The sequence below is a fragment of the Eumetopias jubatus genome, unplaced genomic scaffold (genome assembly GCF_037043125.1).
Source record: "Eumetopias jubatus isolate StellerSeaLion01/CBP00866 unplaced genomic scaffold, mEumJub1_p1.0 scaffold_15, whole genome shotgun sequence".
In the NCBI taxonomy this organism is placed as follows: Eukaryota; Metazoa; Chordata; class Mammalia; order Carnivora; family Otariidae; genus Eumetopias; species Eumetopias jubatus.
Genome location: NW_028274821.1, coordinates 14,537,069 through 14,681,247, shown reverse-complemented (window position 1 = coordinate 14,681,247; position 144,179 = coordinate 14,537,069). Strand labels below are relative to the sequence as shown.

General features: G+C 41.9%; 1 protein-coding gene across 1 annotated transcript; it reads right to left on the bottom strand.

Moving 5' to 3' along the window:
- Window positions 1-71,618: 71,618 nt before the first annotated feature.
- Window positions 71,619-143,163, bottom strand: GDA (guanine deaminase). Its single transcript, XM_028089090.2, has 14 exons — window positions 142,927-143,163; window positions 111,124-111,212; window positions 102,781-102,952; window positions 98,049-98,136; window positions 96,236-96,341; window positions 94,836-94,863; window positions 93,545-93,652; window positions 91,008-91,115; window positions 87,723-87,820; window positions 85,343-85,410; window positions 80,279-80,425; window positions 77,049-77,179; window positions 76,644-76,671; window positions 71,619-75,524 (listed from the first exon to the last, which is right to left on the bottom strand). Exons 1-14 carry the CDS (start codon window positions 143,047-143,049, stop codon window positions 75,454-75,456), a joined length of 1,365 nt encoding a protein of 454 aa, XP_027944891.1. The 5' UTR covers window positions 143,050-143,163; the 3' UTR covers window positions 71,619-75,453.
- Window positions 143,164-144,179: the final 1,016 nt, after the last annotated feature.

Genomic DNA, 144,179 nt, shown 5'->3' with positions numbered 1-144,179 from the left:
CACAGTCATGGAGTATCACCGTGGTTCTTCTGGAATGAGCTAACAATGATCTGGTCTCACATTTAGCAGATGTAACCAAAAGGACAATTCCAAAAACAGTCAGACAATTATCAATATCCTTTATCTGACTGTATTTTCCAGCATATACCCTGTTGCTGACAGTTGCTGTTCCTTGTGAAATGGTTTCTAGTTAGTGGCATTCCAAGCTGGACATCCCAGCTCCAGCACAAAATAACCCTTTTATTTTGCATCAAAATCCAATTTGCATTGTGAAGAACTGGTTTTGATTTGCCCTTGTTTTCCCAATTTTATAGTGATTTCCAAGAATTAGGGGCTCTTGTACCCTTTAGAGCCTGTAGCAACATTATAAAACAAATAGATCTTAACAAATACTAATACATCAGTGATCTTTTCCTTGAGACTTTGGGGAAAACAAACGGGATGTTTCCTGCACCATAATGTTGTATAATATCAGTAATAGCTTAATGTCTTGAAAGATCACTGTTGAGCCCAAGTATTTGTTCAAATGAACTGACTATTGGAGGAAGAATAAGAAGTGATAATACAAAACATAATTTTTGATGTTATATTTGTTCTTTTTGAGTTGGGGAGTCAAAAGGACAAGAATGCCCCCCTCAGTTGAATTCAAATATATCTATTTACATGTCTTTCACCTCCACTCATTTGCAAGCATCTTGTGCCCACCTTTGTATCATTCACGTCTAGCGGTACCTTGCACTCCTAGCAGGAGCCTAAAGATGGTATCATCTCTTAAAGTCCAGATTCTTTGTAAGTCAAGGTACCAGTCTCCTAGGGCTACTGTAACAAATCACCACAAGCTCAGTGCCTTAAAACAATAGAAGTGTATTCTCTCACTGTTCTTGAGGAATCTGAAATCAAGGTGTCAGCAGGATTCCTTCTTTCTGGAGGGTCTGAAGGAGAATCCATTCCATGCTTCTCTTCTAGCTTCTGATAGTTGCCAAAAATCCTTGATATTCCTTGGCTTTGCAGCTGCATCATTCCAGTCTCTGCCTCAAACTTCACACGGCTTTTCCCCCTCTATGTGTCTATGTGTCTCTGTATCCTCACTGCCCTCTCCTTTCTCTTCTAAAGATGACAGTCACTGGATTTGGAGCACATCCTAATCCAGTATGAACTCATTTTAATTGATTACATCTGCAAAGACCCTGTTTCTAAATAAGGTCACATTCACAGGCACGAGGGATTAGGACTTGAATGCATCTTTTTGGAAGACATAATTCAACTCACTACATAAAGGATATAATGAAGACTGGATTACGTGCCCAAGGAGTTTTGCTTTAACTGTTATAATATGATGTAGAAAAACCAATTATGTTGATTATGATCCAGATATGTTTTTACATGAATAGTTACCAAGACTTTACTAATAGTCTTTCCACAGATAAAAATTATGTCAATGCATGCTATTTCCTTGATATAAGAGATTCAGTAAAGAAACAAATAGGGCTCTCTGAGAAGTACCATGATGACTGTAAAAACATGTATTTTCTTATGACTGTGAGAAATATTGGCATTTATTTCCAATGCTGGTATATGTTTTGAAAAATTCAGAGGAAAATTATCTCTGGCTTTGTGGCAAAAACAATGGTGAGGACTCACCCACCACCACAACCACCCCGCCCAGATCCTCCTGCCCGGGACACAGGAAGACAAGTATTCCCAAGGTTCCTTGCAGTCAGCCTGGTACCAGAGTCTGACCAATGAACTGTGGGAGGTACTGATGTAAACTACTTCTAAGTTTGGCCTTTGGAAACATTCTGCTTAAGTCTCCTTCCACCCCTTTCCCTGCTAGCATGACTTTGGGACCACGTTTCCCGGTGGCAGAATTACCAGATGGAGAAGGGCTACCCGGCCATCCTGCAAGGTGACATGATTGAGGGATGAAGATGCTCTGTGTTACTGCCTTGCGGGCCAGTGCGCTCATGCAATCTATGGATCGTGCAAGTGTATAACATCATCCAACTGTAAGGAAACAGGGTTGTGTGTATTTAAAGCCCCTAAAATACAAAGACTGGCTGTCACGTATTGATCTTTGCCCCTGCACCATGTTTCCCAGTGCCTGGTAACGTCGTGATGTTTTTCTTTACATCAGGAACTGAGCTCCTCCAAAAATCAGTAACCACATTTTTTTTTCAGCCTTCATACTATTCATAATGAAAACTCATTATTTCGCATCTTATTTTTTAATTTAAAAGAGAAAAATAAGCAACAACAACAAAAACAGCGCCTCCCATGTGTCAAGCTCTCCGCTGTTAAGCAGGTAGAGCATATTGGCTTTAGAGCAAAAGAGAATGATCCTACCCTCCAGATTTGCAGAAATAGCTAACAAAGGTAGCAAACCATCCTGTGATATCCACTGATTGGTTATTACCTATTTTGTTCATAAAAAGTTTATCAACATATAGAAAAAAAATCATCTACGAGAAACCTCAGCGATTCATATAATATTCTTAAAAGGGAAAGGCTTCAGTTGCTCTACCCCAACCTGACTGAGAGTAGCAGCTGTTCCGGGACCAGCCAGACCCAGAATGAAGCAAGAGAGTTTACAACTGGATGTCTTAGCAAATACCGAATCCAGTTGGGACAACTGGGGGAGGAGGTTTTGGTGGGCTGTGCAGACCGGGGAATTTTAACCAAAATGATTAGAGAAGGAGGAAGAACAATTATAACTGACAGATCTGAACAGCCTGCTCCTATAAGCTAAAAATGAGTCAGACCTTCAGTTTGATGACAACTTTGACAAGAATTTTGGAAGTGACAAGGAAAGGAAAGCTTTAGGCATCCAGATCAACACAACTCTTGATGGAGCCCCCAAGGGGTTGATGCATTTAGCAAATGATTGTTTTATGTACCTTTTACCTTTCAAATCCTTCAATAAATTGAGGATAAAAATAAAACTTCATGTTCATATTCTTGAAGTGAAGATGCTTCCATAGAGCTTGGTAAATCCTTCCAAGTGTCAGTCCAGAGTTGGTGGAGGTGAGAATGGTTTGTTTGCTAGGTGTGTGGCAAAGGTTTTAAAGAGTGCTTCATCTGCAAAGAAATTCTGCAAATTCCTTTGGAAAAATACAAAGAAACTCCTATGCTGATTACAGCTCATTCTTTTTTTTTTAATTTCAATTTACAATTTAATTAACATATAGTGTATTATTAGTTTCAGAGGTAGAATTCAGTGATTCATCAGTTGTTGCATAGGGCACCCAGTGCCCATTACTTCAAGTGTCTTCCTTAAAGCCCATCACCCAATTACCCATGCCTCCACCCACCTCCCTTCAAGCAACCCTCAATTTGTTCCCTAGAGTTAAGAGTCTCTTATGGTTTGCCTCCCTCTCTGTTTTCAGCTTATTTTATTTTTCCTTCCCTTCCCCTATGTTCATCTATTTTGTTCCTTAAATTCCACATATGAGTGAAATCATATGGTATTTGTCTTTCTCTGACTTATTTCGCTTAGCATAATACCCTCTAGCTCCATCCATGTCGTTGCAAATGGCAAGATTTCATTCTTTCTGATGGCTGAGTAATATTCCATTGTATATATAGACCACATCTTCTTTATCCATTCATCTGTCAATGGACATCTGGGCTCTTTCTGTAGTTTGGCTATTGTGGACATTGTTGCTATAAACACTGGGGTGCATGTGCCTCTTTGAATCACTATGTTTATATCTTTTGGATAAATACCTAGTAGTGCAACTGCTGGATCGTAGGGTAGCTCTATTTTTAGCTTTTTGAGGAACTACCACAGTTTTCCAGAGTAGCTGCATCAGTTTGCATTCCCACTAACAGATTACAGCTCATTCTTATTTAGCCCCCCAACATCTTATTTTTTTTACCCTAGTAAATTGAGTATCTTTTTTACTCTAGTAAACTGCTATTAAGTCAACTTCTTTCAAAATATTCTGTAATTTAGACTTGCCTTTTTTGCTATTTAAACAAATTAATGAGGTTTTAATAATTTTGGTTTTAATAATATTTCACTAAATGTGTAAATTTTAAAAAATTAATGTGCATGTCCCTGGCACTGAAAAATAATATTATCAGAATTGGGAAATTTCAAGGGTAACGGGGTGGATCATTGGAGTGGTGGCAACATCTAAAGGTTTATGTACCATGTTGGTCCATCCTCTAGAAATAAGAGAGGATTTTCTTAAAAAGAAGGAAATCTGTCAGTCGTTAATCAAGATATATATATTTTTTTTAGAAATCTAAAATCTTCATTTTTAGTTAAGGATTTCATTCCTCTTTCTCCACTGCTTATAATTATATGAACAAAGAATAGAGAATCCTTATTTTGCCCCCCTTCATGATGATTAGAAAATAAATGTCCCCCCAGACCAGTGTTAAGGAAGAAAGTATTCATAACACCTGTTAAAGAATGGAAAGGCAGACTTTATTCAGAACCATCGTAAATGTAAGGACCACCGCAATGGACTCGAATCAAATGCAAGGAAAAGTGGGAATTTATAGCCCAGAAGCAGGGAAGGGGTCAGTGGGTAGAGAATTACTAAGAGGATGGGTGCCAGGGTGGCTCAGTCACTCAAGTGTCCAACTTTTGATCCCAACTCAGGTCTTGATCTCAGGGTTGTGAGTTGAAGTTCTGTGCTCGGTTCCACGAACATGGAGCCTACTTAAAAAAAAAAAAAAATTACTAAGAGAAAACCTCCCTAAGAGGGGTCAGGAAGGATTTTGGCAAAACCAACCTAACAGGAGTCTTGCCGAAGGCAGGCAGGCCAGGGTGACCACATGGCACCTGCGGGGGAACTGACCAGATATCAAGGGTGATCAGACATCGAGAGTGGACAGATTCTGTCTAAACCAACTTAGTGGGATTTCTTGCTAAAACTGGACATGCAGAGACAAACACGGAAGCCCAAAAGTCAAGGCCTATTTGAGAAGAGAGTTTGGAGGAGCCTGAGCAAAGTTTGGTCAAGGAGAGAATCTTTGTCACTGGACAGAAGTGACCTGGGTGTCGGGAGAATCTCAGGCTGCTTCTGCGTCTGCCCTAAAGCAGCTCTGTGACTGCAGACAAGTCACTGTAACTCTGGGATCTTCCATGTTCCTCACCCGTAAAATGAAAGGTCTGCTTTAGACAGCATTCAGGTTCTTATCTGCTTTAATATTTTGAGATTCCAGAAGAGGAGGATTCTTATTCAGAGCGTCATTCATCTTAAATCGGAAGACAGAATTAGAACTCAAAGTTAGAGGCTCAGCCAGTGGCTCTCTCCAGTGAAGCTCTCCTCATTTTGTCTGAACATTTGCTGGTCTTCCAAAGTGTCCCCACGAGGCATTCTTCCTGGCCACAGACATCTCTGTTCGGACTTCTCCAGCACTATCCACCAACAAGAGTCTTTCATTTTCCTCCAAGCTTAACTGTGGGCCAGTTCAAATTCAAGTATAAAATCTGACAACGTCTATGCTTTTGTTTCTGGAATGAATCAGTAGACTGTGAGGGAGGAGGTTGAGGAGATGAGGGAGTGATAAATGCATGTGAGTGGAATTAATAGCTTCATCGGCCTCGTGCGTAGTCTATGAATTGAAAAGCCAAAAATCTCCACAATCCTCACTTCTCGATCGAAATTCAGTGGAAAGGCCTGAATTCATTGAGGCTAGAAAAATAGGCCCATGAAACACACTTCTGGCAAACGATGATGACAGAACCAGAGGAATCACGTTTTGAACACTCAGTCTCTTCACAAAGGCCATGACTTCCTCACACGGTTTGTTTCACTGACAAATGTTCTCTCTCCTCCAACAGAACTGAGCTAAAATGTGAGAAGCCTCCCGCAATTGGCTTTCTCAAGAGCACCACTTGACTACTCCACATTTCTGAAGAGGGCCGCCTCCACTTCCCTGGATGGATGCGTGACGCAGCCTCCACGAGGAGACAGAATCCATTGCTTTCCTTCCCCACAGCAGCTTCTGGGGCTTTTAACTTAAATTTTATCTATTTGAGGGCTTGGAGTTCCCTCTTCATTTCCCCATCAATCCCCATGGCAGAGCATATTCCCTTTCCAAATAGCTCCAACCTTTGATCACTAATCTTCCCATCAGTTGTCAGTGAGCGGTCCATTCAACATTCCAATCTTGAAATCCTTCTGATGAAGACAAATGAGAAATAAGCTCGTCATGAAACAGCTTCTGGTGCACTGAAGTCTCTCGATTCCTTTTGCTTCCACTCTGCTCTGAGGTCTGGATATAGCATGGAGACTGGGTTTCAGTGACAGATGGCAGAGGATAATCTTTCATTTTGTCATAAAGTTAACCCTCAGAGGGGCTGGAAAAAGCTTTCTCTTGGAAAGTCAGTGGTTTCCTATTTCCTTGCTTTTAACAAGAAAAAGCCTCTCCTTTCTGATTTTCAAGATAGAGAACATGCCTTTCCTTTTAAGCAAACCCACCTTGCAAAATGCTAAGATCCTCTCCATTTCATTTTATTTATGCTTCTGGGTGTGCCTTGCATGTTTTAATCAATGTTGATTTGATGGCGTTTGAGGCTTAGTGATAAATAAGAAAAGAGCGCTATTAAAGATATTTCAATAAGCAAACTCCAGAAAAGCTGTCTTCCGCTATTATTTGTTGATACTTTTACAGAGGACAGAAGACTAAAGGGAATATATTACTGAAATTAATTTTTTAAAGTTGATAAACAGGGACTATACATGTGACTAAAAACATGTCTTTTAGATCTTACACTGGCTAAAAAAGCACAGGTATATATCCAGATGAAGCATTTGTTTTATCCTGTGAACAAGTTCAGCCGGTGGGGGGTTATGATTCTGTGAGTGAAAAGTGTTTGTACTAAGTGTTAAAGCAAAGCAGACAGAATATCATTGAGACCAATAGCTTCCAATCTTAATCAATAGATGACAAAGAAGTCAAAAGACAAACTATCAATAAGGCAAAAAACCCTGGGTGTTTTATGATCATTTAAGAAAAATGAGAGTGAAGATGGTTCCAGGTATGGCAGGAGGGAGATGTCTAGCTCAGAAGGAAGAAAACACCTTGCCTGGGCAGGTGTCTGAGCTAAGTCACAACACACTCAGGTATAAGCACTCACACTTGGATTTGGGGAAAAGTCGTAAAAGGGCACAAGACCACATGAAGGAGAATAATTCCTCATGTGGCTTCGAATAATAGTGATGCCCATTCTCCTTCATGTGGCTCTGCATAAGGGTAATGATGGAGAACATATATATACATGGCAGGGTCGGAAAACCTGGGTTCCATTAGAATCCTGAACAGGGCCAAGCCATGCCTGCATATGTTAACAATCTCTCTCTCTCTGTCTCTCGAATTGCTCTCCTACACTGAACATCTGACCCTGGAGACCCTGAGGAGGAAGAATAATCCTTTTGTAAGGAATGACGGTGTGGAGAAGCTGGAAGGATAGGAGCCCAATGTTGAAACCTGGTTCTCTCGCATCACACACCATTGCTCTGACAAAGTAATTGCTTCTTCTTCTCCAAAGGAAGAGACTCTTTTCCTGGGCCTGAGGGATATTGCAATCATTGTTAAAGAGGAAAGGCAACTGAGGTCGCAAAGAATAACAGGAAAGGATTAGCCGGGAAATAGAGGTGCTCTAAGACGTATAGCATGGGATTTTTCTCCAACACACTGAGAATCACATCCCAGAAGGTTTTCTTGAGTGCTTTCTTTTTTCTGGGTAGTGACCCAAGACTGGAGACACTCCAACCTCCCACCTAAGTTTTCATTATATCATTCCCCATTAAAAAAGGAGTTTGTCCCTGAAGCTCAGAAGATTGTGTTTACCTCTAGGCAGAAATGTGATGAAGGACAACATCTTAACATGAAAAATAAACTCCATCTACTCGTCCACACATCTCTCAAGTTTTTGTAAATGAAATCTCACAGAGAAACTTCTAAGTGGTGTTTGGGGTTTATAATATCATGGATATATTTTTATGTAAAGTTATCTTTTGAGTGCTATCACAAGGACCTGACCACCATTTCCTACAATTTCTGCCCCCAAAGTAAAAACAAAACAAAACAAAGCAAAAAACAAAAACAAAACCCTCCAAATAACTAATTCACAAATTTTGGAGCCCACCAAAGTGGAAACTATCTGTACTCAGATTTAACAACCTTTGGGTCCTGGTAACAAAGGGGACAGTGCAGACTAACTCACACTGCGGACTAACTCAGAAGCGGCACATGATATGTTCCCATTTACCCAAAACTAAATTAACCAAATCAGTGACCTTGAATGTACAATGGTCAGTAGAGTGGCTGAGGTTGGAATCAGGTTCCAGCTGGCTAAGAATGGAGAAGGCAGGAAGGGAGGTTTCCAGGACGGGGAAAGCAACAAGGCAGATCCAGGTAAAGTTCTTTAGGATGGAGCAGAATTCAGCAGACTCAGGAAACACAGTAACTGTGGTATCGAACATTGATTAGAAGGGCGAAGGCATATGGCTCTACCATTATCTCAAAAAACGCACAGACTTGGGACTTCTGAGGAATACAAACCTAGCCTTTGGACTTACAGTTCTGCAGTGAATTCACTTTGCCAGGCTAGCAGTTAAGGACCTGACCCTGGTCTCACTCCATCAGTAAATAATACCACATATAAAGAGGGTATAATATTATATTCCATAACAATCACAAGAAATACATATGTATAGTAATTCACACATGCATGACCTATATCAAGTAGACAGCAAGTGCTTTGAAAGTAAGTGATATGAAGACAGCAGTCAGGAAATGCTGAGTGTTAGCAAAATGAGTGTTGCGTCTACTGTTACTACGCATCACTGCCTACTAATGACATTATCTATTCTGGTCTTCAAATTTCAAATGTTGGGGCTATGGGACCTGGTGAATGCAGGCATAGGGAGAAAACAGTACTCTTACCAGCATGTCATCTTAGAAGCAAAGGAGTGATTTCAGCAATGAAGAGGTCACAGGAGAAGCAGCGGAATAATAATGTCTCAATAATCAGTGAAATTATCTTGAGATAATGAATGCTTCTATGAGGCAGCAGGCATGGGGGAGGAGAGGAGTGAAGTGATGAAAATGGCCCTAATTATGTTTTCCCGTGATGGAGTTACGAAATAATCTGGATTGGTCAGGTTAGACCACTGGGTAAAGATCTCAATTTTGGTCATGTGAGATCTCCGAAAGCATCTTTTATTTTGTAATTACTTGTAAAAGGACAGTTTGTGTGAGCTTGGGGAATTCTCATTTTTATTTCTTTCCAACTTATTTTTGGCCTTCAGATAGCTACTCAAAAGTTAATGGGGTGGCAAGTTTATTCCCAGTAACAAAGAAATCCCTGAGAGAGTGGTAGAAGGTGGAAGGAACGGCAGGGAGTTAAGATAGCCTTCAGTCCTTCAAGCCTTGAATAGAAACAATTTAAAAGCTAACACTTTGATCACACAGAGTGCTAACATGTGTCAGCATTTTACATAAATATCACCTATGGAGTAGGTACTATCATCAAGGTTAACAGGCCCAGGTTCACACAGCTAGGATGAAGCAAAACCAGCACATTGAAACCTAGACCCAAGCGTATCCACACTCCTACCACTGTGTTGTCTGGCTTCCGTGGGGGCCCCAACTGTGGGTGGCTTTGTATGACCAGCGTTTGGTCCACGGAGCCTTTTCCTATGGAAGGGTCCCAACGGCAGCTGCACACTTTGTTCTCCAGGACTCACCCACCAACAGGCCATGTTTCCATTGCTGACATCTTCCCACTGCTGACTCGAGTTGCATTTCTTTTTATTTATTTTCCTTAATGGAAACTAGAAGCTAAGGTTGTTATATGTATTCAAATTCGGGCTGCTCAGGGGCGCCTGGGTGGCTCAGTCGGTTAAGCGATTAAGCGTCTGACTTCAGCTCAGGTCATGATCTTGGAGCCCTGTGTCGGGCTCTCTGCTCAGTGGGGAGTCAGCTTCTCCCTCTCCCTCCGTGCTCATGCTCTCTCTTGCTCAAATAAATAAATAAATAAAATATTTTAAAAATATTAGGGCTGCTCAGGGAAATGGACTTTCATGAAGGCTTAAAAAGCAATCAGAAAACTTCTTTTTTCTGATAATCAGAGAAAGAAGGGGGAGGGAGAGAGAAAGACAGAGAGAGAGAGAGATTGATTCTATTGTCTTGACCTGAGCAGCAAACTATTCTATCCTTGCTCATCAAGAATAGGTTGCTGGAAAAGGAAATAGTCAACAAAACTAAAAGTCAACTGACAGAATGGGAGAAGATATTTGCAAATGACCTATCAGATAAAGGGCTAGTATCCAAAATCTATAAAGAACTTATCAAACTCAACACTCAAAGAACAAATAACCCAATCAAGAAATGGGTAGAAGACATGAACAGACATTTTTCCAAAGAAGACATCCAAATGGCCAACAGACACATGAAAAAAATGTTCAACATCACTTGGCATCAGGGAAATACAAATCAAAACCTCAATGAGATACCACCTCACACCAGTCAGAATGGCTAAAATTAACAAGTCAGGAAACGACAGATGTTGGCGGGGATGCGGAGAAAGGGGAACCCTCCTACACTGTTGGTGGGAATGCAAGCTGGTGCAACCCCTCTGGAAAACAGTATGGAGGTTCCTCAGAAAGTTGAAAATAGAGCTACCCAAAGGTAGTGATCCGAAGAGGCAACTGTACCCCAATGTTTTTAGCAGCAATGTCCACAATAGCCAAACTATGGAAAGAGCCCAGATGTCCATCAATAGATGAATGGATAAAGAAAATGTGGTATACACACACACACACACACACACACAAACACACACACACACACACACACACACACACACACACACACACACTGGAATATTATGCAGCCATCAAAAATTGAAATCTTGCCATTTGCAACAATGTGGATGGAACTAGAGAGTATTATGCTAAGCAAAATAAGTCAATCAGAGAAAGACAATTGTCACATGATCTCACTGATATGAGGAATTCGAGAAACAAGACAGAGGATCATAGGGGAATGGAGGGAAAAATGAATCAAGACAAAACCAGAGAGAGAGAGACAAACCATAAGAGACTCTTAATCTCAGGAAACAAACTGAGGGTTGCTGGAGTGGAGGCGGATGGGAAGGATGGGGTGTCTGGGTGATGGACACTGGGGAGGGTATGTGCTATGGTGAGCGCTGTGAATTGTGTAAGACTGATGAATGAATCACAGACCTGTACCCCTGAAACAAATAATATATTATATGTTAATTTAAAAAAGAATAGGTTGCTGGACATATTGCAATTTTTTTCTTGAAATTTGGTGGATAAATATGCCTTTAATTTTTAATAATCTAGCAAGAGAAAATTATGTAAAAGTTAGAATATATATTTTTTATTCTCGTGGAAATGTCTGGTGTTTCTTATCACAAGTGAGATAATAAAAAATTATTTAATGCAGGCAAAAACGGAAGAAAAGAAAGAAGGGCTGCTGGAATAGTAGAAATCCAATTCAGCCCCCAGAGATGGAAGTCATTGCCCAACATCTGCCCCATTTTTTTTAGGGCATGTGAAATGCCAGAATACTTTAGAAGACTCGAGCAGATAACATTGATTAAAAGGAGGGGACTCTTCAGTCAGATTACCTAGCTTCAATTTTGCTTCCATCACTTACTAGCTAGGTGGATCTTTGTGCAGGTTACTCAGCTTCTCTGAGGGTCAGTTTCCCCATCTGAGGGAGGGATAAGAACGGCTCCAAAATCATTAGATTGTTGTGAAAATTTAATATAATAATCTATGTGAAGCTGCACAAGATAAATGCTAAATAAATATTAGCTATTACTATATTAATATTTCACTTGCAGGGAGGGTTTGTTAGCTTTGACACAGCAGTTAGCACACACTGAGTGTTCCAAAACAATAGAAAGGTATTTTCTCAGAGTTCTGGAGTCAGAAATCCCAAACCAAGGTGTTGGCAGGGCTGCGTTTCTTCTGAGGGCTCTAAATTGCTTCTTGCTTGCCTCTTCCAGCTTCTGGAGGCTAAATGCCATCGTTGTGGCTGCCTCACTCCAACCTGGATGATGGACACTGGGGAGGGTATGTGCTATGGTGAGCGCTGTGAATTGTGTAAGACTGATGAATCACAGACCTGTACCCCTGAAACAAATAATATATTATATGTTAATTTAAAATTTAAAAAAGAATAGGTCGTCCTCAATGGCCCACTCCTCCACTTGTCTTCTTCTCTGTCTCTTATAAAGACACTTGTCATTGGACTTAAGGCCCACTTGGGTAATCCAGGATGATCTCATCTCTAGATCTTTAACTTAATTACATCTGCAAAGACCCTTTTCCCAAGTAAGTTCCCATTCACAGGGTCAGGGTATGAGAAGGTGAACATATCTTTTAAGGGGCCTCCATTCAACCGGCTACAGGTGTTGGGCATGTCATTCCACTTCTCTTTCAGCTTTATTCTTATTCTGATCTTACACTGTTTCCTAAATGCTGAAGGGCCTGCCTTGACCCAAGAAACACTTCTGCCATGGCGGATATAAAAATAAAAGAGCTTAAGCCACAAGGTAATGCAAATCAGAAATGATGGAGGCTATGAGAGAGGTACAGATGGAGATACTGGAGGAGGAGAGGCCATTTTGGAAGGGAGATGGTAATTTAACCAGGCGGTGAGCACCATATGCAGGTCTCTACCTGCATGAAAATAAACATTCCACGTAGAAGAAACAGCAGGAACAAACGCAGAGAAGCGGAAGAGCGTGGGATATGTATTTAAAATAGCAAATGGTTTTTGCTTTAGAACAAAGGTTTGCAAACTATGACCTCTCCATCCCGCTGTTTTTGTCTGCCCCTGAACAAACAACGGTTTTCATATATTTTTTTTTAATGGTTGGAAAAAACCTAAAGGATGATGAAAAATTTGGAACATGTAAAAGTTTCATGAAACTCAAATTTCAGGGTCCATACTTAAAGGTTTATTACAATCCAGCTACCCTCAGTGACATACATACTGTCTTTGGCTGCTTTTGTATGACAGTGGCCGAGCTGAGTGGTGGCTAAAGAGCCTAAACATTTACTATATGACTCTTCACAGAAAAAGTGTGCTGACTCTTGCTTTAGAAGAAGTCTAAGGGGCATAAAGGCAAATAGTGGAAAAGACAACGTGCTGGTTTGCTCTGCCCACTCAGCCTTTTGTAATAGTCTCTGGTCTCGAGTTTGCCTCATCTTTTTCTGCTCATCTAAATATACTGTTCTAAATCTCAACTGTCTCACGGTTTTCTTTGGTTATTTGCTAAATTACCTCATAGCTGATTTTGCAATCCTCTTTAAGCTGTGGATGAATCATAGCAGTTTAATGTATAACTTAGTACACCGTCTAGGTAATGTATTTGGAATTTAGGAGACTCCAAACCACAGAACTGCACGCCCCTCCCCAGCAGATTGGTGGGACAGAGGGATTTATTTGCAGAGATGAGCCTTTCTTCACCCTTCTTGATGCATCATATAGGCAGCCAATTCTTCTACCCAACCAAAAACAAATTTAGTTGACTGTTAGTTTTGTTATTTTCTTTTCGATTGGTTAAGGTAATAGTGAGCCATTTGCTGCTTAACTGCCCTTTGGGGGAAGCAAATATGGCAGGAATTACCATGCAGTAATTGCCAACCATTGAGAGTTGAGTCTCTGTGCCCCCTTTAGTTAATAAGGCGGCCCTGGTAGTGATCATTAAGATGGTGATTTTTCCATGAAGGAGAAAACAGCTCCCTGATGAATTGGAGCTGAGATTAGAAATGGTAGAAGCAACGTTCTCAAACTTTAGCTTGGGGAAGAATTACCAGGGGAGCCTGTTAAAATGCAGTTTCTCTGGTGTCTCCCCCAGGGAATCTGTGGGGCTTCAGCGAAATTCAGGACTCTGCAGTAATGAGTTAAAAAGAGAAGGAGAAAATGGAGGATCCAAACTGCATTCCACAAACGAATCTTGGATATTTTGTTCTTTACCCGCTCCAAGAATCCCTCAGTTGTTATAGTTACATATATATTCTTGTGTACAACAAGAATAAAGTAGACAGGGACATCATTTTGAAAACTTTTACTATTTTCATGTTCTGTTTAACTACCTTTATTTCCAGGGAGTAAATATGAATTGGTCCCTAATCTAAGTAAGAAATAATTTGATTTGGGAAAAAGGCTGGTCTTTGAAGGCAGTTATACACACAATCGAGTATTATTCAGCCTTAAAAAGGAGGGAAATTCTGCCATATGTGACAGCAGAGATGAACCTTAGAAACGTTATGCTAAGTGGGGGCTCCTGGGTAGTGCAGTCAGTTGAGTGACCGACTCTTGGTTTCGGCTCAGGTGGTGATCTCAGGGTCGTGAGATCGAACCCCACATCAGGGTCTGCACTCAGATGGGGGTTTGCTTGAGTTTCTCTTCCCCTCTGCCCCTCCCCACCCCACCCACAAACTCTCTCTCGCTCTCTAAAATAAATAAATAAATCTTTAAAAATAAACAAAACATTACACTAAGTGAAAAAGTCAGTCTCAGAAGGACAAATTCTGCGTGATTCCACTTCTATGACATCTAACGTAGTCAAATGCACAGAAATCCAAAAGTAGAATGGTGGTTGAGGGGAGTGAGAGGGAGAGATGGGGACTTGCTGTTTGGTGTGTAAAGTTTCAGTCATGGAAGATGAAAAAGCTCTAGAGACGTGCTTATAGTTAACCATAATGTACCATTCACGTAAACATCTGTTAAGAGGGTGGATGTCGTGTGTGTGTGCGCGTGCGTGCACATGTGTGTGTCTGTGTTTACCACAATTATACACACACACACACACACACACACACACAGGCGGTATAAATGGAGGTTCAAAAGGGAACTCTAGACAGAGGCTGCTTGATTGAAAACTCACCTCTGACAGCAACACTGTACACTTGGATGAGATCCTGAATCTCTCTGTAGCCTAGTTTATTCATCTGTAAAATGGGAATAATAACATTACCTATGTCTTGGAGTAGTTGTGAGCATTAAATAAACAGAATAGACACTGGCCCAAAGCACATTTCAATAAACATAAGTACTTGTTGGAGAAATTTCGTGTGCCCTCATGTACCTCTTAAGAATGGTCTGAGCATCATGAAATGTCATTTTTAAATGAGTTATCATTTTTTAAAGATTTTCTTTGAGATAGAGAGAGAGCAAGAGAGAGAGAGAGCACGGAGTGGAGTGAGGAGCAGAGGGAGAAGGAGACTCCCCACTGAGCAGAGAGCCCAATGCAGTGCTCAATCCCAGGACTCCAGGATCATGACCTGAGCCAAAGGCAGACGCTTAACTGACTGAGCCACCCAGGTGCCCCTAACTGAGTTATAATTATACCAGTACACTCCAAATTAGCCAGGGACTTGTTCCTTAGAGACCACTCTCATTTTCTCTGTGTGTTCATGAAAATGATCCTCATATTTATAAATCTCAGGTTGAACCCTACTTTCTTTTTTAATAACTAATGTATATTGGGCACCATATGCCCAAAACTTTGATAACTGCTTTATGTGATTCAGTTCATATATTACTAATCCTATGGGTTAAGTACTATTACCAGCCCCATTTACAGATGAGGAGACAATGCCACACAGCTGGTAGGTAGGAAGGACCTGGGATTCAAATCAAGGTCATCTGACCCTATTCTTTTGGAGAAGTAGTTCTCAACCTAGGGCGATTTTGCTCCTCTGGTAGGCTGAATAATGGACCTCCAAATACATTTATGTCCTAAGTCCTAGAACTTACAAACATTACCTTATGTGGTAAAAGAGATTTTGCAGATGAGATTAAGTTAAGGATCTTGAGATAGGGAGATTAAATTGCGTAATCCAGATTCCCCAATGGATCCTTATAAGATCCTTACAAGATGGAGACAGGAGAGCCAGCGTGGAGGAGAACATCATGCAAAGGCAGAAGCCAAGATTGGAGTGGTGTGCTTTGAAGTTGGAGGAAGGGGCTGTTAGTCAAGGGATATAGCTGGCCACTAGAAGCCAAAAAAAAAAAAAAGACAAGGAAACAGATTCTCCCCTGAGAGGCCTCAGAAGGAACTAGCCCTGCCAACAACTTGGTTTTAGCCCTGCAAGACTCACTTTGGACTTCTAACCTCCAGAAATGTAAGAGAATAAATTTGAAGTGGTTTAAGCCACTAATTTCCTTGCAATTTGTTTACAGCAGCAATAGGGAACTATTACAGTCCTCCAGGAGACATGTGGCAATGTCTGGATAAATGACATTTTTATCTGTCATAACTCAACTGGATAGTATCTGGTGGGTAAAAGCCAAAGATGCTGCTAGAAATGTACAATGCACAGGACAGCCCCCACACCAAAGAACTCTCTAGCCCAAATGTCACTACTGCTGAAGCTGAGAATTCCTGCTCTAGCACTGTAACTGGCAGATCTGCATGCAGTGCCAAAGATTTTTTTTTTTAAGATTTATTTATTTATTTATTTGACAGAGAGAGACACAGTGAGAGAGGGAACACAAGCAGGGAGAGTGGGAGAGGGAGAAGCAGGCTTCCTGCCGAGCAGGTAGCCTGATGCAGGGCTCGATCCCAGGACCCTGGGACCATGACCCGAGCCGAAGGCAGATGCTTAACGACTGAGCCACCTAGGTGCCCCCCAAACATTTTTGATCTTCAGTTTTCCATTCATCTAGCATAACTCAGGCTGATATTGAGCACTTCGTGGATGTGGAAGTTGTGTTTGCCTGGTTGATCATTCTCTCGCTCAAATCAGTCATGGTATCATTGGACATTTTTTATCTAGAATCTAATCCAGGCTCCTCCCTCTGGTTTTGAAGGCTAACCACAGCTGAGCCCAAACCACTTTTTCATTATTTTTTTTTAAGATTTTATTTATTCGACAGAGAGAGAGAGAGAGGGCACACATGCGTGAACACAAGCAGGGGGAGCAGCAGAGGGAGAGGGAGAACCAGGCTCCTGGTTGAACAGAAAGCCCAATGCAGGGCTCGATCCCAAGACCCTGGGATCGTGACCTGATTTGAAGGCAGACGCTTAACCGACTGAGCCACCCAGGTGCCCCTCAATATTGTTTCTTATTAGTCTCTTTCACAAACCAAACAACCTTGAAAAAGGGGCAACTCCATGTAGCTCAGTGGCAGGAACAAATGAACTATTTTGTTTTTGGGGTTTTTCTTAAAAGATTTTTTTATTTATTTGACAGAGAGAGACACAGCGAGAGCAGGAACACAAGCAGGGGGAGTGGGAGAGGGAGAAGCAGGCCTCCCGCCGAGCAGGGGGCCCGATGTGGGGCTCGATCCCAGGACCCCGGGATCATGACCTGAGCCGAAGGCAGATGCTTAATGACTGAGCCACCCAGGCGTCCACAAATGAACTATCTTCTTGGCGAAATAGTTCTAGGCTCTTCCAGCTATGGTATTCCATTTTAGATTCAAATTCCACAGGGATAGTCTGCTTGTTCTAACTTGGTCACGTGCTCTCCCCCAGACTAATCACTCATGGCCAGGGATGATCTTCTCTCACTTTATTTGGAGAGAAATATTGGTGACTTTGAAGACTTCTCCAAAGCACTCACTCTAGTGACTTGCACACAGCACATATGCAAATATTGGTTAAATGAATGACAGAATGAAACACCAAGTCATTGGGACTTACTCTACCTTTATCTCTGCCCCGTTATTTTGTGATTGTGTCAGGTTTAACCTAAACATTATGTGGCAAAAATTTTTTTAAAAAAACTAAAGTTCAGGGCACCTGGGTGGCTCAGTCAGTTAAGGGTCTGCCTTTGGCTCAAGTCATGATCCCAGAGTCCTGGGATCAAGCTCGGTGGGGAATCTGCTTCTCCCCTTGCACCCCTCCCCCCACTTGTGCACTCTCTCTCTCTTTCAAATAAATAAAATCTTTAAAAAAATTAAAGTTCAGGTTCAGAAATATGCTATTATTAAACTAATTTTCAAAGCTTTCCTCTTTATAATAAAAAATGAACAAAGTGTATTGAGCAAAAACCAGACTATCCTTTACACTCAGAAATATGTAACTTATTAAATAAATGAAGAAAGAAATTTGTACAATTCATAGTTGATCAGTCTGGGCTCACTATACACTTTTGTTCAGCCTAGTAAGTATTTTCAATTTTCTTGAATAATGGCAAACTACAACCCATAGATTAAAACTGGCCCATTGTTTGTTTTATAAATAAAGTTTTATTGGAACATGACAATGCTTTTTTTTTAATGTTTTTATATGGCTGCTTTGGTACTACATGACAGAGTTGAGTACTCGTAACAGCAAATCCTGTGGCCTGCAATGCTAAAATATTTCCTATCTGGCTTTTTACTGAAAAGGTTTCTGACTTTTGATTTAGATTCTATAAACCTCTTTACTGGGGATGTACTCTAACCTTGTGAAAAAGCTCAGGATCCCACCCTCACGCTCTTTTCCCACTCCAAGAGGAGAAATTTATGATCTGAATCAAGGACAGACAAAAGGGTACATAGAAGCCGAATGACATTTTGGGGGGGCGGGGAGGGAGCCAAACTCTCTTTATTCATGATTTATTCTCCCCCGTCTCATGCCGTCTTTGGAGATAGACTGCAGAGGCAAAGTGGAAACACAGTGGTACACAGAAAGAGTCATGCAGTTGTTAGAGCAGACTCAGTTTCCGAAGAGAAAAGTCAGAGAAGAGCCTATTCAGTCTGCATTCAGCCCAGCCCAGCTGACCAGGACAGGCACTGGGACAGGGCTGGGAAGAAAAAGCGAGCCTAAAACCAGCATAACCATGGTGTTCATTCTTTAGCTCTGTTCCATTATGGAAAATGTTAAGATATTACAAAGTTTCCTTCTCACACTGAACAGAAATTCTCTTCACTGGTATTGCATTCTCCTGGAACTTTCTTTTCCATGTGTTATGGGCTGAATTATGTCCCCTCAAAATTCATATACTGAAGTCTTAATTTCCTGTATCTCAGAATGTAGTATCATTCTTGAAGACAGGATCTTTAAAGAGGTAATTAAGTTAAAATGTGGTCATTGGGGTGGACCCTAATCCAAGCTGTCTGATGTCCTTAGAAGAAGAGGAAATTAGGACACAGACATACACAGAAAACAACACCATATGAAGACACAGGAAGAGAGCATCAACAATTCAAGGAGAGAGCCCTCAGTAAGAACCAACCCTGCTGACACCTTGATCTTGGGCATCTAGCCTCTAGAATTATGAGAAAATAAATTTCTGTTGTTTCAGCCACCTAGTCTGTGGTACTTTGCTAAGGCAGCCCTAGGGAACTAGTATACAATGTATCAGCCTGCATATATGAGGGGAAAACTATCTTATCTTCTGCTCACCAGGTTAAATATCCACTCTCCCCTCCTACATTTCATTTCAGCTTACTGACTGAGTGCCATTTCTGTTATTTTTTAATATATACATTTTCTAAATGTTTCTATCCATTGATTCAGCAATTCTATGTACAGAAATTTTCCATGCTAATGAAATCATCCTATAGAAGCACAAAGCTTTATGCACAAAGATTTACATTGCAGTGAGGCACATTATTTTCTCCAACTTAGAAAAATGGTATATTATATATACTTTATTTTACAAAAAAAAATGTAACCCAAAATACATGTCTGGTGACATTTTCAAATAATATGAAGATATGTAAGTAAAAGGTGAAAATCTCCCCTTACATTTACTCACAAGTGCACTCCCCAGAGAGAACCAAGGGACTGTATCATCTGCTTATATGATTATAAATATATGCTCCTATATATTTTTAAACAGAAATGGAAAAATTATTATACATAGTATTAGAATTTTTTTCACTTATGATATCATGGTTATCGTCCTACATTAATTCAATTTCTCAGCCTTCCCTGTCTTCACAATTCGTGCTCAGTTTTAAAGAGTCAGGTTCTCATCCTCCTGTCCTTCCCTAACACTCTGCTGAGTGTCTTTCTCTAGGCCTTTACAGCACGCTGGGCATATTAACTACCTTGTCCTGCACATATGACCGTAGTTAAGAATAATGGCTCTGGAGTCAAGCTGCTCGGGTTTGAATCCTAGTGTATGGGTTTCCTACAGCGGCTGTAACAAATTATCACTGACTTGGCGGCTTAAAACAACATAAATTTTTTATCATACAGCTGTGGAGGTCAAAAGTCCTAAAATCAAGGTGTCAGCAGGGCTGTGTTCCTTCCGGAGGTTCCAGGGGAGAATCTACTTTCTTGCCTTTCCAGCTTCTGAAAGCCTCCTGCCTTCCTTGGTTCATGGCCCCTTCCTCCATGTACAGGGTCAGTGGTGTAGCATCTTCCAGTCTCTGTCTCCCTCCCTCCCTCCCTCTCTCTCTCTCACACACACACACACCCTCTCTCTCTTTCCTCTCACTCACACACACATACATTCACACCTCTGGTTTCATTGTCACATCTCCTCTGACTCTGATATTGCTCTGATATTATCTCCCTCTTATAAAGACCCTTGTGATGACATCGGGCCCACCCAGATAATCCAGGACAATCTTCCCCTCTCAAAATCTTTAACTTAATCACATTGGCAAAGTCCCTTTTCCAATGAAGGTAACATTACATTTTACTATTTTACCCAACAGGTAATTTCCATATAGAGTAATAGTCATAAATTCGGGGGATTAGGAGGTGGACATCTTCGAGCACCTTCTACCTACCGCATCTGGAAGGGCCATCTTGTTAGCAAAATACGCCTCAGTCTCGACATCTATCAGAAGAGCGGAGATCATCCCTATGCATAAGGTCGCTGTGAAAATCCAGTGAGTTCATTCATGTGAATGGTGCCTGCAACACGGTATATGTTCAGTGGTGTGAGGATTTATTACAACTATCGGTTGTAATAGATAACCTAAGATATAGGTTATCTATGTACTTTATTTGACCTACAGTAGACTGCTAGTTCCTCGAAGAAAACAGTATTCCCAGGGACTAGCATAGGGTCTGGGACATATTACGAGCTCAATAAGTGTTGTTAAGCTGAATTGCTCCACCTAGGAGACCATTATTTAGCCAGGAAAAATGATAGAGAATTTGCAATGTTATCAAAAACATCATCGTGTTGTCATATTAAGTGACAAAAGCAAAATAAAATATGCATAGATAATCACAGCTGTTATAAATGTGCAGAGCTAAAAAGGATGCATAAAAATAGACTGGAAGGAAATATGCCCAAACATGAACAGTTGGTGGTCTTCGAATGGTGGAATGATGGGCGATTTTGTCTTCCTATTTTTACCTTCAGATTTTCTCTATTTATTTTTAACGTGTAAAAATAACATACATCTGATTTACACACACACAGACACACACACATCTTGCTCAAACAAGAGCAGCAACATTAGACACTGAGTAAGAATCTGGGCTCTGAGCTCCTATCCGGACAACCGTCTGTCCGGTCCATCACTTACGAGCTGAGTACACGGAGGCAAACTGTCCTTGTGGGTGTTGTTCTAGCTGTTGTGTTTCCGCTTCACTGTTTTCACCTGAACTGAGGAGAGTGACCATCACGGGTCCAATAAGCACCCAGCGCCCAGCACCTCACCTGGCACACGAGAGACCCTGAAAAACCGTTAGCTATCCCTCGCACGGTTATTCCCGAGGGGACGATGCTGATTCAAACACACATAGAAAGAGTTATAAGGAGGCACTTGTTGAGAGAAGGGAAGCAGAGAATATTGAGAATAAACCCAGCTTGCTAAATCTCACAATCTAGAAGACTTACTCCATGTAAGCCCCTCTCAGGTAAGGAGGGGCCAAAGCTGGTATTTCACGAGTGTTTTGCAAACATTCTGTTTTTAGCAACAGAACTCCCTCCCCCTAAATCTCATTCAGATCCCCCAGATATAAAACAGATCAAAACAGCTGCTCTGGTAAAATGGGGGTCAGGCCGTGCCTTCTGAGTTCTACCACACTCTTACTGATTGGAGGCTTCTCTGAGAACACTTTGGAAAGCACTCTTCCCACAAAAACCTAATGGGTTCACAAACTGTCATTCTGCCAACCTCTTCTGGGAAAGGGAGCACCGTGTCATGGGCACCCTATTGTGGTTTTAGGGGGCAAAAGGGGGCAAAGGGCATATTAGGAACAGCTGTACCCAGGCTTCTGAACTACTTGGCACAGCATATGGGCATGTCTCAAGCCTGTTCCTTAGGAGCCGTGCCCTTATTTGAGCCAGAACCACACAAAGGCATTGTCCTCAAACACTGGTCCTCCTGGTTCTTGAATGGCCCTTTGTTTACCCATTCATCAGCAGGTGGTGGCTGACATGTTCCTCTTTGATTTTGTTGCTCAGGAGCAGCACGCTAAGACCTGAGCTGAATAAACATCATATCATTTGGCATTGGCAGGATTCCTGGTAGCCTGGGTCAGGCGAGGTTTAAGGAGGATTAGATTTAGATTAGAAAGGGGGTTGAGTTATTCCGCCCCCCCCTTACCGTGGTCTCTTTTAAGTGCCTTAGGGTTTTGTAAGAGGAAAGTGGGCTAAGAGCCTGGGCTCAGTTGCTCCAGAAATATAAGTGGTGAGCTTGGTGTTCTTTTCTGGAAGATCAGAGTATGTGCTTCTCCCAACTGTGGTTTCTCCCCTGAGGGTCACAGGCTCTTAGGAATTTGCTGAAAGCTCTAAACCTTTTCTTCTAGAAAACTCTGTACACACACACACACATGCACGCAATTTTACTTGGCTGGCATTCCAGGCCGGAGGGATTTTAAGAGCCTATATAGCTCGCTACTGGAGGCTGCACTCTTCCCCTGCTGAGCTTGGGGGTGCCCCATCTGCCTGTCCTTTCCAGAGTCGTTCCTCAGTGACCACTGGTCATGCTAAATGGACCTTGTTGTCACAGTGCCAGGTTTCCCTGGCAGTCTGGCCTTGGAGAGGCTAGCTGGGGGCTCTGGCAGATGCTCTTGTTTATTACACAAAGTCTTGGTCCACTCCCTGGAGACAGCTTGCAAACCAAAACTGTTTCATTTCCCAGCGACGAACAGGTTAGAATGGAGAAGGGAGGAACACAAAAAAACACAAACAGCCAAGGTTCACACCTTTTGAAAGCATAACTTCTCCTCAGATTCCCTGCAAGATTGTCTTTTCACCCCAGTGTCTGATTTTGCTTCTGGGGCAATTGTGGTTGGGTCTGCCCTCCGACAAAAGAGATTAATGGCTGAAATTTTCGTCCTTTGCTCCTCTCTTCTTCCCCACCACCACCATTTCTAAAAAGGGTGAGGCCAACATGTTTTTTTCCCTCAGATAAATGGATGTTCCCATTTATGGTCAGACACTGGAGTGCCCAGTCTGTTTATTTACTGTGTGACAGTGAGACAGTCATTAACTTCTCTAAGCCTCAGTTTTTTTTTTAGAGATTAAAACAGCACCTGCTGCATAAGGTAGTTGTGAGAACTCCATGAGGGACAACTGGTTAGTAATGCTGTCACTCCAAGTGACCATTTGGGAATGGCTTATCATACATCTTATAAGCAGATTCGTATCTGCCAGTGGCAAATAACTTTCCCTCTAGGACCCCTTCTGGCACCTTAAACACCAACATAAACTCTCTCTAATTTTGTACAAGGAAGTTCTACACGCCACATCTGGGATGAGTCACTACTTAGGTGACATCATTTCAGGGCCTCTTTGAAGATTCTGATCAGAAATAAGACTCTTACCATGGACGTAAGGGAACTTGGTGTGCCCAACCTAGGCTACTGCGTAAAAAATATATTTTAAAACATTCAGACTGTGTTATTCACTGAAATACCACTGTCCTATCAGGGGAGTAAACCATGAAGGTTTCCATAAAAGTTAACATTTATTGGAGCACTTTTCATGCACTAGTAGATGTCCTATAAACAATTTTCCTGGTTTAATCCATCCTTCCAATAACCCTCCGAATAGGTACTATTATCCCTGCCAGTTTATAAATGAAAACAGAGGCTCAGAGAGGTGAAGTAAATAGCCCGGGGTCACAGAGCTTGTAAATATCAGAGTTGGTGGTAAATCTAGAACCTCCTGCACGATGCTGCTTTGATCTCTCCAAATTTTGATGAGACTGTGTTGCCTCTCTTTACACTCCTGAGAACAATAATTTTCAGTTGAGAAGTTCATCCTTGCGCCCTTTGATGGACCTGACAGTCTCCCCCTAGTAAAAATCTCAGATGGCTTAACGCTGTCCAGAGCAAATTCAGCTTCAGATTTATTTAAAGCAGTCTTCACATTGTTTGTAATGCTACTGGATAATTTATTTTTTAACCTCCATGCAGAAGAAAATCATGCAAGTATACACATCCTTCATTGCTCATCAGTCGGCGGGGGGTGGGGTGGGCGGTGGGAGTAAGAGTGTCCACTTACATCATCCAAATGTTTGCTACCAAACATAAGGAACAGTTCTTAAAACTGAGCACAGACTCCCACGGTGGTGCTTGGAAGCACTCACACCATGGGCTCCAGCCTATTTTCTCATTTCTATTGGCCCTGAGCATGTTTTAGATCTGAACTAAACTTCTTTATGGGATTTTTTTTTCCTGATTATAAAAGTGATATATGTCCATTGTAGGAAATTCAGAAAATAGAGTAGAGTATAAAGAAGCCAATAAAATAGGGCCAAATTTCTTAGTGTGTAATCTGGGCCCAGGTTCAAAGCTTGTTTTGCTTTGAATATTACCTGTGCAGTTATTTTTGTGAAGAGCTATTAAGAAAACCCCTTTGATTCTAGGGCAATTTCGAGGTATTTTACCTTAAGTCATTTTAAAGCAGGCAAATGAGAAAAAAGAAGAATTTCCCTGTTTCTAATTGTTATGGATAAATCTCTGCAGAATTGTTGAATGGGGGAAGAGTAAGCTTCTGACATTCCCAAATGCTTCGTATCGCATGGCAAACTGGATTCTTGCCTTAATATTTAAAACTTCCAACGTGATCTGGAGTCTTGTGTTTCCAAAGCTGTGGTTTAAAAAGACTGAGTAACTAGAAATGTGATTTCCCACTCTCCATTTCTGTTCATTTTTCTTCCTAGTCATGAAAGATTAAAATATTATACCTAAAAAAAGAAAACTGCAAAAATCAAGTTTTCCATGATCACATGTGGCTATCTGCAATATTTTACTATTTATATCTCACTGGAGCGAGATTCAAAGACTGAGTTATTCTTTCTTACTGTTCTGACCATCAGATATTTTGAATCTATTGAAAAGTTGTTTTCATGCACTGATTGTATACGACCATGAAAAAGAAAAAGGTCATACCATTTACTTGCCTGTGTCCCTAAATCAACTATATTCAACTAATACTGTGTGTATAGAATGTCTCCAGCAGTATGTAAAAAAATTAAATAGATGGAGCCTTGTTTTCTTCTGTTCCACTTGATCTGAAAATCAGATCAGAGAAGAGTTGATTTCATTCTAAACAGTGGCCCTTTCCGTGTTGTCTGCGGGCCACAGTCCTTAAGACAATTAGTGTTTTCAAATTTACAATCCACAATTTGAGAGGCATTAATTGCTTATATAATTACTTATTTATGTAATATTTATCTACTTGCTTTTCACTTCATCTGAGAACCTCCACGTGATTCATAAATATTAACACATTGTAATTACGTTTCATCGCAAGAAAAATATGATGGATGGTCATTAGTAGTTTTAAACCATTGTTAGCTTTGCAACTGACCGAGAAAGCTGACAATAAGATTTGTGGCTATGGTTTATCTCTAACTTAGAATATATCATTCTTCTTTTTGTGTCAGGGATCTGCTATTACATACTGAAAAAAAGTTTGGATGATATTTGAGCATTGCCAAGTGATACTGGAAGGATGTGATGTAAATTCACTCTTCTTACTTGAAGAAGTAAGTGATTCTGCCTCTAAAATGTTAGGGATGTCTTTAATTAATTAAGCATATGAGATTTTAATTTTAGGGTCCTCTAAAAACTGATATTGTACTTCTAGAGTGACCTCCAAGAACCAAGCAAAAAGTCTAATAATTATAAGTTTTCCAACCACAAAGTCTAATAATTATGTTTGGCATTTCCCAGGATGAAAAACAATGAACAAGCCAGCAAACATTATTTTGATACCTAGTTAGTCTGTCTAGGCTTGTGCCCTTTGCCCTTCCCTCTGGACCCTTGGAACACTTGTACTCTTCTCCTTCCAAACTTCAGATTGCTGACCTGTATTATTTGTTGTCACTGTCTTAGCTGTTGTCACTACTTTTTAGTTCATTCTCTCAGGGTGGTGGAGCTCCATGCTGTGAATTATGATTTATAATCTCTTGTCTTGTGTTTATGACATACGTCTTCTTTCCAACATGATTTACTGCTGACCTTGTTTTTAACATTTGGGCATGATGCTTTTATATTTCAAAGCTGACCTCTAATCTTTGTGTCTTATATTTTGTTAATCTTGAGCAATGGATCTGGGGAATTACAGCTGAGAGGGGTTGAAAACGCTCCCAGAAATGTAGTGGCAACTGCTATGATTCACCAGCAGGGCCGAAAGCTGATGTATAGCACCGCTCAGAACAGGAACTTGTTTGGACTATAAATCTGAGTCATTCCCTGACCTAGTAATGCTCCATCAGAGCCCCTGACTCTAGGAAAAGGATCATCTCTGACTTCATAGTAAATAATAATGTCTGTTTTTCCAAAAGAATGAACAAAGTTGTAACGTCCTCTTGTTTACTTTCCTAGCAATATTCTAATTTATTAAACAAGTACCTGTGTGTATCTCAATGTCTCTGTAATATTCCTCATGTTCATGTTAGTGTGTTTAAATGTTGATAACTCTATCATTCTAGCCATTTGGATCTGCAAACTTATGAAACAGATGTGTCCCCATGGGGACATAGTTAGATGGTCTTCTCAAAGCTTTCAATTTGGATACATTTAAATTAATACTACAGGAAGTAATTACACTATAAAATTATAGTTTCCCCAAAGGCTTCTGAGTTGAGACCTCTATTGTCCTAGAAGTTGGCGACCATTGGTCTTAGGTACACCTTAGACATCATAATTTTAAGATTAATTCTCTTAATTGCTTGGTGGTCCATTCCTACATTAAATAACCCATTTTCTGAGATACCGTCTATAAAAGTAATAGAACTTTCTACCAAAGCAATGTAAGACCAGTATTTTTTTGAGCAGTCTCCAGTAGAAGCAGAGAAAAAGGACTATTTTTTTCCTTCCTTCCTCCCTTCCTCCCCTCCCTCCCTCCTTCTTTCCTGATTTACACTCTTATAAAAGGGAGATATATCCTGGACTTAAGCCATGTGGCTAGCAAGTCAGTATTCTATTACCAAAGCTTATTTCTTACCTTTACCTGGTTGTAGATTCACCAGACTCTACAAGATGTGGACCACTGAAGAACACCTTTTGGAAAAAGCACAGGTTTTATATTTAGATGCAGCTGCATCCAAATATGTCTCTTCCATGTAACCTACTGTGTGACTTTGTACAAGCTAACCTCAGTCTCAACATTTGTAAAAGGGAGAAAACAATAGCTAACCTGTAGAACAGTGATAAGGATTAAATTAGAAATATAAGAACCTAAAACAATGCCTTCTACGCAGTAGATACTCTAGATATGGATCTAAGATAATTAGAAAATCTCTCAAATATTCTAACAATGTTCATTAAGTCCAGTAGTTTACGAAAAAAATCTCTCTCTCCAGTAGTTTATGAAAAACAGTAAGGGGTGCCTAGGTGGCTCATTTTGTTGAACATCCAACTTTGTTTTCAGTTCCCTCGTGGTCATGGGATCAGGGCCTGAATTGGGCTCTGCACTCAGCATGGAGTCTGCTTCAGATTCTGTCCCCTTCTCGCTCCCCCTCTGCCCCTCCTCCTATTCTCTCTCTCTCTCTCTCTCAAATAAATAAAATCTTAAAAGAAAAACAGCAAACTTTCTTTACGTACGAATAATACCACCTTTCAAAAAGAAAACTTCACTTTCTCTGTACCAACAATAATTATTTCTTATTCATCTTACTTATCTAGCCAAGGAGTATACAATAATTGAAACAGATGAAGAGAAATCAAGAAACTCTGTCCTTGCTCCAGTTTGGCCACAGTTGATAATGAGATTTCAAAGAGGAATAATATTGTAAACACAGTGAATTAGAAGACTGAACTGCAAAAGATCCAGAAAGACAAGAAGAAGCTATATATGGTTACAGAATCTGAAAGCTCTAAGATGAAACTCAAAGCAAGGCGTTCTGATATATTGGCAAAATGGAAGGGGCTGCTGGACCAACTCCTGGTAGTGACTTAAACTTGGAAGTAATTACGAGGAAAAAGATCCATTCAGGAGGGTGTCTAAGGAGATAAGTTCAAAAGAGGCACTCAGAAAAAAAAAAAAAGTGATTAATAGGAAATAGGAGGGGGGACCAGAATAATAATTTGACTTCACCATATCCCAAAGGCTGTTTGTGCATGTCATCTGTTTCTCAGAGCAGCCCTGAAAGAGAGGAATCTCACTTACTATCATTATTTTATAGATGTGGAACTGAAGCTCAGGTATGGTTAAGTGACATCCCCACAGTCACATAGTAAAGGAGCAGGGCAGAGCCTGCTTCTCCCTCTCCCTCTGCCTGCACTCTGCCTATTTGTGTTCTCTCTCTGTCAACTAAATAAATAAAATCTTAAAAAAAAAAAAGATTTTATTTATTTACTGGAGAGAGAGAGAGAACAGAGGGAGAAGGAGAAGCAGGCTCCCCGCTGAGCAGAGAGCCAGATGCAGGGCTCCATCCCAGGACCCTGGAATCATGACTTGAGCCAAAGGCAGACACCTAACCAACAGAGCCACCCAGGCGCTCCTAAATACACCCATGTTGATACCAATTAGGACTTGACCCCAAACTCATATTGGGTTTCCTACCCTCAGGACCTCGACCAGGCTATATCTTCAACTCTGGGTGAATAAGACTTAGTAGAAAAGCAGATCAAAGATAATAGGCTTGATGATCGCACACAGAATCACATGAACATATGTTGATCATCTTGCAGATTATGCCTGGGTGGCTCAGTTGGTTAAGCGACTGTCTTCAGCTCAGGTCATGATCCTGGAGTCCTGGGATCGAGTCCCACATCCGGCTCCCTGCTCAGCAGGGAGTCTGCTTCTCCCTCTGATCCTCTTCCCTCTTGTGCTATCTCTCATTCTCTCTCTCTCTCAAATAAATAAATAAAATCTTAAAAAAAAACTAAAACTAACTGAAACATGGTAACACACAGTAAAATACACACGTCTTAAAGTGTACAGCTTGATGAATTTTTACATATGTATACACCCATATAACCACTACTATCAAGATAATGGAACATTCTTGGCACCCGCAGGCCATTTCAGAGTCTCTGTAAAAATCAACTTCCCCAGGGACGCCTGGGTGGCTCAGTGGGTTCAGCATCTGCTTTCAGCTCAGGTCATGATCTCAGGGTCCTGGGATCGAGCCCCACATCGAGCTCCCTGCTCGGCGGGGAACCTGCTTCTTCCTCTGCCTCTTCCTGCCGCTTCCCCTGCTTGTGCTCGCTCTATCTCTGACAAATGAATAAATAAAATCTTAAAAAAAAACGAAAAACAAAAACCCCTCCCCACTCTATAAACTGTCAATGTGCAGGAAGATGGCTTTTGTCTCCAGACTTAACTGGCCAGGCACATGCAAGCAATTGTTTTAAGACTTCAGGGAGTTCTTAAATATTCAGAGGGAGGCCCCAAGGTAAATATGAGGGTGGGTTAAGCTTATAGCTGATACTGTAGGTTTGGGCTATTGCTCTGCGACACGTCACCGCTCTGTGCCCCTCCCAGCTGGTTTCCCTCTTCACGTGGTTTGAGTCAGACGGATCCCACCCCCAGCAGCTCCAGGGTTGGACGACGGGAACTAGGCCTGAGCCAATGAGCACGCTGCATTCCCCTGCCCACGGCGATAGGCTGAGGGATAGGCACGTGACCCACTCGCAGCCAATGCAATGCCGTCAGGCTGCGGAGACTGAGGCCGGGGCCGGCCCCCTCTTTCAGTTGGTGGGACGCTCTGGAAGATGTGTGAGAAGTGAGCGTGGTCGTTTTACAGCAGTGAGTGAAGGCCGTCTGAGAGGGAGCCGCTATCAGCGAGAACAGAGCCAACCGACCGAGAGAAGGGAAGCTGATCTGCTGACACGGCGGGGTCCCTTATCCACCATTCCTTGAAGTAAGATCTAGCCCTCGATGTTGAAGTTATCAGACTCGTAGAAACTCCTGCGTAAACCAGTTTAAATTGGGTTTTCTGTCACGGTCAGAAATGCCCGGACTTAGTGTCTGAAAGGGCTGAATTATTCTCTATAAGAGAATGAGGGGAATTTTTTTTTCTTCTCTTAAAAAGAAGTGGGCACATAGGAATAGAGAGAGGCTGTCGAATTGTTGCAGATAAGGACGAAAGACTTGTTTTTCAAGGCAGAGATGATTAATATTGTAATCATATTTTTTGCATTCTGCGTTACATAACTTTCACCTTCCCAAAACTTTAGTAAAATCTGGCTACATATAAGAATATCTCCTGCGAATGGTATATGTGTGTTTGTGTGTGTGCAGGTATAAAGAAAGGGCAGGGAGGAAAGACTGGGTTCTACGTTGTACTGACATAGTACGGAATAAAGAAAGCAACAGGTTAGGAAGAGACCATCCCTAAACTCAAATGTAGCAGAATAGGAGCTTGGGGTCAGAGCTCTCCACAAGAACTAAGACCTCCAGAAATTCACAGAATCACTGAGGAATGCCTTAAGACTTCCCACAAATCATGGGATGGGGGATTGAGGCTCTCTCCTGTAGGTTTTAAGGGGGTAGAGTGACCTCAACTAACTACGGCTCACGTGATTTCTAAGTCTACTCGTTCGACAATGACATTACTTGCTAGTAAGCATTCTCTCAATCAATCCTAAATTTGGATCTGTTAAAGGAAATAAAAAGGCAATAAAAATCTATTTGCAGAGCTGAAAAGAAAAACAGCAATGACAAGACATTCTCCAAAAGTGTCTTGAAATAAGAAACTTGACAGTTAACAAGCAATTCCACTTTACTGCTTTGCAAGAGGTCAGTTTCCCCATCCTCAAATATATCCAAAGGAAAACAAAATGCATGCACTTTCCAGTGTTTAATGCAGCTGCCTGTGCATAATGGTAGGCCCAATGAACTTAACTTACTTGCAGTCCTCTGAAGTTACTAGTGAGCCCCAAATAAAATATTTAGCACTTCTGAGTAATAATACTCACCACCCCGCCCCAACATGGGGCTTCTTCTGTTCAGTTAACATTTATTATATCCTAACAGCACTAGATGTTCTGTGGGTGTAGACTATGAAGTAGGCACAGTCTACGCCCTCAGAAATTTCATGCAGAAAAAGCTTATATATATATATATGCATATATATATATATATATATATATATATATATATATATATAGTGCCAAGACATTCTCCACAGGCTAGTTCCATTTACAAGAAAGCAATAGTATTTAAAAGCCAAGGAAAAGGGGAAGCGGGAGATTGTATGTTGGGTTCCCCAGGAAACAGACCCTGGGATGAAAATCAGCATGCAAATAGTTTATTAGGAAGTGCCCGTGGGTTGAAGACCTGTGGATGGGAAGGGAAGGAGAGGGAAGAAAGCAGGGTGGGGAGGGGAGGAGAAAAAAGTAGTGGTGTAAACCCAGGCCTGAGGTGGCCCCATGAGGAGTGCTAAAGCTGGGATGGCCTTTCTGGGTTGCTTTCAGTTGGGAGGGGAAAGCCTGGACCAATTATTGGAAGCTGGCTTCCCCAGGAAGGGCTGTGCCATTGGATAGAACAGTTCGGAGAATAGTAGGCAGACATCCTTCCCAGAAACCGCTGGAGGAATAAATTCGCCAGTCCTGATAGAGGGACCTGAGTGGCACACAGCATCTGCACCCCCAGAAATTATTTAAGATTTTGGAGTTCAATTTAATCTAGTGATGCTCTAGACATATTAACCCCCCGGGGTCTTTTGGGAATGCGAAGGACTTTTCTGGACAGATTGTCCTTGAGCAGATACCCGCTCCATTCCAAGCCACCTTATTATCCCAGTTGGTAAGAAAATTCTCCCAGACTGGGAAAGATGTTAGTCAGAAGATAGCCACCATCACCTTACTTGGGGTAATAATGAAATTATTGACAATAGAGCAAAATGGTTCCAAATGGGTTCTGGAGTGAAACAGAATGCCAGTCCTTTCACTGGAGTGGTCTGAATGCTTTGTAAATAAATTCACTTAGACCTTTGTATGTGTGGGGGGCACCAGATGGTTGACAATGTCTGTCATGGGAAGGCAGCTGAGACGCTGCTCAGTTCCCACCATTTGCAATTTAAACCTCTGCTGTCCATAAAGAGAGCGAGGTAATCAGGTTGTGGAGATGCCTCGAGTTCAGAGCTATTAGCTACCAGCTCCGACTTCACATTATCTTCAAGCACATTATTAGTGCTCGGGAAATGACACAGGACAATCAAATGAGGTCTTTCTTAGCTCTCAACCAAAAAGAAATAATAAAATTATCTTCCAAGAAATTGAGGATCCTGTCCTATCCAGAATGTTTCATAAGAATCCCAAAGGTAAATTTCTGCTCTGCTAAGTGTTGTCCGGTAACATGGAAGAAAAAGAAATGCAAATTCTTTCTTTCATTATTCTGACAGGACTCTGTGCAGACACTCGAGAAACATGGGAGTAACGCTGCATCTACTTATTTCACAGATGTGGCTGGAACATGCCCTATTTCAGGATAATGGGAATGAGCTCAATGCATTATTGTGCAATTAATTCATTCATGTAATGGTCCCAACCACATTATAAAGACCAGCCACCTTGCAAATGATTGGCTTGGTGTAGCAGAAGCAAATGAAAATAATACAAGAGACAGTTTGGCCAGGCCCTGTGCTAATTTGATTCATCATCACCTAAAAAATAAGACCTATCAGATGCTCTTAATTGGAAATTTTCTCTTCATTAGAGAAATATGCCTTGACATGTTTTTCTCTAGGAACCACCATGGAGTTTGTACAGAGTTTGGGGACAGTTCTGTGCAAAGTTAATCATAGCCTGCTCAGTTGATTATAGTACGCGTTCTGGTTGCTTGTCACATGAGTAGAGGGAGCTTCAACTGCGTGACATAAAAAGACTGGACGTGCCAGAGAATTATGTATTGTGTTATTTGTTAAACTTTAGAAGTGAGACCAATGCTTAGTGCTGAAGACCTCTAATCAGCACTGGATTGTTCAGACTCAAAGCTGTGTTTATAATAATAGCAGATAGTAGGATGGAGGTATCTTCCATTTGCAAGTTAAATGGAAACATTGTAATTGAAAGCCCATTAAAATTTCTACAGATAGAGTTAGAAATTAATAACTTGATGAGTGTATTGGAAAAAAATGGGAAAATATTTGTGAAAAGTCTTCAGCTGTTAGAACTTTCCCTGTCCCCAAGGAAATACTGCGATACCGAAACAGAGTAACTCACCCTAATTTATTATAGTCTTCATACTAATTGAAAAGTAGCACCTAAGAAAATTAAGATATTATAGTTACTACACTCATAATTATAATAAGCCAAGGTAAAGTGAGAAAACACTCCCTTCCCCCCCCCACAATGCTTCATCAAAATCTGAATAGAGTACTGAGGAATTTTTGCATTTTATTACAGTAAGGCGTACTACAGTAAAGCATTGGTTTTAGAATAGTACTTGAAAACCTTAAGGACATCTCGCTCCATTTTGCCTTGTTCATAACCTGGTTAGCCATTTTTCTTAATGGGGAAGAGACTTTATTACATTATTTTTTCAATAGATAATTTTTTTCATAGACTTTATTTTTTAAAAGCATTTTTAGGTTCATAGCAAAATTGAGCAGAAAGTACAGAGCTTTCCCAGTACAGAGCTTTCTCTGTCCCCACACACCCACAGCCTCCCCGCCCCCCCCCCACCACCATCTCCCACCAGACTGGCGCCTTTGTAACAGTTGATGGACCTCTACTGACACATCATTATCACCTAAAGTTCATGGTCTCCATTAAGGTTCACTCTTGGTGTACATGCTGCGGGTTTGGACAAATGTACAATGACACGTACCCACCGTTCTAGCATCATACAGAACAGTGTCACTGCCCTAGAAATCCTTTGTGCTCTGCCTTTACATAATTATTTTGAGCATAATTAAAATAACAGATGAGCTCTGAAGACAGTTCTTAAAAATCAGCAACTTGGGGAAAAAAAAAGGTCTATCTGGCTCACAAAATTTGGATTTCTGCCTATATTTACCACTGTTGTATATCGTCTTGTGAGCTGTCAGTATCTCTGACTGTGGCTCATCATGTAGAGACCAGGAATATCCTAGCCACCTGAAACAAATACATTCCTATCTCACCTGAGGCAGTGGACGGAGCTGATTTCCACGAGGACCGTAAAGGGGAATGGGGAGACAGGTTTTCATGAATCCTGTTCAGATATTCAGGCAAGAACCCCTTTTGGCTCTGCTCTGGTCTGTGGCTTAATTCTTCAGTTCAATCTTTACTTCCCCTTCAGTTCCACCTCATTTGTTTAAATGAAACAGAAAGCAAATTAGGAAAAGCCCAAAATACTTTGACGAATTAGGTCATTGAAAAAGCCCAAGGATTCTTTTTCTTCTCATTAGAGGATTGAATCCGTTGTTGGTTCAGTTGGCCAATCAACAAGCATACATGGCAAGCCCATGGATCCCAGCCCTGGGAGCCACCCCCCCAGGGGGAAGAGGGGACAACACGTAGCAATGATAAAGACATAGCCTTTGACTTTGGGAAGTGGAGAGAAATCCCTGTCTCCTCTCCTCCCTTGACCCCTCTCTCTTCCCCTACTTGTCCAATACACCTTTACTCAGGAACAGGCCTGCCTCGGGCCCCGCTCTACATCATCTTACTAAGATCATTTTATGGCCTGGAGTAGTAATGGTTTAGAAATATTTTTTAAATGTTTTCAAAAAATCGATTTTCTGGGTGCCTGGGTGGCTCATTTGGTTAAGTGGCTGCCTTCTGCTCGTGTCATGATCTCAGGGTCCTGGGATGGAGCCCCACGTCGGATTCCCTGCTCAGTGGGGAGCCTGCTTCTGCCTCTACCTCTGCCCCTCCCCCCACTTGTGCTTGCTCTCTCTCTCAAATAAGTGAATAAAATCTTTAAAAAAAAAAGAAATCAAATTTTACTTTGTCAGCACGTATTTCTGGATTTGATGTTACCTCACAGTCAATTGTACTCAATTCATAAATGAAGAACCATCTTTCTTGGATCATCAGGGCAGTAGGAAACGTGCTGGTCCTGTTAATCACTGAGTGATTAGTACGTGGGTAAAATACATCACTGGTGATGGTGTGGAAGATGGTGGGCGGTGTCACATGGAGCGTGAACTGGGGAGTCACAAAGACCTGCATTTGAATCCTCCATTATTTAGTTGCTGTGTGATCCTGGGCAAGCTATTTACCTTCCCTGACCTTGGTTTCCTATTCTGTAAGATGAATGATACTCCCGGCTTTAAACACGGAGAGCAAGAGTTAAATGTGAGTCGCCCCCAAGTTGCCCCAGGCCTCACCAGCCTAGAGGCAGGACGTGGATCTTCTTTAGGAATAGTATACTAGTTTGCTAGGGCTGCCATAAAAAATACCACGGATGAGGTGGCTTAAACAGCAACAATTTATTTTCTTACAGTTACGGGGGCTGGAAGTCCAAGATCAAGGTGCTGGCAAGAGGCCTCTGGCCTTGCCTTGCAGATGGCTGTCTTCTTGCCTCTGGATGTACTGCCCCGTCCCCTGTGCGCCTGGCATCTCTTCCTCTCCTAGTAAGGCCACCAGTCATGTTGGATTGGCACCCACCCTAACACTTAGTCTCTTTCACTTAGTCACCTCTTTAAAGGCTTCATCTCCGAATTCTGTCATACTGGGAGTCGGACCTCAACATATGAACTTGGAGGGATACAAGTCAGTCCATAAGAAGTAAGCACCTGTCTTTCACTGTCTTGTACTCATTTGCATGATGCGCAACTGCAGCTCAGTATGAATCCCACAAGGTGTCTTACAGATGCTTGGGGGTTTCAAGGGCTTCTACTCTTGTTGTGTCCAGGAAGCCACTTTGGGGTCCCCCTGCACCACTGCTCCTGCCAGAGTCCTCGGTGAGAGCACAAACGTCTGCACCCAGGGCGCCCTGCCTACCGCAGAGGGTGCCCAGGCCCTGCGGCACATCTGCACTGCGACACAGCCGGGCCCACGCACTGGGGAGAACGCCGCTCGCCCCACTCCATGTCACAGCCCCGTCGCTGGGCCTCCAGCCAGGCTGCTTATCCCTCTGTCTCAGCATCCCTCATGAAAACAGCTGCTTCATCATCTGTCCGCCGCCTATTGCCCTAGAGGGCTCCGAGAGGGCTACAGAACCAAATGCCATGTTCCGTTCCCTACCCTCTTTCTCCACATCCAGCACCGGGGCATGCCCACCCCCCTCCAGGTTCATTGACTTCCGGCAAACTTGCTCCTAGGTCATGCACATGCTCGGACAAATCGGAACCCCCATTCCAGTTTAGAGCAGGACTTCTTTACATATTTGACCTTGCCCTTTCCCCACATGTTTCTTTAACAGGGGCTTAAACGGGCACAATGTCAGTAGATTCTGATACAGCTCACTTTGCCACTTGGCATCTTGTAATGGTTAAAAAGGGGGGGCGGAGGTTGCTCTGCAGGGCGCCTGGGTGGCTTGGTTAAGCAACTGCCTTTGGCTCAGGTCATGATTCTGGAGTCCCAGGATCGAGTCCTGTATCAGGCTCCCTGCTTGGCGGGGAGTCGGCTTCTCCCTCTGACCCTCTTCTCTCTCATGCTTGCTCTCTCTCTCTCTCTCTCATTCTGTCTCTCTCAAATAAATAAATAAAATCTTTAAAAAGTGGGGGGGGGGGGGCTGCAGCTGGCTTGCCCTGGCTCCAATCCTGTTCTGTGACCTTGGGCCAAATCCTTCCCTTCCTTAAGCTTCAGTTTATAATCTATAAAATATATAAAATAAGCCTAAGGAGAGTTCCTACTTTGTAGAATTATAATAAGAGTTAATGGTAATACACAGAAAGAACGCATCCCCTTGCCTGGGAACATCATGATTATTATCATTCCCATCTAACACTCTCTGAATGGTAACTCTTCCAGGTAGTTCTTTCAGCGATTAGCTCATTGAATTCTCAAAGAATTCCAGGAGGGAGGTGCCATCCTGATCTTGATTTTATAGATGAAGAAATGGTGCAGTGGCCCAGATGGCAGGTTAACCAGCCACACTGTCAGGATTCAGTCCAGTTCGATGTGACTCTGGACAGACTGCGCTCTGAGCACTGTACTCAGTAAATGGGATTTATTATGACTATAGTCATAATCAGTTAGTCAACAGGTTTTATATAGATGTTAAGTGCACTTCAGTAGGTGGAGTGAGAAACACAAGGCTTTATAAGAAGCAGCGTTTTCTTTCAAGGGTTTATAACCTCATTGGGATCTATAATCTCATTGACCTATGTATGCAAAACCAGAACTAAAATAACAAGGTGGTGTGTGGAGACAAAACGTGGGAATGAAAGGGGCGCCTAGGAGGCTCAGTCGGTTACGCCACCGACACTTGATTTTGACTCATGTTGTGATCTCAGGTGAGATCTAGCCCTGTGTCATGCTCCATGCTGAGTGTGGAGTCTGCTTGAAATTCTCTCTCTCTCAAGACATGTATCACATGACCTCACTGATATGAGGAATTCTTAATCTCAGGAAAGAAACTGAGTGTTACTGGAGTGGTTGGGGGTGGGAGGGATGGGGTGGCTGGGTGATAGATATTGGGGAGGGTATGTGCTACGGTGAGCGCTGTGAATTGTGCAAGACTGTTGAATCACAGATCTGTACTTCTGAAACAAATAACGCAACATATTTTAAAAAAGAAAAAGAAGAAGATAGCAGGAGAGGAAGAAAAGGGGAGTATGTCAGAGGGAGAGACGAACCATGAGAGACGATGGACTCTGAAAAACAAACTGAGGGTTCTAGAGGGGAGGGGGGTAGGGGGATGGGTTAGCCTGGTGATGGGTATTGAGGAGGGCACGTTCTGCATGGAGCACTGGGTGTTATGAACAAACAATGAATCATGGAACACTGCACCAAAAACTAATGATGTAATATATGGTGATTAACATAACAATAAAAAATTTAAAAAAAAAAAGAAATTCTCTCTCTCTCTCCGTCTCTGCCCACCCCCCGCATACACGCTCTCTAAAATAAATAAATAAATCTTTAATAAAATTAAACAAATCAATCTTTAAAAAAAATTGTAGGGATCCCGTCATGCTCCAGGGTGCAGGTTTGGCGGCGATTGAGGCAGAAATTCTGCAGTGGGTGCTGCGCTCGGAGCACTCGGGGAGCAAGATGGTGGAGGAGTAGGAGACCTGGATTTCGTCTGGTCTCAGGAATTCAGCTGAATAGGGATCAAACCATTCTGAACACCTACGAACTCAACAGGAGATCAAAGAGGAGAGTAGCAACAACTCTCTGAACAGAGAAGCGACCACTTACTGGAAGGGACCCAACAGGCGGCAGAGCCGGGGAGACTCCCCTTCCTTCCCGGGGAGGAGTGGCGCAGGAGCGCACCGCAGAGATCTGCTGGGTTTGGAGACTCCGCACGGGGTCAGGTGCCAGAGATAGAAACGCTCAGTCACAGGCCGGGTGAGCACGGAGTGCGGCCAGAGACCGGGGACAAGGGAGTGACTGCTTTTCTCTGTGGGCGCACTGAGGAGCGGGGCCCCGAGTTCTCAGCTCCTCCGGGTGGAGATTGGGAGGCCACCATTTTTGCCCTGGTCCTCCAAAGCTGTACCGAGAGCTTGCGGGGAACAAAATCTCCTGAGATCAAACCCGAGCAGCTTGCTTAGCCCGGACCGACAAGGGCGGGGCAATTCAGCCTCCGGCAAAGACATTTGGAAACCACAGCAACAGGCCCCTCCCCCAGAAGATCAGCGCGAACAGCCAGCAAGCCAAGACCAAGTTTACCGATCAAGGAGAACAGGAGAACTCCAGCGCTAGGGGAATACTGCACATAGAATTCATGGCTTTTTTTTTACCATGATTCATTAGTTCATCAAAGTTAATTTTTGTTAACTGCTTTGTTTTTTTTTTTATTTTTCTTTTTCCCTTTTTCAACCAACATCTTATCAATCTCTTTTTTAAAAAAAAAAATTTTATTTTTCATTTTTAGAGTCATATTTTATCCCTTCATAGTAGTTACCCTTATTTTTGGCATATATATATAAGTTGTTCTCTCTTTAAAATTTTGAGATACAGTTTCTTCTAACAGATCAAAATATACCCTAAATCACTAGTGTATGGCTCTGTTCTAGTCTCCTGCCTGATCACATTCTCTCCCTTTTTTCTTTTTTTTTTTCTTAAATCTTCTTTCTTTTTTCAAACAACTTCTTATCAAGTCCTTTTATAAAATCTTTTATAATTTTCATCTTTACAGTCATCTTCTATCCCTTCATTGTATCAGCCCTTATTTTGTACATGTATGTCTTTCTTCCTTTAAAATTTTAGGAGGCACTTTTATCTAACAGACCAAAATACGCCCAAAATCTAGTGTGTGGCACTGATCTATGCACGAGCCTGATCATATTTGATCATAGTCTGCTTTTTTTGTATTGTTCTGTTTTTGTTTTTATCTTTTTTTCTTTTTTTTTCTTCTCTTTCTTTTTTCTTTCTTTCCCTTTCTTTTCCCCTGGTTTCAGGTCTTTTCTGATTTGTATACAATATATTTGCTGGGGACGTTGTAAACCTGTTAGCATTTTGTTCTCTCATTCATCTATTCTCCTCTGGACAAAATGACAAGACGAAAAAAATCACCTCAGCAAAAAGAACAAGAGGTAGTACCGTCAGCCAGGGACCTACTCAATACGGACATTAGTACGATGTCGGACCTAGAGTTCAGAATCATGACTTTAAAGATACTAGCTGGGCTTGAAAAAAGCGTGGAAGTTATTAGAGAAACCCTTTCTGGAGAAATAAAAGAACTAAAATCTAACCAAGTCGAAATCAAAAAGGCTATTGATGAGGTGCAATCAAAAATGGGGGCACTAACTGCTAGGATAAATGAGGCAGAAGAGAGAATCAGTGATACAGAAGACCAAATGATGGAAAATAAAGAGGCTGAGAAAAAGAGAGAGAAACAACTACAGGATCACGAGGGCAGAATTCGAGAGATAAGCGATACGATAAGACGAAACAACATTAGAATAATTGGGATCCCAGAAGAAGAAGAAAGAGAGAGAGGGGCAGAAGGTATATTGGAGCAAATAATAGCAGAGAACTTCCCTAATGTGAGGAAGGAAACAGGCATCAAAATCCAGGAGGCACAGAGAACCCCTCTCAAAATCAATAATAATAGGTCAACACCCCGACATCTAATAGTAAAACTTACGAGTCTCAGAGACAAAGAGAAAATCCTGAAAGCAGCTCAGGAGAAGAGATATGTAACCTACAATGGTAAAAATATTAGATTGGCAACAGACCTATCCACAGAGACCTGGCAGGCCAGAAAGGACTGGCAAGATATCTTCAGAGCACTAAACGAGAAAAATATGCAGCCAAGAATACTATATCCAGCTAGGCTGTCATTGAAAATAGAAGGAGAGATAAAAAGCTTCCAGAACAAACAAAAACTAAAGGAATTTGCAAACACGAAACCAGCCCTCCAAGAAATATTGAAAGGGGTCCTCTAAGCAAAGAGAGAGCCTAAAAGCAGCAAAGATCAGAAAGGAACACAGACAACATACAGTAACAGTCACCTTACAGGCAATACAATGGCACTAAATTCATACCTTTCAATAGTTACCCTGAATGTAAATGGGCTCAATGTCCCAATCAAAAGACACAGGCTATCAGATTGGATTAAAAAACAAGACCCATCCATATGCTGTCTGCAAGAGACTCCTTTTAGACCCAAAGACACCCCCAGATTGAAAGTGAGGGGGTGGAAAACCATTTACCATGCTAATGGACACCAAAAGAAAGCTGGGGTGGCAATCCTTATATCAGACAAACTAGATTTTAAAGCAAAGACTGTAATAAGAGATGAGGAAGGACACTATATCCTACTTAAAGGGTCTATCCAACAAGAAGATCTAACAATTGTAAATATCTATGCCCCGAACATGGGAGCAGCCAATTATATAAGGCAATTAATAACAAAAGCAAAGAAACACATTGACAACAATACAATAATAGTGGGGGACTTTAACACCCCCCTGACTGAAATGGACAGATCATCTAAGCAAAAGATCAACAAGGAAATAAAGACTTTAAATGACACACTGGACCAAATGGACTTCACAGACATATTCAGAACATTCCATCCCAAAGCAACGGAATACGCATTCTTCTCTAGTGCCCATGGAACATTCTCCAGAATTGATCACATCCTAGGTCACAAATCAGGTCTCAACCGGTACCAAAAGATTGGGATCATTCCCTGCATATTTTCAGACCACAATGCTTTGAAACCAGAACTCAATCACAAGAGGAAAATCGGAAAAAACTCAAATACATGGAGGCTAAAGAGCATCCTACTAAAGAATGAATGGGTCAACCAGGAAATTAAGGAAGAATTAAAAAAATTCATGGAAACCAATGAAAATGAAAACACAACTGTCCAAAATCTTTGGGATACAGCAAAGGCAGTCCTGAGAGGAAAGTATATAGCAATACAAGCCTTTCTCAAGAAACAAGAAAGGTCTCAAATACACAACCTAACCCTACACCTAAAGGAGCTGGAGAAAGAACAGCAAATAAAGCCTAAACCCAGCAGGAGAAGAGAAATAAAAAAGATCAGAGCAGAAATCAATGAACTAGAAACCAAAAGAACAGTAGAACAGATCAACGAAACTAGGAGCTGGTTCTTTGAAAGAATGAACAAGATTGATAAACCCCTGGCCAGACTGATCAAAAAGGAAAGAGAAATGACCCAAATCCACAAAATCATGAATGAAAGAGGAAAGATCACAACCAACACCAAAGAAATACAAACAATTATAAGAACATATTATGAGCAACTCTATGCCAGCAAATTAGATAACCTGGAAGAAATGGGTGCATTCCTAGAGATGTATCAACTACCAAAATTGAACCAGGAAGAAATAGAAAACCTGAACAGACCTATAACCACTAAGGAAATTGAAGCAGTCATCAAAATCTCCCAACAAACAAAAGCCCAGGGCCAGATGGCTTCCCAGGGGAATTCTATCAGACATTTAAAGAAGGATTAATACCTATTCTCCTGAAACTGTTCCAAAAAATAGACATGGAAGGAAAACTTCCAAATTCATTTTATGAGGCCACCATTACCTTGATCCCAAAACCAGACAAACACCCCATCAAAAAGGAGAATTACAGACCAATATCCTTGATGAACATGGATGCAAAAATTCTCACCAAAATACTAGCCAGTAGGATCCAACAGTACATTAAAAGGATTATTCACCACGACCAAGTGGGATTTATCCCTGGGCTGCAAGGCTCGTTCAACATCCGCAAATCAATCAACGTGATACAATACATTAACAAAAGAAAGAACAAGAATCATATGATCCTCTCAATAGATGCAGAAAAAGCATTTGACAAAGTACAGCATCCTTTCTTGATCAAAACTCTTTAGAGTATAGGGATAGAGGGTACATACCTCAATATCATAAAAGCCATCTACGAAAAACCTACAGCGAATATCGTTCTCAATGGGGAAAAGCTGAGAGCTTTTCCCCTAAGGTCAGAAACGCGGCAGGGATGTCCACTCTCACCACTGCTATTCAACATAGTATTAGAAGTCCTAGCCACAGCAATCAGACAACAAAAAGAAATGAAAGGCCTCCAAATCGGCAAAGAGGAAGTCAAACTCTCACTCTTTGCAGATGATATGATACTGTATGTGGAAACCCCAAAAGAGTCCACCCCAAAACTGCTAGAACTCATAAAGGAATTCAGTCAAGTAGCAGGCTATAAAATCAGTGCACAGAAATCAGTGGCATTCCTATACACCAACAACAAGACAGAAGAGAGACAAATCAAGGAGTCGATCCCATTTACAATTGCACCCAAAACCATTAGATACCTAGGAATAAATTTAACCAAAGAGGCAAAGGATCTGTACTCAGAAAACTATAAAATACTCAGGAAAGAAATTGAAGAAGACACAAAGAAATGGAAAAACGTTCCATGCTCATGGATTGGGAGAACCAACATTGTGAAGATGTCAATGCTACCTAGAGCAATCTACACATTCAATGCAATCCCCATCAAAATACCATCCACTTTTTTCAAAGAAATGGAACAAATAATCCTAAAATTTGTATGGAACCAGAAGAGACCCCGAATAGCCAGAGGCATATTGAAAAAGAAAAGCAAAGCTGGCGGCATCACAATTCCGGACTTCCAGCTCTAATACAAAGTTGTCATCATCAAGACAGTATGGTACTGGCACAAAAACAGACACATAGATCAATGGAACAGAATAGAGAGCCCAGAAATGGACCCTCAACTCTATGGTCAACTTATCTTTGACAAAGCAGGAAAGAATGTCCAATGGAAAAAATTCAGTCTCTTCAACAAATGGTGTTGGGAAAATTGGACAGCCACATGCAGAAGAATGAAACTGGACCATTTCCTTACACCACACACAAAAATAGACTCCAAATGGTTGAAAGACCTCAACGTGAGACAGGAGTCCATCAAAATCCTAAAGGAGAACACAGGTAGCAACCTCTTCGACCTCAGCCGCAGAAACTTCTTCCTAGAAACATCGCCAAAGGCACGGGAAGCCAGGGCAAAAATGAACTATTGGGATTTCATCAAGATAAAAAGCTTTTGCACAGCAAAAGAAACAGTCCACAAAACCAAAAGACAACCGACAGAATGGGAGAAAATATTTGCAAATGACATATCAGATAAAGGGCTAGTATCCAAAATCTGTAAAGAACTTATCAAACTCAACACCCAAAGAACAAATAATCCAATCAAGAAATGGGCAGAAGACATGAACAGACATTTTTCCAAAGAAGACATCCAAATGGCCAACAGGCACATGAAAAAGTGCTCAACATCGCTCGGCATCAGGGAAATCCAAATCAAAACCTCCATGAGATACCACCTCACACCCGTCAGAATGGCTAAAATTAACCAGTCAGGGAACGACAGATGTTGGCGGGGATGTGGAGAAAGGGGAACCCTCCTACACTGTTGGTGGGAATGCAAGCTGGTGCAACCACTCTGGAAAACAGTATGGAGGTTCCTCAAACAGTTGAAATTAGAGCTACCATTCGATCCAGCAATTGCACTACTGGGTATTTACCCCAAAGATACAAATGTAGGGACCCGAAGGGGTACGTGCACCCCAGTGTTTATAGCAGCAATGTCCACAATAGCCAAACTGTAGAAAGAGCCAAGATGTCCATCGACAGATGAATGGATAAAGAAGATGTGGTATATATACACAATGGAATATTATGCAGCCATCAAAAGGAATGAGATCTTGCCATTTGCAATGACGTGGATGGAACTGGAGGGTGTTATGCTTAGCGAAATAAGTCAATCAGAGAAAGACATGTATCATATGACCTCACTGATTTGAGGAATTCTTAATCTCAGGAACAAATTGAGTGTTACTGGAGTGGTTGGGGGTGGGAGGGATGAGGTGGCTGGGTGATAGACATTGGGGAGGGTATGTGCTACGGTGAGCGCTGTGAATTTTGCAAGACTGTTGAATCACAGATCTGTACTTCTGAAACAAACAACGCAACATATTTTAAGAAAAAAGAAAAAGAAGAAGATAGCAGGAGAGGAAGAATGAAGGGGGGTAAGTCAGAGGGGGAGAGGAACCATGAGAGATGATGGACTCTGAAAAACAAACTGAGGGTTCTAGAGGGGAGAAGGTAGGGGGATGGGTTAGCCTGGTGATGGGTATTAAAGAGGGCACATTCTGCATGGAGTACTGGGTGTTATGAACAAACAATGAATCATGGAACACTACATCAAAAACAAATGATGTAATATATGGTGATTAACATAACAATAAAAAAAAATAAATATCTTTTATGTATGCCAAAAAAAAAAATCGTAGGGATGGAACACACTATGAGCCCATGGCCAACCACCATGGTCAAGGGAGGCTTCATGGAGAAGGTGGGCAGGATGCCTGGAACAAAGGAGCTTTGTACCTGTTTGATGGTTGAATAAATTAGGTAGGCATTGAAGGATTAAGTTGAACCTGGAGAAATTAGGAGGAGGAAGGAAAGGCATTTCGGAAGATTGAGGTGAGCAAATAAACTGCCAACTTGGAGGAAATACCAATATTGTTTAGATTCATAACTTAGAGTGACCCGAAATGCATGGATCGCCAGGTACATTCGAAGGAAGACTACTTTAGCTGCAGGGCACATTGGGGCAAATGAATGAAGCTTCTAGAAAATAGCAGCCAGTAGCCACAGAGCTGAGCCAACCCAGGCCTCACCAGCTGCCCGAGGACTGAAAGAAATAAGTATCTTGGTTCCAAGCTCTGTTTTTTTTTTTTAAGATTTTATTTATTTGCGAGAGAGAGAATGAGAGACAGAGCATGAGAGGGAGGAGGGTCAGAGGGAGAAGCAGGCTCCCCGCCGAGCAGGGAGCCCGATGCGGGACTCGATCCCGGGACTCCAGGATCATGACCTGAGCCGAAGGCAGTCGCCCAACCATGTTCTAAACAGCTTTAAAAAAAATACCTGGGGAGAATAGAAATGTATCGAGGCTTCTCGGTGTGTCTTTATGTAATTATAACCTGAAAAGTGTCTAAAAGCGATAAGCTACATGTTACCAAAGTAAACAGATAAATTGTGCAATTAATTTGACATAAGCCAGTGATGAAACCAGTCAAAGGGTTTAAAGATGAGACAGAAGAAAGCCGGCCACGATGAATGAAAACATATGAAGACATCATGGTGCTTGAGTTTCAACATTTGACCAGCAAAAGTCAAACAGTAATAATGACAATAAAAAGCAGTTTCGTTCAGTGATGTCTAGCCACACAAAATGCTGGGAACTGGGTTTTATGTATGAAATGCTTTATTAGCACAGTCCACCTGAGACAGCAGGATAGTGCATGCACGGGCGGCAGCACATCAGCTCGTGCCTCCAAAGCTCTTTGAAAGAGGACATTCCATGCATTGTGCATGATTAGAAAATTGTAGCGGACATCAGGACACAGTGTTCTTACTTTTAGATCCAGGCAGAAGAGGTCGTGTCCAGGGACACATGGGTTTGAGGGTTCTGCTCTGGCCTTCCGCGAACAACATCCCTCCTTATGGGGCAAGGGATGTGGGATGTTGGAATCCAGCAGTCCCTTCCCCCACCTTGACCAAATGTCTTCCTTTTTGAGGGCTTCTGCAGACTTGTCCACAAGATCAAGGACAGCAGACTCCACCAATGGGGTGATAACCTCCAGCCATAAAGTGACCAAGGATCTGCTGCTCAAAGGGGCAGTCTGGGGTGTCCATACCCCTTGCATAAAAGCCCCTCATGACTGAGGACAGAGCTAGGATAGGAGGGGTGAGCAAGAGTCAGGGCCCAGGTCTCCCTACCCACCATGTTCCAACATGGTACTTTGGACAGTCTGACAATTCTAAATTCAGACCTGGCCCTCTTGGTCACTAAAATGGTACATATGTCTCCCATCCAAGTACTAACCAGGCCCGACACTGCTTAGCTTCCATTATATGTCAAGACGTACCACTTCTCAGATTGTCCATTTGGTTTATAACTTTAAAATATTAAATATAAGGTATGGGGATCCCCTCGGTAATCTTGCCCTGGGCCCCCCAAATGTTGGTGGAGGGCCCAGGACATACAGAAGAGTCTGATAGAAAGCAGAAGAGGACAAGGACACGGAAAGTCTGAGTCCTTGAACCGTGGGCTGGGAAGTCCGTGGCACAAATGCGGGTCTGTGAGAGCTGTGTCTGTCACCAACCCCGTTCTCTTTCTCTTTCTTCTATCTGTTCTGAATAAATAGTATTGACAATGGACAAAACCGAATTCTTCATGAAAGGTCCCTCGAGAGTGAGATGGAATTTAAAAGGTCAATATTTTTTGGGCGCCTGGGTGGCTCAGTTGGTTAAGCGACTGCCTTGGGCTCAGGTCATGATCCCGGTGTCCCCGGATCGAGTCCCGCATCAGGCTCCCTGCTCAGCGGGGAGCCTGCTTCTCCCTCTGACCCTCCCCCCTCTCATGCTCTCTCTATCTCATTCTCTCTCTCCAAATAAATAGATAAGATATTTTTGGGGAGAAAAAGTCAATATTTTTACTTAAGTTCCTGGAGATTTGCTCATCATTTTTCCGTAAACACGTCAGCAGAGAAAAGGCACACTTGCTGGCAGTATTTCTATATCCCATTAAATGAACAAACAAAAAACCCTAGTAATTATTGCCGCACACAAAAATGGAAGGTCCAATGGGAGACAGATTTTTGTGTATTTTATTCACTGAAATATCCCCTGTGTATAAACCCAGTGCCTGGTGCAGAGCAAATGTTCAACATCTATTTGTTGAACAAAATGAATTCATATGTGTATCTAGATTACTGCTGTAATTTGGGGGCCCAGTTTCCACAGGTAACTTACATTTAGGAGAGTCACAAACGAGACTCAGGCTTTCTATTCCAAGGAAAAGTCTTCTGTTAGTATAGGACTCTGTGCCTTAATGACAAAGGTTTCTTACATTTAAGGTTTGAGTGAATCTGGCTTCCCTCCAAGGAAGGTAAGGTTCTGCAGTTCACAAAAGACTTTGCCCTTTGAGTATGTGGTCTCCGGCCAGCGGGAGAAGAGCTGCAGGACCACCTGTCTCCCATTTTAAAAATAACTTAATGTGTCTGCAGCTTAATTATTTTAAAAAGCTCTTATATGTGATATCTCACTTGATTAGCTCAACAACACAGGGAGATAGGCCAGTGATACTCCCTCCATTTTGTCAGAAATTGGGTCCTTGAATCCTGGTCTACTGACCTACTCACCACCCCTTGATGTATGCATGTAGTCAAAATTAATAGATTGCTCACTTATTGTTTATCAATGGAAAGATGTGTAAATGCAAAAAAAAAAAAAAGCCAATTTAAACAATTGTTTGTACTAAGTCAAATCACTTTCGTTAAACATAAATATCCCGAAGATGTTCTCAAAATGTGTTACTTTTGTCTCGGCTTTCTGGGTGGTTCCTCATCTTCACTTTACCTTGCAAGGTTGAACACAGCCTTTGTTGTTCTCCCTTAAAGCAAAGCGCTCACTACCACTATTTTCCTTCTGTTGAGAAAAATGTTTTTTGACTTCTTGTTTGCGATCTGAAATGAACCTTGTTTTAAGTATTTCGTATTTCCTGCACCCTAAGCAAATTACAGAAGAGACAAATGCACCAAAATGAAAGTCCACGAGCCAAAAATAAAAAGGATGTAGGATTATGGGAGGGAACATAACTTTAAAAGCATGCCCCCTGCTGGAGGCACGGTGACATGACATCTGGAAAGGAATAAAATTAGAACCAAAGAATAGTGCCGTCATATTGAAGGTCCAATCTGACACCCAATAAGGCTCCATTATCATTGAAGGACCCCTAAAATTATAGGTCTTGCTGCCTGTTCAGATTAGTACAGAAAATTCAGTTCAAGAGTAAGATAACTCACTATTGAGTCCTCTGTAGATAGAAAAGTCCATCTTAGGCCAAGGGATTTTCTTTCACATATTATTTATGAGAACACTTTAGAAGCAAATAAAAAATTTACCTCTTGGAAAATTTTTAAATAAACATTAGAAACAGAAAGCATACTAGTTGAAATATTGACAAATACCATCTTCCTACTCTGCATTCTGTAGCTGGCAAACTCCTATGCATCTCTCAAGGCCCAGCTCACATGTCATCTTCTTTGAAAGCTTAATCGTACCCCCTTAAAGAGGATTAGCCATTTTCTTTTCTGTGCTCCTATAAGTGAATTTTGCATTTATCATACTTTAGTGAAATCGTTTATGTATCTTGCTCCCCAAAGCAACTCCAGAGACATTAAATAAGAACTACAAAAATATATAAAGTGTTCTCCTTACAACTGAATTTCACACAGTATTTTAGAAAATTATGGATTATTAGAACAAGAAAGTATCTGAGAGTTTATTAATTCAAATATACACCTTCTCCAAGCTTTCCCTCCCACCTTCATTATATAGATGAAGAAACAGAGTCTATCAAAATAAGAGGGCTACACGTGTCCTCTCACCCCGGAATTAGCATAGTAAGGCTATCATCCGTGTCTTTTGATTCCAATCAGTGTTCTTTCTGCTTCAACATAACCACCTCCTCTCTACATGATACCGCAATCCTACATCCTGCCAAACTCTTCAGGGGTACTTAATTTCATGTCCTTGAATTTCCCAGAATTATATGCAGAATCTGTATGCACGTATACTAAGGTCTGCCTGTAAAAGAGAGGCCTTCCCTCTGTAAAGATTTATGCATGCATAATTCATGCATTCATTCAACAAATATTTGCCCAAAACACTATGGGCAATCCTCAACGAAATACAAGCAAACTGAAACCAGCAACACGTAAAAAGGATTATATATCATGACTAAGTGTGATTTTTTTTTCCCCTAGGAATGCAAGATTGATGTAACATCTGAAAATCAGCCTTGTAATATACCATATTGCTATAATGAAAGTCAGAAAATGACATGATCCTCTTTTTGTAGACATGGACAAACTGATCCCAAAATTCATATGGACATTCAAGGGACCCACAATAGTCAAAACAATCCTGCAATAGAAGGACAAAGTTGGAGAACTCAGACTTGTCATTTCAAAACCTAATACAAAACTACAGTATGGACCTAGCATAAGGGTTGACAAAATGATCAATGGAATAGGATTGAAAATCCAGAAATAAACCATCACACTTATGGTCAATTGACTTTTGACCAGGGTGCCAAGACCATTCACTGGAGAAAGGATAATCTCTTCAACAAATGGTACTGGAACAGTTGGATAACTGCACACAAAATAATGGATTTGGAGCCTCTACTTTACAGCATGTAAGAGAATTAACTCAAAATGGATTCAGGACTGAAATGAAAATGCTAAAACTATAAAACTTTAGGAAGAAAATACAGAAGTAAGTCTTTGTGACCTTGGATTAGGCAATGGTTTCTTAGGTACAACACCTAAATCACAAGTAATAAAAGAAAAAGAAACAGATCAGACTCTGTATAAATTAAAATTTCTTGTGTTTCAAAGGACACCATCAAAAAAGTGAAAAGACAGTCCATAGAATGGGAGAAAATATTTGCGAGTCATAAGGGGCTTATATCTAGATTATATCATAAAGGATTTGTATTTAGAATATATAAATACTTACAATTAAACAATAAGAACATAAACCAGTTTTAAAATGGACAAGGGATTTGAATAAGAATTTCTCCAAAAAGGGTATGCAAATGGCCGATAAGAACATAAAACAGTACTCAACATCCTTCGTTATTAAGGAAATACATATCGAAACCACAATGAGGGGTACCTGGGTGACTCAGTCTGAAGAGCATGCGACTCTTGATCTCGGGGTTTGAGTTTGAGCCACACATCGGGTGTAGAGATTACTTAAAAAAAGACACAGAGTGAGATACCACCTCACACCTGTATGGTGGGAACAAGGAGGACGAGGAGGAAGAAGAGAATAGCAAGCATTGGTGAGGATGTTGAGAAATAGATACTCTCGTACGTTACTGGTGGGAATGTAAAATGGTGCAGCTACTTTGAAAAATAATCTGGAGGTCAGGCATAGTTGAAAGAATTTTGTTCATGGCTCCTCCAGTAAGTAGTTTAAACTCACACCTGGCTGCACTAATAGATTGTGAGCTCTTTGAAGTGGGGTCTATGCTTTGGTAGCCCCCCCGTGTCAGACCCAGCGCCTGGCACTTAGTGAGAACTCATTCAGTATTTGGGGGGGTTAAATGCTGAGACACACACTAGAATGTGACTTGGCTAGAGCAAAGCTGAGTCTCAGAAAGGGCAGCACTACCCCATTCCCCCAACCCCCCAACCCCAGCTCTCCCAAGATGTTATGTGTACCTTGGATTGATCAAACTTCTTTAACTCTGAGGAAGTTTGGGGGCACTCCTTAAAATACAGCCCTAGTTCAAGTAAGACCTTTCCTGTTCATTACTTTTCTACTTCTCCTTGCCCTCCCCTCCAACCCTCAAGGAGGCTACCTAAATATCCCTTTTTGGTTGAGGTCCAACAGTCCCATGGGAAGAACATGAACTTTCCCACAACTGAAATTCGTGCACGCCTGTGTAGCAGGAGGTTAAAATTCAAATTGCAATAGACATCAAGGTATAATAGCTGTGAATGTCCAGTGTGAGGCACCAAAACACCATGCACAGAATTTCAAAGGCAATGAATGAGAACGTGCTACATGATCGTCACAATCTCACTCCACTTTAAGACTACAAAGGGTATATAAAAGGCCCCAGGGTAGTGGGAAGTGATTAAGTGAAGAGGCTCTCTTTGGAGAAAGCTGGACTAGGAGCCCCATCTCCTTACGAATCTAGAGTGGGAATGGATTCTTCAGTGGAAAATCTCAGGTCTGAGATGCTTCTCTGGGGAGTTGAGGGTCTGACTCTTGCCTGGGTCATTCAGTGGGTGAGAGAAAAGTTGTTAAACTGCTTCGATGGCCACGCTGGGAGAAGTCTGAAGCACTGGTTGGGAATGGCAAACATTTTCAATTTCTTGGACCAGGGGATAAATGAGTGCCTCCTGAGGGCCAGATGTGGGCCACACAGCACTCGGAGTTGGAAAAAGGTCATCTTCGGCCTCTCTGATTGGACTGCCAGTAGAGGGAGAGGGTCCGTAGCATCAGAAAGCTGGGGTAAATGCTGGGGGCTGAAGGAGTCACGAGTCCTATATGGAATAAAGCTGTATCTGCTCAGGCTCAGGGAACTCGGGAGGGGGGCCAGCAGAAAAGACCTGCAAAAAGCCTACAAAGCACCCCACAAAGAACAAGTCATCTGCAGCATTGTCAGGTCTAGACAGCACCGAGCCAGGGTCTGTGGTCCTAGTTCAAGTAAGACCTTTCCTTTTCCTTTCCTTTTTCAATCTTTTCTTCCACCCAACCCACCCAACTGAAACTGGCTAACAAGTTGGTATGGCAAATCAGGGGAAAGGGAGAGGAAATTATTCTGCCATTGACTCTCCAGAGTATCACTTCTGGCATTTTCCCACACTGAGATCCGCAGATCCCATTGCTAGGAGGCCCTGAGTTGGGACCCTGAGGGGACTGGAAGGAAGAAGGGATCCATTTTTCTGCTCTGGCGGCACCTTCTGGTAGCGGGTAACTGCAGGCTCCAGCATTCACTGTGAACTCCAGGATGGTGATGGTGGCTTCAGCAATTCCCAGGAGCACAGCGGCCTGCATTTCCACCTAGTGGATCCAGTGAAGTGCCAACAGAAGCAGCCCTCACACACCTCTAGTGGCCGAGCTGTGTGTTTGGCTCTCAGCTCCAGCTCCCTCACCACTTTCCCTCTTGCACTCCTCAAGATCTTCCCCTTTGGGAACCAATTAAATCCCTCTCTGGATGACCTGTCTGCAGTAGTGTTTATTTTTGCTGACCAGACACTGACTGATATACTCTCGTTTCTAAGTTTTGGCCTAAAGCAGGAACAGACCACATGTGGGGAGGAGACTCAAAGTTAAATCAAGTTCAATGCTTGAATTTATACTCTGGATATTCCAGTTTCTGAATCAAGAATAGGTTTGGCTTCTAAAGTAACAGTAGGTCTTAGTGTTGCTTAAGAGTAAGCTGTGAAGTCATGGGCCTGCCAGGGTTGGGTAAGATCTCCCCCATGGAATAATTTTATAGGGATGGAGGAGACTAAAACAAAGTCGTGTTCTGATTGTGTCATGAGCCAGGCTTGTTGGGCATGTGTGTATATGTAGGCACATATTGAAGAAGTCTGTCTTGATGACCAAAGTGAAACAGCAGAGTCTAAGGGTATATGCCTACCAACCCCCAAGATGGCCCCAACGGTCCCCCTCTTTGTATTCATGCCCTTGTGTAGTCCCCTCCCACATCAAATAGGGCTGACTTGTGTAACTGATAAGATACCGTAGAAATGACAGAATATGATTTCTGAAACCAGGTCATAAAAAAATATTATGGCTTTTGCCTTGCTCCCTCTTCTCTCCCCAGCTCTGAGGAAAACCAGCCGCCTTACCATGAAGATACTCAAGCAGCCTTATGGAGATGTCTGTGTGGTGAGGAACTCAAGTCTCCTGCCAACAGCCGTGAGGGTGAGTATCTTGAAAGCAGATCCTCCAGCCCCAGTCAAGACAATGACAGCCCTGGCAGACATTCTGAAGCTACCCTGAACTAAAATCACTCAGCTAAGCTGCTCTTGGATTCCTGATCCACAGAAAGTATATGAGATAACAAATGTTTATTATTGTTTTAGGCCACTAAGTTTTGAGCTAATTTGTCGTGCAGTAGTAGCTAGCAAATACAGGGTCAAAAAAAAGGGCAGTAGCTCTGGGTACGGGAGAGATACCAGCCAGGAGAGGAAGCATGTTCTCTCCCTGGCACATGGTGGCTATTGACCCAGTCCACAGCCAGACAAACTGATGAAGTGCCCTTGCCTGGGGCAGCCGCTGGGACAGCCAGCCATAAGTGGTAATGTTGAGTGGAGACCCTGATGAGCTCAAGACAAAACAGAGAAGTAGATCAAGTTTTTTCCCAAAACTATCTTTAGAATCTTCCTACTGCTTTATAATTCCTCCAGGACCCCCATCCTGACATCTCCCCACAGCGCTGCTCCCACCCCTCTTTCTTTATCTTGTTTTATAAACCACCTTAAGTCAGCATGTACTGAGAGTCGGCTCTGCACAAAGCCCTCAGAAAGGAATAAAACACTATCCCTCTTCTTATGGTGACTTCTGTGTATAGACTACTTTGTGTTAGAAACATGTTTTTATTATTGTTGTTATTTTTTTTTTTTTGCCTCTAATGTCAACAGTGGATGATAAATTGCAGAGTCTGATGCAGCAGGTCTGAGATGGGGCCCAAGATTCTGCATTTCCAGGAAGCTCCCAGGTAAGGTCACTGCTGCTGGTCCTGGGACCATGTTCCAAGCACAAGGCTCTAAAACACTGCATGCCTAGAAATGGAAGATAACACAAAGTACCCAGCCAATACATGAACTCTCAGGGAAGCCCTCCCTCACTGCCTGCAAATCAAACCACATGTACAGCTCTCATTCCTTATGAAACATGCAGGTTGGTCTGGTCTTATGTGTTTCTTGTGTAGGAGGTCTTCACTAAAATATAAGCAGGGCACCACAAGAACAAAAGCATTCTATTTGTTCGGCTCATAAGTCAAGACTTCTGGGTTGGAAAGGACTTTCAAAGTCCTCTCCAATCACCCAACCTGTGGCTGAACCCGCTCCATGTCATCCCTACCAAATTATTGTCGGAGCTATGTTTGGATACTTCCAGTGATGGCAAGCTCACCACTCCCAAGTCTTCACCTCTGGGCAGTCTACTTCAGTCTACTTCACGTCTGGGCAGCTCTAATTTTAGAAAATTCTGCAGAATGAACCAAAATATTTTGTCTCCAAGTTTCCAACCGGGGTCTGAATTTTATTTAAAGTTATTTAAAACAAGTCTTTATACATGTAGAGACAGCTCCCTGATCTGTACCAAATTTCCCCTTCTCTGCGTTAAAACATTTTCAGTTTTTTCAAGTGGTGCTTTTGGGCCATGCTGCTTGGTTTTAGTTGATTCTTGGATGACTCCACTGAACGTTCTCCAGCATGTTTCCTTTTGGAAACAATGACAGAGTCCATGTAAAATAACAAAAGAAGAGATTCTGGAAGAGGGATGAAAAGCAAGAGTTGAAGGCAATTTTTTAAAAAGATTTTATTTATTAATCTGAGAGAGAGAGCACAAGCAGGGGGAGAGGCAGAGAGAGAAGCAGATTCCCCGTGAGCTGGGAGCCCGATGTGGGGCTCAATCCCAGGACCTGGAAATCATGACCTGAGCCGAAGGCAGCCGCTTAACCGCGTGAGCCACCCAGATGCCCCCTTGAAGGCAATTTTCTAGCCATGATGAGTGAGTGATACGCTGTTGAACCCAGAGGGCTATGGTGACTTTGAGTGAGAGCCGTTAGCAGAAGCATGACCATAGCACAAAATAAAGCAAGCCCAGCAATCAGCTGGGGTCTGCACCCTAAACTCTCATGAAGGAGGTTTAGCCTGAGATCTTTTCGCCTGGAACACGCAGGCCCAGATTGCTTCTTCTCCTAGGTCACTGCTTCTCAAAGCAATGTCCTCAGAACATTTGGATTAGAATGACACAGGTGCCTGTTTCAGTATGCTAATTCATGAGCCTCATCTGCATCCTATGAAATCAACGTTTTGGGGGTAGGGACCCAGGAAGCTGCATTTTAAACCAATTTGTCCAGATGATTCTGATGAACACGAAGTTTGAGAACCATTGCACCAGGCCCTGCCCTGATGGTTCTTTGTTGCACCAAATGACTGAAAATAACAAAGCGCAGGTCTCCAGAGAAAAAGGTCAAACACTGCAAGCCTTCTAAGAGAGAGAGAGAGATTGGGAGAGACTGTGACCAAAGTCGAAACTTGAACTCCTTTTCTTCTTACAGCTCAAGGTCTCCCTGCCCTAATCTTACTGCTTAAACTTGACCGAGTGTCGGCACACCTGTCTGAGTTGGCGTCAAGGGCCGCGGGCTCCCTCTAGAGGCCAACTGGAATAAGGTCAGGGAGAACAGAGGTAATTGAAAGGAAGGCCGGAACAGAGGACCCAATGCTGGAGAGCTTCATAACCAACCATAACCAACCCATCCAGCGCTCACATAGTCTACAGCCTTCTAGCACAGCCGTTCTCAAAGTGTGGTCCAGAGACCCCGAGGAGGTCTATGAAGTCAAAACTATTTTCATAATAATACAAAAATTTGCCTTTTTTACTCTCATTCTTGCCATGGCTGTGTAGAGATTTTCAGAGGCCACCGGACATGCTGGAATCACAAATCATTGCCTGTAGATGCAGTTTTAAGAATCTGTCTTTCATTAAGTAAGACATTAAAGAGATTGGCAAATGTGTGTAAAACAATGCCACCTTTTTACATTTTTTATTTGGAAAATATAGCTGTTTTTCATAAAATTATTTATACTAATATACAATGAGTTTATTACCACTATTTTTAAGTAAGTTAATAAATATTTGTTTCTGTTTTGATAGCTCATATACTAAATATCTATAGAGATAATCCACATACACGGAAACTCTTCAGGGTCCGCAATAATTTTGAAGAATGATAAGGTTCTCAGGTTAAAACACTTGAGAATCACTTCTCTCAACCTTTGCTGCACAATGGAATCAGCCTAGGAAGCTTGAAACAAATACTGATGCCTGGGTTCTATGCGCAATTAGTCTGGTGTGTGGCCAAGGTATTGGGAATTTTAAAAGCTCTTAGGCAATTCTAATGAACAGCCAAGGTTGAGAACCGCTGTTCTAGGCTTCAGGCTTTTATTGGATGTCAAAACAAGCTTGGCCATGGCCAAGTAACAGAAAAGCAAATACAATCTGCAAAGGCAATTTTAGGGAGAAAAGCAGGAAATAGTAGAGCTATCAGGTTTTTCCCCCAAAAGTACAATAGGAAAAGGGTGATATTGTGTGCTTCTACCAATCAGAGTTTTTCTCTGGCCAAAGATGGTGGGTTTATTCATAGATCACTGGGTCACTGGATGGGACAAAGAATACATTAAAATGAGACCCAGGTGAGGATTAGAGCAGCTTCTGGGGGCATAAAGTAATAAAAGCTATCCACAGGGCTGTCCCCAAAGAATAGGAATTAAGCCAAATCAAAACAAAACACATTAAATCATCAGGATGCTATTCTGATTGCAAAAAAAGCCAGGTAATAGTTGGGGGGTGTGGGGAGGGAGATTTAGTTCCCATAAGGAAATACGTTCCCCAGCACGATGGATACAGGTGAGTTTTCACAAGCTCCAGCAGCTTTCAGGTGATCACTACTTAGCATGACCAGGTCAAGAGAGGAGGAAGGTGTAGCTAAGTCCTCCAGGGCAGGGGTGGTGTGAACTGGATGGCGGGCTATGAATACAGTGATAATCATACTTTATGGCTCTCAAGCTGGGAGGACTCTCAAGGTCTCAGGTAACTTGCTACTCTTACTTACCTTTGGCATTGGGTTATTCAGTTCAGGTAGAGAGCAGTCTCAAGCTCTTTCGGTAATATGGCCAGTAATAATTATAAATTATGATTATAAGTATACAGCTGCTATGGGGGGGCGCCTGGGTGGCTCAGTGGATTAAGCGTCTGCCTTCGGCTCAGGTCATGATCCCAGGGTCCTGGGATTGAGCCCCGCATCAGACTCCCTGCTCCACGGGAAGCCTGCTTCTCCCTCTCCCACTCCCCCTGCTTGTGTTCCCTCTCCCGCTATGTCTCTGTCAAATAAATAAATAAAATCTTTAAAAAAAAATACTAAGAAAGGAGTTTAAATTCAAAGAACAAGTTCATGTCACCCCCAAAATGTTGTTTGTTTGTTTTTCAGGTTACCAAGAAAACAGATTCAGGAATTCCTGAAAGTAGGGAGATTCACCCAAATTTATGTGCAGGACTCAAAGGGCTTTGAGTTTGCTTTTGTTAGTGTCCGTAATTTTCAACCATGAGCTTTACCCACCTGCAGAGCTGACCTTGAAATTTTGTTGGTGACAACATTTCCCACGAGATTTCAAGGCCAGCTACCCTGTCAACCGGGCTCCTGGTCAGCATGGTCTCGCCGGCCTGCTTGGAGTGAATTTTGATCAGGAACCAGAAATTATCAAATGTTTAATGAAAAATCTCTAAAGAAAGACTCTAGCCATGTCTTGGCTCTTTTCTTGGGCCACTATAAAATATTCCTTTGACTCGGCCAAGACACAAATATTCTCTTAATATCTTTGGTATCCTAGGTTTAGTCTATATAAAATATTCCTGAACATTAAGACTTTCGGTGGAAGCTGTTGGAAAATCATATTAACATCCCTATGTCTGCCGACTTACAAGCTGGATCACATTGGATAGGTGAGTTACATACTTTCCAACAGGTTCACCCCAAAGATTGTATTCACTAAGTTGACTTGAAATCAGTTGTTTGGAGTGAAGAATGTATTTTCCCACAAAACCAGTTATTCCTAAGGTAATCAACTCACCGTGGTTACTGAGGACTTTTCTAGTTTTAGCTCTGATGATTCAACATCCCAGAAACACCCTCAGTCTGGAAAACCAACAGTCCTGCCAAACCAAGACAGCAGGTCACCCTGTTTTTTTTGGATGGTTATGTTTCAGGTTCGTTCACAGAAGCCTGTTTAACCCTTGGTCTGGCTGAAATTTAGTCCTGATGGTGAATACGTTCTGAATAATGGAGAAGACGAGACAAGGTGCTGTGGCGTGTCGGAGACATTTCAGGGCTGAAATACGAAAAGACAGGACCAGGAGATGGCAGTATGGCACAGCCTGCTTCTCAGGGTAGTGCTAGGACAGGGTTGCTTGAGATAGGACGTCCATCTCTACAGGAGATCTTCCAGATATGGTGGGGAGGGGCCACCGCCCACAAGGGGACGAGGGCCAGGGAACTCTCAGAGGGGAGGGGAATTGGAGAGGGGGCTGTGTGTCTAGGCAATGTCACTCAGCAGCGAGGTGGGGAGGCCCGGATTCAGAGCCCTGAAAGGCAGCAGCAGTTTGGGGTCTTGTGTAGCCATGGGGTTTATCTTATGCATGGCTAGCTGTTGCTGGGTGCAGTTCATGAGGAATGCATAGCTGGCAGGCTCTAGATCCTAAAACTATGCTTATTGGGGCTATTTTTAAAGCAGTTGGATGTGTAAGAATTCGAGGTTGTTGTCAGCAGGCTTTGGGCTAACAGCCCAAGATACCGAGCTCATCTTTGCATCCAAACTTCTAACCATGGGTATCGGAACACGTCTCACTCCTGCTGCAGCCTTGATAGTGAGAACAAAAAGTCTCCTCTGCAGCTGGCCTTCTGCCTCCCGCCCTCCTCCCTTCCTTGTGCTTCCTTCTTCAACTGCCGGTGCGGTGCGTGGCTCTCAGGACCTGGAGAGAAAGATCCAACAGGAAGGGGGAGGGGATGGCAGAGGTGGGGCAGGGGCAGGAGAGTTACTGGTGGATCAGGAGCGCTGAGACGTAATACTGGGACAGGAGCGGACAGGATGTGAGGAACATAAGTGTTGATGTGGGGCGTGAGAGGAACTGTCATGGGACCTACAAGTCCGAATCTGCCTGCACCCTAGGGATGAACATTGTAAACAGCTCTTATCTGTATCTAGACTGTCCCCTGCTCTACCACTTTTTTTAATTTGCAGGAATACCCCACTCTATGAGGTGTCCCTGGGACATGGTACCCCCCTCCCTCACTGAGGAAAGTTGGGATGGGGTCTTCCTGTCTCGTGGCCCTTACAAATCCAGGGGCACAGGATGCCTGCTGGCCCGTCAGATGGCCAGGAACCCAGGAGGGAGTGCAGTTAGAATCGTTGCCCGTGGCAGTGTTCTCCAGTGGCGCTGGTGTTCACTCTGGCGGTGTCCCCTGAGAGTGGTGTCAGCAGAGCCCTGAGCGCACTGTTCCTGGAGCCTGATCGTCACTGTGGCTCCGGCCAGTCAGCCTCACATTGGATCATGCCTGATTTCTAAGGCTGATCCTCCAGCCTCCGTGGTGAGTTTGTCAACAGCTATCCTTAAATTAGTTGGGGTCATTTCTGTTGTTTACAATCAAGAAACCTGATCAATACAAAAGCCATGGCCTCATTTCCATCCAGAAGTTGTAGATTTCTGTCTCCAGGCTAGTCCAGATCTGTCCTCAAAGTCTTAAAACATAGATCAAGTACATTTTTTCCCCCTGAAAGACAAATTCTTTCCCAGATTATCAGTCCTCAAAACGTAATGCACAATTTCCATTACAGTAAGCAAATAGGATATGTATCAAGCTCGTCTTCTGATGGATAGGAAAAAGATCGCGAATTAGCAAATGTGAAAACATTTTTATTGACTTGAAGATACAGTAATTTGAGAAAAGCAAAATAGATGACATTGTTTTCAATTATTGTCACAGCAAGATGCCTATAAAATTCATATAACTGGAGGGAGTGGCACTGTTAATGACTCTTTGGATATGTAGAAATCCAGTCACACACTTCAGAATTGGCAGAGGCAAATCAATTTAATATGCCTTATTCACTTTCTGGGTTGGGCATTGGGTTATATCTCATTTGAATAAAACATCAGATGGGCTCTAATTTGTGTTTTTGCCCACGACATCCTTTCCAATTCTGCCTCCTTCACATCATTATTTAGCATTGTGATTGTGTCAGTCATTTCTTAGACAGGACATTAATCACATTCATTATCAGCTGAACGATTTGATTCAAAGCGCAATAATAAATCACTCTCAACCTAGACAATTGAATATCAGACTCTTTTAACTGTGGTCTGCCTAGGTTGGCTAAAAGAACGTTGGTCCCAGCTACACTAACTGCCCCTCCTGTCCAGGGAACAGCATCTCAGAAGCACTGTAAAAAGGGCCTCTACACTCTCTCTGCCGTTGGACTAGAATCTATGGAGGATTATGCATGTATCTAATTCAGTGAGAGGATGTGGATGATTTGTTCTCCTGGTGAACAGCTTATATATGATCCTTGAAACAAAAATCTACAGAAATGTGTGTCAGGGTCAAAGGCAAAGAGAGGCCTTGAAACTGTGGGTCAGTTTGAAGCCCAAATCATAGGGAATTCACTGTTAAACCAGGAGTTCAAACAATAGAGAAGTGCAATTCAGTGACCAACGTGTCTTCCCTCCAATCCTCCTTCCTTGAAGTAAGAAAATGTTAAATATATATTTAATTTATATATATTTAATATATATTTTATAATTTCTATCTGTGTATTTAATATATATGGTGCCCAAATGTGAAGAAAGCTGTGTCCCACAGGCCTCTAGCAATCATCCAAGCACTGGAAAGGAGTTGCTCTCCCCAACCTAGAGCAGAGCCCCCTGGGGGACCCTTCCTCTCGGACTGTCTTTCCAGCTCCCTCTACTGACGAAGCTTAACATTGTGCCAGAAGAAGGAAGAACATTTAAAGGGAACTGGTCACTTTTTCATAGATAAGGCAACAAAGTGTGAATTTGAAGTTAATAGGCAATAAATTGATAACTGTTGGGGCGCCTGGGCGGCTCAGTCGGTTAGGCATCTGACTCTTGTTTTCAGCTCAGGTCATGGTCTCAGGGTCATGGGATCGGGATGGAGCCCCGTGTCGGGCTCTGCATTCAGTATGGAGTCTGCTTGTCCCTCTCCCTCTGCTCCTCCACTAGCTCATGCTCACTCTCACTCTCTCTCTCTCCAATAAATAAATAAAAATCTTTGTAAAAAATTAATAACTGCCATATCACTGTATATACCGCTCTGACCATTTAAGTCTAAAAAAACAACAACAACAAAAACACAAAAAACCTAAGTCGAATGGCTTCAAATAACGACTGTATGATTTTCTCTCATGGGTCTGTGGGTTAATGGGGCCAGCTGGGCCGTTCTCATCTTCCACATGATGACATCTGGGACTGTGGTCATCTGGAGGCTCAACGGGGCTAGAATAGCCGAGGTAGTTTGCTTATACATATTACATCACGCAGAGATGACTGGAAGGCTGGGCTCAGTTGAGATGCTGGAAAAGCTGGGTCTCTGTCTCCATACAATCTTAGACCTTCTTCATCTCCATGTGCCTTCTTTATGTGGTCACTCCACATGGCCTCTTTAATAGGTCTTTTTAGCAAGACTTCTTAAATTATGGTCTGAGAATGGAAAGAGCTTTGGGACATAGTCTTGAGCTTCCCATCACTCCCAGGGCTTAAACAAGGTTGAATATTTATTGCTGGAGATATTAAAGAAGAGATTCAAGCATCAGCCAGCTGGCCAGACTGAATGACCTTTCAAGTCCTCTTCCAAAGCTGAGATTCAAGATTTTTAAGACTTGACTCCTAACATCCTTCATGGGACTATGACAGCTCCATCTTCCCAATTCCCCTGCTAATGATTCATTGGACTGTCTAATCCTGGCAGAGGGAATGGTGCCTGCTAATTGGTAATTGGTTTGCATAGGCTAGAATAAGCCATATTTCAATCATGCATGTATCTGCAGAAATTGAAAATAATTGACCAAACCATAAGCGATGTTGTTGAACTTCATATTTGGTGAATATGTAAAACAATTTGCATTGCATTCTCACTTCTAAAGCCACATTTAATATACCCATGAAAATTCATCATTTTGCAGGGTTTCCACATGCATGATTCCTTTCCAATGGACACATCTTTGCCTTTAATCTTCTAGGAACTGAGGTGACTGACTTGAGCAAGCCATTTGAGATTTCATAATTTTGTTTTATGTTTATCCTTGTGAAACTGTCTTCACTAAGGACAGTAAGTAAATGACATCTGTTTGCATTGAGAATATAGTTTAGGTCTGGTCTACTATCGAGTCTGGGTCTAACCTAAGAGATTATTAATTTCTTTGCATAGGAAAAGAATATGTCCAGCTTGCTGCTAGAAAAATACTCTTCCAAATTTTACTGCATTGTTCCAGTCTTTTATGAATATTGTGCATTTGTGTTCTGCTGGGTGTCAATGTAAAGTTAATTTGGCCTTCTTCTCCCTCTGCAACTTGACCTTTTTGGTGGAAGACCTTGGTTTGTTGCGCAGAGCGGTCTGTTCAAGCTTTGGCCGCTAGGTGGTGCACTCAGTAAACATTATCTCCACTTTCCCGGACTGCTTGCAAGCTCACCTTGTACTCTTGAAATGCCCATTTTATATCTTGTGCCAAGGGCCAGTTTCATTCACTATGAATAATTATATTTATCTTACCATTTAAGTCACATCGGACTATATTTTCTTTCATTCGGATATATAATCTTCTAATTCATCCATGTGGTCATAGAATGAAATTGAGCTGCTTAAAATGAGTTCCTTGTCAGTGGAGGTATGCAAGCAAAGGCAGGAGAGGCATTTGGTGAAGACAAGTTGGAAACACGATGACACTTTATCTCTAAGTACTTTTAGGTGTATTTTCTGGAAACAAGGGCGTTCTTTTGTCTAAAAAGAGTGCAATGACCAATACTGTTGTCTGACCCAGCAGACCATGGCCTGAGGGCCGGATCATTTCCACCATATTGTAGGGCCTGTTGTAGCTACGGATGTTTTTAAATAACTGAGAACTATTTAACAATTGAAAGTTACATGAAATTCAAATTTTAGTGCTACAAAACGGAGTTGAGTAGTTGTGACAGAGACTTCTGAGGGGCTCTCATTGCTGGCCCACGGAGCCCCAGGTATCTACTCCCTAGCCCTTCCCAAAGACAGTTAGCAGACCCCTGATCTAATCTGCAAACATTATTCAAATCTTGCCAGTTATCTCACCAGCGTGCTTTACCAGGCCTTGAATCCAACCTTATTTAATTTCTGGAGGCCTCAGTCTCCCTTGTGAAATTAAGATGATGATGGTGCCTTCCCGTTAGGTTCTTATGAAGATTGAGTAGATTCAGTAATGAATCAGTTGGAACAATGTTAGGCATAAAATAAGTACCCACTAAGTATTGACTACTCTCATTATATCAATCTTAGTTTACTTTTCATCTTTTAAAGAAAAGTAAGAGAAGGCATCAGGAAATTCTACCCCTTTTCACAGAATGGGGGGTGCACCTGGTTGGGGTGTCCTCTCTCTGGGATGTGTGTGCCACCCTACCAAGGACTGCAAAGTCCTGCATAACTCCCACGGCCCCTCCTCTTAGAAGCTAAGAGACATTTGGCTCCTCTCTTGTGTCTGGTGTGTAACTGAGAAGCCCAAAGGAGGTGTCGGCTATTTAAATGCAAAGGATTAATTTCATAGGTTGTAAGTGCAAGCCTAAAGAATTTCATCAGGTAGCCAAATCAACTGATGGTCTGTATTTCACCTCACCGAAGAATTCTAACTCTAACTTGTGTGATTGTCAAAATGGCAGAAATTACCTCCACCCCTCCCTCCCCACCTCTGCCTCAAGCAATGGAAGCGGGAGAGCGAGGTTCTTGTCTCAGGGAGTGGGAGAATTGATCTCGTGGACAAAGGAGAGTGAGCAAGGCGATAAGAGTTTTATTAAGCAAGGATACAGAGAAAGCTCTCAGGAGTGAGAAGGGGTCCCGACCGGTTGCCAATGAGGGCTTTTCATGGGCGCTCTTTTATTTAGAACTGGCCCAGAAACTTGTGGCCTTACAATTCCCATGACGTTTTTTTTTTTTTTTTTTTTTTGAGTAAGGATTCATGAATTGTTAACTTCTCCTTTGAGGCCTGCTCGTTTTTTATTTTCCTAATTATTAGGAAAACACTTGAACCTTAGCCGTTGGGACAGGGTAGTCTGGTTTTTCTTCCTCTTCTTTGTTTTTGTTCTCTCTTCACGTCCGCGTACCTGAAATACCCTCCGATCCTAGTCAGGGGCCACCTACCTCTCCCTGTCTAGACCTTAACCCCTTTCCAACTCAAATTCAGCCGTGTTTGCCAGGGCAATAGCTGCCCAAGAAGGGATGACAATGTTCCATTTTAATGGCAGGTAGGTCTTTATGTAAGAGTTGTAGGAATCCAAAAAAAAAAAAAAAAAAAAAATGCTATAGAGGATTTAATACAATAAATCCCAAGCCGACTCTGTGCTGAGAGTGCAGAGCCTGAGACGGGGCTTGATCTCAGGACCCTGAGATCATGACCCGAGCCGAAATCAAGAATTGGACACCCAGCCAACTGAGCCACCCAGGCGTCTCTAAAACCATCTATATTTGGGAAAAACACTGCCTTTGGCAATAAGAACAAATGTAACATTAATTAAATAACAGCAGTTAAACTAAAAAGAGAGGAATCGAAATTATTCCTAAAGAGGGAAATCACAGTCAGGTGATTGTAGATGTTCAGGGTCACCTGTTGTACACCTGATGAAACCCACAGGTGCCCCAGATCCTGGCCCTCACTGCTTAGCTCTCTCCCTTCCTTGGGGGCCTGATGATCTAGGAATTCTCTGACACCAGGGCCTCTGCCTTTGGCTGCATGTGGAACAGCAGGGAGCTGGAATCAAAACTCGGCTTCAGCCAGTTTTTGTCTTTTTGAACCATTTTCTTTGCTTAGTTCATTGAGCTTTCTCAGTCGACAGAGCTGTCCTCCAACCAGGAGGCAGAACGTGGTTCTTTCCAAACCTTTCTCCGAGTCTTCTGCCATCTGCCAGTAGGGGGCACACTTCTGATGGCAGCGGCTGATGTTTTCACACGTGTTGGAAAGTTTCTCCTCTCTCAGTGGTTACTCCTTCCCCAATTGGTTTTCTGCCAAGTCGAGTTAGATTCTTGAGGTAGTTCAAGCAGTATTTCAAGTTTTAGCGGAAGCTCTTGAATCTCACTTCCAAGCTGTGAATGTTTACCCTGTAAACATGCTTGCCCAGACTGCTGGCTTTTTCTTTGATCTCTAGGCTCTTTATTCCGTTGGCTTTCTTCAAGTAAATCTTCAATATGTCCTTGTTTTTCTCTATCAAGCCTTTTAAGTAAACAGCATCAAATGAGTTTCTTCACATTAACTTCTGATTCATAGACCAGGTGACCTCCACTTCCTGATTTATTCTTTCGGTCTACTGTCAAGTTGCCATCACATAATGTTTTCTGGAAAGAACAGGCAAACTTACCGTCTTTAGTGCAGTTTTGGGTATTTGACGGGTGCTCATCATTTACCCCCTTGCTTCCTCCTCAAACATTTGCTTCTGTCTCTTCAGTTCCTGCACTGCCCTTTCTCAGAGCTTCCCTACTTGGGAAAAGAGGTTCAGGCTTTCCTGAAAATGAGTGTTTTCAGCCAGAGCATCCACAATTTCCCTCAGAAGTTGTTCTACGTTCTTCTGAGATGCTTATAAGACCTTGTTGGCATCGGTCACTAGGGAGTGGCAGGATTGTGATGCATTTTCAAGTGGTTTTTCTGTCCTTGAAGTCAAGCAGTCAGCACTGCATGCAATGAAAGCTTAGGGGGTTTGCTTTTGTCTTCTTTTGGAACAAGGTCTACCCTATCCTTAAGTGAAGATGCTAACCTGCTGGGATATTTACTAACTGCTGCCAAACTCAGTGTGCGTGATTCAGAGGACTGGCCCCCTCCTTGGATGACTCAGGGGCTCCAGCAGCCTCTCGTGGACTTTTCAGTATCCTTCAGACCGAGCAGAGAATCTCTTACTAGCTCTTTTCTCTCCTTAAAGTGGGTTGGTTCTTTTCTGGAACAACAATCAGGGCAGCTTATACCAGAGTCTCCCAGAGAGACCCGAGGACACTTAGGCCTGGCCCAAGCATTCCTACGCCAGCACCAGGGCACTGAGCAGTGCCCCAGGACTGGCTGGGGAGATGTCACGTGGCCTTCGTCAGGCCCCACATGACTCCAAAGGGGCTGCTGCTGTGTCTCTGGTTGCCAGTATCCTGTGGGCCACAACTGACCCAAATAGGTGACTGGTAGACAGGAGAGGCCATCAGGGGGCTGGAGGTCAGGTTCTATTAAATGGTGCTCTCTGATTTGGGTCTGCTTCCTGCACAAACAAAGTGATATTCTTTGTCCATGGCCATTTGCACACGTGGAAAACACTGATTGCAGCCAGAGGAAACCAGCCGTGAGCTCTGAGCACTCCAGACCTGACCTAACACCGCAGGACACTGGAGAGGTCAAAGTGGTGCCATGTCATTACCCATTCTCGGCTCATGAGAAGGCCAGGGCATAATAACAGGGCTTGCGGCAGTAGAGACTCCTGGTCCCACACCCCCAGGGAGGCTTAGTCTCCTGGGTTCAAGTTTCCTTTGGCAGCAGGAACACCTGACCCTGCCTACAAAGGTCACAGGGGTCTCCCTCCCCTGGAAGCTTCCCACCTGGTTTTTGTTCGGTCAATCCAGGTGGGTAGGGGCAGAGCCCTGAAAGGCCTCAACAAGGGTGGTAACTAACAGCCCTGGATTTCAGTATCAGAATGGCTGTGCGTCAACAGTGGGTGAATTTTCAGTGGAGCCAGTGTGCCCCTTTCCATCCATGTATTTCTGGATCAGGGAGGCTCTCCTCCACTGGAGACTTAAGCCAGGCTACTTCTATCAAGTGACTGTACCATCTTTAGCTCATGGTTCCTAAGGTTGTCCCCCAGTTTTTCTCCATTCCATGAAGTCCCCCTGGAGAGGGAACAGGTTCTTGTTTTGATTACACTTGCCGCCATTTACTTCTTCTCCTGGTATCCCACCTGGGACTCTGCCATGAGTGACTTGTCCCTAGTACCTTTACTGGAGGGAAGCTAGAGGACCGTGAGTGGAGGCTGGTCTGGGGCCCCAGAGGGCACCAGGTTCGGGCCCCAGGTGCCCCTATGGATGTGGAGGAGCAGGCTTGGGCTGGGGACGTGGCCAAATTCCTGGTGAAGTGATAGTTTCTTTGTTTATCCTTCAGTCCTTTATTTAAGAAGACAGTTTATAACCTGTTCCTAAAGAATTCAGCCATAGTGAGGGGAAAAGAGATGAGAGGGATGTTAGTCTCGGCTCTTTGATTTGCAAGCAACAGAAACAAAGCTGGCAGGAGCTTGAGCCGCTGGGGAGTACTGAGGTAGCCCACAAAAGGGCAGAGCGGTAGATACCATGGCAGCCCTGGGGTCTCCGGTTGGCTCAGGCAGCACGGGAGCTCCTCCATCTCCAGTCCCAGAGTCAGGAAAAGGCCTCTCTGGGTGTTTATGGGCAGGATTCACTCTCTCAGGTTTCTCCTTGTGGCAGGAACATGGCTGCCGGCATCTCTTTCCCCACCAGCTGGGGTGTAGCTCTGCACTGTGTGCTCATCACATATTTGCCCAATGAACAGGTAAAGGACCCTTGTTGCACACGAAGCTCCTAGTTCTGGACTCAGTGGGTGACACGTCTTCTCTCTTCACTTTTCATGCCTCTGATCCCACCTGGTCCTTTTCTTCACCAGGATGGCCCTCTTCACTACACCGATTCCTGCCCTCACCAAGGTACTTGTTCATAATACAGTTGGGAGGCCTTGTGCAGACCCACTGATCAGAGTCTCTAGGAAGAAGGGCCTGGAAACCTTCACTTTGAATCAACACCGCTGGTGACTCTTATGGTCAATGGATTAGTCCACCTCAACATTATCATGCTTTTTTTAGAGGTCAAGTTCTTTATGATGACTGTGGTTGCTAATGCTGAGTGCTCCTTTTGGAATACCCTTTTGAGAATCTTCACATGGAAAAGAAGTTCCTGTTCTTCATAGCTCAGATATCACTTCCTCTGTGACACCTTCACCACTAGACTTTGCCCTCTGTTTTCCCTGCCCACCATATACCCAACACACCCTAGCTTGCCCCCTGAGCACTCCATACATCTGTCATGGCCTTAATATATTGACTTCTCTACATATTTCTCTCACCTACCATCCCAGGTTGAGTTCCTCTAAGAGATGAATGTTGTTTTTAACCCTCAAAACTGGGCCATGTGCCTGGTATCTGGTGTGCATTTACTAAAATATCACTTGAATGAACATGGTCTAAAATGTAACAACTTCATGATCAGCAAATTAAACATTACTTAATAGGCTGTTATTTATGCTTCCTACAGATACGGATTTCTGTCTTTTTTAAAAGAAACAATTCATTAACCTTCAGTATTCAATTTTACCAACACATGAAAGGCATAAGAGAACAGCTCTGTACATTTCAGGGCAATTTCACTGATTAACTGCAATTTCTGTTAGAAGCCATCATGCCACGTGAAATGGTCTACAGTACCACAAACTATCTTTAGTGAAGACTTTTTATGCATTTATGTTGACTTCTTTCTCATTTTTATCTGGGCAGTAATTTTACAAGGAACATGAGGATTTTGTACAAGTTATACATAATGGGTTTTCTCCCCCTATAGGTTATAATAAACCAACTGGCAAGAGAGGGCAGAGTTGTCCTAGACATAAAAAAAAAAAAAAAAATCTGTCCCTGAGCTGAACACAACAACAAACACAAACACCCGAAACCCCACAGCTTCTCTTTCACATCCATATGCCCGAGTCATCGCTGTGTGGTTTTACTTGGATGCAGACATCCAAGACATGTTCATGATGCTGAAGGGTTGGTGGTACTTACATAAATTAATCCAGAATATGTAATTGGCCAAGACTGATTCATCTTTCACAGCTCTGCCAGGAGAAAAATGTGCATGAATTTTGAAAGGAGTGTGTGCACTGCTTTTTCTGAGCCTCTGAAATTCTCCTTTGAAATAGCAAAAGTCTCTTATTTCCTTTTTTTAAAAAAGATTTTATTTATTTATTTGAGAGAGAGAGAGAGAGAGAGAGAGCACATGGTCGGGGGAGTGTCAGAGGAAGAAGCAGACTTCCTGCTGAGCAGGAAGCCTGATGTTGGACTCGATCCTGGGACTCCAGGATCATGACCTGAACCGAAAGCAGTCGCCCAACCAACTGAGCCACCCAGGCGCCCCATCATTTCCTCATCTATCGATTTGGTTTATATGCTTCATTGGATCTCAAAGTGCTTTCCAAGCACAAAGCCATCCTTGGGTTTGTTCTCAACCTCAGGTGGCAGTGGAATCAACTTTTGCAGGAAAAACGAAAAACAAAACCCCCCCACCAAAGCTGCTTAAAGTCTCTCAAATGCTCTAGGAAGCAAAGTTAGCAATTAAAAAACAAGAGTAAAACTCGTCCTCAGATTATTCACTTATGCGCTGTGGCTTTTTCGGACATAAGTAAAACAAAATCTGATTTGGAGACAGTCCAAGATTAGGACAGAAATTAATTTCACAGTGAAGCTACAAGTTTCAGTTTCAAGCAAATATTTGTCATTAGAATGAATGATAATCTTTCCAGGGACTTTATTTCTAGTATGTTGGATTTTTCTACTATGACTTTGAGCTCTCTTTCTACAGATGGGGAACGAATGTTTGCTTATTTCCTTGTCAGGGTGGGCAGAGTCCAGGCAATCAAGGAGGGCTCAAGGGGCCTGCAAAACTCCATGTTTACTGTTCATATTTTCTTTATCACTTCTTATGTTTAGGTAAAAATTTTTTTTTTCCTGAGTTACCATGGAAAGATTTCCCACTAAAGTTTCTCCCATATTTTTTTAGCGACCTCTCTTCCCATCCCGAAATATAGATTCAATCAATATAGAAGCATGGAAAACCCAAGAAGTATGACAAATCTAATGTAATTTTACAAAGATGGTGGAGGCAGGCTTGATGGTGAAAGGGGATGGTCCAAATTTGTGAAAAAAATTTAATTATACTCTAAAAGAATGTTTTATCACTTTAAAGAACAGAGAATACTTCCCTTAACCCATTTAATTTTTTTTCTCTTATCCCATTTTAAAACAGGATTAATAAAAAAACCCGGGGCACCTGGGTGGCTCAGTCGTTAAGCGTCTGCCTTCAGCTCAGGTCATGATCCCGGGGTCCTGGGATTGAGCCCCGCATTGGGCTCCCTGCTCGGCAGGAAGCCAGCTTCTCCCTCTCCCACTCCCTCTGCTTGTGTTCCTGCTCTCGCTGTGTCTCTCTCTGTCAAATAAATAAATAAATCTTTAAAAAATTAAAAAAAAAACCCAAACCCAAAACCTGCTCCTATTGGTGACAATACCTAGCAGTTCTGTTCTTTAACTGAGTGGCCTCCGCATGCAGTCCTAAAACAGCCTACTACAGGTCCTATTTTGCTACTAGCAAGTATTTTTGTATCTAAACCTTATTTTATTTAAATGACTAATTTAGTACCATGCAATAATTTGCACATGCCTGTTAATTAACTATTACAGAACTCCGTGCCCACAGTTACAAATTAGGCACACATTTTTGCTAGATTACACATCTGAGAATTCTCTTCCGGGTCTTTTGACTAAGTTGTTCTTCAGGAGAGAAAAAAGATGCGTAGTGGGTTGCTCAGAACATTGAAGGTGAATTTATAGACCAAATCTTCTACTACCTTTTTTTAAAGATTTTATTTATTTATTTACTTGAGAGAGAGCATGCGCACGCACACTCGAGAAAGAACATGAGCGGGGGGAAGGGCAGAGGGAGAAGCAGACTCCCCACTGAGCAGGGAGCCCGATGCAAGGACTTGATCCCAGGACCCCAAGATCATGACCTGAGCCAAAGGCAGACATTTAACTGACTGAGCTACGCAGGTGTCCTTTGTGAACTAATTCTTGATGTTAAAGTGCATCTCTTACTCTGGGTTGTGACTTTAGAAAATATGAAATTTAACTATGCTGAAATCAAAAGCAATAACAATCTGATTCTAAAGGGCTGGTGTTAGAGCTTAATTTTTTAAAGTTATGTATATTGTCTATCATAAAATGGAAGATACATGTTGGCCCATGGCTAAATATTCTATTTTTTTTAATTCATGTTAAAAGGAGAAACTCATTGTAAGATTAATCTCCCTTCTGTCAGAATGATAGAACTCACAACAACAAAAAGAATGTAAACACAAAATCTCATTTATTTTTGTCTGAAGCACAAAGGAGCTCACTCAGCACATGAACAGGAAGCAAATCATACAAATATTGAATAAAAATGTCCCCATGAATACACACATATATAGCCTTAAGGGCAGCAATCAGGAGTTTAACATACAATGTAAGGTGGTTTTTGATACAGAATGCTTTCTGACAGGCTTTTGAACAGGAAATAAACAGGTAAATCAATGCCCCGTGACATCTGTTCCTCAAGCACCCCGTGGACACTGAAAGCCGTCTTGGAATTTACACTAAGTTCCATCACTGGCCTGTTCAAGTTTTGCATTTCCGTAAATTTGGACCAGATTTATAGACTAACCCCTCAGCTCTTGACCTTCGGGGCTGTGGGCGGGAAAGGGAGAGGCTGGGCGGGGAAACATGCATGGGGTCCAATGTTAGGGCTTTCCAGGAGTGTCTGTTCATGTGTGCACTTCTTTCTACACTTTTCCTTTAGAGACACTGAAAAGGGTCAGGGTCCAAAATCATACCTAAAGGGGCTAGGTAGATCTGAAGTTGCAGATATCTCTTCTAAGTCTTAAAAAAGAAAGAAAACTTAAAAATTTGTGTACAATCCACGTAATTTGAAAATTATCTCAAGACATTGCCATGACACATTTCTTAGTCTACTTTTTAAAAACTCAGAATGCTCCTTTTAGACGTGTGAATGTGTCCAGTAGTGGCATCAGCTTTAAAAAATGGACAATGGAAAGATGTCCACTAGGCTACAGAAGCATCCAGTTCTAGATATCTTCCGTGTACGCGCAAGGTGGAATGGGTACAACGTGCCTTCCAGCTTGCCTTGAAAGCTTTCTATGTGTGTAGTTCTGGGGTGGAAAGATTAAAAATAGGAAGAGTCTGGAGGGGAGTGAAGATTCAAAATACGTTGCCTCTGTGACATCTCAGCTGTAGTTGCCAACAGGGATACTCAAGGGCACAGTTCAAAATCAGCTAAGCATAATGGGAATGTTTCCAAGCACTTTCCTCCCCTTGCCATGCAGAATTCTCAGGGAAGTGAAAAAGAGATTCAGTGGGGTTCAATGCTCACAATAGTAACTTAGAAAGACCTCCTCCCGGCATGAAGGGAGCTAGGTCCAAGATATTCTCTTGGATTCTAGAACCTTCGACAATGAAATCAGAGAAGGAGCTGCTAAAGGACACAGAGTTTCAGTCTCAGGTTACGATTACCAGGACAACCTCTCAGGTCCTAATCCCATGTTCCATTCCCTTTTGGATATTAAATTCACTTAAGCCGATTAGCCTGCTTTTGTGTTCTGTTGTAGAAAATATCTTTTAAACGGAGGACCGTCAGCACTATTAACTCAGTTTTTACCTGTTAAAGTGTATTCCATTAAAAAATACCATGAAACCCGAGGCAAACAGTGCAGGGCGAGGTGAGGGGGCTGATAAGAAGCGTTCACTCTTTCTTTCCTGTCAGAGAGCAAAATATTCGAACATAAAGTGACAAATAGGGTTGGCTTGAAATACCGCCTCTCCACAATTCAGAAAGTCAAGCCACATTAGGCCAAGCCAACGTTTCAAAGTGTAGAGCATCTGACCACATGTACGGCCAATGCCTGCAATATTGCACAAAGCCGACCAACATTCAGGACCGCTGCACCTGGAGCCACGAAAACACTTAAGTTCTAAGAGACACAGGGAGAGCGAACTACACATAAACATTTCAACACGTTCTATTTTTACTAGAAAAGATAGTCAGGTCTTAACACACTCCCAGGGCTAAATGTAATGTTTGACAGACTGGTTGTAGATGGCCACTCTTCTTGCTGAGGCCGTGACTATTTATATACACTGCATGTGAATCTTTCATCTAAATGAAAACTGATGCTCAACATCAACACGTACATCCTTCAGGAAGGGACAAATGCAGGATCTTGCAAAGGCTGGGAATACAGCTGCTGCCTATGGGATGATCTCACATCTTATCCAAATTCTTAAGCCCACTCCTGTGGGTTAGATGCCAGGTAACCATGTTCCTTTGGCCCCTGGAAGCTGAATTTACTAAGTTACTTAATATCCCACAACACAAACTGTTTGTGTGTTTTAAATAAGATCAAATTATGTGTCAACTACATTCAAATAAGAAAAATTCTTAAAAAAATGAAAATAAGACCAAAATTGTGTTCTATCATTAGGTGTTGTGTGCACACAATCAAATCTATAAGTGTTTCCACCAGGAAAAACAGAAAACAAAATGTGGGCAAGTGACTGCTGATTTAGCATAACTAACTGAGGATAAATTTATAGTACAAAAGGGGGAATTTTGTTCTTAGCTCTGTAAGTACGGAGTTAGCTATATTATATTACAGAAAGTTCTCTACTCTAAGGTAAATTATAAGGAGTCACACTTAAGCCCTAGGTGTGAGTATTATGATATATTAAGAAAATCTATTCCTTTTCCACGTTGGTTTTATAGTATTTGAAATTAAATGAGAAAACTGTAGTATTTAAACGACATTCACATTAATACTTCTTCAGAGTTTATCAAAAAATCAATTTGCTTTTAATTGTAGGTTATGGGAAAGCACACTGTACTAGGAAGCATAAAAATACTCTTTGCTTTGTGTAATGTTCCTAGATGTCTAGTGCAGATTAAGTCCTATTAATATAAACATTAAGTGGGACATGTACATAGTTTTCATTATCCTAAAATTCCAATGTCCTGAAAATTATTAGGAATTAAAAAGACAATAGGATAAAATTGAAAAATGGAGTGCTTTCAGTAAGCAGGGTTTAAAGATTTTTAATAATGTTTTTAACTGAGTTTGTCTTTCATTTTAAAGTTCTACCAGATTGAGATCTGAGGATGAAATTTTCAGCAACCACAGCATACCTCTTGGGGAGACTACAACATTGCCGTGAAACCCTTCCTTTTAGTATTGATAGCTCCTGGCTGCCCAGCACGTGCCCCAGTTTATGAAGACTCCAGTCTACACAACGGTGGAGTATGGAATTTGTTTCCTTTCTAATAACACTGAAGCAATAATAAATCACACAGTTATACATTAAGGTGATTCTGAAATACACAAAAATACCACGATTTGTGCCATGTAGTTATGTGAATAATATTCCTAAGAGACTTTAAATCTTTAACACCCAACCTCTGTCAAACACTTTGAAGCACAGAACTATATTAAGAAAGCATGTAGCATTCAATTTCTGACATTTCATCCCCAAAGAAAGCAAAGCACAACAACATGTCTCTGAAATGCAAATTCCATTAAGTGCAAATTTCCAGAACGCAAGGTCAATCTAGAAACACATTTTGAAATTCAACAAGTTCTCTTCTGAAATTAATATGCTCAGTAAATAATTTTCAAAGATAATCTGAAGTGATTTTCCAATGTGTGTTCATAGTCTAACTTTTTCTCCCTCATAAAAATATATTCACTGGTTCATCTTCCATTTTCTGAATTTCACATTTATTAGCTCAAAATATCTAGCTGTACAGGAATATCTTTTCTCTCCACATTTCCAAGTATGAAATCGATTTGACTTAAATCTCATAATAAGAACACCACCAGGAATAACATTCCCTTATGTTTGAGCTTAAAGTAAATCCAAACAGCTCAAAAGGGAGAAATTTTGAATCCTCCCAACCAGAGAGTTGGGAATTAGCGTGACTTCCTTCAAACGATTTGTCAAGTGAATACTGTAACTAGACACAGAAAGAGATAGTCATCCCAAGAACAACATACTATTTTTGGACTTTCTAACTTGGCCTGGGCACAAGGGAGACGCAGAACCACGTGATCCCAGGAGAACTCGTAGAGGCCGAAGGTCTTACACTGAGCTTGAAAAGGGGACCACCTGCTTTCCACCCACATAAACCTCCTCAATATTTCGGTCATCTCCTGAAAGAAAAATGAAGGAATCATTCATAAAGTGTTTTTATGTCAATAGGTATTTTTTTAAAAGATTTATTTATTTGAGAGAGAGAGTGAGTGTGAGTGAGGGTTGGGGCAGAGGGGGAAGCAGATGCCCCACTAAGTGTGGAGCCCAAGCCGGGGCTTGATCCCACGACTGACCAGACGGGAGATCATGATCTGAGCTGGAACCAAGAGTCCCACACCCAAGTGACTGAGCCACCCAGGCGCCCCATGTCAATAAGTAGTTTAATTGCCACGAGGAGGGATTTAAAAACAAATACCACTTCTAAGAAGGAAAATACAGGAAGCTGCCTTTTTTTCTCTCACACTGTTCATAATCTGGACAAGGGGACATGACCAAGAGAAAGTGCTATATCAAATTGGAGGATTAGGGTCTGAATTCTGCACCGAAGGCGGAAATCACGGAAAGTGGAGTTGACTTTCCGTGGGCAGCACTTTCAGCTGGAGAGGTTTGCATTTCCGGCCCCGAGAGTAAAGGAAATACTTATCTTTACACCCCAGAATCATACTCAGCATGGTGAGATGGAGGGCTGGCAGGAAAGGAGCTCTAGAAATGGCACCTGCATCTCTCTCATCTCCAGTTCACCCCGGACTCAGAGCTCCCCGATCAAGCGGAAGGCAAAGTAGAATCTTCCATACTATTTATTTCTCTCTCTCAGTGGATGGAATTAAATGTGAGTACACGTTAAAACACACACACACACACACACACACACACACACACACACACACACACACACACCAAACCTGGGTGGTTAGACTCCACCACAAACTTATCACAAATGCAACGTGGTAGGGCGGACTGGGGTGGGTGTACAGAGTGAATGGGGGAGGAAGGGACACAGATGGCCTCTTCCCCTGCACCTGCCATTCCTCAGCTTTGGATTTATCTTCCAGAGGAGCCTGGGCATTTCCAATAGTGCCTTTAAATGGGCTTGATGCTGAGGAATGTTAAAATAGTACATCAAATGAAATGGTCACGCATAGAGTAGTTTAACCTACAGGGCCACACATACAGGGAGCTGTACCCAAGAAAGAGACAAGGAAAGATTTTATTTAGCACAGAGACATATATCCACCTACCTAGGTAGAGGAACTTCTGGATGACAGCCTAAAATGCAAAATAAAGTAATAATAAGAAAAAATAATTCTGTGCATTTAGAAGAGTAAATTCACAGCCAGTAGGGGTTGGCAAAGCACAGACATATAAATTTATTTCTCAGAGGCAAAATCTACTTCCATTAATGAAAAAGAAATGGGCTTCTTGTAGTCAAATACATTCAAATATATAAATATATTCAAAATACAAGTTTTTGTCAGTACCACTATTCTTAACATTTTGTTGACAAATTATAATAATTTGAAAAGGATCTACTTTCCCTTTTAAGAAAACCCTGTCTTCCCTTAAAATGTTTCCATTTCTATTTTTTTTCCTATGGTGACTGCTTCATGAAAAAGAAGCCTTTTGATGAAATTTGTTTTACTTACTTCAGACGTCTCACCAACCAAATCCCCAGAAAACAAGTCAATGGGAGAGTCAGATGCTTTGGGGTTGATCAGGAGGGCATCGAATTCCTTGCCCACTTCAAAGTTTCCAATCTCTTTATCCAGCCCCAGGGCTACAGGGTGGAATAAATTAGTAAACAGTCAGTATCTGGAGCCATCAGATGGTGAAAATGTCCCCGTTTGCAAGGACAGATTCTGCCAACATATTACTAGAAAAAAAAAATGTATCTTAACATGAAGCAGAGAAGCTCTCTCATTCTAAGAGATCCTAAAACATTGTCACACAGAAAGCAGAATAAGCACATGGAAAGCAAAATCTGAGAATAAAAACAGGTCCCCTCATCACCACGATCTCTAATTCAGATGGTGTCTATTTCAGCTTTATTTGTGCTCTTCACAGTCCAGCTGGCCTATGATTTCCATTCATCCCTCTAAGAAACATGACAATTGACATAATGTCTTCTTTTTCCCTCCTATTCTCCGCCAACACTCCAACTCTTTTCGTTGCCCTTTTTGTTCTATGAAACAGCTGACAGGATCTATTTTCATGGCAGTGAAATGAACCTCAAATAAATAAGAAGTATCCTTTTGCATCTGTGCCAATGCAGAGCTAACCATCCGAAGTTTCTTAGTTTAAATCCTCTGAATGGAGAAAATTCACTTCTGAAAGTAAATAGGTCCTCATAACTCAAGAGTGCCAATGCTTTAGAAAGCAGACCAACTGTTCGGTAACCTCAGAGACTTTCTGGTTGCCAGAGAAGAATGGTTTTCTAAAATGGGCATAGGTCGATACTATCTATTGGCTTGATCCATCTCATAGCGAGAACTCACGTTCCATGAATATCGGATGTCAGGAAAGAACATCTGTCATTTTTATGATTTAGTTTTAGAAGATGGCAGTAGTTGGCTTTCCTAGTCAATAAAAGTATTATATCTAAAGCTCCTTAAAGCCTATAATCTGAGTGCACACTGAGCTACCAAAAGGAAGCATGTATAAAAGGAAGGCCAACTGGAGTGCAGCATTATTTATTTGAATTTTTACACGTGTTGATTGAATTCTGTCACCATCAAGATATAGTCCAACATGAAAGTACTGGATCAGGTATCTCTGTTAGACACTATCTGGTATGTTCTCTTTCTCTGTATGGATATCCAGCAGCCTTTTGGCAGTTCCCCAAGCACTGATTAAGAAATCCGACTTGTTCTTAAAAGATTGTTTAAAGGGCAACTCTTTTATTCTCAGAAAAGAACAAGATTTTTTAGCTAAAGAATTCCTTTAGGAAGACAGGGGTGCAAAAGTAATTAGAAAATGTTAAAGGCAGTTAGGTGACTCCTACTAATTGTGTGGGAAGGACTGAATGTAATAGAAAATCACTGGACATTCTCTCCTCCTTTGCCAATTACAATTTTTTGCCTTTAATAGAGAAGCATAACAAAATATAAGTTTTTAATGACTGTATTCAACATAAAATTGTTGTGTGTTTAACAGGTCAGATAACCAGGTTCATTTGCCAGAGTTTTGATGGTACATATAAACTAAGTGAGCTAATTGTTCGAACCTGGAAGGTCAGTCAGGCGCTAACCAAATAAAGACACAATTGCTTTTACGAATTTGTAAATTGGTCTAAATTCAGATTATCGCAGAAAGGCCCAGTAGGGCTGGTAAGCAATTCAGATGCATTTCAGGAAATGCAGTTTTGCTGCCTTTGGAGCAGATGTCCCTGTGAAGGGGATTTATGCACATCTTGATCTTGAGAGTGAATGGAAAGGCTCTGACAAGCTGGGGAGATGCCACAATTTAAACAGCAATCCATTCATCTCATTTCACTCATAGTCTCACAGAGACATGAGCTAAGGAGAAGAAATTCCATCACAGTAAGCTCAGTGGCCCAGAAAATAGATTTAAAAGCTACACAGCAAGACAGACATGATTTGGTAAGCACCCCATGCCAGCTCGATCTCATACAGGATCCTGACGAAGCACCTCACAGGGAGCCTAGAATAAAAAAGGCACTTAAGTACAATCCATTTGCACCATGAAAATCAGATGTCAGCCAACAATACAAACAGGGAGGGGTGGGGATGGTGAACTTAAAAAAATGGATGATTTAAAACTTGGAACTTTAAAAAATGAAACCATAAGACTTAGGAAAATGCAAAGAGTATGACCCCTGCTAGAAATGTTCTCTATGGCATTCATCATAGCCCAGAACATTCAAAGAGCCAGAAGGTTTCTCTTCCCAGGGTACTCTCAGCTTCTATCGTCGTCCATTTCTAAGACCCCAGGTATCTATCATAAATCTTTCTCTCTGTATCTATACTGTCTCTATTTTGATATTTTTATTTCTCACTAGCTACCTGAGGTTTCATGCTGTGTTTACCGTCATCCATCCAGATTACACCAAAATACGAAAGTGCCTGCAAGCAAGACAATTACCGATTTCTATTTTTTCCCTAAAACTATGGTTACAGGCGAGAACTGGAAAAAGCTGATGAACCGTATTTACATATCAACCAACTACACTTTTACATCTTTTTCCTTTTAAAGAGCTTTGGGTAATTAGTATCCTTAAATATAGCAACAAAAGGCATAGTTTAAACTGGGATTTCCAGAGGAAGATAACACAGTGGAAGGGCAGGGACCTGCACTCTGGCATCAGATTTTCTGGATTCAAATCATGGCACTCTGTAGCTTGACAACTGTGTACGCCTCTCTCAGGTGCCTTGCGGGTAAGGGGGATGAGTAGCAGTGGCTGTAAGGATGGAGTCAGGACACAGAAAGCATGACCCATGGTGCCTCTTACCTGGCAAGAGTTAAGTCTTGGCTATTATTTTTACTATTACTTTGAATATCATTACTATCATCCCTCAGGGCAACAGAGAACGTGTTACTCGACTCAGTGGGGGGAAAACTGATTATTTTAAGGAACTCACGTACATGTGACCATTGCAAATATCCATTAAAGTGCTTAATATAATTGTGTGTTGAACGTGTCCTCTGCCAAAGACAGGGGACTTGCTGAAGAAAGGATACCTCTACCACATGTCTGAACATTACCCACTAAATTTGGGGTATGGTATTTGAGATGCAACATTGGGGTGTGAATGTGGGATGCCTGCTGATGCCACTCTCGCAAGCCTTCATACTGCTTCCAAGGACGCAGACTGGCGTGGTTGTACACTGTTCAAGAAGGAGATAAAATGGTCATTACCTTGGCTGCCTCCAAGAGTAGCTAGTCTGAAGACCTCTTTGAGAGTGAGGCTTTTCTCGTTGATCTTATTAATTAAAAGGATATTGGAAACCATCACCGCTCTTCTGATTGCATCAAGCATGGAAGCTGAATAACCACCAGCCACATCTATGGTAGATAAAATAAAGCCACAACAGTAACCTTATTTGATAAATGGAATATTAGGTGTATGCGGTTGGTTTCTGGTTTTTGGTGACCGATATTCAGTCTGTAATACACTTCCAAGAAAAGATCTTATCTAGACACAGAATAGACACAGACTAACGGTTGAAAGAATTCAAAACCTGCAATTAGTATCAAATGATTTTTAAATGTATTCATTTCCTAGGGTCGCTACAACAAATTACTACAAATGCGGTACTTAAAATAGTATAAATCTATTCTTTCAGAGTTTTGGGCAGAAGTCTTAAAAGTGTTGGCAAGGTCATGATCCCAACAAAGGTTCTAGGGAAGAATCTTTCCTTGCTGCTTTCAGTTTCTGGAGGCTCCTGCAGTTCCTTGGCTTACCGCAATGTAGCTACAGTGTCCGCCCTGCCGTCAAAGGGCCTTCTCTCTGTCTACATGCCGTTTATTTTCTGTCTTGTAGGGACATTCATCATTGGATTTAGGGCCTGCCCTAATTCAGAATGACTTCATCTTGAGATCGTTACCTTAATGTAAAGGTAAAGATCTGCAAAGACCTTTATTCCAGATAAGGTCACATTTACGTTATTCAGCAGACATCTTTGGGGGTGGGGGATGAGGAAGGGTGCACACAATTCAACCCAGTGCAACCAAATGGTTAATAAAGTTAAGAGAAGAAAACTCTTATCTCTGGATATTCCCTGAACTCTCACAGAAATATGCCTGCATAGTTATGAAGATAATGGCTAACATGAGATTTAAAACAAGCTCACAGTTCTATGCCCTTAAAAACTCATCCTAGCTCTATTCTAACCCAGATGAAGACTTAGGGAATTAAAAGCTACTTCTTTATGATAATTTTTCAGGGAGAGATTTTAGAATGGACTATGTTTTTTTTGTTGTTGTTGTTTTTTAAATTTTTTATTGTTATGTTAATCACCATACAGTACCTCATTAGTTTTTGATGTAGTGTTCCGTGATTCATTGTTTGTGCATAACACCCAGTGCTCCACGCAGAACGTGCCCTCTTGAATACCCATCACCAGGCTAACCCATCCCCCCACCCCCTCCCCTCTAGAACCCTCAGTTTGTTTTTCAGAGTCCATCGTCTCTCATGGTTTGTCTCCCCCTCCAATTTACTCCCCTTCTAGAATGGACTATGTTTATATTTTTTTGTGGTGGTGGTTGTTGTCTATTGACTATTTTTTTGAGAACAGTTTAAGGTTCAAAGCCTGATAACTTTTTTAAGGTGTTACTTTTAACATTGTACATATGCTCTCTTAAGATACATTTTTGAGTTTTGCTTTCATTTTTTAAATTCTTTTACAACTTTTTAAATCTTATTTCTATTTTAACTGACTTAGCCTTCCCTGATATGCTGTTGTCCCATCACTTCCCTAGGCCTTGGCCCATTGTTTTGTCTCATAACTCATTGAATGCCGTAGATTTTCAAGTAATTTTTTCCAAGAGTTCATGGGCAGAAATATTTTCCAAAACTTTGTACATCGGAGAATTTTGTTGCCTTCGCACATGAGGGAGAATCTCGTCCAATATAATATTCTTGAGTAACAATTATTTGGCTCCAAATTCTTCCTTGTTCTTGCTATTTTTCATGCCAGCAAAAACACCCTAAACCAAACTGGTTTTTAATTGTTTTACTGATAACTGACTTTTTTCCCTGCCTCAGTATTTAAGGACTTTTTTCCTTTTTCTTTGTAATTCCAGTATCTTGCCGATTATAATTTAGCCTAGAACAGGGTAAATTCTTTGAATATGATACACAGTTCTTTCTTAAGCTCAGAAAAGATTTATCCTTCACAACTTCTCTTTGACTTGTTCTGGATCCTGGGTCAGGAAAACCCCCTGTGTTGGTGTTATTCTTTCTATGCTCCATGTGGATCATTCTCAAACACCCCCTTTGATCTTTGATCAATGTTGTTTTCCACATCACTGATTTAATTTTCTGCAATAGTTCTATTTCTCATAGCTTCCTAAAATGGTTTGTTATTTTTAAACTGAAATATAATTAAGATAACATAAAATGCTCAGGTGTCTAGTTTGATGAATGCTAATAATTGTACATAGCCATTTAACTACCTTTCAGAAAGACAAGATATTAAACATTTCCATTGCTCCAGCAAGCTCTCTCTCGGCCCTTTTCAGTCAATTCCCCTCCCTCTCCCCATCCCCAACCCTTGGCAACCACTTTCTGATTTCTATCAATAATGTTAGCTCTACTCGTCCCTAGGTTTCATGCATCTGGAGACATACCACATGTGCTCTTTTGTGCCTGGCTTTTTTCACTTAACCAAATATTTTTAGATTTACCTTTGTTTCGCATAGATCAGTGGTTCCTACTTTCTTGAATGCTGAGTGGCACTCCACTCTATGAATATGCCACAGTTTGCTTATCCATTCCCCTGTCTGCAGGATTTTGAATTGTTTCCAGTTAGGGGCTATTATAAATACAGCTGGTATAAACATTCGTGTACAATTCTTTCTGCAAACATATGTGCTCATTTCTCTAGGGTAAATAGCCCAAAATGGAATTACTGGGTCATATGCAGATGAATCTTTAACTTTATAAGAAATAGCCAAAAATTTTTCCAAAGTGGTTATAAAATTTACCCTCCCTCCAGTCATGTAGGATTGTCTACATGCTTCTCACTTTTTTTCCCCCAGTTTTCTTCTTTCACTTAAAAAATTTCTTTTTCCATCACAACTTGTGGTCTTTTCATAGTACCATGTCTTCTTATACTCCAAGGGTGATGGCAATTTTCTGAGATTTTCTTCTAGATCCTGAAGTAGATCATTTTCAGAGATAAGCTCATCTTCTTTTTTTTTTTTTTTTTTGAGAGAGAGAGTGCACACATGTGCATGAGTAGGGAGGGGGGCAGAGGGAGAGAGAGAATCTTAAGCAGCCTCCATGCCCAGCATGGAGCCCAATGTGAGGCTCGATCTCAGGACCTTGAGATCATGACCTAAGCTGAAATCAAGAGTTGGACGCTTAACTGAGTGAGCCACCCAGGTGCCCCTCATTCCTTTGATATGACTTTCTTCTGTTTTGCAATATTTTTGTTAAGCTTCATGTGGGCTTTTCCTATCTAATAGTTGAGAAAGTCCAGATCTGCCTCCACTTGTTATAGACAGGGTGAAAAAACCACTTTTGGACCTGCTCTCTGCCCATAGTATGAGGTTAAATGATCTTCTGAAGCCTACAGGGGATGGGCAGGTTGATACATAAAGGTCATGCTTCAAAAAGAGTGGAACATAGTGGGGCTATTGCAACAGAGACTATGTAAAATGCAACAGCATTCTCCCAATTCATAAGTGAATATATCATATTTGATCAAAACTTTGGTCAATACACCAACATTGCTCTTTCCCTTTAAACCAATCTTGATTGACTAGTGCAATGTGCAAATATGTGCTAACCATTTTGCATGCATTTTTTTCTCATTTAAGCCTCAAAACAAGCTTATTAGACATAGTTATAACTGTTGTTACTGTTACAGAAATTAGGGAAATGAAGTCTTAGAAAATTAAGGAAATTTGCTCAAAGTCTTACAGCTAATAAGTGACAAAGCTTTACCTAAATATTTTATCCATCACTATCCAACCCAAAGTCAAGAACTGGAAGTTATGTGATGAACTTAAATCATGGAGACCAAAATCCTAGAAAATTGGAAAGCAATACCTACCTGATTTTTGGCTGTCTATAAAATTTTTCATTAACGGACTAGTGTGTAAAAAATTCTTGGCCATGTTTTTTCGTATTCATTAAAGCTTTTCTGTGAAGGTAAAATAACTACCTTAACACCTGTGACTATATCCAGGTATTACCACAGTCTCAATGATTGAAGACTTAAATAAGAACTTTTTTTAAATCGTAATTCTTTTGCTCATATAAAACTGGGGAGAACATCTAATCTAGCACACCTCTTTAAAAATAATAATTCACTTTGTTTTATTGTATATCTTAGCAATACTGCTGGTATAAAGTAACTGAGACGTGAGTTATTGCAGAAAATGATGACAACCATCATCATCAATATGCATGATGCAATAAGTATCAGGAAGACAAATGCATGAGGAATGGAAAATAAATCCTTGTGCCCCACACCCATTAAAAAAAAGTTTTAGTTTATTCACACACAGTAATAAAAGGTTCACAGGGGATATGCCTAGACATTTGGGCCTGTCTCATACTTTCAAAGTGAGGAGCACTGCACACAGGAAAAACAATTAAAATGTATTGTGCGGGGGGGATGGGGGGGGAAACACCACTAATTCATCAGCCACCTAGAATGTCCTTCAACACGGCAAACAACAGACTGCCTGTGGGAACTGGAATCTCATTTTGGGCAACACTGCTCAAAATCAAAGCAAGTTCTTACTATATCTCAAAGTTCTCACTGCTGGCATAGACTGAATCTCTGCTCCCTATGGCAAGGTCAACTAATTTTCTTTTGAGACAGTATTTGTGATGACACAGTTATCAAAAACTAAAACCATACAAATCCCAACCATCAAAACCCAGCCAGAAGGACAAAACAAAAGGGGAAGAAAAATCAAGGAGTTTAAAAAAAAAAAAACAACAAACCAACAACAACAAAACCAAAAAAACAATAAACCTCTACAGCACCTTAGAAGGACTTACCTTTTATCACCCAATCTCTGAACACTAAGTGAGGATAATGGCCTTCAGGAGATTAGCATCATAAAAACTTCTCCCTTTGCATACATTTTCTTACTGCTGCCAACCCACCATTTTATTAGCTCGAGATAGTACTCCCAGATAAGAAAACTAATTTTTTAAACTGTTACCTGAAACTTAGTCACATCATAAAGTTATGCACTTACTCGACCACTTTGACTATGTCCAAATAGCAAAATACTGACCTGTACCCAGCCCTATTTTCACTTCATGTTTCAGGACTTCTAGCACATTGAGAAAGCCGCTGCTGAGCCTGTAGAGAGAGGAGACGTCAGGACGAGGAGACGCATGTGTTTCCAACAAAAAAGGACACCAGCAATAAGGATGGTGATTTCACTAAAATTGTGTTTTCCGTCGTAACAGCTCTCATGTTGACACAAACACATTGGCCAAATCAGATCATCTGAGTCCCGGAGTGAAAAAACGATCATAAAGGAGCTTTACTCCTTGGGTTGAGGTTAATCTCAGGAGGGTACAAAGCAGCAAGAAACAGAAGGAAAATGGGATCATTTGTAAGGAAAAATAAATGAAGAAATTCAATCTTGCCATTCATGCAAAAATCTATTGGTCTTCAGTGCTGTTTTGTTTTAACAAACTCATCCTTCTATGTTCAGAAGTAGAAATTATAAAGCATTGTCTTTCCTCTCTGTCTGGGATACTTTGTTACCCAAATGAGTAGTGCCTTGCAAAATCAAAGAAAGAGGGTATTACTGGGAAAGGGGGTGCAGGCTGATGAGTCAGGACAGTTCATAGGACCACAGCAGCTAGGAGAGAACGTTCCAGGCTGAATTCCGGACATGACGACCCTGAGCTTACTAGATGTGCTGCCTTTCTAGAGAAACAAGGGAAAACTAAAGCGTTCCTTAGAAGTCTGAGAAGAGGCCAAGGTCACCATGGTCTCCTTGAAGATGCATGTTAACTAACCATCGTCAAATCCCCAGTGCACGTGCAATAAACCTTTGAAAGTTGTTGGAGCCAGAATAGCAGTGACCATCTAAACAGAAACGTATCCATGAAGAAATGTAACTTCCAACCTCAATTTGCAAAGCTGGATCATATTTTAATTTAGATATTGTGTAACTAACCCACGGGATGTTAAATCCTTTCCCCGTCAGGTCGCTAGACCATAGTTATGGTCACTGGCCATGCACAGGAAGATTCCCTGTCATGTGTGACTACTTTATGTCTGAAAACCAGAAGGCTCTGGAACCTCTCAAAACACACCAGAAATATAGCTCTTTGGTTCTCATGCGTTTCCTATACCACCTCTGACACATACCCCTTTTTGCAGTCAACTCCCTAGACTTCCAGCTGCCCGCACCTCCAGCCCTACCTCGCGGCTCTTTCCCCATCACAGAGCCTACTCTGCCCTTGTTTGGGGAAGGTCAGGGGTTCAAGGGAACTGATACCTCTTGACCTCACCCAGCAGCCCTCCACAAATAACTGACAGTGTGTGGGAATGACGATCCCCACTGCCTCACTCCTGAGGCAGAATGACTTTGAGGTCTGTTTTGTACATCGGTTCCCTGAGCTTTCTGGAAGAATTAAACTCCAGGAGCCCACAATGGTAAGCTGCTTGATGATGTGCTCTTACTGATGTCCTTCCCTTTTCTGTCTTACCAACCAACCTCCAGAGGTCACCTTCAAATAAACTACTTGTACATGAATTGTCTCATGGTCCGCTTCTGCAAGAACTCAAAACAGGAGAGGATACAAAATAATCCTCAAAAAAAACCACTAAAATCTAGCAGAACCTAAATTCGCTGAATGAATATTATGAATGATCCATCTCAACCTGCCTCTAAGTGGGAGGAGCTCTATTCTGGATCAATTAGCACCAGAAATGAGATCCCTTCTGCATCGAATCCTGGAGCATGGATTCCTAACCTAGCATCCATGGATCAGTATCACGGGATCTATGAATTCCCTGAAATTAGATGTAACATTTCTGTATCTGTGAGCTTTTTTCTGAAAATACAGGCCATAATTTTCATCCGACTCACTTATGGATCTACGACCTTGCAAAGGGTTAAAAACTAATTATAAATAAAGCTTTGCATTCTGGGGAATTACAACAGGACGCGGTCTCTCCCATGTGAACTGGCATCCTGTAGGATCCAGCAGCATGATTTATATTGTGGGGTGTCGGCTTACGGCAGCACTGCTCCTTCTCCTGACCGCGGAGTATGCAAAGTCAGTACCCTCTCCCTGGACTGCCTGCCTGGCCTATTGCATTCCTGCGGTCCTTAGCTGCAAACCCCGAGATGCTGTAGGTTTTGAACTCTTTCTGTTATATTTCCTACTGTCCCATTTTGGGCAAATGCAGAAATTTGAAGAGATGCTGTGTTCTTCAAATGCATACTCTGCAAAAAGTATCCTCTTTTGTGTGCTCTTTCTCCCCACCGAGCACAGGTAAGCCTCTGTGCGTCTGTCTGGTTCCTGTCCCAGTCAGACAGAACTCTCGAAGAGGGACATTGGAGGCCTGACTGAGAAAACAGAGGTATTTGGGCTGCTAATTCGCAACCCAAATGCTCATCACCGACCGACCGGTTATTGCCTACTTACGATAAGTTAGAATTGGGGCAATGCGAGATCGCTGCTCCTCGCTCCTTGAACACCTGCAGCTCTTCTGTGGAAAGGTAGCACCCATGCGCCATCACTGTCTGGAGAGAAGAGTATCCTATGTGGAGTTTACCCCTTAAAAAATGTTTCCCTTAGTCTTGACTCACAGCAAGATGTTACAGGTACAGATTGAAGCAGTGACTTATCTGTGAGCATCTTCACAAGAGCACTTATGATTACTTGGATGTATAAAATCCCTGTGTACAAGTTACCCCTCAAAAAAGGCCTGTAGCGGGGCGCCTGGGTGGCTCAGTCGTCAAGCGTCTGCCTTCGGCTCAGGTCACGGTCCCAGGGTCCTGGGATCGAGCCCCGCATCGGGCTCCCTTCTCCGCGGGAAGCCTGCTTCTCCCTCTCCCACTCCCCCTGCTCGTGTTCCCTCTCTCGCTCTGTCTCTCTCTGTCAAATAAATAAATAAAATCTTTAAAAAAAAAAAAAAGGGCCTGTAGAAACACTGGATTACACAAGTCTCAGCCAATATTTCTTTTTTTCTATAAAATAACAAGGGTCCAGGTGATCGACAGGATAGAATATCCAACCAGCTCAAAGATACGACACAGCCTTCATCTCTGCTTTAGAAAAAACCAAGTTACTTCATTTTCGAATTCTACCTGGTGAGCAACTGGTGGGGCTGGGCTTGTTCCCATCTCAGTCAGACTTTGTAGAAGTAAGTTTCCTTTGTCAGCACATGGAAGCTGTGGGCGTAATCCTGGAAAGAGGTGTTCTGTATTTCTGCTCCTAGTTGAATACAGACACCGATGCTCTTTTTTGTTGTTGTTGTTGTTGTTGTTGTTGTTTTAAAGATTTTATTTATTTGACAGAGACATAGCGAGAGCAGGAACACAAGCAGGGGCAGAAGGAGAGGGAGAGGCAGGCTCCCCGCGGAGCAGGGAGCCCGATGCGGGGCTCGATCCCAGGACCCCGGGACCATGACCTGAGCCAAAGGCAGACGCTTAATGACTGAGCCACCCAGGCGCCCCCCGATGCTCTTGATACATAAAACCAAATAATCTTTATTTATCTATTTTTAAGTCTTTTTTAAATTGGAGTATAGTTGACACAACCAAATAAACTGTTTTATCACCTATATTTACATTTTCACAAAAATTAGGAAATATAATATTTTATATGCATTAATTTGGAAGATAAAATTGACCCAAGAAGGCAGGCACTGCCCACATACAACACTTCCCTGTTTAGTCCTGGTAATATTTGTGGGTTTTCCTGAAAAGGATTTAAGTCTTTCTCATGGTATACATACAATGTATTATTACTCAGCAATAACAAAACATGAGATCATTTACAACAACATGGATGGACCTCGAGGGCATTATGCTAAGTGAAATAAGTCAGACAGAGAAAGACAAATACCATATGATTTCACTCATATGTGGAATCTAAAACAAAGAAAAATTAGCAAGCAAACAAACAGAAGCAGAATCAGACCTGTAAACACGGAAAACAAACATGGTTGCCAGAAGGGAAGGTGTGGGGGGGACGGGACAAAATGGGGGAAGGGGAGAGGGAGACACGCGCTTCCAGTGATGGAATGAATAAGTCATGGGACTAAAAGGCCCATCCTAGGAAATAGAGTCAATGGTAATAGGTTGTATGGTGACAGATGGTAGCCACCCTTGTGAGCATAGCGTAACATAGGAAAGTTGAATCGCTATGTTGTACACCTGAAACTCAATGTAACAGTGTGTGTCAACTCCACTCAAATGAAAAAAATTAAAATTAAAAAAAGGCTTTACTCTTTCAAAATTCTTTTTCCTTCAGTTCAAAACCTGTTTCCAGATAGCTTTCTCCTTTGGGAGGCACAGTTCAGTGACCAAGGATTACTAATAAAATAAAATTTTCCCAAACTCTGTGCAAATAAAATTAACATGCAAATGGCAGGTTAATTTATTATTCACATGGAAATATATGTAGAGGATGAAAATTACAGTGTAGCATTTACAAGATCTATGTAGAGTATTAACCTTTCAAATTAGTCCTATTCAGCCTTCCGTTCACAGTCCCGAAGAATTTATTTGCTGCAGTATGTTCAACTCTCCATGAAGTTTGTACAATTCATTGAAGGTCAAGGCCAAGGGGTATATTGTTGTAATGAAGTGTCTCCTCACTATATTAATTTTAATGTGAAATTATTTAATTATGAAAGTATTATACACTCTTTTTTTTAAAAAGCAATACCACAGTGTTTAAAAATAAAAGAGTAAAGGGCGCCTGGGTGGCTCAGTTGGTTAAGCGACTGCCTTCAGCTCAGGTCATGATCCTGGCGTCCCGGGATCGAGTCCCACATCGGGCTCCCTGCTCAGCGGGGAGTCTGCTTCTCCCTCTGACCCTCTTCCCTCTCATGCTCCCATTCTCTCATTCTCTCTCTCTCTCAAATAAATAAATAAAATCTTAAAAAAAAAAAAAAGAGGAAAAAGTCCCCTGTTTTCTCCCTCAGGAGGATCACATTTAACAGTCAATGTTTGTATTCCAGATAATTATTTTTTTTTTAAGAGACAGAGAGAGAGAGAGAGAGAAAGAGTGCATAAGTGGGGAGGAGCAGAGGAAAAAGGAGAGAGAGAATCCCAAGCAGGCTCCATACTCAGCGCAGAGCCTGATGCGGGGCTTGATCCCAAGACCCCGAGACCGTGACCTGAGCCCCACCCAGCACCCCTCCAGAAATTTTTTCTAAATGAGCATGCACCCACATACATCAAACAATACCATATTAACATTCTTCCTTGTAAGCCTGTATACATCATTCTTGTGAAAGCTGGATACAATTTTAATTATGGATGTTCTGTAATCTAAACAATCACCCACTGATAGACATTTCCTAACTTGCACATTAATTAACATTCTTATTCATATTCCTTACAGAATGGATCCTTAGAAATGCATCTGCTAACTCAAGGGAATGCACATTTACGTTCTAATGGATACTGACAAAATGTCTTTGGACCAAATGACATTCCCATCCTCAAAGAAGCCTTGAGATTTATTTACTGGGATGAAACTGCAGGCCGATTTTTAACTATATACCCACGCATGAGCATCCTCTGAGCTTTACTCTAGTTTGGGAAATGCACACATGTTGGAGAAGTCTGAAGATTACCATTGAGATTTTATTTTATTATTTCATTTTTTTCCCACTGCCCCCCCAATTACAAAGATTTTAAAATGTAGATAAATATGCCCTACTCAACACAGATTATGTCATGATATGCAATGTACCTTATTTGTCAGAAGATTGTTTCTATCATACACATCTGTGTAGTTTTTATAATCGGGAAATAGGTTCTTCACAGCTTCAACTTCATTGACAGTTTCACTTATATGGCTCTACAAGAAAATAAATAATACTTGCAATTTTCTAATGTGAAATACCATTAGAAATTATACTTCCTACCCCAAAATGATAAGGATGGTTTCTACTTGCCTATGTAAGACAACAAAGATGCTACATGTGTTGTATTGAAAACAGTTATACATATTATATATAATATCACATCTATATGAAAAAGAAACGATGAACGTGAACATGATAGTTACACGAATATGCAATGTTCTAGCCCTAACCTTGACCCATGTTATATTCTTTCTATAGCAAGTACGTACGTGAAGACAGTACTTGAACCTAGCTATTTGTGGCAACTTGCCTCTTTTGATATTGGCCATTTAAGAGAAGAGCTTCATAGCCATAAAAGGACAGACAGCATGGTTCACTCATACGAAAACTGGAATTTGAACAAGGAGAAATGAATGTCAGCTCAAGTTCTGAGCCTACTTATGTTTCAGTAGGGTGAGTCAGGTCTTCCCTTTGGGTCTCTACAGTCTCATCTTTCAAATATAAGTGTTGGGCTAAATGGGTAGTTTTCCAAGCTCTTTCAGCTTTGAGTATGTCGTTCATATAAAAATTCATAGAGATACAATATGTCAAAGGCATAAACAAGTTGCTTCTCAGGGACTCTAGAACCCTGTCCTCATTCTGGCCCCGTTGGCAACTTCCCAAATGAGCTCTTCCACAGAAGACAGTTCGAAAATAACTGGCCTCGACAATCCTGCTGTCACCAAAACAAGAGCCCATAAAAATCATGTCCAATCAAAACAAATGAGTCCTGGCCCCCATGCCAACCTTTCTCTAGGACACCATAAACCCACGCCCTTGCCTAAAACAAAAATCCTTCCAGACCAACTGGTGATGAGTACATATAATAGGAAAAAACTCATGAGCAAGTTGCCACTTCCAAGAATGGCAATGCCATTCCCCCTTCTCCATGAGGTAGTGTGAGCCAAAGAAATAAGAGAAAAAAAGAGCAAGGTTCTAAAAACAGAGTGTTCCACCTAGAGGCTGAGCTCTATCCTGGCCTCGAGGAACTCTAGACCACTGAAGAAATGCATGGGCATCTGAAGAGAAAAAAAGGACAACCAGATGATTCTTTTCACTTTGATAAATTTGAGTAAATGCTAAATGCACATGCACATATGCATACCGCACCACCCCCCCACCCACCCCCCGCAGCAAGGATATCCTTGATTTTGTTTTGTGTTCATGGAGTTCAGGACACACTAGCTCCAAATATGGCACCATGGTATACTGCATATTTTAAGCTGAAGGAAAATAGCCGAAGGTCAGAATGAAACAGATCATAAAGCTTTTATGTGAGGCGTGCCCACCCTATCCTCGGAGGAGAGGAGCATCCTTATCTCTGAAGACAAAGGGATGCCCCAAAGAATCCAAACAATTATTCCTCCATGACTATGCACTTGTCACCAAACCGGGCCTAGAAATGCTCTCTTTCTTTGGGTCTTCATTTCCCTATGAAGCCTCCTTATCATGTAAAACTTATTTTAAATACATTTGTATGCTTTTCTCCTATTGTCATTGTCAATTTAGCTTTCGGACCCAGCCAGGGACTCTAAGAAGGTCGAATAAAACTTTTTCCTCCCCTACAATTGTGTGGGATCGAATCAAAAATACAAATATCACAGTCCCCCAAAAGGGGGGAGGGAGTGATGAGAATAGTTAAGGAGCCCCAACAAAATCAATCTTATTAAAAAAACAAAACAAAACAAAATACCCTCCACCCTGATAAAGAATCAATGTGTTCTGCCTTTCCCCTAACTTGCCCTTGGTTATAAGATAGTCCACTCTTAAGAGGGAAAATGTTGGTGCAGCCTGTAATGAAGCTTGGGTGGGGGAAGGAGAGCCTGCAACTCCCAATTTTAACCCAGCTGGAAGCTTTAAAAAGTGTTTCATTCCTAAATTGCAACCGTTTAATGACAAAGTAAGATATCCTTTTTTGTTCCTGATTTTTAAATTAAGAAACTCAGAACAAAAGGGCTTTTAAATGCCTTTTTGTGAGGGAGAAACTAGGTTCTTTTTGCTTTTCAAATAATAGGTGGTTCCTCCAAAAATGAAGGACTAGAACACTGAGAAAAGGGTCAAATAAAAGAGAGAAGTAGGAAAGAAACGAATTAAACGTATCTTCCAGAGAACAGGTAACCAGTGTGTTACTGATCTGGCCTGGTTACGTATGACGTCCTCGTCTAAGTCTGATCAGAGAAGATGAGGGTAAAAGGAACTTCAAGTTTCTTATCTGAGAAATTAAGAAGTGGATTTAGGTGACGTCTGTAAGAGCCCTCCCTGTCCTATGATGCCATTTCTCTGGGAGATCTCAGGAGAAGAATTGGAGATGACTGCCAGAATTTAGGGTACTGAAAAGTCTTGCAGGTCCGGACAGGGGCACAAACAGCAGAAAAATACCCACCTGAATATGCAAATTATGGGTCTTCGCCATGTTTCCCAGTTTACCCAACAAAGTGTCAGAGCAGGAAAGGGAAAACCGTGGTGTCACTATGGGCTTAACTCTAGAATACTGGAAATAATAATAAAAAAAAAAATGGTAAGGAAACTATGGATATCAGGAAAGTGTGGCATACCCCAACATGCATATCATACAACATGATAATTTTATGTCTTCATTTTGGAGGACAGCCCCCCATTCTAAGAGTGGGTGGAAGTAGTGGGTTTCACGGAAAGAGCTCTTGGCTGAGGACAACAGAGAGAATATTCTGTAGCACCAAGTTCAATGGAAGAAGATCCTGCCTCCAAGGACAGACAGCCCCAGTCCCACATCCACATGAAGGCTCAGACAAGGCCTTGACTGGGTGGCCTTCATGAAGAGAAATGGGAAGCAGAAGAACTTCTAAAGGAGGCTGCTCTGGGGAGACTCAAAGTGAAGTGGTGGTCTACTCCCCATCTATGTCTTGGGGAGGAGTGCCAGCCATGGCCTCCCTCAGGACATCTGGGGGCAGTACTGGCTCTGGTGTCACCCAAGGTAAAGGCTGAGCAGGGGAGAAGGGCTCAAGAGAGGGGTGGTGAGCATGAGGACCCCCAAAGCTCCACCTAGTTCTCCCAAGACTAGGCTGAAAGTAATAGGGTTCTCACGGTTTCCGATTAGACCTCAAAAGGTGGTAAGGGAAGGGTCTGGCTTGCCAATCTAAGAGGTTGTACAATGGAGCTACGAATTGACCTGCTAGAAGTGGGGGAAGGAAACAGCCCTGCCTCCATAGGCTCACCAACACCAGGCACTGCAAAGAGGAGTGGCCGGCCGAGGGCCTGCAGGCCATGTGACATACCACACGTTAGGGACCAAGGTAGCCAAAGGCTGGGGCATCATGGTGGACACCACCTGTGCTCCAGACCAGATCAGGGAGTACAAGAGGCCAGAGCCAATGTTGATGTAGCCAACTTCCAGTTGCTCCCAATCTGTCCACATCCATGAAGCCCTCTCCCACCTCCCCAGGGACCAGTCCTGTGTGATTAGAAGCTTCCAGAGAAGAGGAAGGGAAAACCACCGAGGACACAAAAAAGCCCGACCTCACAGAGCTGAGTTGATGGGTCGACTATAAAAACAACTGAAGGCTCTGGGGAGACATTTCTGCATGCGTGGAGTAAGCCAAACGTACACAGACTAATCTTTATCAAACAACTTAATAGCAAATCTTACAAATGACACAAAAGCAATCCAAAATCAGGCTGGGAACAAGCTTACTTACGTTCTTTTGGAGCATTCTTGACACAAATCTGAAATAAAGCAACAAATGGGAAGATAGAAAATCTTGGCATTTTTAAATAGATTTTTTAAAAGGGTGAAAACATGATCCTTACATGTCTTAATTTCCATGCAAACAGTTCTAATGCCATACATGTTTCACCACCACTAATTAAAGATTAACAAGTAGTAATTACTCTGCTTTCTCATTTGCAGCCAGAGAAATAGAGTGCAAAATCACAGGGAAATGCAATTTTATCCTCTAACATCAGCTGGGCTGTTCATGAGTATTCCCATACCACTCAACCATTCCACTGGCTTAAGCTCTATTTGGGGGAATATTGCAGGATGTTATGCTCCATGGATATTAGAATTACGGAATCCTATGCACCTGGAGGCATTTAGAAGCCATAGAACTCTATGGGCACAGATGTCGGAGTAAGGCTGATGGAACAGGCCAGAGGTGGCTGTGAAATGGAGACGGGGGAGAGGGGAGGAACCGGACGGGGGTGGCAATCAGGGATGGTGGTGTCCGTAGGGCCTATTAAACAGCGGTTTGTGCCCCAACTGAAAAAATTTATTCGCTAGCTTTCTGCCTTCCGGTAGCCCTTTGTTTCAGAATAAAATGGGGACTAAAGTTTACTATGACCACAAACACACATCCATAGGAAAGTTCAGCATGTGGCCAATGATAAAAGGAAGGTGCATGCTTCACTCTTTCTGTGAGCAGGTGGTGGTTCCTGAGCTATGCTTTCCAGAGGACACATTTAAGGTGATGGAGGTCTGGAATTGTAGGAAAGTTGGGCTTCTAAAACTTGCCTCAGGATAGGTTAGGTCCTGGGGAAGATTTACATCTAAAGAATGTCCTTCTATATCTCTTGGATGTCGTGTCGAATGTCATACAACGCAATTCCTTGTCAAATCAAATCCTCAAGGGACTATGGAAAAGCCATTAAAGCAATGTAGATACAGTACTTTTGAGATCCGTAGACTATTCCAGTGTAATATAAAAAGAACATAACGAAAGCTCGTGATCTCAGGCAAGAGGGTGACCCCGCCACCAAAAGTAATCTGATGCGCAGACCACATACACTTAAAGCAAGTTCAATTTACAGGAGAAGCCTCCATCTATAATAAAGGAGAGGGAAGCGGTAAATCATTAACTTATAAAAAGAATCCTTCATTTCACAAAGGGATTCACCCTAGGACTCTATAACAAATTCCCAGAGGCTACCAAATGGTATTGACATGCAACGTTTTCTTTAGGACCAGACCACCTGCATAAAGTAGGGCAAACCCACACAGTGACGTACGCGCATATCGGCCTGGTTCACTCTCTCCCCATCTCTAACTCCATCAGTGCCTCAGAGGGACCACCCACAAGACAAATCAAGATGCATGTACCTCTCTGTTTCCTTGACTGATTCCTCTGTGGTTTCCTTGTATTCTGGAACAGTGGTATTCATATCCATGCAGACTTTGCCCACAAATGCACGCTGCCCAAATTTATCTGTGAGAGGCACACAAAAACAGAATCTGAAGTCATGTTTTCCCCCGCAAACAATATATCCCTCTTGAGCCTTTAGAAAACACATTTAAATTAAAATCATTATGAAAACACAAGTGAGAATGTAAAAGATCATTTAAGAACGCCATTTAAGAACAATAACGACGACAACAAAACCACACCAAATTCTGTAAGTAGTTCAAGGTCTTCCACTGACTCCTATTCCTTGGATTACTACCAAGATGGTGATAATATCTGATTAAGGTCTAACCCTGTATGCCCAGTGTCCTCTGTTATGTGTAGGGTTGTGAGGAATATACCCAGTAATGTATATAAAGTGTCTGGCATGTAGGGCTTAGAAAAGATACGGCCACTTTTCCTAACCGTAGCAACGCCAATATTATCATCAGTGGGGAATTTGACATAGTCCTACTAGCAGCTCTCAGCACTAAGGAACCTGGTCCTCATTAGAGGTGCCAGAGAAATTTTATTTCAGCTAGAACGTTGAAGCTACATGGGGTGATACTGTTTGTACAATGTCTCTGCCTCTGTCATTAGAATCTTACAAAAGTCTTTTTGCCTCTCTCTTTCCCCTGTAATTCATTGTGATACCTGGCCATTAGATTACTCTTAACGTGAAACACCACCATCATCACATACGTCATCTGGCTCAAAATCTTTGAGTATCTGATGCATATTCGAATCTCTCCATGGTCTGAACCATCCCAGCTGCCCAACCTCCTCTCCCCCCCTCACTGTGCAATGAATCCTGTCCTCCAGCTCAGCTACTCTGTTCCTTGCTTCCTGTATCCACTGTGGATATTCCTGTCCCCATAGCTTTGTCCATGTTATTTCCCCTGTTGGGAAGACATTTTCCTCCCTCCCCATTTTGTGTTCCTGTAGGGCCCTGTTTAAAGGCCCCCTCTATGAATTCTTTCCAGATGATCCAATTCTGAGTCTTCTCTGTCTCCTCCAGAAATACAATATATATTTTCAGGGCTACCCTTTAAGCCTCTGGCAGAACCTACCTTGGCCAGCAAGCAGAAGTATCAGTGCATCAGCCAACGGTATTTACTGAGCATCTGCCATGTTCTGGGCACTGTGCGAGGTCCAAGTTTTGGAATTACTGATCTAAAGCCAGTCTCAGACCTGCTTACTAGCCGTGTGACTTGGGCATGTTATGGCCTCTGAGCATCAATTTATCCATCTGTAACATGAGGGCACGAATGCCTACTTCCAAAGACTGTTTGCAGCTTTGTATATCCTTGGAGAGTGCTTTGTGCAAAGCCAGGCATCCAGCAAGAGCACAGCCGCTGTTAATACAGTCATTTTCTATTTCATTGTGTTCCCAGCATCTAGCACAGTGCCCTAAGTCTAGCCAAGAGCCAAGATGTGTCTGCGGATTATAATATAATAAACTGTTGCCACAGTGAGAATTAGTAAATTTGGTCCCAAACGCCCTAAATTAATACACAAAATTCAGACCCGTACACATCATTCTGGAACCAAAACCATAAATAAATAATCAAATTACTTACACAATTAAAAACATTCAAGGGCCATACACAAACACCTAATTACTTGCAAGAAATGCAGCGCTCAAATTCTAGCAATTAAGAGGCAGGACAGCCCACATGTATAAGTCATTGCCCGGCATGGTCTGACTGTCTTGGCTTGATGTGCCCATAAATCATGCTTTCATTTCCTCACCTGTAATTTCTGCAAGGAGCAGAGATGAGTCAGTGTGAATTGTTCCAAAGTAACAAGCTGTTGTTGTTCCATTCTTTAGTGTTCTCCTCTAAAAATAAATCACAAAAACCATGAATCGCGTGTGCCCAGAAAAGTCACATGGCAAATAAAGATGAAAATAGAATTCTAGTTTTTAATTTTAAAATATTTTTATTTAAAGGTATGCCATCTTGATATGAAATACGGTTAAGGTAAATGGCAAAAGTATTTATATCCAAAAGTGTGAGCTGGAGAAGAAGCTGGTGCTTCTGATTTCCTAGATTTCACACTATTCCGTGTTGCAGACTTCACAAAATGTAATACTAATTAATTCCTTGGTTTTTAGGATTATTTAAGGATATACAAACTTTATTGCATCAAGGGATGAGTAAATGAGATTCTTCCATCTACAAGAGGGCAAAATTATTCAGCCAGATTTCTAGTTCAACCCAGCAAATTAGTCCCTTGTATTTATCTCCCTTCCTTAGCACAATTCCACTAAACTAACAGTAAAGGAGTATAAAATGTATTAACCCAGAAGAAAGAGACACGAGCAAAGGAAGCATTTCTACAGCCCCTTGGAAGACAAAAAACAAACAAACAAACAAACAAAACAAACATGGATGAGAACCTGGAGGTGACTCTGCAAGAAGAGAAAGAAGCACAGAGCTGCTAATAGAGAATTGGCTGACAGTCTGTATACAGATGATTAAACCCTGGCAGGACCCTTCTCCTTGTTGAAATCAGCCAACCACACCAACCTGATTCTTGCAGGAGAGATTTGCTCTTGCAGAAACTTGCAACAGTATTTGGAGACTAGACACCCAATATGGCAAGGTTCAGCAGAGACTAGAAAGAGTTTTAAGTGGATAATCTGGTTGACCCTCTGGATCCTTGGTCATTTTCCCCAAAATCCCACATATGCAACTCCCACCACTCCTAGCAGGACTGAGGAACTCTTCCCTAGAGAAGATGACTGGTTCTAGAAGAAAGATATCCTCACAGTGGCATTTGGGGCCCACAGTTGAAAGGGTTGTTCAGTGCCTTCACTGTTTATCTTATAATGAAGTTCACTAGCCAACAAGCGTTATCCCCATCCAGACTTCCAATCACCATTTCAGAGCATCGCACTTAAATATGAAATGTATGTTCAAGGTTCAACAGACATTGGAGGAAAGTTAGTATAAAAAAGTGGGGAAGGAGGAAAAAGGAATCTGGAAAAAAAATCTCAGAGGAAAGAGGCAATCTCTAAGGCCAGAAGGAAGCTGGATTTAAAAAAAAAAAAAAAAAATCTAATGGGAGGGCGCCCGGGTGGCTCAGTCAGTTAAGCATCCGACTCTTGATTTTTAACTCAGGTCATGATCTCAGGGTCAGGAGATGGAGCCATGAGTCTGGTTGCATACACTAACCAGAGTAAAGTGAAACTCAAAATTAAAATAGAAGCGTAATCTAATATTTTCTAAATTCTCAAAATTTTACACACCTTTCTAAAATCTTAGCTTGAAGATGAACTCAAAGGGGAAAGTGTTGGCTGTTTAGCAAGAAGGACAATGGAAGTGCCCCACGGCATGGAGAGTAAGTCAGTCCTTCCTCTGACCGAGGGAAGGGGCGGGGGAGGGGAGGGGTGTTTTCACTAGTTGAGAAATTGCACTTTTCAAGTTGGACTGGAACGAACTAGAAAGTTCAAGAATCTGCTCAAATTATAGTTAAAGAACAGGACAGGGAAAAACCACGGAGGAAAAAAGAAAAGGAAGGAGGGAGAGGAGAGGAGAGGAGAAAGGGAAGAACCCCAAGCTACTCTTCCTGGTTGCCACTGACTTCCACCCATTTAACCAACAAGTTACATGTGTGAGACTTATGTAATTGAAAGAAATTAGTTTGGCTTTAAAACCTTACTGAAGAGGACATCTAAAATACAGCTGCTTCCCTTCTTCATTTGTTCTATATTTGGGCATCCCGGACCCAAGGCCACCCTAGTTTCTCATAAGCTTTAAAGAGGGTTCTTCGTTAGTAATGAGTTTGTATTTTTCCAGTTTATAAGAATCTACCAAGAACAACATCAGACTGTGGGTTGTGTTTCTCAAATCTTTCCTCAGCCTTCAATTCTTGACAAGAAAGGTTTGGAGACCAAGCTTTTTAAGCTCAAAATAGATGCCAAACATAGGATGACTGCAAACTTCAAGATCAGTAGCAATGGCTTCTTAACAGATTAGATGATTTGCATTTCCACTGGGCTGAAATAGGGAGGAAAGAGTGGCCTATCTCCTTTTGATTCACCTTGTACTTTAATGATTTGATACATTTTTGGAATTAGTTGGATTCATCAGCTGAATCTTTGACAACCCCGTAGAGTAAGCATATTCATCCCATTCCCCAGAATATTTGCAACTCGTGTATCTTGGCACATTTACTAGGATCTCATTGTCCAATCCCTTGACTGCAAGCTATATAATATATAGATTCCTGAACCTTCTAGTCTTTTTAGTTTATTCCAGTCTAATTTGAAACTGTAATCTCTCACCCAGTTTGCAATGTTTAAAGGCAGATAATCCAGGCTTGCTTTACTGGGATTTTTTTTCTAAGTAATCTCAGGAGATGTTTGCTACTATATACTTGAAATTATTTGCACATTAAATGATCACTGTCATCTACGGTGCAGAACTCTGGGGTCTTGATTTGCCCATTTGCTGAAGTATAGATCTAGGACTGTTTTCTGAGGGAGAAAATAAAATAAACCAAAATGCCTTGGATCTCTCTGGACCTACTGTTTTAACATCCCTTTGCATTGCCGTGAGCAGTTGTCAGCCTAGGGACAGGTTCTAGTTAACAAATCTCAACGTCTACAGATTTCAACCATATCATCAGCTCATCCAACTGTTAAAGTGTGCAGGCCTGCCTGCTCATAATCAGAAACATAGGACGTATGCAATGCAAGTATGTGTCGAGAATAAAATCTATTTTGTACTCACTGACATCAAATACTTAACTCTCTGATACAAGAAATAGTATTTATGGAGTACTCCCTGAAGGATATGTGGTTCTAGATACTCTAAATGTCTAAACATAAAACAGTGATATATTTGGGGTTTTTTAAAATACTATAGCATCTTAATAATATATATTTTGACAACAGAGCATGTATCTATATGAACTGTTATTGAAACTAACTTTTAAGAAAATCAGTGTAAGTAATAGAAATGCTTTACCTTAACAAATGTTTTATTCTTTATCATATACACAGTGTAAATTACATCATTGATTTCCCTCTCTGGGTCAGCGGCTAGAAACTTAAAGCTGAATTTGTGACAAATGCTAACAAGTGCATGGCCCCCCATGGTATACATTTACCTCTCAGTTTTATTTTTCTTTCCCCCTTTTTTTCCTTTGCCACGCTTTTGTGACTCACTTGCTTCCACTGTATACTATTTTATTTTAAGATATCTCAAACCCTTTTTAGAACAATGAGAGGTATAAATAAATTTTGAAAATAAAAAGATTTGGTGTGGTTAACACAGTTCATTAACACAATATCACAGCAACTTCATGCACTGTGTTAGTCCTTCTCAGTTTTTCTAGTGTCATGTGGATCCATGCTAAACAGGTAAGATCTACAATTACACTGAATTAACAATTAGGGAAGTCAAGTATATAAAGGATAGCACTTACTTTTACTCCTCAAGGCTTGAATGATACAAGACCAGGGGAAATGGCAGAATGGCTAGGTAACTGTCTTACAGACTTACAGTACTGTCACCATCCCAGAGCCATCGCTTTAGAAGAAAAACCATCCATGGGTCCAACAATGCAGCAATGTTTAAACTAAGTATGCTGCATGACAAGAGGTAGTGGTCAGATAGGAAAGTTTTTGCAAAAGGTATTCTCCACTGCAGAAGCTGTTTCTGGTTGCGGAGTGGACTTGGCATAGGGCTGGAGTAGAAAGAAGGGGACTGATTTCCTTGAGAGAGTGGAAGTAAGGACATCCTCAGAGCCTTCAGTATAAGGTTGGCGCGGTTCAATGACTTGAACTAGCTCCATAGCTCCCTCTAGTGGTGTTAATGCTCATCATGTGCCTACGTACCCTGCTATATAGGGAGCCATCCTATTTTCCCTCCTTGGGAAGCTACTAAAATAATGTGATATCCTTCTAACTGTAATTTTAACTTTTATTTTTAAATTTCCTTGCATGTTTTTTAAAGCAAATATATACAACGTTCCATGTGTCAGGCACTATTCTAAGAACCTCACAAATATTAACTTATCATAACAATCCTATGAAGTAGTTACTATCATGATCTCTACTTTATTTTACAGATGGGGAAAATGAGTCACGGAACTTTCCAAAGGTTACACAGTTATTCCATATGGTCCCCAGAACAGCACTGTGGATTGGCAGGAGTAAGGGAACACACACGTGCATGAAACTCAAATTTAGTAACTCGAAACACAAGAAGTAACAGACCAAGAGTCAAGAGAGCCCACCAGATAGAGAATTTGAGGGTTTGGATTCAAGTTCTCTCTCTGCTATAGGTTAGCTTGTGTAGATGAGGTGGGTGGTCCACACACTCCTTGGGCTTTGAAAAAAACTGAAAATGTCTCCACAGTCCATTCTAGCCTCAACTGCCTGTGCTTTATAATTAAAATATGCCCCAAGAAATGGACGTGTCTACAGGTGATTTGGTCATAACACACCACTACTGACGAGCAAGATACTTACGACAACTCTGGTATATACTTCTTCAGCGAAGTCGATGTTCTGGAATTTGAGTTCTGTAGGAAATGTGTACATGGTCAGCCAGTCCAAAAGCGGCAGGTCCACATTACTCCCAGCAAAAGAATACTGAGGGGCGTGGATGTGTGTATCAACCAGCCCAGGCATGAAGAACTCACTGGAAATTAATACAAGGGGGAAAAAAGAATTTAATAATACCTTCAATCATTTTCCGTATCTTTAAATCACATTTTCTCTCCACAGTGATTAATTGTTTACCCCACGCAGGTTCAGAGCTAATGCAATCAGACGACTGTAAATTCTCCTGTTATCTAGCAATCAAGATATAGAAGTGACGCTCTGCTGGGAGAGATACAGCTCCTACATTGGATTGGCAGAATGGCTGGTGTGAGGTTAACCAAAGATGATCGAGGGAAGCAGAAGCACAGCACTGAGAAGCAGCAAAACAATCATGGAACAAGACACCCGATGACTTTGTTCTCAGAACTGGAGGCTGTAGGACGGAGAGCCAAGATGAGAAAGAAGGTCTTTAAAGCTTCTAGAGCCATCCTTTGGAACTACTCCCGAGTCACTAAGGATGACTGACGATGACAAACGGTGGCCGCAATGCTAGACTCAGTGGTCGTCTTGACCTTGGCTGACTACAAGAAATCTGGTCCTTCCCCTTGTGAGGCAGGGGCTGAGTTCTGAAATGAAGCAGCAACGGCAAACTGAGGCTGGTTAGGGACAGGCCCTCGTAGAAGACGAGACTGTCAATGGGTGGGCGGTGTCGGACGGGTAAGGGAAGACACAGCTGTAGTGCTCAGACAGCCTTCTCCAGGTGCCGCTGATCACTCCTGCCGTCCCCCTGGCCTGCCAACTAATTTTCATATTTCCACTGATTCTCATAACAGAAAGTCCTGGAAAGATGTTTTTAAGAGCTTTCAGAGGCACTACCCACAGATTCGAGGAAGCCCCCAAACTAACACACTTAAAGCTTCTCTAAAGAACGAATCCAGTTCACTGGTGTCTATTAAGTGTCTACACACATCCAAACAGATATTTGTTAAAGACCATATGTACCACCACAACCAGCACCCTGAGAAAATATGAATTATATTTTAATATACATAAAGAACTTGAGCTCAAAACTTGACATAACAAAGAATCCCTTATGCTACCAACTGAAATGTATACCACCTCAGTGAAAGGCAAACAAAGCCTGGGCTACCTATAAAATGCTTTCTTTTTAAAAAAAATGGGAACCGGGAATGGTGGCGATAATGCTGATAACCAGCAGATGATGTTTACTGAAGAGGTACATGTACTGGGCACAGCATCCATGTACGTCATCTTACTTGTGGGAGGCAGTTTATTACAGGGGTTAAGTATATACATTCTTGACTCAGACTGCCTGATTTTGAATTCAGACCCCACCATAAACGAGCAGTAGGGTCATCGACATGTTATTTAACTTCATTGCGACTCAGTGTCCTGTTACAGTGGTAGCACCATAGGGCTGTTGTGAGGATTGTTAGCACGAGTAAAAACAGTGCCTAGATAACAAAAAGCACTCAAAAAAAAATAGTAGTTATGATGATGTAATGCTCACAACAAACTTACAAAGTAGTACTGTTCTCCTCATTTATAGAAGAGAAAACTGAAGCTCAGGAAATGTAAGTAGCTTTAAAAAAAAAAAAAGTAATCATGCAACTAGTCAGCTTTGGAGCCTAGATTCAAATCCAGGCAGTTTGTCTGCCGGCTCAGTACTCTGGGTCACTACCCTCCGGAGGACAGAATTCTTCATTCACTTTGGCGGGGAAGAGCAGTGACAAGCTCGTGTGGCAAGAAGGCCGCATTAGTGAGCCTACAACGTGGGGGGTGCGCAGAGAGGGGGAATGAACTATGTGGATTCCTCTCAGGCATGAGTCGCTGACCTCTCAGGATACCTCAGTCCTGGGGCTTTCCCCGTCTCCACCACCATGAAATGAAATGGCCATGTGATTTCTTTATGTAGTTGAATTGTTCAATCAAATAATATTTCCCAAGTAACTGATAAGTTTTAAAAAACTCTCCTAAGCCTTGTGGGAGATCCAAAGAGAAATAAGACATTTCCTTATCTTCAAAGAGATTATAATCTAGTTGAGCAGATTAGGGGTGAGTGAGGATATCTGTGTGTGTATGTGTTGGGGGGAGGGGGGTATGGAGAGAGGGAGGTGGAGAGAAAGAGAGAAGTAGATCTGGTCAAAATATTAAGGATCTTAGTGAGCAATTTCACTCCTAGTGGTTTGCCCGACTGAAATAAAACATATGCTTACGAAAGAGCATTGTACAAAAATATTTAGAGCAGCTTTATGTATCCCAGCCTCGAACTGGAAACAAATCAAATACCACAGGAAAACAGATAAACAAACTGTGGTATATCAACACAACAGAATGCTATTCGGCAATACAAAAGAAAGAACTACTGATATAAACAACAAAATGGATGAATCTTGGAAGCGTTACGATGAGTGAAGAATCCAGACACAAGAATCATTGATTTATTCCATTCATATGACTTTTTTTTTAAAGATTTTGTTTATTTATTTGACAGAGAGAGAGAGAGCACAAGTAGGCAGAGCGATAAGCAGAGGGAGAGGGAGAAGCAGGCTCCCCGAGGAGCAGGGAGCCCGATGCGGGGCTCAATCCCAGGACCCCGGGATCATGACCTGAGCCGAAGGCAGACGCTTAACGACTCGCCCCATTCATATGACATTTAAAAACAGGCAGAAGTAATCTATGTGATAGAAAAAATTAAAACAGTGGACAAGGGGCTGGAGAGTGACTGGAAGGGGCATAAAGGAACTTTCTAGGCTGATAGGAATGTGTTATATCTTGATTGGTTTATGTTGGTTCCATAGTTATACATGTTTGTCAAAACTTATCAATGTACATACCTAAGATCTGTGCACTTTACTACATAAAAAATGTTTCAGAAACAACAGCCAAAAAAAAGTTTCTTTAAAAAGGGTCTTGAATAATCAATTCAGTGAATTAACTGGTGTCGGTTATTCCATAGCCGGGAGGGAGAGAATGGCGAGGATGCTTGTTACTTTGTTTTTTCTTCTCTTTTGCAGAACTGTGACACTTTGAGTCTCAGGTTTAGGACATGAATCTGGCGGTGGCAGGCATGTGCGGGGAGACTCCTCCCATGCATGTCCCAAGCATGACATTTCTGAATAAAGATTATGGTGATAGGAACAGAAAGGAAAAGATGAATACAAGAGAAAAATCTTGATATTTTATTAGCTGTGGGCAGCCAAGGAGAGGAATGAGTCCAAAAGAGAGCTTTTGAGCATGGGAAGCTGATTATATGACATGATGTGAAGAGAATGTAGGAGGAAATTCCACGTTGAGGGAGGAGTGATGTTATTAAGTCTAGAGTCAGTGTAATCTCCAAGGGTCCAAAGAGCATCAGAAATGTGCGATAAGAGGTGACAGAAGAGGTACGGATGGGATTCAGATTTGAGAGTCTTCTCTGTGGAGGGAAGCCTAGAATCTGGGGGTGCCGGAGATTTCTGTGGAAAAAGAACAAAACTGAATCTTGAACAGCACCGTCCACTTATAGGAGTAAGAATGAGGAAGACAAGGCCATGCTCCTTCTGCAGCAGAGTTGTCAGGAGGGCTGAGGGAGATCCAGGAAAGAGAGGCATCAAGGACAGCAATGAAGGGACAGAGACCAGTGTCCAAACCTACAAGAGTCAAAGGCAAGTGGTCTCAGGAAAAGAGAGCTCTCATTTCCATGCAGTGGTTGGGGAGACACCGGATTTCACGTGGATTCAGTCCTTCATTATAGAATACTTCCCAAGTCTCTAGAATGGTTTAGTTACTGTCCTACATGCCGAAAAGAAACCCATGAACATGAAAGATCAGTGTTTAGAGAAAGTACTGGGCAGAGAGAGAACTCCCTTTAAAAATATTTGGTAGTGAAAGAATGGGCAGGTAGGGGGGAGGGAAAGTCACATTTTGTTAAGCATGTTAAGGAAGCAGAGATGAAAGAACTCTTTTCAATTTTGCTTACTCACTAGCTTCACTTCCTTAGAAAATCTCCACTTCCCCTCAGATAAAAACCACTAATTTCATATTCCAAACCTGTGGTGCTGGCCAGTCTGCATCAGAATCTGGGGACAAAGAAGATTGTTTGCCCCTATATACACTTACTAAAACATCCACTCATCTTTTAACCAAGTGGACAATGTTAATGAAAGCTCTACCATCCAAAAAGTTGAAAACAGAGCTACCCTACAATCCAGCAATTGCACTACTACTGGGTATTTACTCCAAAAATACAAATGTAGGGACCCGAAGGGGTACGTGCACCCCAATGTTTATAGCAGCAATGTCCACAATAGCCAAACTGTGGAAAGAGCCAAGATGTCCATCGACAGATGAATGGATAAAGAAGAGGTGGTATATATACACAATGGAATATTATGCAGCCATCAAAAGGAATGAGATCTTGCCATTTGCAACGACGTGGATGGAACTGGAGGGTGTTATGCTGAGCGAAATAAGTCAATCAGAGAAAGACATGTATCATATGACCTCACTGATATGAGGAATTCTTAATCTCAGGAAACAAACTGAGGGTTGCTGGAGTGGTGGGGGGTGGGAGGGATGGGGTGGCTGGGTGATAGACATGGGGGAGGGTATGTGCTATGGTGAGTGCTGTGAATTGTGCAAGACTGTTGAATCACAGACCTGTACCTCTGAAACAAATAATGCAATACATGTTAAGAAAAAGCAGAAGAAGAAGATAGCAGGAGGGAAAAATGAAGGGGGGGAATCGGAGGGGGAGACGAACCATGAGAGACAATGGACTCTGAGAAACAAACTGAGGGTTCTAGAGGGGAGGGGGGTGGCGGGATGTGTTAGCCTGGTGATGGGTATTAAAGAGGGCACATTCTGCGTGGAGCACTGGGTGTTATGAACAAACAATGAATCATGGAACACTACATCAAAAACTAATGATGTAATGTATGGTGATTAACATAACATAATAATAATAAAAAAAAAAAGAAAGCTCTACCATCAAAACACATGACTACCTAGAAGGGTCTGAGTTGCCCAAGCTGTTTGCTCAGCATTGTCAACCCTCATTTACCTGCCAGCCAGGAGGTATGATGGTCCTGTGGGCTTGGGAATCCCAGGCTCTTTGAAAATGACCATTTCCTTGCCCAACAATGCAGGGGTGTAAAACAATAACATCCTGTCTTTATTTAAAACTTTGGTATTTTGTTCATCCTGGATTTTTTTGCATTAATTTTTATTTTTATTTTTTTATTTTATTTTTTTAATTTTATTTGTTTATTTGAGAGAGAGAGAGAGAGAGAGAGAGAGAGAGAGAGAAACAGCATTAGAGGGGAGAAGGTCAGAGGGAGAATCAGGCTCCCCGCTGAGCTGGGAGCCCGATGTGGGACTCGATCCCAGGACTCCGGGATCATGACCGGAGCCGAAGGCAGCCGCTTAACCAACTGAGCCACCCAGGCGCCCTGCATTAATTTTTATTTTTAAAAATATTGCCTCAGCGGCGCCTGGGTGGCTCAGTCGTTAAGTCTCTGCCTTTGGCTCAGGTCGTGATCCCAGGGTTCTGGGATCGAGTCCCGCATCGGGCTCCCTGCTTGGCAGGAAGCCTGCTTCTCCCTCTCCCACTCCCCCTGCTTGTGTTCCCTCCCTCGCTGTGTCTCTCTCTGTCAAATAAATAAATTAATAAATCTTAAAAATAAATAAACAAACAAATAAAAATATTGCATCAAACTATTACTTATCTTGATTCCTGAGATTTTTGCCTTCCCCACCATCCTTAAATTCCTCGCCGGATGTGAATGCCTCACTTGCCTCAGCCTACTCCTGGCCCTGCCACCCTTTCTATGGTCCACGGCCACAATCTGATCCACTTCTATCAAAGTTCTGCTCAGGGTGCTCCGGCTTTCATTTTCACTTAAGAAAATCCACATCGTGGGGCACCTGGGTGGCTCAGTCAGTTGAACATCTGCCTTCGTCTCAGGACACGATCCCAGGGTCCTGGGATCAAGCCCCATGTCGGGCTCCCTGCTCAGTGGAGAGTCTGCTTCTCCCTCTCCCACTCCCCTGCTTGTGCTCTCTCTCTCTCTCTCAAGTAAATAAATAAAATATTTTTTAAAAAAAGAAAGAAGGGCGCCTGGGTGGCTCAGTTGGTTAAGCGACTGCCTTCGGCTCAGGTCATGATCCTGGAGTCCCGGGATCGAGTCCCACATCGGGCTCCCTGCTCAGCAGGGAGTCTGCTTCTCCCTCTGACCCTCTTCCCTCTTGTGCTCTCTGTCTCTCATTCTCTCTCTCAAATAAATAAATAAAACTTTAAAAAAAATAAAAATAAAAAAAAGAAAAAAGAAAAAAAGAAAGAAAATCTACATTGTGCTGAGATAGACCTGCAGGTACAGTAAGTCTGTTAAACACACTGTCAGAGACTCCATCTTCTGTGGTATCTTAATTGTGACTTAAAGAAATTCAACTGCACATATCTCGTGTGTTTGCTATAAGGTTTTTCTACAAAGACTTAGGTCTTCAACCAAGGTTTATGTTTTTTCTTACCTTACCACTTCTCTGTGCGTGCTGCCTACAGGCACCCCAGAGTCTACATTTGTCTGATGGACTTTCCTCCAAAAGCAGCCTCATAAAGAGGAACAGAAGGACTTGCAGACCCCCAGAAGTGTTCACCCCGCCCCCCATCCTCCAACTACTCCACCCTCCACTCACTCATACAAATCTAGCAAGAGGAAGCAGACAATAACACAGAAGGGGCTAGAATTATCTCCATGCCCACTGGATTCACTTTCCGGCCCACTGCCCAAGAGCTTCCAAGCCCAGAGAGAGGCAGCAGGTAGGAAACGTGAACACAAATGTAAGTGCACCAAAACTTCATTATGAGCAGTCACCCCATCTGTCAGGACTGTGGCCAGCCCCTCTGCCTCAAAGCCTTACGGCTAACCCAGTTCACAAAGCTGCTGCAGGGTATGGAGGAGGCATCCCAGATCACTGAGAACAATTCTTCTGCTCAGAGAAGGGAAGTGACTTGCTCTCAAGCTGCAGTGAGAGGATTCAAGCCAGGCGTTCCAACACCTAGTTCACTGTTCTCACCACATTACTCTAAAGTCACTTCCCAAGTGATAAAAACACCTTTAGAATGAAAGTGATTTTTATTGATTTTGGAACTTCCATTGACTTTGGAAACATACTTGCCCTGAAACAAGATAAAATCTTTGAGTTCAAAGAAGTATTCCCATCTTGGGGCGCCTGGGTGGCGCAGTTGGTTAAGTGGCGGGCTCTTGGTTTTGGCTCAGCTCTGATCTAGGGTTTGTGAGATCGAGCCCCGCATAGGGCTTGCACTGAGCAAGGAGTCTGCTTGAGCTCCTCTCTCCCTCTCCCACTGCCCTTCCCCCTGCAAAATAAATAAATAAATCTTTAAAAAAATAAAGTATTCCCATCTATATAAAACAAATCAACCAGGCTATGAAGAGAGTGAGCCAATCATAGCAAACACGTTTTGAACAAATATTAAAACCCCCCAAACATGGGGCGCCTAGGTGGCTCAGTCAGTTAAGCATCTGCCTTCGGCTAAGGTCATGATCTCTGGGTCCTGGGATCGAACCCCACGTCGGGCCCTTGCTCAGCAGGGAGTCTGCTTCTTTCTCTCTCTCCCTCTGCCCCTCCCCCCTGCTCATTCTCTCTCTCTCTCTCTCTCTCTCTCTCTCCACACACACACACACACACACACACACACACACACACACACACACATAAATAAATAAAATATTTTTTAAAAACCCACAACATAAAACCACAGCTCAAGTGCGCTTTGGGGGATAGGTCTTCCCTAACTATGCTGCCAGTTAATGCTCCCCAAACCTCTATCCCCACCCCCACCTCCGGCATTTTCTCTCCCTCCCTCTTTATTTCCTTCACGGAAGGTATCACCACCTATCACTGGCGAGCTTCCATACCTGTGTACCTGCTTACTCTCTGAGATCCCTGTGGGCTGTAAACCCTGTGAGGGCAAAGACTTTACAGATCATTTTCTCCTCCAGATCCTGGGTGTTGCACACAGTAAGCTCAACAAAGATCTGCTGAAGAAATAAACGGATGATGGCAGCCTCCTGTCCTCAAAGCTTCCATCCTTCCGCTTCCTGTTCTCGAATTCCCTTCTTCTCACCTCACCCTGGAAGGAAAAACACAAAGCCTCTCCATCCCTCAAGGCAGGTTTCTAATCATCTGAGACTAGTGAAGGGCAAGAGTTAACCAGAGAAAGGGAAGAAGTTGGCTGTGACTTACTGGTTGCTTAGTTCTCTTATTTCACACGGCTTGAAGCACCATTCTTTGGCCAGCTTTTCTTGTTGGGATGCTTCTTCTAAAAACACTATCTTTAAAAGAAAGAAAGAGAAGAATCACAAATTAATGAGCCATAGGCATTTGTCGTTGTTACACAGCTAAATCTTTTTAAAAGGTGTTCGATAACCAAATGGGATAGAGTTCAGAGACAAAAAGATAGGGGTTTGCCTTTGCTTGTCCAAGGAAGCAAACTGCATGAAATTTCTTTTTCTGCCTTTCTACAGATACAAGTAAGACTTCAAAAATTCTAATTTGAAGATACAGGGTATTAAAAATGGCTAATTGATACCTATTTCTCCCCACACCCCCAAATGATTCAAGGAAACAATTATTTATAGAAAGTGTACCTCACTGCAGATGAATAAAAGATTTTTGTTAGGCTGTTAAAGGAAACTCACATCCGGAGTACAGTAGTAGGATCTCACGGGGCAAGTTATTAACACTGAATATAATTGCACATAATAATTGCCTGACAATCAAATCTTAGCATGAATTATGTTGATGCTCTGGTGCTGGACATCTGCCATAAAGAGGTCTGCTATATTTTTCTAGTACTGTGGATGAGATGCTAACAGAGCGATCTCTCACGCAGGCTGATGAGCCCATGCACAAGAGCCAGGAAACCTTGGATGGGCCTCTTATTCTCTCTTGGTCTGGTCTCGCCAATGCACCCTGGAGATATAATCAGTACATACTTCACAGGGCTATTGTAATGACTAAATATGATAACTGTGGTGAAGAAGTTAGCACATCCCTAGAATATATTAAATACTAGACACATTGTATCTATTGTCGATTCTTTTTTAAATATAGTGTTATTGCCTTCTCTATAAAAATGGATTGCAAAGCAAGAAAAAACAAGGGACAATGGAATATCTATGCAGGAAATATCCTGCATTTCATTTATAAATGTAATATTGGGAGAATAAATGTTTTATGGAACATGAAATACTGAAAAAAGACTGCTAAATAAAATGTATCTAATTAATTAGAAGCAAGGCACTATACCGTCTGAAAAATAGTTTGTGGAACTGAAAATAAAGTAAAATAAATGTTGATTTCTCTATTCATTGATGATACGCTTTTTAAAAAAAAAATGGGATTTTTTTTTTATCTCAGAAGAGAAAATGAAAATGTAATTCCTACAAATGAGAAAATATAATTTGATGATCCTAAAAACAGATTTAAATCAATAAGTATCAAAGCAGATCCATAATTAATTTAAAAAACACAAAAACAATTTATCTCTATAACTCAGAGCTGATTTACCATTAAATACATAAATCACATACATGCATACCTACATAAAAATATTTGTAAAGCACTATATTCACACATTTGAATATATATTTGAAATAAATGGTTTTTGAGGAAAATATAAATGATCAAAACTCATTCTGGAGAGACAGGGAAACTGAAAGAACTAGTAACTCTAGAAGAAACTGAGGGAGGTTTTTTTTGTTTGTTGTTTTTTTTAGAGAGAGAGCGTGAGCCGGTGTGGAGGGGCAGAGGGAGAGGGAGAGAATCTCAAGCACACTTGTGCTGAGCGTGACCCTGAGGCAGATCTCGATCTCACAACCATGAGATCATGACCTGAGCCAAAATCAGGAGTCGTTCGCTTAACCGACTGAGCCACCCAGGCACCCCATGAAGTTTTACTAACCCATTAAGTAAGCTTGTGGTTCAGAACCACACTGTCTAATAGAAGTAAAATGCCTGTCATAAATACAAGTTTCTCCTTCTAATAATTGGGGCTCTCCCCTGAGGACATGGTTTTCCCTGTGCTTCTCAAATGGCAGGTGTTCACACATCAGAGTCAGGCAATGAGTTGGTTCCTTCCATACCTACCACACCCCTTCCCAAACCATTTCTCTTGCAGCTTCTTGTAAACTAAATTCCTTTAAGACCCGCCCCTTCCAGCTTTCAAGAGCCTTTCTCTCACTGTCTAGATGTGTTGATGCCTGCCTCACATTCTTTCTCTCCATTCCAAGCCCTGCCTTCATTCCTTTGAAAATCATCGTGGACTTTTGACACCATGACCACCTATTTCCATGAACTCCTTTCCAGCAATTTGTTCATAAACAAATGAACAAATGAAGTTCACGAACTTCATATTACGGTCACACCTTGGACATGCTCATGACCCACAGCTGCTCCACCTCCAAAAATCCTGAAGCACATATCAGGCCACAATGACCTCTCTTTCTAGTTTGCCATTCCAACTACTCCAACCAGTCTTCCACCTGGAAAAGCCCTCCCTTTACCTTCTCCTCTCTACTCTTCCCCAGTCCACCAGTGGTCTTCTTCCACATTGTCCTTGTCCAGCTTAGATTCTACCACCTGTTATTTCATATTTTTTAGTTCTTAGTCAACATACATCTGGTAGAGGTTCAACCTTAACTGAATCCAACTCTCCCCTTCTCTGGGCTATACGCGTGGAGCCTGGCAGGGCTGGAGCAAAGCACACGATGTGGTAGATGGAATGTCCATAATCATCAAGATCAAATGTGCTCCTACCAATGCCTGTTGCTGGTGCCCTAAGACATCTCTCTAGCACTGCGGTCTTTACTTTCAGTAAAACAGAAAACATAATTGTATAGCCACCAACAGATCATTAAAAATGTTTTTTCACTGACACATTATCAAATAACTCAGAAGGAATTCAAAGAATTGAGAGATACTGCTATAACAAAGTTCCTCCCAGTCACATCCACTTGATTTACATGAAAATGTTTCTCAGCACTTACATCTATAAAAATGGAAAATAAGAAAAAAATTCATGCTGCTCCTATTTCGTTCTACCAACAAGTAACACTCATCCATACATATATTATCTAGTTGGAGAAAAAAACAGCTTTTTTATTTAGCATTTAACAAATTACCTTATGGTCCCAGGAAATTTTAAATATGTTTATGCACACAAACCTGATTGCAATGGTTGATTAATAAAAGACTTTCAAATATAAAACTATATTGCATTAGCATAGACTCTGTAAGGAAAGTAGAATAGAATTAATAGTTCAAGAAGAAAAAGGGACTGTATAGCATTTCAGATCATTAAAGAGAAGCTAGTTCATGATTTTCTAAAAAACAGATTAAGGTAGATATCAAATCACTATATTTTTATTCTGTCAGAAACATTTTAAAAAGTAATGTCACAGTTCAATTTTGACAGGTATATATTTATAATTTGCCAAAAAGTATGGGCTTTAAATGTATTTAAATTTAATAAAAACTATACATATCAACTTTTAAAAGTGCAAAAGCACATAAGTTTTTCAAAATTCCTTTAAGGGGCACATTAGTTTAAAAAAAAAAAAGTGAAGAGCATTTCTCTAGTAAACTCATTCCAGCCCTCCCATCATGAAGATTTGAAATCTATTCTCTCTTCAAATTTCTTTGTTTTGTTTTTTTTTTAAGATTTTATTTATTTATTTGACAGAGACAGAGACAGCGAGAGAGGGAACACAAGCAGGGGGAGTGGGAGCTGAGCAGGGAGCCCGACGCTGGGACTCGATCCCAGAACTCCGGGATCATGACCTGAGCCGAAGGCAGACACTTAATGATTGAGCCACCCAGGCACCCTCTCTTCAAATTTCTCACCGCACCTAAAAGCGTACATCACACATGTATGATAGTGAAAAATTGCAAACAATTTCAAAGTCAGTCAGTAAGAGATTGGTTAAATGCAACTAAACACGGCAGCAATTAAAAGTGACAGTGAAGGGGCGCGTGGGAGGCTCAGTTGGTTGAGCGTCTACCTCTTGGTTTCGGCTCAGCTCATGATCTCATGGGTCAAGGGAATGAGCCCTGCGTTGGGCTCCGCACTCAGCGGGAAGTCTGCTTGAAAGATTCTCTCCCTCTGCCCCGCCCCCCACTCATTCAATGCTCTCTCTCTCAAATAAATAAATCTTAAAAAAAAAAAAAGTGACAATGAAGGCTTATAGCCATCAAATGGAACATTATCCCTGATACGATCTTAAGGTATTTTTAAAAATGCAGGTTACTAGATAACATGTATGGTATAATCACATTTTTTAGTAAGAATGCGGTGTGTGTGTGTTGGCATGTCTGAACATTGATGGTAGTGATCATTTCCTTATAGTACACTCTTTGGGATTCAAAATTGTTAATAAATGTTTTTCTTGTAGCAAAAATATCAAAGTTAATTCCATTTTAATTGTATATGAAAGTGTAAAGTAAAAAAAAAAAAAGAATACATAAATGTAATCTCCACTCATGGAGCCTATGGTTGGGGAATTAAGATAAACAGAGACCGATGATACACGAGACAAGGGAGGGATAATGACAGAGTGCCGTGGGCCCCAGGGGGTTCAGAAAGAGACAGTGGGTGTGTTCAGTGAAAGTTTCAAAGGCAGAACTCTGACGAAAGTATCTGGAGTCGGAGAGAAAAGGATGGAAGGGGTAAATAATGATATGAGCAGAAGCACAGAGGCAAAAAACTGCAAGATGTATTACAGACAGTAGTCTTCTTTAAATACCACTGCAACACTGTGTTGGAAAGAACTTTAATCCACAAATCAAGTACTTAATAAACTGTTCTCTGGCTCTTACTCATGTATTCACTCAACAATTACTGCCTGCATGTAAAACATTATTCCAGAGAGTAGGAACAATAAATCGATAGGTGAAAATGAGATATACTGCATACATTAGTGGGTGCTGTGATGAAAAATAAAGCAAGGGAAATGGATGAGATAAAATGTGGTGTGTGATGGATCGCTCTGAGAAATGATGTTTGAGCAGAGAACTGTATAATGGGAGGGAGTAAAACACTTGCATATTCTGGGAGGAGCATTCCAGGCACAGGGAACAAATCAGTACAAAGGCTCTGACATGTATATTTAAATTTAATTTAAATTAATGTTTGGCAAGTTTTGAAACACCAGAGATACCAGTGGGGATATGGTACAAGGACTAGAAGAATAGAGATGGTAGCCAGACGCTTTGTAGATCATGGTACAGCCTTGAGATTTACTTTTAAGGAATTTCTAAAATTATTTTGGAAATTATTTTGCAAAATTATAAAATATCACTGATGTTCTCTTTAAGGGGCAATGGCTCTCTGATCCTGAGTGTCGCTGGGCTTATGGGGCCATTCATTCACATCTTTCAATCTTTCACCATTGAATCAGTACCTGTTATAACCCGCGACCTTCCTCCACAAGCCACAGTTTAGGTGGGTTGTCTGGCCCATACAGAAATCATTAAAAACCAGGTTTCATAAAATCAGAGATGGTGCCAGCTAACCAGAACCTTCTCATCTGACCTCCTTGTTTTCCAGATGAGGAAATTGAATCCCTTCTGTTAAGGAAACCGCTCCAAGTGCTCTCTCACTTGAAACTGTGACTATTTAGGATGAGAAATACTGAGAATGTCAGCAATACTAAAGCCAAAAGCAGATGAGTAATGACTGTCAGCTAATGAAAAAACTCTCTGCAAGATAGAGGCTTCAAACACCAGATGGCAAATTTGGGCAAGATGTTTGTTGCTATGAAGAGTAAATTGCTCTTCAGGCCACTGCGAAATAGCTGGGCCACCCAACAAAATGAGTTTGCCAAACTCTGCTACAGACTCCTAAAAAGACTCCTGTAAGTTAAAATTACATAATTTGAAAACCACCCCAGAGGTTTACACTAACATGTCCAAAAAGCTTTATCCTAATTTATGACTGGTTTTTCAATTGGCAATAACTCTTAACAATTATTCCTTTAACTTTAGAGTTTGATAAAATACTCTTGGAAAAGTGTAGATTCTGGCTATCTTATAAAACTTTATTTTGCTATAGAAAACATGTTTTTGATAGATAAAAAAAGTGACTTTAGTGATTCTTCTGATCTAATGACATCACTAATGATTCATTGGCATTTAGTAACTTTGTATTAGAAAAATAAAACATGTTCTAAAATGATGGGACATCTGATAATAATAATAAGATTATTCTTAAATGTACTTACTGTGTGCAAGACACTGTCCTACACACTTTACATGTGTTAACTCATTTTAACCTCACAAGAATCCTATGAGGTAGGTAGTATCACTAACCTCATTTTACAGATGAGAAAACTGAGGCATAGATACGTTAAGTATTTTACCCAAGATTACACAGCTGGTAGGTATCTAAAATTTGAACTGTAGTCATTGTCCAGGTTGAGGGCTATTAAACACTATACTGTACATTTTTAAAAATTGTCTTTCATGCAAAATTTTTAAACAGAGCCCTCCCCTACAATTTCTCTTTTCTTTATAAAATATTTCTTGGTGCTTTTCCTTTCCTTTCCCTTCCCTTAATACATCCCAGGCTGGCGGGCCTGGTGGGGCCAGGAACAAAAAAGCAGTCAGGGCTAAAGGGGTCATCAAGGCTGAGAAGGCTAACAGGGCCACAGGGACTGGGGGTGAAGAAGTATGGAGTCAAGGAGGCAGGTTAAGAAGGCAGGGATGGCTGAGGAGTCAGCCACCAGGGTCAAGAGACTGATTACACACAGGGTGTCCAGCAAGTATGTACATATACTGTGGTTAAGGATAGTCTTCTCAGAGGTGAGTTACAAATATGGAAAGGGAGGGATAGCATATGGTGGTACTGGATTTGAATTGGAGGCACTGTTGTCAACTCATAGTTTTCAACTTAGATCAATAATGAATGAATGAATATATATATATTCACATATATACATACATACATACTTACATACGTATATACATGCATACATAAACGCTTCCTAAATCTATCTGCTAAGAGGACATGGAAACAATGATACCCTGTAACAATTAGCACCCGTAATGCTCAGATCTTGGTTTCTATATACCACTCTCCACTACAAAGAACCAGATTGACTCCAGGGCTGGAGCGAAGCACAAGATAAATAGGGAATGTAATTTTGTACAGAAAAGGAAGCACTAAAAAAATAGCCAAAGAGTGGTAAAAAGCACACAGGAGCCACCTTGAAGAAGTTCCCGCTAGCAAAATATGGGCCAACCTGAACGTCAAATAATAATAACATTGTTATTATTTATAATTTATTAGTATTATTATGAATTAAATCCCAATGGATAAAATATGTATCCCTGAATCCACACAAATGAATGAATGAATGAATGAATGAATGAGGGAGAGTTTTTCCTTACAGTAGAACACCAACTAACACATGTGGGAGGAATGACAGAATTAAAGAATTAGCATTTGGCAACCATCATTGTAATAAATGATTCATGCAAAAATCGTCAATGAATGTTAAGACTAGTGGGTGAAAATTTTGTTGAAGAACAGGATATTTATGTAAATTCAAAGTATCTCCCCACAAAATTTATTTTACGTAGAAAAATCGTAACTTTTTGGTGGAAAAACCTGGTAATCACTACCTGAACCAAATGAACAAAGTTAACATCAAGAATAATGGGATAAATCAACATCATGTGTCTCCGGCTCTGATGCACCAAGAAGAACACAGCATTGCTTCTGTGGTATTCCTGCCAAAAAATGCATAATCTGAGTCTAATCATGAGGAAACATCAGGTGAACCCAAATTGGAAGACATCCTAAAACAAAACAAAAGAAACAAACAAACTGTCCTACCTTCTTGGAACTTACCCAGGACAGTTGAGACTTGAAGACCTGTTCCAGGTGAAAGGCAACTAAAAAATCATGATAAGTAAATACAACGTATGATTCTAGTAGGCATCCTGACCCAGAAGGAGGAAAAAGCTATCAGGGACATTACTGGGTCAGTAGGCAGGGTGTGAATGGATCTGTGGATAATGTGGCAGATTTAGATCTACATTAATTTCCTGATCTAGATGATTGTACATGATTATGTAAGACAGCATCCTCATTTTGTTTTGTTTTGTTTTGTTTGGAAATACACACTGAAGTATTTAGACTAGAACAGGATGTTTGTAACTTACTCTCAATTAGTTCGGAAAAAAAAAGTGCGTGTGTGTGTGTGTGTATGCGTGTTTGCGTATGTATACATACATGTATCTGGGGGCGGGCGGGAAGAACCATGAAGCAAATGTGGTAAAATGTTAACAGTAGGGAACCTGGGTGAAGGCTATATGAGAGTTATTTCATGGTATTCTTGTAGCTTTTTTAAAAGAATTTTGCAATGATTTAAAAATTTAAAAAATGGTGGGTTTTTTTTAATTTTTTACTTATTTATTTGTCAGAGAGAGAAAGAGCACAAGCAGGGAGAGAGGCAGGCAGAGGGAGAAGCAGGCTCTCTGCTGAGCAAGAAGCCAGACGTGGGACTCGATCCCAGGACCCTGGGATCGTGACCTGAGCTGAAGGCAGAGGCTTAACCGACTGAGCCACCCAGGCGCCCCTAAAATCTTAACTACAAAGCAAAGAGTGCACTGTTCAGAAATATAAATATCCAAATAAAAGTATAATGACAAGTAAGGACATGGTAAACATAAAATTTAGGGTAATGGCTCCCTCAGAGGCGGAAGGGAAGGGAAGGGGATGGAAAGGGCATCTGGGGGGCTTCAAAGAAAACTGATGGTTCATCGTGTGTTCATTCATACCCCACACACAGGCATTATAACTGTTCTTTTTTATGTGAGCAAATATGTGAACAAAAACAAGTTCTCTGCTCATAATAAATGTTATTTTTTAACATCAAAATCATATCATATAAAATGCTCACACTGATCATCTGTAGAACACCCAAATCACCAACAAGAAACACTGCAAGCAGGGTAGAGGCGGTGGGAAAACAGAATGACACAGATCTAATATTTACAGCACCCTAAACCAGCAATCTAAAGTGAGGTCATACTGGGGTGCCTGGGTGGCTCAGTCAGTTAAGTGTTCGACTCTTCGTTCTGGCTGAGGTCATGTCCTCAGGGTCCACGAACTGAGCCCCACGTTGAACTCTGCGCTCAGCAGGAAGTCTGCTGGAGGACTCTCTCTCTCTCTCCCCGTCCCTCCATCCCTCCCCTACTCTCTCTCTCTCTCTCTCTCTAAAATAAATAAATAAATCCTTTTAAAAATTAAAAAAACATAAAGTGAGATCATATATGTCCCTTTTTTTTAAGCAGTCAGTAATGTGCTGGATGACCTCTACATGCTCCTGATTGTTTGTGAATGGCTTTGGGATACAAATTGTTATACCCTAACTTATTTGTTTCCCAAATTCAAAATCCCTTGATGCCTTAACCAATTTCTGGAAGAGGGTACAATTATCATCAAACATTGAGTCAAATTCATCCCAAATCCCAAAGCCAAGGTTAAACAACACTTTTGAATCATTAAATCATTAAACAACCCAATTATTGCAGTTGCTGTCTCACAAAAGACATCTTCAGAAACCAAATTCAGCAAGTGGACATCTGAGCACGAATTTAGGAAAAGCACTCATTTTTCTCTTTTGGAAACTGAAAGGTGATAGCAAGAGTCCACACAGTTTATCTCAACGGACTGTGGCTGATACATAGATACTGATAAGAAAATGTTGGCATGCACAAAAGTACCGGCCACACAAGCTTACTCCTTTTTTTAAAACAAGAAATCTGCCTTAGGGACCTGTTATAGATTGAATTGAGTCTCCCTAAAATTCATATGTTGAAGTCCTAAATTCCCAGTACCCCAGAATGTGACTGTATTTGGAAATAAGGTCTTTACAGAGGTAATCAAGTTAAAATGTGGTCATGAGGATGGGCCTGAATCCAATAGGACTTCTGTCCTTTAAAAAAGGAAAATGTGGGAAGTTGGTATGAAAAAACATGGAGAGAAGATACCATCAACAAGCCATGGAGAGAGGCCTAGAACAGATGCTTCCCTCACATCTCTCAGAAAGAACCAACTCTGCTGATACTTTGATCTCAGACTTTCAGCCTGCAGACTGGGAGACGATAAATTGCCATTGTTTAAACCAACTGGTTTGTAGTACTTTGTTCCAGTACTCCTAGTAAACTGATACCAGACTCCATAGGAGGAAGGATTGGAAGACTAGTCTAATAAATCGGCAAAGGAAAAACACTGCAGAAACTCTCTTTGTTTTTTGTAGGCACCTCATCTGAGAAGTTTGACATGGTAAAAAAAAAAATACTAGGGGCACCTGGGTGGCTCAGTCAGCCAAGCATCCTTTTAAACTTAGCTTGGCGTACTAGTTGTCGGTTTATAGTTGTGGAGGGATGAACTGAATTGAGATGTTTTCAGGAAGGTGACCAGAACGTGGAAAAATCCTGAAATCAAAACATGAGAGGAAATTCTAAGTGGAAATGACTGTATTTGCTCTGAAGAAGAAGTCAAGAAGATTACCGTGGTTGCAAATAATGGATACACCATCACATAAATGTGTCACTCCAGAGCGGCAAAGGCAGCTTCAATAATGGAATATTCAGCAACAGAGTTTTTCAGTTTCATGAATAGAAGAATCTTCTAACAATTAAAAGTGGGTATAAATGGAATTCACTGACTCACAACATAGTGAACTTCTCCTAGCTGGAAGTGCCAAGCAGAGGCTGACTGACCATCTGTTCGGTTTGTTGTAGTGGAAATTAATTTCTACACAGGGTGTGAGGGGAGGCTCCTCCACAACTCAGATTCCAAACACCCATGTGGTGGCTCGAAAATATGTCCACAGATCCTTCAGTGCTCCTCTCTTCAAAAGGTGGAGTCTAGTTCCCTTCCCCAACCTTACAGGGGGCCAAACTTAACGATGTGCTAGGAATGAAGCATGCGTGACGCTATGTGCCTTCTAGCTTTCACCTGGCTCTCTCACTTTTGAATTGTTATTCTGTGGGAATCCTCCAGTCATGCCATGAGGTTACTCCGAGCAGCCCTAGGAGAAGCTCTTGTGGGGAAATACCATGGATTGCTGCCAACCACTGTAAGCACCAGCGTACAGTAATGTAAATAACCTTGAACATTGGAAGTGGATTCTTCAGCCTCAGTCAAGCCTTCCAGTCTTGGCCAACATCTTGACTGAGGCCTCGTGAGAGATCCTGAGCCTGAGTCTCTCAGTTAAACTGCTCCTGAATCCCTGACCGAAAGGAACTATAAGGATAATACGGTTGTTTCAAGCCCCTCCATTTTGAGGTAATTTGTGATGCAGCAATAGTTAACCAATATGATCCATTTTGATCCGAACACCAAGGGTACGTTCCAGTCTTGAGAAGCCTGCTCACACAACCTTTTTTTTTTTTTTTTTTTGCCACTTCTCTTTTAATAGATCCAAACCACAACTGCCAAAAATTAGTTCCTATCACTGAAGGATAAATGATTATACAATGGTAATCTATTGTAAAAGGAGAAAGTAGACAAGGAATCTAAAATTAATTCCTCCCACTCTGCCTGATTATTACCCCACATTCAAATCTGCTGAGAAAGACTAATGCAGACCTCACAATTAGATCTTTAAGTTCTCTTCAGCAGGAATGGAGCCCTTCAACAAGTTCATCTCTCAGTTGCAAATGGTCAATTAAACAAGTGCTGAGCCTTTCTACTCTTTGTACATAAAGGAACCAATCTCTTTCAATATGGCACCTCTGCTCACCCAAACTTAAAGGTCCAACCCAGAGTTCTACAAACTCCAGATTCATATATTTGACATTTTCCTTGATATCTCATTAGTATTTCTCACAAGGCACTTCAAAGTCAATGTGTCCAAAATGGAATCCATGATCTTATTCCCAAACCTAGTTCCTTTCGAGGGCTCCTGTTCTAGAGAATGAGACCTCATCAATTCAGAAACTTTTGTCACATCTCTTTCTTACTCTCTGCTTTAAATCTCAATGGCTTCCCAATGCATTTAAGATGAAAAGTTTATAACGTGATCTATAGAGCCCTGGGTGGTTGCCTAATCCAATTTCAGCCTAATCCAGTCCCTTGCTCTCTCTGCTCCACCACACTGATCCCATTCAGACCCTATAAGCACCCTACTCTCCCCACCATTGGGCCTTTACATAAACCTTCCTTCTGCATAAACACCTTTACTTTCCTTTTGCCCAATTAACCCTACACATCTTTCTTATTTCAGTTTAGCTGTCTTTCCTTAGGACACCTTTCCTGACTACCTCAAATTCCCCATCCCTGTGCCCAGTTAATGATTCTCAAAGCACCAGGCAACTCTTCTTTATGGAAATATAAGATTGTGGCTAAACGGACAAAATCTAGAACCAGCCTGCCTGGCTTAAGTCCTTTTCTGTTGTGTGAATTTTCAGCAAGTTACTTAAACTGTCTCTGCTGTTCTCTCGTCTATAAAGTGGGGATAATAGATATGAACACCTTGTGACAATTAAATAAGACAATGGATGTAAAGTGTTTAGCATGGTGGCCGATGAAAGACATCACAAAAGTCTGAGATACTGTTTGATTACAGTTGCAATTTCACAATCTCATGTGTATTCATAATTAATGTTTCATTTATATCTGTCTTTATCAATAAATGGCAAATTCCATTTGGAATTTGGAGATGTCTGTTTTTTCTCATTATCATTCTTCCATTTCCTGCCACAGTCTTAGCATATGAGCGGTGATTGCTGAGCCCTGGATGAATAAATACATGAATGTAATGTAGTGTCTAGACTCTGGAGAACCTTGAGATGTCACCTTAAGGAGTTTAGACTTTATGCTCTAGAAGTTTTTTGAACAAGAGTCACATGTGAAAATTAACGGAACGATGACTGTAAGGTAAGTTGGGAGGAGAGTTTAGTGACAGAAGAAGTCTTAGTCCACCATTTGAATGGTTCATTTGGGTGAAGGCAATGGCCAGTGTAGAGAGTAGCAGGATGTGGGAAGAATGTTAAGGAAGGGCCCATACAATATGAGAGTACACGGATGTGGGGGGAACAGTTGAGGAGATGGTGTGTGTGTGTGTATTTACATATATATATATATAAATACTAAGTCTCTGAATGAGAGATCAAGGACAGAAGGATAAAACTATGGAAGCCAGGAGGAGATGTTGGTTTGTGGGTAGGGAGAAGAGATGGGGTAGAGGAGCAGGACTTGCAGACAGAGCTGTCCAACAACAGGGGTGGCCACAGGACTGAAGCTCTGGCGGTAGCCAGGTCTGGAGACAGAGATTGGAGTCATCTGTACAGAGGTGAATGTGAACCCCATGCAAGAGGCTGACATATCTGGGAAAGAGAAGATGAGTAAAAAGGACCAACAGGGGAAGCCTAGGGTTTGCAGCTGATTTAATGAGCCCAGACGGGTGAAAAGAGCCAGGAAATGACTTGTAAAAGGGACAGTCAGACAGAACTGGGGAGTAATGACATAAAAGCTCATTCCCACCCACTCTTTAAGAATTCAGCTGAAGGGTCAACCACTTACTCAGCAATCTTTTTGACCTACACCCTCAAGCTAAACAAGGTGCTCCTTTGGCACTGTTTGCATGCATCTGCCAATAGCAAAGTGGTAGGCTAAATAATGGCCAGTTATAGCCAGTTCCTAATCCTTGTCACCTGTGAATGTTATCTTACATGGCAAAAGAGATTTTGCAGATGTGGCTAAATTAAGAATCATAAAATGGGGAAATTATTCTGGATGGTCAGAGTGGGTCCTAAATGTAATCACAAGTGTCCTTAGTAAAGGGAGATAGAGATTTGACACAGAAGCAGAAGCCAAGCTGACCACTGAAGCAAGATGCTGACTTTGAAGATGAAGAGGGGGTCCATGAACCAAGAACAGAAGAAATGTAGCTCTAGAAACTGGGAAGGGCAAGAAAACAGATTCTTCCTTCGAAATCTCAGAGGGGGCAGGGCCCTTGATTTTGGCCCAATGAAACAGACTTCTGACCTCCAGAAATGTAAGAGAATCAATGTGTGTTGTTTCTGAATATCAAGTATGTAGTAAATTGTTATAGTAGCCATAGGAAATTAACACCAGCACTGCATTCACTGCATTATCATTTCAAGTGAGAGTTATCTGTTTCCCCACTAATGTATAACCTCCTCAGGAGACTGTGATGCTCTTGGACCTTGGTATTCCTGGCATCAAACAGAGTGCTAGACACAGAGAAACACTCAAATAAATGTTTGGAGAATGGCTGGAAGGAAGGAAAAAGAGAATCAGAAAAAGAAGAAAAGAGAGGGAGGGGGCTTCAAAATAGAGGGAGTGGTTGACAAAGGCCTATCCTTAAGCTTGAAACCGACAATATGAGTGCAGAGAACTTGGGCAGGGTTGAGCTTCATGCCCTACAATCCACTCCCCAGGAACCAGGAATCCCAAAACAAACTGGCGCAGGCCATTCCTAGGCAGAACATCAGGGTAGAGATCAGGTAGACATCAGTAGATCCTAAGGTGAACCTAACCCACCCTTAACTCTAACCCTTGCCCTAACCCAGGACAGAGGGGCTAAGCATGTCGATTCCTCTGAAAACCCAAAGGTAGCATCATCTGAGGGCTGAGTGTGCAGGCTCAGGATCCACAAAGACCTGGGTTTGTATCCGACCTCTGCTTCCATCTTAAAAGCCTCAGACAAGTTACTGAACTTTTCTAAGGCTCAGTTTCTCACCTGTAAAATAAAAACTAATGATTCTTCCCAAGATTAAATGAGGTGATCAATGATAAGTGTCAGGCATGGAGTAAGAACTCAAGAAATGTGACTTTCTGGCTTTCTTATTTCTGTGTTTCTTTCAAAGCCAGACAGCAGACAATTGGGTAAAGCCCAGTCCCAAGAAAACTGGGGCTGGAAACAAGGCAAGGAACAGGTCCTGGTCAGAGCTCGAAGATTCCAGGTGAGGCCATGGCCGGTGGCTGCAGTGGAAAGAGAAAGGAGGTCCCTGGAGATGAAAGAAGTAGGAGATCACATTGTCCATATGGTAATCAAGGAAGTGGGAATTTGTGTTCATTATTGAAAAAAGAACCTCCCTGCTTCCAGACTCATCTCTACCTACAATCTCCTCCCTCCAGCCACAAGGACTATCTTTCAACAATAGAGCACTGGTCACATGTCACTCCTCTACTGAAAAATGTTTCTACCAACCATATGATTGGAGGGTTAGAGCTTTCAGTCCCACCCCCTGACCTCCAGGAGGTTAAATAAAACACCGATGGTCAATGATTTAATCCACTCCACCTACATAATGGAGCCTCCACAAAAGCCCACAAGGACGAAGTTTGGAGAGCTTTAAGATTGGTGAACAGGTAGAAGAGCTCCATGCCCTTTCCCCACACCCTGCCGTATATATCTCTTCCATCTGGCTGTTCTTGAGTTGTTTCCTTTTATAATAAATCAGTAATTTAGTGAGTGAAAAATATAAATAAGTAAATCAATAAATATGTTTCTATTTCCTCATCATTTTCAGAATACAGAAAGGGTTAGCTCGGTGATGGGTATTAAGGAGGGCACATACTGCGTGGAACACTGGGTGTTATACGAAAACAATGACTCATGGAACACTACATCAAAAACTAATGAGGTGTGGTGACTATGTTTTGTACACAATCTTGCATGTTTTGTACACGATCTCTAGAAAAATACATAAGAAATTGGGAACAGAAACTGGTTGCCTGTTGGAAGGGGGGCAATACCAGGTTTAGGTTACTGGAACAAGGAAGGGCACTTCCTAGTCACTACACCTCCTTTGGTGCACTGGAGATTTCCTATCATATGCGTGGACTTTCTCTTTAGGTATAATTTTTTTAAATCCCAGTTCCAATATTTATCAGCTGTTTGACATTGACAACTCGTTATTTAATCTCACTAGACCTTTGTTTCCTCCCTCATAAAATGAGAATAAAACTATGACCTTCCTCATAAAGTGGGTATGAGCATTAGATGAGATAACACAAGGAAAATGCTCCAAAGAGTGCCTGGTATAAAGTAAGCATTCAATACCATCAGTGCTACCTGTTTCCATAAATACGGTGGGCGAGATACTCTAAAGGGCCCTCCAGTTACAAAATAATTATATGTTGCCTAAGACTTTTAAGTCGTGCTTCTAGGTAGCACTTGCAGGACATAGGGGAAGCATCAAGGTCTTTTTTCTAGTCTGAAAGAGGAGCAGTGAACAGTAAGCTCGGGCGAAATGCACGGAAGCCTGAGAGGTCCCTAGCTCCCAAAAATCCTTTCTAGAGGACCACATCCCTATACCCATTTCACAGATAAGACACACGAAGAATACTGACTAGCCCATGATCATATGATCCTTTGAATAGTAGAATCCCTTCTCCAGTTCAGGTATCCTAACTTCTAGACTAATATATTTTCCCATAATATTTAGTTTATTAAATCCCCTTTACATACAGCTCCACAAAAATCCAATTATTAAGTTTTGAAAAAGATCTGTATTGGATGAAGACAAAACTGAGCTTTATTTTTTTCTCAGGCTTTATGTGTATATTCCTTGCCCCTTGCTGTATCCTTTATATAGTTCTAGGAGAGTCATTTTTGCTAACTAGAATTCTATCTTTAAAATTAATATGTGCAGGGGCACCTGGGTGGCTCAGTCGGTTAAGCGTCTGCCTTTGGCTCAGGTCATGATCCCAGGGTCCTAGGATCAAGTCCCGCATCGGGCTCCCTGCTCGGCCAGGAGCCTGCTTCTCCCTCTCCCTCTGCCCCCCCAACTTGTGATCTCTCTCCGTGTGTCAAATAAATAAATAAAATCTTTAAAAATAAATAAATAAATAAAATTAATATGTGCAAATCCCCTCCCCTCTCCCAAGCTACTGCAACTGGTTCATTCCAAGAGCTCAGGGATAATTATGTGTTTTCATGAACACAGCATGATTAGCCAAACCTGTGGACCTAATCCAACTTTCCTGTTGTATTTTGATGGCAACCATAGAATGGTATTGACGTCATATTCCCTAAGTTTAAAGGGGAAAAAAGCTTTATATTTCTTTCTGTTTGTTTGATTTACAATTCATCTCTCTTCATCCCATTGCTCACTGGATGGGACACAGTTGTAAGAAATAATAAAGATTGCCTCCTCCTGGAGGTTTGGATGTAGGGCACCCTTCCCTGGTCTCAAAGCTACATTTTTTTAAATTTCTATTTTTTTCTATCATATATGGTGAAATTGAAAACATCTTTGTTTCAGTTTTTCATTTGTCACTTTAATCACAAAGCTTTTCCCAATTCCCCTGAAAAACCAAATGTTTTTCAATTTCTTTTATTTTTGTTAGTTTGGATTTTTTTTTGGGGGGGTTGTGTGTTTTGTTTTGTTTGTTTCTCAATTTCTAATTCTAGTGCGAGCCCACCAGCCTGCTTGGTTGTTGTTTATTATTTGTTTGTTAATCAGACTGACCGCATGTAGAAAACAGGATGAGAGTAGAGAGGCAAAGTTTGGGTTGGTTGTTTCTGCCAAGACTTCCTACCTGTGATTTGGGGTAGTTCTTCAGATAAGTCACACCACAACAGCTATTCCAAGGTTTCGCCCAAGTAGGCAAAGCCTACTTACAAAGTCAATATAAATGTGTAACAAAATCATGGTGGCCATCCAGACAGCATGCATTCACAGCAACTAAATTAAGTCAAATCATGTCTCCATTGTCAAAAGAGTAGATTAAAAAAGATCCTGTGTGGCTCGGTCGTTAAGCGTCTGCCTTTGGCTTGGGTCATGATCCCGGGGTCCTGGGATCGAGCCCCGCATTGGGCTCCCTGCTCTGCAGGAAGCCTGCTTCTCCCTCTCCCACTCCCCCTGCTTGTGTTCCCTCTCTCACTGTGTCTCTCTCTGTCAAATAAATTAAAAAATCTTAAAAAAAAAAGATCAAATCTAAGTCTGACAAATATTTCACGTAACTTAATACTCTCTCCCTCGTTTGCCTGTGCTCTCTTTATAGAAGCTCTAAATACACTTGACATTAGGTTTCACCCGCCCAACATATTGTGAGCTTCACTGAACTCCACAAACTCAACTCCCGAAGCTCATGAAAGAGACTCAGAACAAGCCCAAATCCTGGCCTTACAAATTCCTCTCCTGTGTGGAGATGGATGCCAGCCATGAACCGACACATTTGCTTTCCACCGCTCCTGAAGCCCAACTACTCACTGGCTCTAAAGCTCTAACATGGAACAGCACAACAGTGTTGTTGAAAACCTGATTAAGAATGAGCAAATTGTGGATCTCGCAAAGGACACATAATTGCTTTAGAAGGTGCACTGACAAGTTGTCAGAACCCCTTAGGAGTTTTCTTTTGCGAGACAAAAAGCCAAAAGCAAGCAAAAATTTTTATCACAGAAACTGCTGACTATCTAAGGCCACCACGTATCCCCATACAGTTGAGCAACAGCGCAGCTTTTCACTTCTGCCAGAGCTGCTCAAAATACAGACTTCAGAACTAGACCATATGGATTTAAATCCTAACTCCACTAGTTACCAGCAATGTGACCTTGAACAAAGGTCACTTAAACTGTTGATGACTCAGTTTCCTCATCTGCAAAATGGAGCTATAATGGCACTCAATTCACAGAGTTGTTGCAGGGATTGAGTTAGTATATGTTAAGGACTTAGACCAGTGGCTGGAACATCAGAAGTGCTATACAATCTTTTGCCTTTATTAGAAATAATCATTTTCTTGGCTATTCATCCCTCAAATATTTGCTGAGCACATTCTATTTACTTGAGCTCAAAAGATGAGCTTAGAGCCTATGGCAGCAACGCCACTAGTAAAAAGAAACTACTTTAATGGCAGTACATCTTCCTTTGCTCATCAGTTTTCTCAGGAACATTCCAACATTTTCTAAAAATGCCAAGTTCGGGTTGTTTTCCAACTGTTTCATGAGAGTTACTGCATATATACCAAGGGTGAGAAATTGCACTGAAGCGTGGGTGCTGACCAACCAGGTGGGCTCATGGGCTTGTCAAGTGATACCAATCAGTAGGCCAACATGCAGCTTCTGGAATTCAGTCATAAACCTCCACAAAATCAGAAATATCCTCCGGGTTCATCTGTGAAAGTCACACCAGTGCACGCCAAGAGCCTAGGACTGGGTGCCTCCCAATCAAATCACTGCAGACAGAGTTGGGGAGGAGAAATCCCAAGATTTGGCAGGAAGTTGCTTAAAATATGCTTCTTGGCCTCCCTTTTGTCATGTTCCGTAATGCATTTCAACTGATAACAATCCAAGGCAGCATACACTGTTGAAATGCACATCATATGCCCATCAGACTGCTAAGGATTCAGATATCTGTGTGAGAAATAATCCTCACCTTTCAAGAGTTTATATTCTTGCTGAGGAAATAAAATTTATGTGCACATAGGAAACTGAAAACAATGCATGGTGGCATGTTTTTACAGGCCAAATTGACACTACAGATGGAGCTGAGAAAACTCACAGAAGGGAGAAACCAGCGAGGACTAGAAAAATCCGGTTGTTTTTTGGAGGAGGTGATGGGTAAGGTATGCATAGGGGAGAGTGAGAGGTAAGGGTATTCAGGGTATGGACAAAAAGATGGGGAAGCCCAAAGACAGGGCTCAATGTAAATGGATAGGGGTTTTTAGTGCCATTTGTCACTTCATTGCATTTCCACATCCTCTCCTCTTACTGTCTTCTTACTCTATCTGCCCAATGATTTGGCATTTTGGAAGCCTCCAGTCCTTTCTGGGTTTCTAGGTATAATTCTCCTCATTCTAATTTCAACTGGAATAAATCTAGCATAAGTTTTCCTGTTTTTCTCCTTCTTCTACTTGATTGTCAGAGAAAGAAAGACAAAGAAAGAAAACCAGAATGATTATACAAGCCTGTGTTCATATATGTAAGGATTGCAGTTCTCCTTCTTAACATGAGTCACTTAAAAGTTGTTTTTCTCAGCTGGATTAAATCTTCTTTTCAAAGTAATCCACCAGGAAGGATGGAAGGGGTGGGGTTTTCTCAATTCCCTTGGAGAAAGCAAAAGTCCAAAAATGCTTTCCTGTAATCAAACTGCATTTCGAAATAAGGAAAACATCTGGTTTTGTGGTCTTTCCTAGTTCCATTTTCTGAGATAAGACAGTAAAATGATTATTAAGCAGGCTGCAGCTACTTCTAAGCTGTAGCACATCCATATTTGCCAAAGCCTTGGCATCCACTCAAACATTTGCAAGTGGGCAACACCAGCATGCTTACATAAGTTATGGAAGTGAAACATGTGTACAAAAAGTCCTCAAATAACCTAAGAATTGGAGAATAAGACATATGTGATTTGTTTATATTTTATTACTGTTAAAGTCACCCTATTATTTCTCTCGTAGGATAAACAACAGTATTATACATTTATTATCTCAAAAGAGTTGTCTATGATCACCATCTGCATTTTCTTATCTTCCACCCATTCCAAAATCCAAATCAAGTGGATTGCCATTCTCTTTCTTTACCAAAATAAGTTTTCTTAAGGTCAACAATAACCTCAGGTTGCTAGATCCATTGCACATTTTTCCAGTATTATTCCTTCAGTAACATCTACCATCTGCTCTATTCCCTCCTTCTTGAAGTTGTCCCCCATCCTTTGCCTTCTATGACACCACCCTCCCGTGGTTACCCTCTGACCCTTGGGTTGGCTTTCTCATCCTCCTCGTTCTCTCTTTTTTTTTTTATTGTGTTATGTTAATCACCATATATTACATCATTAGTTTTTGATGTAGTGTTCCATGATTCATTGCCTGCGTATACTCTTTTAATCAAAACTCAACCACTGGAGTTAATATATTCCTGTTCTCTCCTCAACCCTTACTCCACATTTTATATCTCCCACTCAGATATCTCCTCGGAGCTTCAGACTTGCAAGCCAACACCTCCCTGACATCTCCACGTGGATGTCAGAAGGGCACCTCAACTCAGCACGATCATAGCAGACCTCTGAGTCTGCCCTCTCTGGGTGGATCTCTTCTTCTGTTCCCTCAGCCAGTGACGGCCAACATATCCATCCACTTGTATAAGCCTGCAACCCAGGGGAAGCTTGTCCCTAGCCCTCTCTATCCAACCAGTCACCAAATCTCACTGATTTTTGCCTCCCTCTTGTGTCACAGATCTGCCCATTTCTCTCCAACTCTACCACCATCTGTGTGTCTCTTTCCTGGCCCACTGCAATTACCTTCCAACTCATCTCCTCCAGCAATGACTCTTGCTCTGCTCCACAGTCCGGTCTGTTTTCCTGCAATTTTTACTCAGTCACTCTGCGGTTCTTGTTTATATCTACATTTTTAAATGAAAATCTTATCTATCTTCCTCTATCTAACATCTTTCACTGGTTTCCCATTGCATTGCCCTGGGAATAAATGAAAAACCCTGATGAAAAAAGCCTGATGCTTATCTCTCTGGCCTCCTCTATTTCCACCAACCCACCTTCTCCACCCTCCATCACAACAGTTACCAGTTCCTTCTCCCCACTGAGTCTCTCTGCACAGGCCTTTCCTCTATCTTTCTCTGCCTAATTAACTCCCATTTAATCTTCAAAACTCAACTCGAGTGTCACTTCCTTAGGGTTGCGTCCTTGAAGCATCTCTTCAAAATAAGCCAAGTCCTCTGGTTTCACACTACATGGCATTCTGCAGTTTTCTCTTTTAGAAATTACATACTTTCCCATGCTCATTTGATTTTTGACTCTGAGTGCAAATAAGGCAAAATCTGCATCTCTTTGGCTTATCACTTTATCCCAACCCCTTGAAGTCTTTGCTCTTTCCTCACCAGCTATTGGGTCATACGAGCTCCAAGCATACTAGCTCCACACAGGACTGATGAGTCGACAGCAGGCTGCATCTTCACGAGGTTCACATGCTCCCACTGAGCCAGGGACCTAGTGTGGCTTCCCTCTGTGTTTTATACTTCAAAAAAGGGTTAAGGCTTCCATGAGACCGATCTACACATGTCAGGAGGAAACAACTTCTAGGTGAGTAGTATGGAGGAAAAACTGCCCCATCTGTGCTCCCCAAGGAATTGCACACGGGGCACAGCAGTCCGTTCTGTCCTTTCTTTTATTCAGAAGCATTTACCGAATGCCAATTTGTGCTAAAGCCCTAGGTACTAGGAGGGACAGGAGATGGATAATAAGAGCTATTATTCATGGAGGGCCTACCATGTTCCAGGATTGTAAATTATAAGTGGCAATTTACAAGCAATATTCTAAGGAAATTACCATTTTATGTATAAGTGAACACTTAACAAACCACAGTACAAAACCAAAGGGAATAAGCAATCCTCTATAATCTACATTATTCCAGATCCTTAACATAGTCTGAGTTAAAGACATTTGAGAATTTTATGAGGTCTCAGAGTTCCAATTAAAACCTACTTTGCCAGGTTCTTAATTATTCAGTAGGACATGAAACGAATTACAACTCCCAGTGGCCAAATACATTGTATCAAGCATCTAGATTAGAAAAACTCTGAGTGCTGATTCAAACAATCGGTTATTTGAAAGATATTTTTAGCTAGCTGTACATTTTGCTGACTCCTAAAGTGAACTTTTCCAAACTGGTTATCTTGCGGTGAGAAAATCCAAACACCATTTATTTATCCAACAAATATTCATGAGTGCCTACCATATGCTAAGAGTTGTGGATACGAATGTGATAAAGTCATAGCCCCTGCCTTCAAGGTGAGGTTACAGAGGATAACCAAGAGATAAAGTAAGAGCTGCAAAGAGGTGCCAAGCAAAAAGTGGGGCACAAAGGGGTTAGCTAGGCCTGGGAACAGGAGGGCTGGAGATAACGATGATACCACTGAGGAAATGACACTTACAATAGTCCTGAAGGGTGTATTCATCCAGCAGATGGAAGGTGAAGGAGGAACGTAAACAAAAACACAAAGGCATAAACGATATGGAAAGTTGGGCAAACACTCAGCAAGGCCAGGGGTAGGTTCATCCCATAGTTAAGCAATGGGGAGCCGTAAAAAGATTTTAAAGAATAAACTAGTTTTTTATTTTATGTTTTTAAGATTTATTTATTTATTTATTTGCCAAAGAGAGAGAGAGAGAGAGGCCAAGCAGGGGGAAGGCAAGCAAAGGGAGAAGAAGGCTCCCGGCCGAGCAAAGAGCCCGATGCAGGGCTCAATCCCAGGACCCTAAGATCATGACCTGAGCCGAAGGCAGACGCTTAACCGACTGAGCCACCCAGGTGTCCCTAAACTGATTTTTTGAACTTGCACAAGGATGTTGGTAGCAGAACTGTTGATGGTAGGCAAAAGGTAGAAACAATTCAAACATCCATCAACTGATGAATAAACAAAATATAATATATCTATACAGTAGATAATTAATCAGCCATTAAAAGGAATGGAGCTCTGACTCATGCCACAACATGGGCGAACCTTGAAAACATTAAACTATGTGAAAAAAGTCAGGCACAAAAGGTCACATGCTGTACGTGTCCATGTATATGAAACATCTAGAATATGCAAACCTAGAGAAAGAAAGCAAATTCGCGGTTGCTGAGGGGGGAAGGGAAGAATTAGGGGGCTTCCCTTTGGGGTGACAAACATATTCTGGAACTAGGGAATGGATGTGGCTGCACGACATGGTGACTGTCATAAATGACACTGAAGTGTACACTCAAAAATGGCAAACTCTACGTTAAATCACAAAAGTGAAACAAAACCAAAAAACTAACAATACAAAAAGTTATAGAGTACAACATAAAAATTCTCCTCCGCCTTCCCAACTCTCCACTCCTGCCCTACAAAAGTATTATTTAGGTTTGTAATTTTAATATTGCCTTCTGGAAATGTGTTTTGTATGTGTGTAGATACACACATACAAACTGTGGGTGCATGGAGGGGGCTGTATGATCACATGATACACTTTTTCTGTCCATTTAAGTTATGGGAGAACATCAGGCCTTTAATATTTCTACAGCATTATATGTAAGCCTAGAAGAACTTGCTTTTAATTAGAGTTACTGTATCACGGCTTTAGCCTTCAAAGATGTTTTTTAACTCATGAATCAATAGCTTGTCGATAAATTGAGGTCGACACCACTGGGTTTTCAGGCGGGGTTTTTACTGAAAAGGTTCATTCTGCCAAAATAATTTTTAAAAACCCACGCTGAGAAGAGAGAGAGCACTGTGGCTATAGAAACAGGACTCATGGGGGTACCAACCTGAGCAGGGCCAAGAGGGGAAGAAAAGACTTGAAGGGTATTTGTTAAGAAGTGGTTTCAGGCAATCGTGCCTGAATAACTAATTCCTGGGTCAAAAATCAGCATTTCACAAGCAGAGGGACCAAATACAATAGTTGAAAGGCTTTGAAAACCGGATCTCAGTTAGAAGTTAAATTTAAAGTTAATGTGATTTATCCTTTAGCATTAATAAACTAGTGGAATTAAGTTAACTAAAAAATGCCTTCACAAAGGAAAAGGGTATGGCTTTTTAGAAAGCAGGAAACAATGTCAAAATCATGCATGAGATAAGATCTTTTGGGAGATGATCAACATGTATTGCTCAATCTTAGAAAATGATTGCTGAGAAATTCCAGGAACAGGAAATGTTAGAGACCCAGAAGGGAAGCAAACTCCGGTTACACCCAGCAGTGTCGCTCTACAGCCTCAAAGAATAAGTCCAATTGTGCTTTTCAAAAATCCCTCTGGGACCTCATCTTACACCTGTCAGAATGGCTACAGTCAAAAAGACAAGAAATAACAGGTGTTGGCAGGGACGTGGAGAAAAAAGAACCCTTGTGCACTGTTGGTGGGAACGTAAATTGGTGCAGTTGCCCTGGAAAACAGCATGGGGGTTCCTCGAAAAATGAAAAATAGAACCACCATATGATCTAGTAATTCTACTACTGGGTATCTACCCACAGAAAATGAAAACACTAATTTGGAAAAGATATGTGTACCCCAATGTTTATTGCAGCATTATTTATGATAGCCAAGATAGGGAAGCAACCCAAGTGTCCATTGATAGATGAATGGATAAAGAAGATGTGGTATAAATATATGATGGACTTAAAAAAGAATGAGATCTTGCCATTTACGACATCTTGCCATTTACGACAACATGGATGTATCCAGAGGGTGTTACGGTGAGTGAAATGAGTCAGACAGAGAAAGACAAATACCATAGGATTTCGCCCTTATGTGGAACCTAAAAAAACGAAACAAATGAATACACAAACAAAAAGCAGAAGCAGACACATCAATATAGACAACAAACTAATAGTTGCCAGAGGACAGGAGGAAGAGGGATGGGCAAAACGGGTGAAGGGGAGTGAGAAATACGGGCTTCCAGTTATGGAAAGAATAATTCACAGGGATAAAAGGCACAGCATAGGGAACAGACTCAGTGGTATTGTGATCGTGTTGTATGGTGACAGATGGTAGCTACGCTCGTGGTGAGCATAGCATATAGACTTGTGGAATCACTGTTGTACATATGAAGTTAATGTACTTTAATTAAAAAAAATATATCTCTGTAATTAGAAATGTCTTTTTTTACACATCACACCTGAATGTCTTTGTATTACACATTACATTCAACGCGCTTTATTGACCATCTAATTGGTACTGAAACAATAGGACAAAGCCGAGGGGCCCTAAGGACAATAGAATTTCAGCCCCCTTATGACAGGAGGCAGCAGGGACTCCTGGAAAGAGCTCAGACCTTGGAAAGCGGACAAGCATGGGTGTGGATCTTGGCTTTGCCATTCACTTGCTGTGACGGCAGCGGAGACAGATATGAGCCTCCATTATTCATTTGTAAAGCAGGGGTGAGGAAGAAGAAAAATATGATCAGGAGGCTATCTCATCTCAGGAATTGCTGATGTACAAAGAATCTGTCAGAGTCTGGCACACAGTATGACTTAACAAATGTTACCTTCTCTCCAGTTCACCTCCCATTTGCCAAAGAACTTCACGTCAGCTCAGTGAGTGAGAACGTTCAATAAAGCTATGTAGCTTTATTGGTATTTGTCTTTCTCTGTCCAACTCATTTCACTCACCATGATGAAAGGTAAAAATGAAATAATTACTTCAGTGAAAGAAAAATAAGAACGGTGGCCAATATTTATTGTGCAATTACTATGTGCCAAATGCTTTACACACACTATCTCATCTGTCCTACCATTGCTTCAGGGTGCTATTGTTGTCCACATTTTGTAGATGAGGCTGCCAAGGTTCAGCTATGTTAGAAAATTCATCCAACTAAGAGGCAGAGTTGGGATTTGAATCCGCATAGTCTGACTCCAGAAGCCATGCTCTTAACCACCAGAAAAACCCTGGTTTCAATATATACGCCAACATTTATGGGAGAACAAAAGGCAACCCATTCCACTTCCAGGATGATGGCCAGGGAAACTTTGGAGAAGAAGATGACATCAGCATGGCGCCTTGAAGGAAGAGCAAGATTTTATTTTGACAGCGGTGGAGTGCAAAGGGGGGTATGAAAAGGAGGACTATTCCAGGCTGTGAGATTGGCACCAGCAAAGGAGGCAAAAAAGAACACGATGTGCTGGGAAACAGTGAGGAACTGGCAGGGACAGACATCCCTCGGCTCACGGACACCTCATGGTGTAAACCAGTCATGGAAATCCTCCCCCCATTCGCCAGAGAGAAGGAAGGAGCAGGAGGAAGTATTAGAACAGCAGGCTGGGGCCAAACACGTCATGCCTAGAATGTGTCATGCCTAGAATGTCGGTCAGGGGCATTTGGATCTCAGAGATAACAGAGAGCCACAGGTAGGTGTAAATGAGGAGATATGTGATTCTACCCATGTTCCAAGAACGGAACTGTCAGGCATGAGGAGGCGGTATCAGAATGGGGGAGAGCAAACAGCCAGGGGGCAACTCTATTCATTTAGACAGAGGCAATGAACGGCTGGACAAGGTCAATGACAATGGAGACGATTGTATGTATATACAAAGGTAGCCAAGACGTAAACTGGCCCGCTTGACTACTGATACGGGTGCCTGAAAAGACACTGACATTTGGGGCCAATAAGAAGACAACAGAGATGGGAAAAGGGGAAGGCAGTAAGCAGTCCTTTGAAAAATAATATGATTCTTTGAAAAAAGCAGTGCAATTGTTAGAGATGCTCTGGGCTGCAATTAATGGAGGTGTAGACAAAAAAGACATTTCATGGGCACCTGGGTGGCTCAGTTGGTTAAGCAACTGCCTTCGGCTCAGGTGATGATCCTGGAGTCTCAGGATCGAGTCCTGCATCGGGCTCCCTGCTCAGCGGGGAGTCTGCTTCCGCGTCTGACCCCTCCCCCTCTCATGTTCTCTCTCTCATTCTCTCTCTCTCTCTCTCTCAGATAAATAAATAAAATCTTTTTTAAAAATCTAAAAAAAGGCATTTCATTCTCACGCAGAAGAAGTCTGAGGGCAATGGGCAGTTCTAGGAACAATTAACTATCCGGTGACGTTATTCATGGATGTATCTGATGATGTTCAAAGACGGACTAGGTAAGTGCCTCTGAGATCCTCTTAATTTTCTCCTCAGAGTCTCAAACAAAGGCGGCAGCAGCTCCACTCCTCACATGAAAGCATCCAAAAAAGGAAGACCTTCTCTCACCACCTTTGTTAAGGAGAAAACTATTTCCAAGAAGCCTCTGAGCCAACCTCCTGCATGTCAGAACGTCATCCCTGGTCACCCTTCACCACCGGGAAGCTGGGAAAATAAGTATCCCACCATATGATTTAATACAGCCACATATTAGCTCTCCAACTCTCTCATCAACTCCAGCTGACTTGACCTAAGTCACTATCAATCCTGTCCACCTCTCTTCATCGCCACTGCTGATAACCGATGAGGTTTATTGGGTGTGTGCTACGTGCGTGCAAGGCATTATTCCACGCACTTCACAATTACTAACTCGCTTAAGCCTTCCAACAACCCTATGAAGTGGATTACGCTAATTATTTTATACATTAGGAAACTGGGAAATAGAAATGTTAAGTAACTTCATCAAATTCACATACATACGTGACAGAAGCATTCTTAAGAATTCCTATCTTACCTAAAACTAATGTAACACTGTGTATCAACCATACTCAAGAAAAAAAGGTACAAAAAGAAATTTGTATCTTAATTGGCACACTACACTGCCTCTTTTTTTAAATATTTTATTTGAGAGTGAGAGAGAGCTCGTAGAGAGAGAGCACGAGTGGGGGGAGGGGCAGAGGGAGAGGGAGAAGTGGACTCCCTGCTGAGCAGGGCTCAATCCCAGGAGCCTGGGATCATGACCTGAGCTGAAGACAAGTCTCAACTTCCCCACCTGTAAGTGGGAATAACAACACGATGGGATACTAAATATGATGTGCTAGGGAACCTGTCAACAAACCCTCATTAGAATCCTTCTTCCCAGATGCATCTTTGTGTCCCATTGGGCCAATGACATGAGCTGGGAGGCTTCACAGCTGAGATCCGGTGGCCTCCCCACTTCTCACATAGTGCCTCGCAGGCCACGGCATTCTTCTCCACTTGTTGGTCTGCATGATGCCACCATGTGGAAATATGCGAAAAATACTAGAGTGAGTAAGAGGTTAAGGGTTTGCTAGTGATGTGGGAAACTAAAGGCAGAAGGAAACGTAGATAAAATTAAATGTCCTTATAACCTGCAGCCCACTGACAGACACTTGAGATAGGCAGATTATAATATTCTTCCAGGATCCTGAGTCTTCTTTAGCAGATCAAAGTCTGTTTGGAACTTCCCTTATCTTTACTTCTCCCAACCCCAAGGTTTATAATCACTTGCTCCTCACAACCCCGGAGCAGCAGAGAACAGCAGGTAAAAACTCTCTCGGGCCACGGGTCTTGTCCCTGTGCTTTAACAAAAGCACCATTTTGCACCAAGATATCTCAAGAATCCCTTCTTGGCTGTTGGTCTGGACCTCACCCTACCAACACCAACACACAAACATTCAAAAACTACATCACTAGGAGCAGAGGGAAAGAAGGCGACAGAATAAATATGGCATGTGTTAGGTATCCACTAAGTGCCAGGCATTTTCATATATTATCTCATTTAATACTTAGCAAAAGAAAATCTGATTCTACAAATGAGGAAACGGAGGTTCAGACAGGTTAAGTGTCTCACTCACGGTCTCAGAGAAAGTAAGTGGTGGAGACCAAACTTGAACCCAACTCTCTGGTTTCTCCACAGGACTTGCTCCTGCCACCCCAGGACACTACCCCCAAAATGATTCTCTTCCTCGCGCTTGGTTCCAGGTAAGTGTGCATTAAAAGACCCAAGGCTTCTTTTAGGCAAGTTTAAGGTCAACCTGATCCTGTTCTAGGTGGGAAGAATTGGCTATTTAGTAGTATGGGAGCATACAGCATCTCAAAATTTCATTAAATATCTGCAAATAAATTACACATGCTAGAGTCTTCCTTTTAAAAAGGTACATGCCACTCAAGTAGAAAAACTAACTCTGAATTCAAAATGCCCCATACTAAAAGGTTGATTAGAGAATTTTTTTTAATTAACCTAATTTTGAATGAGCTTTAATTAATGAATTAAAAGTAGTCATTATCATACTCTGGGTCTAAATGAAGTTACATGACATGAAAGCTGAGGTCTAAAAGGAGAGAGAAGACAGAGGAAGTCATTCTCCCCTCTCTCACATTCAACCCTAGACATGAGCTCGAAACGAAGAACTAGTTCCCAAGATCCCATAGAACTGGTTCCAACACACAACCCATACACTGTGGTTACCCAAAATGTAATCCACCTACTGCCTGCCTCCAAATCTCCTGGGACCTTGGCTGGAATGCCATTTCCGGGGCCTGCTCCAGGCATATAAATTCACATTCTCTGAGGATGACTCCCAGGAACCAGCACTTTAACAAACACCCCCTAGATGTTTCTGATCATCCCAAAGAGTGCGAAGAACAGCTTTAGGAGCTCAGTAAAAATGTAAACGTCATGATGACTCCACATATTTATTTTACGGGGAGTTAATTTGGTATAAGAAACTTGACTTTTTTTTTTTAAGATTTTATTTATTTGACAGAGAGAGCACAATTAGAGGGAGAGAGAGGGAGAAGCAGGCTCCCTGCTGAGCAAGGAGCCCGATGTGGGACTCGATCCCAGGACCCTGGGATCATGACCCGGGCCGAAGGCAGCTGCTTTACCGACTGAGCCACCCAGGAGTCCCTGAACCTTGACATTTTTTGAATAAATATTATCCCAGCAACTATAAAGGCAAAGCATTCCCACTTTCAAAATGGGGGAAATCAAATCTTGAAATATATACGGCACATTCTCCCCTTACACGTAGTCCACAATCAACTGCCTTGCAGCTAGAAGAGAAATCAACAGTTACCACCAATTCACTGATTAGGATGTTTCACAAGGCACTCGATTAACTCACCTTTGTATTCAATTCCTAGTTAATTTTATCTTGTGAGGGAATGGCATTTTTCTAAATTTTTAACTTCAGTATGCTCCTTAGTGGAGAATAGACTCCCTGAGTCAACGGTTTCCTTCTTCTGTACAATCCCCAGAAGAGGTAATTTTTTTTTTTTTTTTTAGATAAATTATTTCCTTCTCTGACTCCTCTCTACTGGTTGAAGACAGTCTTCAAACCCACCCTCTTGCCTGCTAGCTTACCAATTAAAGTTCCGGATATGGGCAATTAATTTTTAAAAAGAAACCCAAGAGTTGAACAGCTCCTGGTGATTAGGCAAGCTCCTCTTTATCCCTCCCCAGTTTAGAGGTCTCTGTTCCGTTGTTTCTTGGGACTTGCCCCAAGCTTAAGGGTTCCTCCAAACTTGAGGGTCAAGGACACAAGGCAATAATTAAACAGTCTCCCCATCTGGGGGAGCTCTGACAGTTCCATCACCTTGGAAAACAGCAGCAGGCTCCCTGAATATGCACAGAGAGAATAATTTTTATGCACCATAAGAAAACAGGGTTCACTTATCCCCAAATGTAAGAGTCACGATTCAAAACTGTCACTGACTGGGAAGCATCTTTAGTCAGGAATAGTATCTTCAAGCTGACAAGTCACAAATAGGTGTACTTTTGCTAACCAGACTGGTAGTTGGGAAAAAGCTCAAAAATATCCCATCCTCATCTTTATTTTTTTCTGCTAAAAATGGAATGGCTTCCACTTACCAAACTAGCCAAGCCACTGCTGATGGAGGTACCACCTCCGGCACGGGGCGTATGCACAGTAAATATTAGACATCAGGTTACCTAGGTCGTTTGTAGAAATCCCGATTTTGGAAAAAGAAATACAGAAGATACACTCATAGAAGACATTTTGAGCCTTAAAATGGAACTGCTTGCTTTGATGCAAATGGGCAAATGGCTATGGGGAGGCAGGGGGGGACATGGATAATTTCTCTCAGACTATCCTTTCTAGTATTATAAGTTATCTAGTTGGAGTCGTTGGTACATTGTCTGTTGAGTGAGCAAGTGAATGAAATCAGTTCTTTGCTTATTATGTGCGCTGAAAAGGGCTAACCAACATTAACCAAGTGACCCCTCCTCTCTTGTTTCTTCCACAATAAATTCAATCAGATTTATGGAGCGCCTAGCCTGTGCCAGGCACTGTGCCAGGCGCCGGAGATACAAAGATGAATGAAGCAAAGTTCAGGTTTCTTAACGATTTCTTAAGATTTGCGAGGGCATAGCCCCGCTCCCCCTTCCACTGCAGCCTGGACGGCTGCTAACCAGTCGTGGGAGTGCGTACTCTACAGCTCCCTGCTTCTGGGAGCGCGTTACTCCCAGGCCAGCCCACGAACCTAGCGACAGGGCTCTCCCCGCGTTCCCCAAGAGTCAAACAATCAAGTTCAACTCAGGAGCTGCGGCTCTCGCTCCGCGCGGAGCGACTCCGGGCTGCGCAGCGCACCGCGCGGGATTCCTTCCACCTGTCCGCGCGCCCGTCGGGGTGCGCCAGACCCCGCGCCCGCTTACTTTGCCGCTGTCGCTCACGCCGAGGAGGTGATCCCGCAGCACCTCCATGGGGCAAGTCCAGGTGGAGTGGATGAATGTCCCTCGGAAGATGTGCGCCAGGGACGGCATCGGGGCGGCACACATGTCAGCGGCGGCGCGCGGCGCGGGGTTCGCGAACCGAGGAGAGCGCACCCGGCGGAGGTGAGGCGAGGGGTCCCTGCGACTTGCGGGCTGCTGCTGGGCGCACCTGCTGGGGCCTCGGACTGCCCCCGCTTTCCCGAGCAACAGCCTGCCCCCTGCAGGCCGCGCCCAGGGGCGGGCTTCCTGCCTCCTCGATGCCAATAGGATTTTTCTCCTGTGACTTGGCTCCGCGCTCCCTTGGGGTGTGGTCTTTCTCTCCTCCCTGTGTTAGTTTTTGATAGGTTAACTCTTTGAGTTTCCAAAATCATTGCTCACAACGCAGTACTTTTAACCTCGGGTGGCTGAGTTACCGACCCAGGGGAGAGAGGAGAGGGAGATAAAGGAAGGGGCAGGAGGAGCCCAGGGTTCCAGCCCTGTTCCTTAGCTGGTCACTAAATTTGCTATCGCTCCCTGTCCCCCAGCCTCCTCCACCTTTCTTTATTGGCATACCTAGAGTTGCGTCTGCCTGATTTCTCTTGCCCTTTAAACCTCGGGCTATTTGTGACCAAACCTTGTACGTTCTCAACCTGTAGCACCCTCAAGGTCTGAACGGGCACAAGTTCAGGAAAAGGTGCAAGGGTCAGTTGGAGCTGCCTGCTTTACCGACCAGTTTCATTTTCAGTTTCTGCAGGTTGCAGAATTTGTCCTAACCTGATGTTCTGAAAGCAACTCTTAACGGAATTACGGGGCCCTCCACCGGCAGAGGTTGATCTGTACCCCAAAGCCCCTCTCTCCCACCTTGAGGCCACTGTTTTTGGCCCTTGTGTCCCTCCACAAACAATTCCATTTCCCGTCGTTCTCACACCTAAAATAAATGAATCTCTTTGATTCAATTCCACTTGTACCCGGGGAGAAAATTAAGTTCTCAAGCTGAGTGGCTAGGAATGGCAGTGTGGCATGGCGTGCTGGAAAGAGCACCGGATTAGCAATTAATAGACTGTGGTCAAGGCAGCGAGCCTCGGAGTCTATCTTCATGTGTGAAAACGGAACTTAGACCGGGTGGTTGCTAAGACTGCTTCCAGATCGGCATTCTTTCCCCGTACTGCATTCACAAAGTCCTTCACTAAGTTCCTCCAGGAAGACCACCTGGTTTC

What these genes read in the sequence shown, in the direction of transcription:
- GDA (XM_028089090.2), bottom strand. Translation starts at nt 143,049, where the DNA reads ATGTGTGCCGCCCCGATGCCGTCCCTGGCGCACATCTTCCGAGGGACA. An exon ending in ACAATCTTCTGACAAATAAG is followed by an intron (nt 87,821 to 91,007) that starts GTACATTGCATA and finishes TCTTCTCTCCAG; the next exon opens with ACAGTGATGGCGCATGGGTG. An exon ending in TGGTTGGTGAGACGTCTGAA is followed by an intron (nt 76,672 to 77,048) that starts GTAAGTAAAACA and finishes TTTGCATTTTAG; the next exon opens with GCTGTCATCCAGAAGTTCCT.